Raw genomic sequence first — 128,180 nt, forward strand, 5'->3', positions numbered from 1 at the left:
GATAATCCAGATGAAAGCATGATGATACATCTGCGTAATGTGGTTTTAGTGTTGCTTGGTTGTTTAATTATTTTGAGCTTGTTTCGTTGTTTGTTTTTGTGAGAATAATGGCAACTATTTTAATTTTAAACATTTTAAAAACAGAACTATAGGAAGAGTTCAAGGCCAGTTTGCATTACCTAGTGAGACCCTGTCCAAAAAAAAAAAAAAAAAGTGGGAAGAGTTACATAGGCGTTCAGTTCCCCAACTATTACTTTCCTTGGCTTATCTGCTTATGTATCTTTTTTAAGACAACTTATATCTCATTACAATAAAAAGAAATTCTCGATTGATAGTTCTAAAAAATGTGCACATGGTCCAATCCAGTGATTTTACTGTTTGGGCAAAATTTACAGCTAATAGTGAATATTTTTAACGTACTGACATTCCACTGTACAGTAGCATTTTACTTAACTTGAAGATAACGCTCATACAGTACTACTTAAGCAGTTGGTAATGTAATTGTGCCCTACCGTGGCTTTAGGTTTTAATTTGCATGAACCCCCTTTTGGCATGCTTTTTACATGCATCAATTTGATTTGGGTTTTTTTGTTATTTTGTTTGTTTTTAGATCCACAGAACATGAGAAACCTTTTTTGACAAGCCTTGGAAAACTAAGACTCTCTTTTTCTTCCCTCCATATATTTAATGAACACTGATCAGTGGGACAGTTTGTCAGCCGCGGTATTGGGTACTTCACGATCTAACACTGTCATGTGAAGGTAGTATACAGTGTCAGGCTGAGTCATTAAAGATTTTTATTCTGATTTTTCATTATCAAAGGTCATGTGATATTGTATAGATATATGCTTTGTAATGAACTACTGAAGCAATAATTTCTGCATTTCTTTTCTTCTTCTCTCATTTCTCTTCCTCAGGGTTAGCATTAACAAACAACAAGCAGCAGAAAAGTCAACAAAAAAGATTTTACAAGGAGAAGTGCCAGGGCACTGATTCCTGCTTCTTAGATGTGAGACTATTGGATGGGTTTCTAAAATCTTTTATTGAACATCACCAAATTTGCTAAGCTTCACAGGCATGGACATCATATTTATAATGCCTTTTTATGTGCTACCATAGATATGGAATTTGTTTTTTGTTTGTTTGTTTGTCTTTTTGCGACAGGGTCTTGCTATAAGGCTCAGGCTGGCCTTGGGCTCACTTTGTAGCCCAGCCTGGTCTCAAACTTGTAGAGCCTGCCACGTGCTGGGATTACAGGAGAGTGCCACCACACTGGCTTAGATATTAAATTTTCAGCACAGTACAAACGTTCTTTAAAGTGCCTATATTCTAATGCCTTTTTTTTTTTTTTTTTTTTTTGAGGCAGGGTCTTACTTTGTAGTTAAGATTGGCCTCAAATTCATTATGTAGCCTAGTGGCCTTGAATTCATGACAATCCTCCTGCCTGGCCTCTGGAGTGATGGGATTAGAGGCATGAACCACCATGCCCGGTGTTTCCATTTTATTTTAAAGAAAATGTAGCTTTCTCATTTTGTAAAAGTTGTCTGATTGAAAAAGAAAAGAAATCCCCTATACTCAGCCATTGCCCTTCAGTTCTTCTACCTCCCATTTCTTTTCTGCATGTCTGGATTTGCCCATTATGGCCATTTTGTATAAATGAACATGTCTCAAAATCAAACAAACAAACCACAAAAAGGCTCATCCATGCCATACTGTAGCGTATATAGTATCTTTTCCTTTTTATAGTTACTATATTCATAATAACTATATTCATAGTTACTCTTTGGTATCCTTGGGATATTGGCTCAAGGACCTTTATAGGTACCAGCATCCACAGAGCCCCAAGTCTTTTATATAAAATGGCATATTGAACTGGGAGTGGTCGCTCGCGGCTATAATCCCTCTGCAACCTGAGTACTCAGGAGGCTGAGGCAGGAAGATCACATGAGTTTGAGGCTGGTCGGGGTACATAGTGAGTTCAAGGCCAATCTGAGTCACATAGTGAGATGATGTCTCAAAAAAAAAAAGCACAATACTTATAGAAAATGTAGGTATATCCTCCTGTATATTTTAAGTCATGTAGAATTACTTATGGAACCACAGAATAAATGTTGTTTATAAGTAGTTGTCAAACTATACTGTTTAGGGAACTAGGACAAAAAAAGCTCTTATCTGCTCAATACAGATTCAATGTCCCTCTAAAGATTATTGTTATTTTTTTTATTCTGAGACAGGGTCTCTATGTAGTTCTATTCAGGTTGAGTGTTTTTTTTTTTGTTTTGGTACTGGCAATCGAACTCAAGACCTTGCGTTTGTCAGGCAGGCGTTTGTGCCAAGCTAAATCCCTAGCCCCAAGGAGATGATGATGTGCATTTTGTGTTCAGTGGCATGACCAGTAGAAAGGTATTTTACAGCTGAGTGTTTTTTTTTTTTTGAGGGGGGGACCAAGGATCGAACTCACAACCTGGTGCTTGCCAGGCAGGTGCTTACGCCACTGAGCTAAACCCCTGCCCCTCCCTCCACTTTTGTGTATGTTTTTGAGACCGAGTGTCACTATGCTGTTCAGGCTAGCCTTGAGTTCACTTTGAAGCCCATCCTGCTCTCCAATTCTCAAGGATCCTCCTGCCTCAGTCTCTCAAGTGCTGGGATTACAGGCATGGGCTACCATATCAAGCTCAGGCTGGTTTTGAACTCATGTAGCCTAGGCTGGCCTTGAAGTATGGTAATTTTGGGGGGGGGGTTAAGGTCTTTTTATTTTTTTGTTTTGTTTAAAAAACTTTATTGGTACATTTAGATATACATAACAACATTCCTCATAGAGAACTTGTCCCTATATGAGATGTATCTTGCTTCTTTTTTTTTTTTTTTTTGGTCTTTTTCATTTTTATCGGTACCAGGGATCAACACTCACGACTGCCTGCTTGCAAGGCAGGCACTTATGCCGCTGAGCTAAATCCCCAGCCCCTATCTTGCTTCTTTTTATCCCATTCCCCTCTACCATCGTCAGCCCCTCTTCCCCTCCTTATTTACAAAAGCTTTGTTTCCATCTTTTGCCTTCTATTCTTTTTTCCTTTCCTTCTCCCTCCTCCCTTGCTCCCCTTCTCATTTGAACATTTTTTCCCATTTCCCAATATCATGGTCTTGCTGGGTTGTCCAGGGTAGCCTTGAATTCACTATGTAGCCCAGGCTGGCATTAAACTCATGGTGATCCTCCTGCCTCAGGTTCCCAGTGCTGAGATTACAGGCATGTGCTACCACATCTGGCTTTATAGCAATATTAATTTTTAAAAAAAATTTTCTGTGTACATGCATGGCAGTTATGGGGAGGTCTTGCTTGCAACTTACTTGCTCAAGAAACTGTTGGTGGATAATTTCTCCCAATTTGGGTCTTGCTGGTTGCATTTCTGAGGTATAGTTTTTTTTTTCCTCTTGTGGTGGTGGTGTTGCGATGGTAGGGATCATAAGCTTGTGCATATGCAAGGCAAGCACTGTAACACTGAGGTACGCTCCCAGCCCAGAGACACCGGGGCGTGTGCGTGTCATTTTAAAGAGAAGACATGAAATAGATCACTGTAGTGACTGACAGAATTGCTCTGCCTCTTTTTCTCCTTTTATCTATTTTATTTTGTTATTTGTTTATGGCATTAGGATTGAACCCAGGGCCTTCTGAACCTCAGTCCTCTTTTTATTTTTTTATTTTGAGACAGGGTTTTCACTAAGTCATTGGATCCTTTTGCTTCAGCCTCCGATGGTGCTGGGATTATAGGTGTGTGCTACAGTGCCTTGCTTTCCACCTTGATTATGATGGTGATTACAGAAATGAGCACACATGATAAGATGATGCATATATACACAGTGCACAAACATCAATTTCCTGGTTTTGACATTATCCTATAATTATATGAGATATAATCACCATGGGAAAGAGGATGAAGGAGACACTGGACCTTTCCATCTTATTTTTGCTTCTTCCCATGCATCTATAAATATTTCTACACCCTCGGAAAAAATTTAAAAAGTATATTTGTAGAAAGTTACTTGTGATCTAGGCCTACTGAGTTAAGAAATGAAAATATCAATTACTATTAATTATTACATTTTACATTTGGGGAAACAACAAGTAGGTTAAAGGTTGATTACCTGGGTTGGCTATATTCTTAATAACTATGACACATAGAGTAAATGTTTGTATTATAAATTTTAGCAGCTGGGTGTGGTAGTGGATCCTTGCAATTCCAGCTACTCTGGATGTTGAGACAGAAGTATCAAAAGTTCAAGCTTAGTCTAGGAAGTTTAGTGAGGCCCTGTCTCAAGATAAAAAAAGTGAGCTGTGGATGTAGTTCAGAGCCAAGAGACTGGATTCAATCCTTAGTGCACACACAAACACATACACACACAAGTTTGGACACATTTTAGTGATTATTTCTGAGAAAGTAAAATTACAGAAAGGAGCTTCACATCTGTAACCTCAATGCTTGAGAGGCTGGGAAGCTGAGGCAGGAGGATAGCAGAGCCAGTCTCAACTACAGGTGAGACTGTGTTTAAAAAAAAAAAAAATTCAGATGCAAGTATTTTTTTTTTTTTTCCATTTTGAGAGTAAAAACAGAAAAAGGTAGCTGGGTACAGTGGTGCATGCCTGTAATCCCAGAACTTGGGAGATTGAGGCAGGAGGATCATTGCAAATTTGAGACAAGCCTGGGCTACAAAGTGAGCTCAAGGACAGCCTGAACTGCATAGCAAGATCTTGACTCAGAAAAAGATAAAGCTAGCAAGGCATCCCCTCATTTGTGTCCTAATGATTGATCTGGGTTCTGTAAGAGTCACATTTTTCTGAAAGCTGAAACCTACACTATACCTCCATTGTGGTACCCCCTGCCATATTTATCCTGTGGTCACACTGCCTATCTGGGGCCCAACCTTGCCTCTAAATTGCGGTGGATCCTAAATTGTCTGTGGGGCTGGCTGTGGATTAAGGACACCATTCCAGTGCCCTTTAATCCTGCACCACAGAAGGGTGCTTGCCAGATACTGTAGCCCTGGCTGGCGGGTCCTTGAGAGGGCCTGGGCCCCCCAGAGGCAGCTTTCTCCAACCCACCTGGCTTTTAAAAACTAGATCTTGAGGCTGGGTATAGTGGCACACACCAGGATGCTGAGCTGGGAGTTCAAAGGCCAGCCTGGGCTACAGTGTGAGTTCAGGTCAGCCTGAACTTGATAGTGAAACTCTGTCCGAAAAAGTCAAAAAAAACCAAAAAACAAACAGACCTCAGGCTTGCAAGTTGATCAGGAGAACAGTGCTTGCCCAGCAAGAGAAACCTGGGTTGATTTCCTAGTACCACAAAACAAAAAGCAAAAAAACCATGAAAAAAAAAAAGGCCCACCTTTCAAACTCTCTGTGCCTGTTTCTCATTGCCTAAATTCTACTGGAATAGGGACCTTTGCAGCACAATTCTTAGAGGGCATCAGTAGAAACAGATTTTGTGTAGGAAAATAGACACACCTTGAGAATATAATCTTATGTGAAATAAATCATACACATGGTTTGTCTTATATGAGAAATCCAAAACATAAATATCAGTGTGGAAGTACACGCCAGAGTGGAGGTATACTGTAATCCCAGCACTAGGAAGGCTGTGGCAGGAGGATTGCCCTGAGTCCGAGGCCAGCCTAGGTTACATGGGGACTTCAAGTTCAAGCTGAACTATGTAGTGAGACCCCATCTCAAAAAAAAAAAAGGTCAATTTCAACCAAAAGTTAGTTTCAAATAAATTACAGGAAAATCAGCAATCAAATTACCTAGATTAGCAACAATTTGCCCAAAGCTTTTACAATGCCTTTGCTTCATTTTCTTTTGCAGCAGAGGGCAAAGAAGACAGGTAGAATGCCCTTGGGATAAATCAGTGTAGTGAGTTAGGTGAAATCCATAGATGACTGTTGGTCTGGTTCTGGGAACTGAGTCCAGGGCTGAACTGAATTATGTCCCCATGCCCACCTCATCCCCATCTCACCTTTTATTTTTGGTTTTCAGTTAGAGTCTTGCTAAAGTGCTAAACTGCTGAGGCTGAGCTCAAATTTTCAATCTTTTCACCTCAGCCTACCAGAGTTGTAGGGTTATAGCTGCACACTATCACACCCAGGTTCTTCTTCTTCTTCTTCTTTTTTTTTTTTTTGTCTTTTTTTCATTTTTATTGGTACCGGGGATCGAACTCATGACTACCTGCTTGCAAGGCAGGTACTTATGTCATGCCACTGAGCTAAATCCCCAGCCCCTGGGTTCTTCTTTTTTTGTTGTTGGTAACAAAAGCAAGCCACACTTATAATCTGAAATGTAAATAATGTAAGAGAATGTAAAGCAAAAAGTTAGAGGACCTTCCCTCACTTTTCTCACACAATTCTACAGGGATAACAATCACTGTTAAAATTTTTGTATTAGCTGAGCATGGTGGCACCCTATAATCCCAGCATTCTTAGAGGCTGAGGCAGGAGGGTTACATGTTCAAGGCCAGCCTGGTCAATTTAGCCACTAGTAAAACAATCTCAAAACTTTTAAACAAGGACTGGGAGATGCAGTTTTCAACTGGTAAACTCAAGAAGTCCTAAAGTCTCAGCCTCAAGAGTAGCTGGGATTATTGGTGTGAACTATTGCATCCTGTCCCATTTTTACAATTGGATTATTACTAGATTTTATGTTTTGGTACTGGGGATTGAACTCATGACCTCATGCTTGTCAGACAGGCACTTACACTACTGAGCTAAATCTCTGGACCAATATATCACTACATTTTTTTTTTTCTTTTTTCTTTTTGTCTTTTTCATTTTTACCGGTACCAGGGATCGAACTCACGACCGCCTGCTTGCAAGGCAGGTGCTTATGCCACTGAGCTAAATCCCCAGCCCCGAATATATCACTACATTTTAAATTGGATTTTTTTTGAGGGGTTAGTACAGGGAACTGAACTCTATGCCTATGCTACATCCCTGCCCTTTTTTTTTTTTTTTTTTTTTTTGTCTTTTTCCTTTTTATCAGTACCGGGGATTAAACTCACGACTGCCTGCTCAAAAGGCAGGCGCTTATGCCACTGAACTAAATCCCCAGCCCCTCTCCTGCCCTTTTACATTTTTAATTTTGAGACAGGATCTCTGTAAATTGCCTTGGTGAGACGAACTTTTGATCTTCCTAAATCAGCCTCCCAGAGTGGTGGGATTACAGGGGCACATCCACACTGAAATATTGAATGTTTTACACTGACCATGTATTACTCCTGCATGGAAAAAAAAAAAAAAAGAATACAATTTAAACTGGGATTGGGGATACATATCTGTGATCCTAGCACTCTGGGACCTCCTGCTTGCAAGGCAGGTGCTTATTGCCGCTGAGCTAAATCCACAGCCCCCACTCTGGGAAGTTAATGCAAGAGTATCAAGATTGGGGCTGGGGATTTAGCTCAGCAGCATAAGTGCCTGCCTTGCAAGCAGGTAGTCGCGAGTTTGATCCCCGGTACGGATTAAAAAAAAAAGAAGAAAAAGTAAAAAAAAAAAAAAAAAAAAAAATTAAAAGAGTATCAAGATTTTGAGTCCACAGCACACAATTTACTGAGTTAGCCAGAATCTGCCTCGAAATTTAGCAACAATGATGACAAAATACACGTGTGTGCCTGCTGGGGCTGTAGCTCACTGTAAAGCCTCTAAACTTAACCCAGCATCACCTTAAAAAAAAAAAAAAAGGCTAATAAATTTGGTGGACTCCTCAAATAGGCACAACCTCCCATTGAAGTGACCCTCAGCTCTTCACTTCCTTTGCAGGATACAGAGGAAGGTTGGGGACATCTGCAGATCCAACAGCAATGCTGTTTCCCAGGTTGAAAGTCCCCCAGATTACTGGTTCAGGGAGTGTGGGAAGAGACTCCCTTGCTTCTGATGCTCTCTGCCTCCCGCTTCACAGTGGCTCAGCTTACAGATCTCTTCCTATGTCTCAGGAAAACCATCATCCATTAGTAATGTTTGTGTACCACTTTATGCCGGGAACCTTCCTCTTCCTTTTCTTCTTCTTCTTTCTCCTCTTCTTCCTCCTGCTACTGCTTGTAAATCCAGTGATACTACAGTCAGTACCACTGACCTCGGGATGGGAAGAAACAAGCACACAGCTACCTTCTCCTTTAAAACAATTTCACCAGAGGAGCCATACATTGCATGATGTTATCTGCAAGGACAGAGCAGAGACAATCTTTTTCTTTTCTACTGGATTTCCAACACCTCTACATTGGGTTTAGACACTAGGCATCCTGTGATATAAAGTCTTGGACACTATGGAATGTGTGTGTGTGTGTGTGTGTGTGTGTGTGTGTGTGTACAGCCTTTGAGTCTAGAGGCTCTTCCTGGGGCTGGTCATTATTCAGTCAGTCACTCATGAATTCATTCACTAAGTGTCTGAGAGGTCAGGCGCTGGGGATTAAAGAGTAACAATAGAAACAATCTCTCTACCTTCTAGAAACTGACAGTCTATTGAATGACACAGTTGTCCAACAATTACAATTGAGAGTGATCAATCTTGATGGCAGGACTCTAACCTAGGGCACATAACTCAGCCTAGGGTTACTGACAAAGGAAAGCCTTCTGAAACAGGTGACTTTTAGGCAAAAACTAGACTGTTAACAAACGTTAAGAAAGTATACAAGTCAGGTAGCAAAGCTAGTATCATTTCTTTACTTAGCAATTCCTATGAAGTAGCGCGTGGAACCGGTACCAGACTCCAACAATGGAGTCAATTCAGGTAGGCAGAACATACCCTAAATTGATGTGTTCACCACAGGAGAGGAAGGCTGTATACAAATAGTGTAAAATTGAGTATAATTCCTTCAATAAACCACTGATCTGATTTTTCACAGTAAAAAAGGAGCTATTTCAAATCCACAAAGCAATCTTTCTGACTCAGCCTCCTAGAGTACTGGGATTACAGACATGCTACCACACCTGGCTTTATTTTTATTCAGTACCTAAAAATAAAATTGCTGGGTCATATCATAAATGCACATTTGTTTGTTTACTATATTGGGGATTTAAGCTAAGGCTTTCACACTAGGATACTTCTCCAGCCCTTTTTATTCTTTTTTATTTTGAGACAGGGTTTCACAATTTCCCAGGCTAAATTTGAATTTGCAGTTCTGCTGCCTCAGCCTTCCGGAGTTGCTAGAATGACAAGCATGTGCCCCGTTTCTGGCCTTCATGTTTCATTTCATAAGAAATTACCAAGCAGGTCTCCAAACCGGTTGTATCATTTTATACTTCCAAGAGATTTGCATGTACGAGATTTCCAATTTCCTGTGTCTTCGTGTCACCACTTACTGTTCATGTTTTTTGTTTTAGCCACTATAGTGGATGTTAAATGGTAGCTCATTGTGGTTTTAATTTGCATTTTTCTGATGACTAGTAAATCAAGGAGTTGGGCTTTGTGGGCAACACCTGCAACCCCAGCAGTCTAGAAGCTGAGGCAGAAGGATTTTCTCCAATTCAGATACAGCAAGTTCATGCACAGCCTGTACCATGTAGCAAGACCCTGTCTCAAAAAGTCCAAAAATAAAGTTACCTACAGAATATTCACCACACCATTAAATTGGAAACTACTGAACTACTTGCCAAAATGTGACCAGTGAAATAAATATGGTATTTTTGTTATTGTTGTTATTGTTTTGAGACAGGGTCCTTACTATGTTGCCCTGGCTAGTCCTGAACTCCTGGGCTTAACTGACCCTTCTGCCTCAGCCTCCCAAGTACCGTAGCTGCCATAAAGGCCACATATGGTGGAACTATATGATAGAATATGTAGCCATTAAAATAAGGTAGAAATGTTTATTGACATAGGAAAAGCCACATTATTATGATTATTATACACATTATTATGATTATATTATTTTTCATACCAGAAATTAAACTCAGGACTTTGTGCTGGCCAGGCAAGTGCTGTGCTGCTGAGCTACATCCCTGGCCCCTACATTATTTATTTTAGAAGCAGATTACCAGTTAAGATCAAGATAAGCACTTGACTACTCAGGAGGCTGAGATAGGAAGATTACTTGAGCCCATGCAATTTATTAAAAAATTTAAAACTGTATTACCAAAAAAATTATATTACCACATGTATTATGGAATGATACCTTTCTTTCTCTTCCTTTCCTGGACTGGGGATTAAACCCAGGGCCTTTGCTCTGACCTGCATTTTTATTTTGTTTCTCTCTCTCTCTTTTTTTTTTTTTTTTTGTGCCAGGGATCAAACTCAAGACCTCATGTTTGCCAAGCAGGCACTTACATTGCTGAGCTAAACCTCTGACCCCTTTTTCTCTATTTTGAGACAGGATCTCATGAAGTTGCTGAAATTACACAGGTTGTTTCAGACTTCTGACCCTCTCCCAGAGTCCCAGGATTACAGATGCGCTCCACCATTCCCCAATGACAGTATATTTTTAAGAGAAAAATATGTATTTATATATAATGAAGAATCAAAGGACATTAATCCAATGGCGAAAGTGTTTACTAATTGGATGACGAAAGTAACTTCTGTTCTCATGAGTAACTTCTGTTTCCTTCCTTTTGCTTACCTGTGGGTTTTTAGGGGAGTGGAGGACAGGGTCTCACTATGTAGCCCAGGCTGGCCTTAAACTAGAGGCCAGCCTGGGCTCTTGCCTCAGCCTCCCAAATGCTGGGGTTATGGACCACCACACCTGAGAAAATCACTATTGAAGAAAAGAATAAAAAATCTGACCAGGAGTATTTTTGTCTCTTCCATCATACTTCAGGAAAGGTCTGAATATTCCTCTTTACCCAAAACCTCAAACAAACATACATACCCTAGGTGACCAGATATGGTCCACCCCCACCCCTACCCCAAGGCCTATGGTGGCTCTGTCTTAAGGGTCCACCTTTTTTAGGTGAGGTAGTATGAGTCTTTGCACTCATCTATTATATGACAAGATCCTTCCAGTTTTTTCTTCTCTTAACTCAGGAATTATAGACTCAGTGATCTGCAAGGATCCTTTTCAGATGTAAAGAAAAGACAGAAACCCGAACAAGGGGCGTGCATGTGGATTTGAGAATGTGGCCATTACCTCCTAAGAAAATATGAGGCTGTGCCTTCAGCCTCGTAAGTCATTCTTAGGTCTGGCCTCATATGTCATTCTGGTCTTGGTGTAGGACTCTACACGGTATGTGCTCAGTGAATTACCTTTTTGTCTCCATCTACTAACAACTCCACATATTTCAGGTTTGCCTATCAGTGGTACTCCGGATAATGATCTGGAGCTCACGGAGTAGTAGAGCACACACTGGATTTTTTTCCTTAAGTAATCGGTACAACGTTTAATTGTAACAATTTTTCCACCCAGAGATCTACACTGTTATTTTTCCTATCATATTGGCGGCTAAACGTGGCCTTTGCCTTGAACTATATCCCTACCGCCCTACCCCCCCTTTTTAAAGACAGGGTCTTGCTATGTTGCTTAAGTTTCCCGGGTTAGGCTCAAATTGGAACCCTCCTGGCTCAGACTGGCTGGGATTATAAATATGGCTCAATACTCTGGTTGGACACCTTTCTAAGGCCGAAAGGCCAGTGACTGAGGATGGAGAGAACAATCTTCAAAGTTTCCCCAGGCAGGGCCTTGGTTCCAAGGACCTATGTCGGGGACTCAAGCCCCAAGTACCTTATACCTAATGGGTGTCCAGTCTGCTACTGGGCAGCTTCTGGAAACGTATCTGCTATGACCTACGAAGTTTCAGAAAAGTCCTAGTTGTCACTAAAAAGTTTTGTGACCTTGGACAAGTCTTTTCCTCTTACAGGAAGATTGCAGTGGGCTTAAGCACCTTCTTCCCGGAACTGCAACCCGGATGGCCAACTGTCGTGGAAAACGTGCCTTTCAACGTTTATTGATCGTCAACGACACGCGCGCGGAACACTAAAGTCAAAGAACTTCAGCGTTCGCACAGCCGCAGTGTGGAGAACTCGCCCGCGCCCCAGCTATCGCGAGATCGCCTTGCGCCGCGTGACGTCATCCCCTCGCTGGCCGTGGCGGCCGCAGCGACCACGCGTAGTAGACCCACAGGGGCGGCCCGTATCCCTCCGCCGTCGGCGCGGTCCGGCCCTCCATTCCCGGCCCGCCAATCCCTGCGCCTCCCGACCTGCCTCTCGCCCTGGGCCCACCCCGTGTTCCCGCGGCCCCACCCCGGCGACACCGCCCGCCCGCGCGTCCCTCTGTCCACCTGCAACAAGCAGGAAAGCAGGCAGGTCCTTCGTTGTCCAACTGAGCGTCGCTTGCCTTGCCGAGCCGAGGTGTGGGGACTGGGTCCCCGGCGGAGGGATCCGCGGCGGCTAAGGAGGCGGTGCCGGGCTCAGGAGGAAGAGGCAGCGACGGCGGCGGCGGCGGCTGCGGCGGCGGCGGCGGCGCCAGCGGCAGCGGCGGCGAAGGCTGGGGCGGCAGCGTATAAAGGAGCCGCCGCCGGGTGATGCGGTTAGCGCTGCGGCAGGCCCAGAAGCCTTGAGGGCCCGGAAGCTGTGCGGGCCCTGAAGCTGTGCGGGCCCTGGCTCTCAGCCCGTCCTGCCTAACCTGCGCTCCCGAACTTACCATCTGACCCGCTACCGCCGAGGCGGTCTTAGGCCCCCTGGTCCCTTCCCCGTCCCTCCCCGCCCCCGTCCCCACCCCGGGGGGCCGCCGCCACCCGCCTCCCGCCATGGCTCTGAAGAGGATCCACAAGGTAAGCGGCCCGAGTCGCTGCGGGGAAAGGCTGCGGCCTGCACTGCTCGGAGCCGCCTCCCCCGGGCTCGCGGCCTCGGGTGCCCGCGGGGCGGCCTTCGCACCCCACTCCTAGTGATGGCGCCCGCTGAGGCCCGGCACTCCTCTCGCACTAAGGTTGGAGGTAGTGTCGCCCTCCTACCCCCGCCGCGTTCCTCGTTGTTGTCTTTCTGGGCAGGCGTGCTCCGGGACCCGGGGCCTCCTCCTCTCCAGCCCGGGACTGCTGCGCTACAGAGCTATTGTCCTCCGGACGGGCCGCTAGTGGGGGTGGGGATCCGGGGCGTTGGGCAGCCGGGGCGACAGAGGTCAAAAGGGCTCCTAACCCGGTCTCTAGGTGTCTCCCCCCGCCTCCACGAGCCCCAGCTGTCGGCGCAGAAATCTCCGGGCCCGTGTACATGGGGAGGGGGGTCGTCACCGTTTTGCCCGGTCTACTACTGTCTTGGGTTCTCTTAGCTCTTGACTAGCTGCACACTTTTTATCTTGTCCACAAAGTGACACAGTAGGAAGTTCAGAGGGGGAAAATGTGACTTACATGAGGGAGGAGGAAAGTAGAGGGAGAAGTGATGTATTCCTGGAGATTGCCATATGTAGTCAGAAACTAGCACTTCAATTGTGCAGGATTGGATCTAATAGAAAAGCTGTTGAATTGGCAAGGGTGGAAGCCACTCAGTTCAGAAACTGAACTTTGAAAACCACTGAAGAAATTACACAAGGGTTCCTTTCACGGTCTCTTGACAAAATGGACTTAACTCTGAAATTAGGTACCACGTTCAGGGAAGCCTTTTAATTTAGGAGGGGTTGTGCTCGACTTCCAACGAGAAGAAATTTTTTATGCTTTAAAATGAAAGGAGACTCACTTAGTTACAGATAATGTAGAAAATATAAATATACCTATAGGTAATGTAGTTGTGGATGCAAATAATACATCAAGAGAATGGGTGTGACTTAAAATTTAGAGATTTTTTCCCCCTGCTAACTTGTAACTTCCTAGTGCCACTTACTGTTCGGTTTTTTTCTAGAAAGTGGCAGGTATCATTGGTGGTTTTTGCTTGGTATTTCATTGGCTACTAAAATTGGTTGCATTAATCCCCTGGCTTATTCATGAGAAGTAAGTCTTCGAATTATCTGTCGTGAGCGATGTGATGGACATACAAGAGGAAAAGAACCAGTTTTCACTTTGCCTTTAAGTCAGACTACAGATTGACAATTTAAACATTTCAGTTCAGCAGTTGGACCTCATTTCACTTGTGATGAAAGATCTTTAATGTGGAATTAATCCTACCACTTATTATAAATAGTTTAGCTCCTTATCAGCTTCTACCGGCTGCTTTGATTTCTTTTTTATTAATTATGGTACTGGGGTTGAACTCAGCCCTACCCACAGAGCAATGTTATATTTCCAGCCTTTTTGTTTAAAAATGTATTTTTAATTTTGAGACGGGGTCTTACTGGCTAAGTTATTCACACTGAGCTGGCATTTAGAATTCTTCTGACTCTGCCTACCAGATTGCTGGGATGACACATGGGCAGTGCTGTGCCTGTATTTTTTTTTTTTTTTTTTAAGCGATACCAGGGATCGAACTCTTGACCACGCGCTTGCAAGGGAGGCACTTATGCCGCTGAGCTAAATCCCCAGCCTCCAGGCCTATGGTTCCTTAGTTTCCTGGTTTTTTTTTTTTGTTGTTGTTGTTGTTGTTTTTTCTGAAATAGGCTCTTGAGTTTTAGACTGCCAGGTGCTAGGATTATAGGTGTATGTCCCACTCACGGCTGTTTTTTCAGTTTCTTACAAACAAAAAGCAAGGGCTGAGGATTTAGCTCAGCGGCATAAGCACTTGGGCGCGTGAGTTCGATCCCTGGTACCGATAAAAAAAAATTAAAAAATAAAAAAGCACATACTTTAGACAGTAAATACTGTAGAAAAATGAAGCATGATACTTGTTAAAAGAACTGTGAACCTTAAGCAAAGATCTCTTAACGGACCTTTGAAGGACCAGGAGCACACTGAAGAATCCTCATTAAAATATGTATGTCTTAAGACTTTTAGGAATTACTAGGAGGTCCTACTAGATCTAATTAGAAAGTTAGCAATTTGAGATTCCACTTGATTTAAACTTGTAGAATATTGTGCTCTTACCTTAAACTTTGAAAGGAGCAAGTGAGTTTAGTATATAATAACTTTTATATCAAGAATTGAAGTATTTACTCTCTTCATTGTCTTGGGTCTGGCTGGCCTGGAACTGAACTCTACAGTGATCCTCCTGCCTCAGCGGCGCCCCCCCCCCGGGGGGGAGGGGCAGGCTGAGATTACTGGTGTGCACCAGAGATTTCTTTAGAGAGCAGTAGCACTTTGACTGAAAACACATTTCAGGCTTCTGATAATACCCTTGGTAGTGTGGTTCCTTATAAATTACTATTCTCAGGGGTAGATTTTCTCTGAAATACACCCCTCACACACACACATTTTTTCTATTTTTTATTTTTTTGTTAAACTTGGGATGAACTCAGGAGTTTACTCTTGTTTTTGTTTTTTGGCAACAAGGTCTCACAATGTAGTTCAGGCTCCTTGGAACTTACTATGTAGCCCAACTATCAACTCACAGTGAACCACTTGCCTCAGCCTCTGAAGTGCTGGAACTACTAAATACCATTAGTATTTAGTAGGTGTGTGCCACCATGCTTGGCATTTAGGGGTTCTCTCATACTTCTAAATCATTCTATCATGGAGTAATCTCCCCATCTTCCTCCCCACCTTTTGTTTTTACCTTTTTAATTTTTTGGTGCTGAGGACTGAACCCAGGGCTTCCATTTAAGCATTTTATCCCTGAGCTAAATTCCAGCCCCTCTAATCCTTTTTGAAACAGTCTTGATTTTTTTTGGGAAGGAGGGGTTGGGAGAGTCTCTTTTTGTAGTTCAAGCTGGCTTTGAATTCAGGACAGTCTTCCTGCCTCAGCCTCCCTAGTGCTGGCATTATAGCACCACCATGCCCAGCTTGAGACAGTCTTGCTAAATTGCCTAAGCTGGCTTCAGATTTGCAAAGTTTGTAGTCCTCCTGCCTTAGCTTCTGAAGTAGCTAGAATAACAGGTGTGTACCATGGCTGCAAGGCCCTCATAAAAACTTTAGTAAGAAAATTGAATTTAGAGATAATAACTTGAGAACTTCTAAAACTCATTGTTACTGCTTTTCACTCTGGTGTATAAAAACCTGAGCCTTCCTAAAGTATGGCTTGACTTCTTTGAAACTGCCAGAATTAGAAAAATTTATTTATTTGGTACTGGGGATTGAATTTGGGGTCTAGTGCATGGTAGGCAAGCACTATACCGCTGAGCTACATCCTCAGCCCTAAATTTACTTTTAGTATACCAATCAAAAAAAAAGGTTGTGATAACAGATGTAAGTAATTTTCTTCAAATTTTTTGTAAGATACTCATTTAGGTTGAATGGCAAGCTTACTCACTATAGATAAGAAAGCACTGTCTTATCTCAGTTTTAATAATGTGTTTAGAAGCTAGACTCCCTGAAAAGATTTCAGGGCTTATATAATTGGCTCTTGGTGTTTTTTTTTTTTTTTTTTTTTTTTCTCTCTTCTTGGTGTTGAACCTTCCTAATTTACCATTGTCTGAAAAACAATTCTATTTAAATATCTTTTTAACTTCAGATATCATGAACTGCTGCTGCATCTGTGTTCTAATAAATACTTTCTAAAAAAAAAATCACATTTGACATGGCATTTTTAAGAATTCATTATCTGTTTCTTTGACAGAGGGATGCTATTTGTGTCTGAATTTGGCAGTCTTTTAAATGCCATGTCTTTTTTGGAAACAGCTTTTGATGGACTTTATTTGGAAATGCATCTTAAGGTCTCTGGACCTATGCTTTAAGCGAAATACACCAGAGCAAGACATGAACATACATTGTAGTTCTGGTGGAGATTGGGATCCTCTGGGGTTTTTTGTGTGTGTGTGTGTCTACACCAAATGGCTGTAGCCTGCTATGTTTGAGGTTTTTCTGCTGACTTTATAGGTCTCCTGCTTTGATTTTGATGCTTTGAGTGCTTGCCTGTAGAAGCACCACCCCCAGCCCTTTTCCATTTGACTGTGTATCATCTGTTGTGGGCTAAGAAACCAGATCACGGAGCCTATTAAAATTGTGTCTAAAATAAGATCCGGTGGGCTCTGAGTGAAGAGGGCTTCATGTGTTCTGTGAACTCTGTGGTCTCTGATAGATCAGGGACCTTTTTGACCTGATTCTTATTTTTCCTTTTGTTACAGGAGGCTTTTTTGTAAGTGCCACAACATTGATACACAGGATTAATTTCTCTATTCTTGGGAAAGGAATATGTTGATTCTTTCAGAAGTTGAAGATTCACCAAGGTTACAATTCTAAAAAACTTTAGAAAAACAATTAGAAGTGCCAGCCTTGATAGTGCATGGGGAGCCCAAGACAGGAAGATTGCACCAAGTTTGAGGCTATCCTGGGCTACATAGTGAGTTTAGGACCAGCAGAACTATAGAGCAAAGCCCTGTCTCAAAAAAAAATTTTTGTCCTGCTAATCACAGTTAATACTTGGTATACATAATTTTACAACGAACTAATACCCAGAGTCATCACTTGATCTGTTCTGTTTCTGTGATAAAGATTTTTATGGCTATCTTTGCTTCTTTTCTTTTGGGGGGGGGCAGAGTATCACTGTGTGATTGAGGCTAGCTTTGAATTTACACCAGTCAGTTTTCCTGCCTCAGCCTCCAAGAGCTGAGATTATAGGTGTGCACCACCGTGTGTAGCCTATTCACAGTTTTCAATAAACTAATAACACTTTTTTTTTTTTTTTTTGTCTTTTTCCTTTTTTTTTTATCAGTACCAGGGATTGAACTCACAACTGCCTGCTTGTAAGGCAGGCGCTTTTGCCACTGAGCTAAATCCCCAGCCCCACTAATAACACTTTTTGATAGGCCCCAGTTTAATATGTTAATTAAAAGTAATGAAAGATAAAAATTTATTAATTGGGAATATAACATGATTAAATCATTTAAACTAAGTTTTTCTTTGTTTTTAAAAGCATCGTTTATGTAAATGGACAAAATTTAGTACTTTTTTAATCAAAATTCTAATTGCAGCTGGTTATGGTGGCACATGCCTATTGTTCCAGCACTCAGGAGATAGAGGTAGGAAGATTGCTGTGAATTCAAGGCCAACCTGGATGTCATAGTGAATACAAGGCTAGCCTGCGTTACAAAGTGAGAACCTGTCTCAAAAAATCAATAGCTGGGTATTTAGCACAGCGGCTCAGTGCTTGCCTGCTAAGTGTAAGGGTGTGTGTTTGATCCCCAGTGCCAAATAAATACATAAATAAAATTCTGATTGGGTTGTTAAAGTGTGTGTGCTTGTGTGTGGTGTAAAGAGTTGGAATCTTCCTGGGCATGGTGATGTATGTCTGTAATCCCAGCACTTGGGAGACAGAGGCAGGATGATTGCTGAGTTCGTGGCCAGACTGGTCTATATAGCAAGATCTTGTCTCAAAGCTTTGACTAGGGGCTGGTGCTGTTGCTCTCTGGTGGAAAGTGCACCTCAAGGTGGGCAGGGGGGGAAGTCCTGTGCCATGGAGGTAGTATCTCGTATTACATTAATATTATCAGAGGCGGGGCTCAGGGAATATATTACACTGGGAATGTATGTCTGTAGCATGTGCAAAACCCTGAATTCTGTCCCTGGTACTGCCAAGTCACAAATTGGAGGTAAGAATTGAGTGAATGATGAAAGTAATTAGCAAATACTCATGTAGCATACTGAGAACTAAGGTGGTTGACTGAAGGTGACTTTAAATGAGTTCTGTCTTGAAGAATAGTTCTTTGATAGGATCTCAATACATCCGATGTGTAGTTTAGGTTGACCTCAAACTCAGTCTTTCTGTCTCACAGCCTCTCAAATAGGGGGATGATAGGAATGTACCACCACGATCAGTTTAAAATAAACTTTTTAATTTTTCATACACAAAAAGGAGCCAAGTGTGGTGGCATATGCCTGTAATTCCAGCACTCAGGAGCGTGAACGGAGGATTGTTGTGAGTTTGAGACCAGCGCGGGCTACAAAAAGCTAAAGACCAGCCTGAACTGCATAACAAGACCCTGTCTGAAAAAGACCAAAATAAAAGTCAACAGTTCTGAGAATTGCACCCAGGGCCTTTGTACTTAATCATAACATTTACTTAATACATTTATTTATTTGTTTATTTAAATGGTGGTACAAGAAATTGAACCCAAGGCCTTCACGTTGGGAACCAACTCTTTTTTATTTTTTGTACCAGTGATCGAACTAATGACCTCACACTTGCCAGGCAGGTGCAAAAGCCACTGAGCTAAATCTCAGGTGCCCCCCCCCCAAGACTGTGTCTTGCTATGTTACTCAACCTCATAGCACTCCTTGAGCTCAGCACTCCTACCTCAGCCAGTGCTGAGATTACAAGTTTGTACTACCACACCTGGCGTTTTCATTCTTTGTTGTACTGTAGGAAATACACATTAAACCATTCAAGATAATAGGATATCGTATTGGTGCCTTTCCCTACTTTGTTGGTACTCCAGATCAGATCTAGGACCTTTGCACTGAGTAATATTCCCAACCCTTTTTATTTTTTTATTTTGAAACAGGATCTCTGTAAATTGCCCAGGCTGAGCTGAAATTTATGATGCTCCTGTCTTGCTCCCTGAATGCTGGGATTACAGGCATATACCACCATACCTTGATAAGCTTCTTGCCATATTTGGCAAGAATTTGGAAAAGGATGAGGGTGACAGTACATAGTGTTGAACTTGTGTTGTGGATGTAAGCTACTACACTAGGATGCATTACCGCCCTTATTTATTTATTTATTTATTGAGACAGGGTCTCAGTATGTGGTTTAGGCTGGCCTGAACTCACCAAGTAGCCCAGGCTGGTGTCAAACTTGCAGTAATCCTCCTACCTTAGCCTTCTGAGTGCTAGGATTATAGTTGTCTGCCACCATGCTCAAACAGAATTTTGCTAAATTGCCTGATCTAGCTTCAAACTTGAGATCCTCCAACTACAGGTTTGTGCCTTGACACCTAAGTGAGAATTACTGTTTTTTTTTTTTTTATTTAGAAAAAAATTCTCAGCGTGGCACAGCAACACTTGATTATAGTTCTGATATTGGGAAGGCTGAAGCAGGAGAATTGCTTAAGCTCTGGGATTCAGGGTCAGTTTGGGCAGCACATTGAGACCTATCTCTTAAAAAGGAAAATGACTGAGTGTGGTGACACATCCCTGTGATCCTGACACTCCAGAGGCTGAGGCAGGAAGACATCAGGTTCAAAGCTAGCATCAGCTACATAGGAAGACCCTGTCTCAAAAAAACTGCTGAAGTAAAATCAAATTAGAAGGATGTAGCTCAGTTGGAAGAGCCAGTGTTTAGGATGTATGGCCAGGGATTCAATCCCTGTGAGCGTTAGAAAGGAAGGAAGGATTCTTTGCTTTATAGAAGTTCATTACTTTGAGAAACTTTGGTTCTTGCCTAGCATGTGTAAGGTCCTGGGATTAAAGTAATTTAAAAAGCATTGTTGAGGATAACTCACCTAAAAATTTTTTTAAAGTCCCAGTGTGTGGTACTTGTATTGCTCACTGACTTGGAGGAGGTTTTGTTTGACAGGATCCAGTTCTGTATATTATAGTCTAAGGAGAGGTGGAGGCTAAAATATCCTAGGAGTTCCCAGGATAGGAGTTCCTGACTGATGCCTGACGGTGCCAGGAACCTCTGCAGCCCTCATCTTTGAAATGCAGGTGCATATTTGGTGTTTTTGTAGAAGTCTTGATGGTTAGGTTCCCAGCTAACTTTCAAAATCATGTTAAACTATAACAAGGAAATAAAGTACCATTTATGCATGTGTCTACAGAATTAAGTGAGATTTCAAGTAATAGAATCGTTAATGTTGAGTTTGATTCCTAGTACAAAAAAAAAATTGTTAGGGCCGTAATGCATCACAGGGCTGCAGTCTTGAAAAGACCATCAAGAACTTGGATTTCATTGGGGATATAGCTCTGTCAGAGTCCTGCCTGCCTGGCAGTGCAAGTTCTTGAGTTCAGTTCCTGGTGTGTGTGCCGCGCCCCCCCTCCCCCAAGAACCTGGATTTTTTTTTTTTTTTTTTTTTTTTTTGGTACTTGGAATGAAACTCAGGACTTGATGCTTCTTTTTTTTTTTTTTTTTTTTTAGTCTTTTTCCTTTTTATCGGTACTTGGAATCGAATTCACGGCTGTCTACTTGCAAGGCAGGTGCTTATGCCGCTGAGCTAAATTCCCAGCCCCCGAACCTGGATTTCTTAACTGTCCATTGTCTTTACTAGAACTGGATATTTAAAGTATTCCCTGGAACCTTAAAGATACTGTGCTGCTTTCAAGTATCTATGACTTTTCAAAACAGTGTAACTTTGGGTGTTTTATAGGATGATGTTTAAAATTTCTACAAAAGATCAAGAATTTCCATCTGCAAGACTTGGTGTCACATGCCTATGGTTGTAATATTTAGGGAGGCTTTCAGAGGGATTTCCAGCTAGCCTGGGAAATGTAGCAGTTAGAAGGTGAAGATGATGGCCAGTGCTGTAATTAATTCAGTGTGAAAGCCCTAGGTTCAATCCCCACCCCACCCCCCATACTATAGAATCTAGCAAGGTATGGTGTTAAATACCTGTTATCTCAGCTACTGGGAAGCTGAGGTAGGAAGATAGCAGGTTCAAGGACAGCCTGAGCCATTTATTGAGTGTACTCCCTAGGTTCCCTTTGCAGTATTGCAATAATAATAATAATTTAAAATAATTTTTTTCTTGAGTTTTTTTTTCAGCAGTTCTGTGGGATTTCTGTTTTTACCTGTGTTGTTGAGAAAACAGCTGTAGAGACATAAAGTTGCTGACCCGTATGTGGTTATGGTAGGAAGAGGCAGGATTCAGATGCAGGCAGTATTGACCATAGAGCTAGTGCTTCTTCAGATTTGCCTGTCTTAATCATGTTGTGCCCCTCTTGTGTGTGAAGAAACTTTACTTTTTCTTATTGTTAGACTATTGCATTCCAGTCTATTCCAGATTCTTGCTTTCTTCTTCTTCTTCTTCTTCTTCTTCTTCTTCTTCTTCTTCTTCTTCTTCTTCTTCTTCTTCTTCTTCTTCTTCTTCTTCTTCTCCTCCTCCTTCTCCTTCTCCTTCTCCTTCTCCTCTCCCTCCTCCTCCTTCTCCTCCTCCTTCTTCTCCTTCTTTTGCTTTTTTATTACTGGGAATCAAACTCGCAACCTTACCCTTGCTAGGCAGGTGCTTGGGCCACTGAGTTAAATCCCCGGCCCTAGATTCTTGCTTTCTAGTAATTGTCTCTGCTTTGGTATTTCCAATAACTTCTCTACTAACTTTCCTAGTGTCTAAATTTCCCCCATCTTGAAAAAACAGCAAAAGAATTGGGAGGGAAAATGTGCTGAGAGGTGAACCTGGGGAAATATTCTAGGCAAGTACTCTGTCACTGGGCTACGCCCTAGCAAAAGAAATTTTAACTTCTGTTCCTCCACCAGAGCTACTTCTTGTTGCTTCTTTGAAAGTTCTTTATCCCTCCTATCTCTGACGTTTTGGTGCTGGAATTTTATCTACTTGTTTCTGAGGCAGTAGGGGTAGAACCCAGAGCCTTATACAAGCTAGGCAAGTGCTCTACTGTTGAAGTACACCCTATCAGTGCCAGAAACTTTTTTTTTTTAAACCAAAAATCAAACTCATAACCTCTTGCTTGCCAGACAGGCGCTGCGTTGCTGTGCTTTATCCTCATCCCTTTTTTTTTTTTTTGCTTCTTGAGACAGTGTCTCACCATGTAGTTCAGGCTTGCCTTTAATTTGAAGTAGTTCTCCTACCTCAACCTCCTGAGCACTGGGGTTGCTGATGTATTTTGTCATACGTGGTAGTGTCAAAAGTTTTAGCTGGGCATGAGACCCTATCTCAAAAAACAAAAAACCAGATGCTTAGAAAGAATAGTCCGATTTAGTAAGATCACTAAGTATTACTTGATTGCCAAATTCAGTAGATACCTCAGGGTTTTTTTTGTTTGTTTGTTTTTGTCTTTTTCCTTTTTTTTCGGTACCAGGGATGGAACTGATACCTCAGTTTTTGACTCTGCAGTACATTTGATATGGTTGTTAACTCATTTTCCTTTGATAAGATACTTTCTGTTCTTCATACCTAGTGTTTCTCAACTTTAGCAGAACTCATTCTCTTCCCCTTCCCTCTCCTTGTCTTTCTTTAGATCAAACTAGGGCCTCCCATGTGCTAGGAAAGCCCTTTACCATTGAACTTCATCTTCAGTGCTAACACTTCCCCTGTTCTGTCCACACACACCTCCACCCCCTCCCTTTTTTTTTTTCCCTCTGAGACAGGGCCTTCCTGTGTAGTGCAGGCCTTGAATTTGTGATCTTCCTGCTTCAGTCTCCCAAGTGCTGGGATTATAGGCTGGTTTTTTTCTTGACTGAGGATTGAACTCCTGGCCTTGCCCCTAGTAGCCCTTTTTCACTTTTTTTTTTTTTTTAACTTCATCATAGGATCTTACTGAATTGCCCAGGCTAACCTTGAAATTTCAGTCCTCTTGCCTCAGCCTCTGAGTAGTGGGATTATAACCTTGTGCTGCCACACATGGTTTCTAGGCGACCTTTCAAATTAGTATTGATGTAAGTATTCCCCAAATAGTGCAAACTCATTAAAATAACAGCACTCGCCAAGGTGCCTATAGCTGTAGTACTAACACACACTTGTAATTCCTAGAAGATTGAGACAGGAGGATTACTACAAGTTCAAGGCCAGCCTGGGCTATATAGCCCTATCCCTTCCTACCCCCCAAAAAAGAATCAAAGAACTCTGTAAGTTCATAATACATTTAATACATATGCAATAAGCTTTTATTGCCCTTTTTGCCTTATCTTTTTCTTTTGGCAGTAGTAGGGATTTTGAGCCCAGCGCCTTGTATATGGCCCAGCAAGTACTCTAGCACTGAGCTACATTTCCAGCCTTGTTTTTGTTTCTGGTTTTTTTTTTTTTTTTTTTGGTCTTTTTCGTTTTTATCGGTACCAGGGATCGAACGCAAGACCGCCTGCTTGCAAGGCAGGTGCTTATGCCGCTGAGCTAAATCCCCAGCCCCTTTGTTTCTGTTTTGAGACAAAGTTTTTTCCCAGGATGGGGTTTCAACCATCAGTGGGTCACTCTGTAATGCACAATGGCCTTGAACTGGTGGTCTTCTTGCCTAAGCCTCTTAGTTACTTTTCTGGTTGCTAAGACAAAATAACCAACACCTATGAGTTAAGGAAGGTAGGGTTTCTTTAGCTCAGTCTATAGAAGTTTCAATTGGTAGTTGACTGGCTCCAAGAAAGAGTAGCATGGCAGAGTGGTATCACAGAGCAGGCAGGCAGAAAACATCCCTCATCCCTCTGTCGCTTATACCTTATTATGGCATTGCACCATGAATCACTCCCCACATTACACAGTTTAGGTCCAATCACCTCTGAACAGTCCAACCTGTGTTCACATGAGGCTTTGGAGGGACCTCCAGACTTAAGTCATAATAGCCTCCTAGCACTGGGATTACATTCTTGTCTAACCAAGTCAGACTATCACTTGTGTTTTGATGTACAAATTCCTTGAGACATATTACTGCTTTATAACTGCAAAAATAAGCTGGATATGGTGGCTTAGGCTCTTAAAACTAGCACTTTGGGGGGAGTTAGGCAGGATTGCAGATTCAAACCCAGATTTGGGAACTTAGTGATTTAGAATTGTCTCAAAAAATTTAAGAAGAGCTGTAAATATAGTTGGTGTGAAGACTGTTAGGTTCAGTTTCTAGTACTGCAAAAACAAAAACCTGGAATAATATGTACTACAGTATTAAAGTGTTAAAAGTGGGCAAATAAAGAACCTACAACATTGCTACTGTCATTGCTGTAGTACATATTGATATGGAAGATACTGCAATAATATATGAAACAAATTGAGTTGATCATTCTCAGTCATTTTCTTGTGGTCTTTGTAAGTTTTTTATGCAAAGTGTACCTTCTCACCCCACTTCTACCTCTTTCTAAATTCTATATTTATATTTGAAGCTTTAGCAGAAGTGACTTCTGAGAAGACTACCTCAGGCATACCAGAAGTCAAAATTTTACAATAAAATTATCTCTTAGTATGTAGATCTGATTATTATTAACCCTCCGTACTAAATTCTCTTGAGCAAAGTCTCTGTCTTATTCTTTGTATTCCAAGTACTTTATGCATAGTAGTTACTCAAGTTTGCTGACAACATTCAGTGAACGCCAAGGTCAAAATGGTATGGTGGAAAAAATCAGAACTTTCTAGCAACATACTGACTGAGTTAATGTTTTGTCATTGGTGCTTTGTAGTATGGAGATAATGTCAAAAACTCTGCAAGCCTGTGGAAATGAGAAGGAAAAGTGCTTAATATTTAGGACTACACAGAAAGTAGTGTTTTTTTTGTTTTCTTTCTTTTTTTTTTTTCCCTGTAAATATGCTTGGCAGTTTCTTTTCTAATACCCAAAATATGGAGACAACTCACATCTATTAATAGAAGAATGTATCAACATGTAGGATATCTATCCACTGGAGCATTACCCAGCAATAAAAAGGAACAGGTTAATCAAGACATCATGACACAGGCCTATCTTCCCAACACTAGGGGGAGGTGAGGCAGGAGGATCTCAAGTTCTAGCATGGTCTGGCAACTAGTAATTTAGCAAGACCCTGTTTCAACATAAATAATAAAGGCAGATGGGAATGTAGCTCAGTGTTAAGGCCTGTGGCACCATGCCCAGCGCTTTCTGTTTTTTTTGAGACAAGACCTTGCACTGTAATTCAGGCTAGCCTTAAACTCACCATCTAGTCCAGGCTGGCCTCAAATTCTGGGCAATCCTTACCCTCCCAAGTGCTGAGATGACAGGTATGTGCCACCGGGTGGGGCACCGTATTTGTAAACCAGAACTGAACACCATAATAAGACACATTTGACAAAAAGAAAGTCAGAATCTGAGAAATCAGGTGATTTTGCCAACTGTACATTTAGTAGGTAGCAAGAGTTAGATTCAAATCACGTTTTTTTCTGCAATGGCTTAAATGTGCTTGTATACTCCACTCTCACAAATTTTGACTAGCATTCACTGATTTCAAAACAATAGTAATGGTTGGGTGATCTAAATCTACCAGCAGTCCCACTTTGCTAGCCTAGCCTGCATATTTTTTCCTTTATTTTCCTGGGGTGTTTTTGTTTGTTTGTTTTGTTTTTGTTTTTTTGGTACCAGAGGATCAAACTCACATCTATTAATACTTGCCAAGCAGGCGTTGTGCCACTGAGTTAAACTCCTGGCTCCTTTTCGTTATTTTTCACTTTGCCAAATTCTTCAACTGTTTCGATCCCCGGTACCAATAAAAAGGAAAAAGACAAAAAAAAAAAATTCTTCAACTGTCTTCAAAATACTGTCACCTTAGTATGTTTCAAATACATAGAGAGACAGAGTGAGTGAGTGAGTGTGTGTGTGTTGTGGAATAGGGGATCGAACCCAGGGCCTTTCCCAGTGAGCTCATTTCTTGAGACAGAGCAAGGTGTCACTTAAGTTGCTCACACTGAGTTCAAACTTAACTTTTCCTGCCTTGTCTTCTCAGAGTGCTGGATTACAAGTGTGTACCACCATGCTCCAGTTTATGGGATATTTTTGTAAGACTAGCATTGGGAAAACAATTTTTTAAAATGTTACTGTAATCTACTGTCTGCTGTTATCCTTTGAGGACTTTAGCCACCTCCTCTAGAGGATTGTGCCAAAATGGGTGATACCATTCCTTTCAACTTTTATTTTTTTGTTAATACTGGATATTGAATCCAGGGCCTTCACACCGAGCTATGCATACTTAGTATTTTCTTCATTTTTTATTTTGAGACAGTCGCACTAAATTGCCCAAGGTAGATTCAAATTTGAGATTCTTTTGCTTCAGCCTCCCAGAGTGCTGGGTTTACAGGCATGTCCCATAGTACTAAGCCTTTGCCAGTATTTTAAGTGATTATGTCAGGTAAAAATTTTGAAGTCTAAATTGATTTTTTAAAATCTTCAGTGATAAGAGCATAGGAATAAATCTCTTGAAGCAAAACCATAGATTTAATCATCAGTACCACCAAAGACAAAAATAGCGTAGCCAGATGTGGTGGTAGCTGTAATCCAAGCAGTCTAGAAGGTAAGTATAGGAAGGTCGCCTCAAAAAGCAAGACCCTGTCTCAAACAAAAGAGCCAAACATAGACATCCTTTTTTTTTTTTTTTAATTTTTTTTAAAGATGGGGTCTTGCCATGTTAACCGAGGTCTGGCTTTTTTTTTCTCTTTTCTTTTCTTTTTTGTACCAGGGATCGAACTCATGACTGCATGCTTGCAAGGCAGGCACTTATGCCACTGAGCTAAATCCCCAGCCCCGAGCTCTGGCTTGTTTGACTATTTTTTTTTTGTCTTTTTCATTTTTATCGGTACCAGGGATCGAACTCACAACTGCCTGGTAGCAAGGGAGGCACTTAGGCCGCTGAGCTAAATCCCGCCCCCCCCCCCCCCAGCTCTGGCTTAATCTTGAGATCGCTGAGTAGTCTAGGCTGACCTCGAAGTTACAGTGGTCCTTCTGTGACATCCTCCAGAGTGCTGGGATTACAGCATGTGTGTGATTTTCTTTATATTAAAAGTTACTCTTATTCTATCTATATTAGTTTCCCAGGTTGCCATAATATTGTAAATTACTGTGAACTGATGGTTTAGAACAATAGGAATATACTCAGTTATGAAAGTAACTTTATGAACACTTTAAGTGTGTCAGCAGGGTCGTATTCCACTTGAATGCTGTAGGAGGAGAATTACTGCTTGGTGACTGTTAGCTGGTTTGACTTCCTTGGTTCATGGTCACATCACTTTGAGTAACTGTGTCTACCTTCTTAGCATCTTCTGTTTGTGCATCCTCTTTTGCCTTTGAGTTGTTGAGCTGGGGATTTAGCTCAGTGGCACAAGTACCTGCCTGACAAGTTCAAGGTCATGAGTTCGATCCCCAAGACGCAAACAAAAAAAGGACAGTTATTGCTGGGATTGTGACACACCTGTAATACTAGCATTAGGGAGTCTGAGTCAAGAGTCTCTAAAGTTGAGGCCAGCCTGACATATAGTCTCAGGCCAGCTAGACTACAGAGCAAAACCCTGTTTTAAACTAGGTATGGTGGCACACCTGTAATCTCACTACTTGGGAGGATGAAGCAGGAGGATTGTTGTGAGTTCAAAGCCAGAAAGACAAGGTCATAAGTCTGGGCAGCCATCATAAGTCTAAACAGTCATTAAGCAAGTAGGTTGTTAAATGAGGAAAACCTGTATTAGACATCATATTTTCAAAATAGTTCAATAAAAATATTTGTTTATCTTAAAAACAGTTTGTTGTCCAGTAACTTTTAACATAAAATGCATTAGCCACCAACAAATTATTGTAACAGGTAGGATAGGCAATAATGATCCCTCACATGTTAGAAAAGGCAGGGTGAAAGTTTTTTTTAGAAAATCCAGGATATTTTATGATATAAGCAGTAATGTAGAAAGTGCTCATCAATAATCATGAGTGCAGCTTGGACACAGTGGCACACACCTATAATCCCAGCACTGGGGAGGCTGAAGCAGAAAGATTGCTGCAAATTTGAGGCCAGCCTGAACTGCATAATGAAACTCTGTCTCAGAAAGACCAAAAGAAAAGAAAGAAAAGAAAAAAGCATGAGCACAAAACAGCTGCAATCCAGACATGATCTTTAGCAAATTAATAAAGCATCTATTCCTGTTTTTCATCACATTCCCTTTCCTGGCATCTTAGCAGCTTCCATGAATTCTTTAAGATTATACTGACCTCACAGTTGATAGGAGCTGTGTTTTGAGTATGCAGTTGTGGCTTAAAAATGAAGGAGTTTCTGCAAGTCATGGCAAGGAACTAGTGAATACCACCAAGAAGATATCACAGAACCATAAACCTGCCTGAGTCGGTAAAAATCACTGGAAATGCTGAACAGTGAAACTGGCAGTGATGCAGTCACTGCTTTGACCACCTCTGCAGTACATAGCTTGGAGGCCTGAAAGACATCCGAAGTATCAGTGAAGGAGCTTACTGGCCACCAGTATAAGACAAAAATTAAGCATAAAATGATCACAGAGCCAAGAATAATAATGATAATTAATTGTTGTTTCCTGTGGTTTGAGAAAGTATATATATAAAGCCCTTGAGAAAATATGTGCACCCATATGAGGCATTTCTGCATATCAAAGTTTCAAAGATAGCATCACTTCTAAAGCCTTTGTTTATATCTGAGAATTTATTTAACTTCAAATAAATCAGTTTCATTATCAACTGAAGAACTTACAGAAGCAGATAGTCCTTAGAAGTAAGCCTAAACCGGTTGTGCACAGTAGCACTCAAAAGGCTGAGGCAGGGGGATCACTGAATTCAAGGACAGGCTACACTACACAGTGACTTCAAGGCTAGACTACACAGCAAGATGCTGTCTCAACCAAAAAAAAAAAAAAAGGTGGGGGAGATGTTTCTAGTAAAAGAGTGCACTGAGCTATATCCCCTCTACTCTTTTCTTTTTTTGCTAAGACAGAAACTTGCCAAGTCGCTTAGGTTGGTGTCAAACTGGAATCCTACTACCTCAGCTTCTCTAGTAGCTAGGATTGGGGTTTGCCTGCACAGGGCCGCCTCTACTCCCTTGATAAGAACAGTGGTATGCTTATGGGAAGGAAGATGTTGCCAGCCATTTTAAAGATTACAGAGTAAATTGTAATATTTTAACATAATTCTTGTATAAGGTTCATATGCCCTAAATTAAATTTTGTAGCGCAGTTTTGTTGCTTAGGATTCATTGAAAACAATTTTGATGGGTTTTTTTTCAAATATTATTTCCAAGAGGAAAAAAAAAAACAAAACAATTCAAAACAATCAGGGGATAGCATTTTATTTTTCTTAAATGTTTATTTAAATTTGTATTCTGAAATTTTGTTTGACCAGTTAATAGGAGGAAGGAATGGTAGTGCATGCCTGTAGTCTCAGCACTCTGGAGACTAGGAAGGATTTAACTTTCCAGTAATTTTGATGACTGAGACCTTGTTTGAAAATTCAGAATTAGAAGATAAACCAGGGCTGGGGCTGTAGTTCATTCCCCAGTGCTGCCTTTAATTAAAAAAAAAAAAAAAAGAAAAAAAGGGGGGAAGAAGAGTGGAGGGAAAGGAAAGGCTATAAGCTAAAAATGTAATTTTCTTCTAAAAATATGGTCATTTACTGGCTTTTGTGTTCCTTATCAGTTACTTGTTTAGCCTATTGCTAAGAGACTTAAGGAAAAGACATTTAAAAGTAAAAGATAAAACTGAGTCCCAGTAAAGAAATTTTATAACTACCAGCCTCATTCCTATGGAGACTTACCATGGATTGATTGATTTTCCCCCAGACAGGGTCTTACTGTGTAGTTCAGACTAGCCTTGCACTTAACATGTAGCTCAGGATGGCTTCAAATGTGTGATCCTTCTGCCTGCATCCTGAGAGCTGGAGTTAGAAGTATATGCTGCCACACCCAGTTGTTTCATAGTTTGGTGTGCATGTTGGGGAGGGTATTGGGATTAAAACCAGGTGTCCTCTACCATGAATAACCCTACCACCACCAGTCCTTTTTGTTTGAGACTAGCCTCACTAAATTTTCTAAATTTGGGATTCTCCTGTCTCAACTTCCTAATTAATTAGGATGAAATGTATAGGCCACCCCAGTTGACTAAGTCACTTTTTTTTTTTCTTTCTTTCTTTCTTTCTTTCTTTTTTTTTTTTTTTGTATGGGGGATTGAACTCACAACCTTGCGCTTGCCAGGCGGGCACTTACACCACTGAACAAACCCCCAGCCCCTACTTCTTTTTTTCTTGATAGGAACTTGGATTGTAGTTTAGGCCGGCCTTGAATTATCTCTGTAGTCTAGGCTGGCCTCTAACTTGGAAAGTCATGGTCTTGGTCTTGATAGCCTGTTCCAGGCTGGTAGGCTATGCTTACATGCTCTCAGAATCTTCAAGTAGCACCAGTATAATGATTTATGAGTTAAACATTCCTTGAAGGTTAGTGGTCAGATGTACTGTATTAAAAACTGCTTATTACTTAGTAATGGTAAATGTATGAGGAGCTAGATTTGTTTACTCTGATTAAAACATTATATGATATAAGCCAGATATGATGACACAGTCCTAGCACTTGGGAGGCTGAGGCAGGAGAATCACTGTGAGTCGAAGGCCAACTTGAGCTACATAGTTCAAGGCCAGCCTGAATTATGTAGCAAGATGCTGTCTTAAACAAAAAAAAATTACATGATGTAAATGTGCACTGAGGTGTAGTGTTCCCTTTTGTTTTTGGTTTTCTTTCACACAGGGTCTCACTATATAGTTTAGGCTGGTCTGGAACTCACGATGCTGGCTCAAACTGGCTTTAAATTTGTAGTAGTACTCTTGCCTCAGCCTCGCTAGTACTGGGATTACATGTGTGGCCACTTTGCCTGGCTGGTATTCCTTAAATACATACATTTTTCTGCTCTGCAGTCAAATATCTTATCCATTGTGCCACTGGCCCATACCCAAATACATACTCTTTTTGTGTAAATAGTCTTTTACTGTTTTTGAAAAGTACGCACACCATCTTTTCATTGAATAAAAATTAACCTGGTGCTTTTTTAAAAACATGCTTTCTTTCTTTTTTTTCTTTTTTTTTTTTTTTTTGTCTTTTTCATTTTTATCGGTACCAGGGATCGAACTCACGACCACACACTTGCAAGGAAGGCGCTTATGCTGCTGAGCTAAATCCCCAGCCCCTTAAAACATGCTTTTACAAGAGTACTACGTTGTTCTTAATATGATGAAGTATGATTGGGGAGGTCTTATTTTCTGTACTAGGGATTGAAACCAGGACTGGAGCGCACTGAACTGCATCCCCAGTAAAACCCCTCTAATTCCCCCTCACTTTTGAGACAGGGTTTTTATGTAGTTGCCCAGGATGGGCTTGAACTTGTGACCTTCCTGTTTTTAGCCTCTCAACATGCTGGAATTACAGGTGTGTACCATCATGCCAGTTTATAAAATTTTTGTGGAGTCAAGTATAGTGGTATACACCTGTAATCTTAGCACTCCGGAAGCTAAGGCAGAAGGGGTGCTGTAAAATGAAGGCCAACCTAAGCTACAAAATGAGTTCAAGACTAGCCTGAATTTCCTGGCATACTCTGTTTCAAACAGACAAATGTTTTTGGTACAGTAATACTTGTTGGTACCAAATCTTTCCCTGATCTTAACTGTGGACATTAATTCTCTGTGTGGCTTTCTTCCACGCCTTGCTGCAGGATGACTATCCTTTTAGGATGTGAATTTCATCACGGGAAATCAGAAGATACTCATTTTTCTTAATGGCATGATACTGTAATATCTTCGAGACAGTAATAGTAAATGTTCTGATACTGTGTACAAGCATAGAAGGTAGTTGATTAGATGCTTTGTTGGATGCATTGTGTGAACAAAGGGCTCCTATCTCCAGCTCACATAAAATGTAATTTTAAAAAAACATTTTTCAAGTGTGCCTATTTATACTTATCAACACTGTCTAGGTGGGTTTTGCTTTTTGTAGACGCAGTCTCTGCAGATAGGTTAGGCTGATCTTGACCCTACCATGTAACTGCCTCAAACTTATGACAATCCTACCTCAGCCTTCCAAGTGCTAGAATTACAGATAGTGTCTAGGGGTTGTTTTTGTATTTGTTTTGGGGTGTTCTTGGGTTTTTTTTTGGTACTGAGGCTCAAAGTCACAATCTCGCGCTTGTGCCGCTGATCTAAATCCCCAACAGGATAATGTCTAGTTTTGGCTGGACTGTTCCAGGGACTTGCCAGTTGGTGGTTTTAATAGTTGTCCTGGGCTGGAGATTTAGCTCAGCGGCATAAGCACCTGCCTTGCAAGCAGGCAGTCGTGCTTGCAAAAAAAAATAGTTGTCCTATAATCCATGTGCTCTTAGGTCTGAAACTTGATAGGGACTTTTCCTTCTTTCCTTTCTTACTCCCTCCCTCTCTTTTTCCCTTTCTCTCTGTGCATCTTTCCTTCCCGCTTTTCCTCTTGAATTTGGAATGTAGCTCAGTGCCTTCAGCTCGTGCTTATCATGTGCAGGAATCTGGTTTCAGTTCCCAGCACAGAGTGCGTGAAGGGAGTTGAATTGTTTGTTTGCCCTTTGATTTTGTCATAGACAGATTTTATAGATGTATAGCCAGTCTTATAGCAGAGTTAAATTTAATAGCTTACTTGACTGTGTTCATCTTAGCTTGTCATTGTATGGGAAGACTGATATAACCATGGTGAGGCTTGTCATTTTGAATTGTTAGTTTTGGAGACTTTGTGAACAGAAACTTGACTGTGCTTTGAAAGGATGAGATCCATGAGCACCATTACTTCTTAAGGTTCAAGAATTTATATTTCTCAGTTAATAGTTTTTGTATACTTGAAAACATTAAAGTACTAAAATACCTATATGCTATAATTACTAAAAATAGTTAAGACAGGCTCTTTGGGGGGGAGCATGGTTTAATAATGTGTAGAGTATAAAGAAAAGTAGATGTGATTTTTACCTCTTTTTAAGGTTTCCAGTGTCTGCCACTTTTTTTTTTTTTTTGTCTCTTTCATTTTTACCGGTACCAGGGATCGAACTCACGACCGCCTGCTTACAAGGCAGGTGCTTATGCCGCTGAGCTAAATCCCCAGCCCGTGTCTGCCACTTTTAACACAGAAACAGACCAAGATATTATTAGCATCTAGTTCCCTTTGGGGGTCCCTCCTATTTTTTCAGGTTTGGTATTTGTGATTAGTCATAGAGAAGGATGTGGCAATAACCTCTGACAAAAACATAAGTTTTTTTCAGATTCTACTTTGCTATGTTGCTGGTTAAGATAAGATTCAGTGGATAGAAGAGATCCTGGTTACCCAGGTTCCAGGAAGGAAATGCTTTCCTAGCCATTGCAGAGTTTTCTTTGGAGTTTAGTGAATAGTGAAGTCTTTTGGCATAGATGTTCTGCCATCTGTTTGTTTGCTCATAGATTCTTCCCATCTGCCTGGCTGTGTGCCACACGCATTTTGGACAGAGTAGTAGAGAACAGAGACCACTGCCTCAGTAACTGACAGTACAGAGAATTTCAAACCCTGACAGAGGGAGTCAGACCTGCCCTGAGTGTTTAACCACCCCAACTCATTAGCTACAGCATTGGGTAGTAAGGAACAGTTGTTTGCCTGCTTTGGTTTTGGTACCATGTGTGCTCCCCTGATTTATTTCCCTGCTTACTACAGTAGTAGTAGTCTTTCTGGAATAGTTAGGGTTTTCCTATTCTATCTCAATCATTTACTCAGTGATCTTTTATTCTGGTCCTGATTACCAAGATTCTAAACTTATCCTTTGTTAGGAGTGTATGATCTTAAGACTGCAATGTTAGGATGAGACAATATTTTTTTTATGTATTTTCATTGAATCTAAGATGCTATAAATCAGAAGATGTCATTATACTAAGAAAGGAAGTGTATTGCCTATTAATTTAACGTGTCATTGTTATATGCAATCTCATTTCAGGCATGTTAACAGTGCATATTATAATTAATGAAATATGGCATTAAAATATTAAATATCTTTGTTTAGGTAGTTAACCATATGTAATTCAACTTTGCAGTCCAAAAACTTTGCAGTCCAGAAATACTAAGCAGTTCTGTGTGCTGAGCAGAAAGCTAGAGGTTACCCCTATTGTTACTGGCTCAAGAGACATTAAATAAGCACACAGATAAGTATGAATAATGCTAATTGTATAAGCAACTTGTAATTTTCTGCAGTATTAAATAAGGAACAAATGGAAATGAAGTGACTTCCAGGAAGACCAACATTTAAGTGAAGCCTGAAAGTACATGGAAGAGAATAGAAGGGGGAGAGTATGCAAGGTAGCATATTCCTAGAGACACATAAACTTTTTGAAATTAAAAAGCCAGTAAACTAAGAAAAAGTTTTTTTTTGTTTTTTGAGATGAGATCTTGCTATGGTAGCCCAAGCTGGCCTCAAACTCACAGCAGTGCTCCTTGCCTCAGCCTCCCAAGTGTTAGGATTACAGGTGTCGGCTACTACCTTGTCAAGAAAAAGTTTTATGAAATAGTGGCATACTCTTCAGACTAAAATTTTTAAAAAAAGGAAATCCTGTTACTGTAACAACATACATGAATCTCGAGTTCATTATTAAGTGAGGGAAGCCAGGCACAGAAACAGCCATGTGATCTCACTTCTGTGTAAAGTCTAAAAGCCAGACTCATGCTCCATGGGGGATGCAGGTACAGGGCTTTGAAAGCTGGGGAGAATAATTTAGTTGACGTATACGAAGTGTCAAGTAATGAGTAAGTTAAGAGCTCTTATACAACGTAGGAGGTGCAGTTTAAAAATGTGAGCTATTCTTTTGAAAATTGCTAGAAGAATATACTTTAAGTGTTCCACCATTTAAAAAATGTTAAATCACCAGGCATGGTAGCACACGGCTATAATGTCAGCATTTGGGAGGCAAAGGCAAGAGGATCACAACAGTCAGACTGTGTGCAGAAAAAAAACCATGAGCCAGGTGTGGTGGCATGTCTATAATCCCAGCCTTGGGAGGCTGAGGCAGGAGAATTACTGTCAATTCAAGGCCAGCCTGGGCTACATAGTTCAAGACCAGCCTAAACTGCAGAGTGAGACCCTGTCTAAAAAAGAAAAGAAAAGAAAATTAGGTTATGAGTATATTAGTTAAACCTGAATAAGTTCTACGATCCTCATTGTGGTAACACATGCTTGCAATCCTAGCACTCTAGGAGGCTGAGGCTGGAGGTTGACAAGTTTGAGCCCAGTGTAGGTAATTTAGCTTGACCCTGTCTCATAAAACATTTTTTAATAAGAGGATGCTGAAGATACAGCACATTGTGAGATTCAGTCTCTACTGCTGCAGCAGCAGGCCAAGAAAGTCTAGAAACAAGATTTTTGGTGTTCTGTTCCATGTGCACTGGTGGGCCCCTCTTTCACCCAGCCCTAGGAAACACTGTTGATCCTCACTAATTAATAAAAGATAGCCCAGTACAGTGGTGTTTCCTTATAGTCCCAGCTACTTAGGAAGCTGAGATAGGAGGATGGTTTGAGAATTAAGTTAAAAAAAAAATGCATTAATAATAAACAGAATACTGCCTTTCTGATGCCAGAACATTTTCATCTAAATGGTTGCTGCTGAAATGCTCAAAAAGAGAAATTCTTTGTTCTCTTTTTTTGTGTGGGGAGAGATGCCAGAAATCAAACTCAGGACCTCACACTTCCCAGGCTGTCCTACTGAACTAAATCCCTGGCCCTTTTGCTCTGTAGTATTATTCAGTCTTACTCCTAAACATCTTTTCCATTCAGGTTCAGTAATTAAACCTGTTTGTTTTTGAGACAGGATCTCACTATATAGTTGAGATTGGTCTTGAATTTACTTAGGGCAGTCCCCCTGCCTCAACCTCCTAAGTGCTGGGATTATACACATGTGCCATCACACTCAGCTTTATTCCTTTTTTTTTTTTTTTTTTTTTTTTTTTTTTTAAATAGGTACTGGGGATCAAACTCACGACCTGCCTGCTTGCAAGGCAGGTGCTTATGCCGCTGAGCTAAATCCCCAGCCCCCACACTCACTCAGCTTTAATAATTACATCTTGCTGGTGGCACACATTTGTAATTGCAGTCCTTGGGAAGCTGAGACAGTAGGATTGCCACAAGTTTGAGGCCAAGCTGAATTATGTAGTGAACACCCTGTCTCAACTCCCACCCCCTCAAAAAAGAAGGTGCTTGGAAAGATAATGTGGCCCATGAGGAATAAAGAGTGAATCTTTTTTTTTTTTTTTTTTTAATCGGTACCGGGGATCGAACTCACGACTGCCTGCTTGCAAGGCAGGTGCTTATGCCGCTGAGCTAAATCCCCAGCCCTAAAGAGTGAATCTTAAAAATGTGGCATATGAACATTTATCTTTGTAATTGGAAATGATTGATGTTGATGTGCTTTAGATTTTTGAGACAGTCTCACTATGTGGCCCAGGCCAGTCTCAGACTCACAGCAGTCCACTGCTCTACCCCACAGTGCTGAGATGACAGGCATACACCATTACCCCTGGTTTGCTGTGCTTTAGAACCACAACTGTGCTTATTGTGAAGATAGATATGTTACTTTTCTTGTTGCTGAGACAAAATATCCAGCTCCCACAAGTTATGGGAGAAATGGTTTATTTTTTAGCTCACAGTTTGTAGACGTTTCAGTCCATAATCAGCTGGCTCCAAAGCAGGGTGTCATGGTAGAGGGGTGTCACAGAAGAAAAGCAATTTATGGTGGGCAGAAAACAGCAAAGCAAGCAACAAGAGATGACCACAGCTCTTTCTCTTACTATTTTATCCAGGCTACTTAGGACTGGTAGCACTCACACCCTTGATCTTACCATTGTACCATGTTTCACTTAGCATCATAAACTCTAGGTCTGCCTACTTCTGAAAAAGCCCCACCTGTGACTGCTTGAGTGCTCATCTAGTCACAGCCATAATAGTAGATAAAATGATCGGGGAGTCCAGGGGTGTAGCTCAGTGGTAAGAGTGCTTGCCTACCAAGCACAAGACTAGGTTCAATGTCCAGCACTGAAAGAAAAAAAATTTGGGACTTAGCTTAATGTTATATTTTTTTAAAATTCATTTTGTGTAGTATTGGGGATTGTTCCCAAGGGCATCACACGAAACTACATCCTCAATCCCCACATACCTCCCCACACTTGTTTTGTAATACAGGAATTAAATCTAGGACCTTCACATTGAGCTGCATCCATAACCCAGTTTTAATTTTTTTTTCTTTTTAAATCGGTGCTGTGTAGGTGCTTATGCTACTGAGATAATCCCCAGCCCCTAATTGTTTTTTAATTTTGAGGTAAGGTCTTGCTGAGTTGCCCAGACTGGCCTCAAATTTGTAATCCTTCTGCCTCAGCCTTTCAGAGGCTGGGATTTTAGGCATGTATCATTATGTCTGATTACCTTTTTCTAGACCTTTCTTTGGTTTTTTAAATGGGTATTAGAACTTCACACTGAGCTACATTTCTAAGTGCCTGCCTGCCTTTCTATCTGTCTATTTTGCATCAGGAATTGAACCCAGGACCTTCCACTTGCCAGAATGCCTTCTTTTTTTTTACACTTTTTTTTTTTTTTCTTTTTCTTTTTCTTTTTACCGGTACTGGGGATCGAACTCACGACTGCCTACTTGCAAGGCAGGTGCTTATGCCGCTGAGCTAAATCCCCAGTCCCCAGAATGCGTTCTTCATTGCTTTTATTTTTGTCTCTTTGAGACAGGGCTTTGCTATGCAGTTCAGGCTGGCCTTGAACTCACTTTGTAACCCAGGTTGGCCTTGAATTTGCAGTGATCCTTCTGAGTGCTAGAATTACAGGTATGTGCCACCATGCCCAGCTTATGTCTTTTTGTTTTTGAGACAGGAACTTTGCTGAGTTGCCCAGACTGGGCTTCAAGTTTCTGATCATCCTACCTTGGCCTCCCAGAGTACTAGAGTGACTTTTGCTTGTTTGTTTGATCATTGTCTTTGTGAGACAGGGTCTCAATGCCATTCAGGCTGATCTTGAACTCACTAGGAAGCCAAGGTTAGCCTCAAACTCTTGGCAGTTTTCCTAACTTAGCCTCCCATGTACTAAGATTACAGGTGTGTGCCACCACACGCTGTTTTGGAGTGACTTTGGGGAAAAAATAGCAATAACTATATAATTCCTTTGCAGTCTAGAAGCAGAAGAGAGACATCAACTGCAATTTTTTTGATAGATTGTTTGAACTCATTGTCTCGGGGTTGTTTTGTTTTGATTTTCATAGGTCTTGTCATGTTGACCAGGCTGGCCTTGAACTCCTGAGCTCAACAATCTTCCTATCTCAGCTTCTTGAGAAGGTGGGGCTTCAAGTATGCATTACTGCACAGTGTATTGTTTTATAGATGTAAAAGCTGATTTGGACAGGTTCAAAGCCTGATTGATTTGCTGTAAGTTACCTAAGAGAATAATGATGAAAAAACATCAAGTAAGATTTAGAAAACCTGAACAAGGTGTGATGGTGCACACCTCTAATCCCAGCACTCGGAAGACTATAGGAACCCCGAGAGTTTAAGGCCAGCCTGGGCTATGTAGCAAAACTGTGTCTCAGAAAGACAGAGACAAGACAAAACAAAACAACAAAACAAAAAACTCACATGTGTGGAGGGGTGTGTGTGTGTGTGTGTGTGTGTGTGTGTGTACACCTACTGGGCACAGAACTCTAAGCCTTGTGCAAGCTAGGAAGTGTTCTACCTCTGATCTACGATTCCAAAGTAGATTTTTATGCTACATATATAATGAAGTATTTCATACTATGTAAGTAAACACAAGAACTTGTGAGTTGAGGCTGGCGTTGAACTTCTTTGTAGCCCAGATTGGCGTTGAGGTCAGGCAGTCCTCTTGCCTCAGCATCCTGGGTGCCAGGGTTACAGGTGTATAACACCATGCCCAATTTAAAACTTAATTATTGACGTGGAGATAATCCAAAGTTGTTTTATTTTTAAATAAATTTAGAAAATAGTGATCCAAGCCAGGTGTGGTGGTTACACATTAGTAATCCAAGCAGGGGAGTGGGAGTGATGTTGAGACAGGAGGATCATAAGTTTGAGCCTAGTCTGTGCAGTTTAGCTAGCTAGCTGGGACTCAAACTCAGGACCTTGCTCTTCTTGCCAGGTAGGTGATTGGGTCACTGAGCTATACCCCCCAGCTAATAGTTTAGACACTGTCTTAAAATATAAAATCAAAGCTGGACATAGTGGCATACACCTGAGGCAGGAGGATTGCTGTGAGTTCAAGCCCAGCCTGAACTATATAGCAAGACCCTGTATAAATGTATGGTTGAGATAGATAGGTAGATATATAAAAAGGCCTGACTCTGTATCATTTTGAAGGCCCTAGATTTAATCCTCAGTACTGTCCCTTCCACATACACACACAAAAACACACAAAGGGGAAAAAATAGTGACCTATTTGGGAGAAAACTCTTTTCTAGTAGTAGCAATTAGCCAGGTGTAGTGATGCACATCTATACTCCCAGCACTCAGGACAATTGCCGGGAGTTGGGTGCCAGTGTGGCCTAGTCAATTCAAGATCAGTCTGAAGTACAAAGCAAGACCCTGGGTAAAAGCAAAAACTCGACAAGAAATAAGTAGCATCTAATTTGTTATGTGAAACATTAACTATAGAATTAATTAAAATATGACTTAAGGGGGAAGGTTCCTGAATTATAATAATTTAAATATCCAGAATAATGCGTATAGAATAAATAAAGGGCAAGCTTGGTATGGTGGTGCCTGCCTGTAATCCCAGCTACTGGTGAGGCTCAATTTCAAGGCCAAACACAAGCAATTTAGTAAGATCTTGTCTCAAAATAAAAAGTAAAAAAGGTTTTAAGAATAGCTCTGTGGTGGAGCCACCTGAGTTCTGTTCCCAGCACTGCAAAAAGAAAAAAAATGCAACATGTTTTGGTTTACACATAGAATAGCAAAATAAGCATCAGTGGAAACAGGAATGAACTAGATGTACTATGTATTTTTGTGAAAAAACACTTCATTTCGAGGTGGGAAGTGTGGTATAGAAGCACGAATGCCCCATAATACTTTCTAAAGAAGAGTTGAAAACCAGCTGGTTGGGGCTAGGAATATGGTTCACTGGTGCAGTGCCTGCCTGTCAAGTAAAAGTCCTGAGCTTGATTTGTAGTGCATGCGCACGTGCGTGCGCGTGCGTGCACACACTCTCTCTCTCTCTCTCTCTCTCTCTCTCTCTCTCTCTCTCACACACACACACACACACACACACACAAATACTAATAAAATAAAAGATAAAAATACAAAAAAGAGCTGAGTGAGATACCACATGGCTATAAATACCAGCATACTGGGAGGCACCAACCCTTCTCCCCTCAAAAGAAAGAAAAACAGTACTATAGTGTTATTGGACACAAAATAATATAAGAGAATTTATAGGAGTGAGAAACACTATATTTACCATGGTCAGGTTCTTTTGAGGGGTTCCTTGGAGATACTGTAAAGATGTAAAACTAATGCAGGAGAGTTAGGATTGGGCAAAGCTAGTTGGTAAATTCAGGGTCAACATTTTCTAAATTTTAGGTTGACTTCAATTTAGAGTACAAGCTTATATTTAGTTCAGAAAGATGACTTACGTCAATACATACTTCCATCAGTATATTTCTAGAATTCAGCTTCATTCTTTTGGTTTTGTATTTTTTTGGAGGTTGGTTTTTTCAGTGCTGGAGATAAAACACAGGACTTTTCCTTCTTAAAATTTCTTATTTTGAAAAAAAAAAAAAAAAAAAAAAAAAAAACCAGGTGTGGTGGTACATGTAATCCCAGCACTTGGGAGGCTGAGAGGCAGGTGGATCTTTGCAAGTTAAAGATCAACCTGGGCTACAAAGTGAGCCTAAGTCTAGCCTGAACCCCACATAGCAAGACCCTGTCTCAAAAAGACTTTTAAAAAAATTACTTTGAGATAGGGTCTCCCTGACTCACTTTAAATTGCCCAGGCTGGGATGAAACTTTTGGCCCTCCTGCTTCATCCTCCACAGGCTGGGATGACAGGGTATGTCCTGCCATGTCCAGCTTTACCGGCCTTCCAAATCTTGCAGTTACTGAGTTTTCTACTGTTGTCTTTAGTGTCTCGTTCTTATTTAACTTAGGAAACATAAAGGTAGTCAAGCTTTTGTGCACGTGATAGTTTTCTGGAGGTCTAGTTTAAATAAATACGATTTTCTGTTCCCTGGTTTTGTTGAGTTTTTGGGTATTTGTTGTTTGGGTTTTTTGTTTGTTTTGTTTTTGTTGTTGCTTTTTTGAGACAAGATCTCACTCTAATTCAGACTGGCCTTGCACTCACAGGGATTCTCCTGCCTCAGCTTCTTGAGTGCTGGATTCACAGGCATGTGCCACCACGTACAACAAGACCTTCGTTTTTTTTTTGTCTTCTTTTTTATCGGTACTGGGGATCGAACTCATGACTGCCTGCTTGCAAGGTAGGCGCTTATGCCGCTGAGCTAAATCCCCAGCCCCAAGACCTTAATTTCCTGGGCAAATACTCTGTATCATTCTGAGGTATTTCTACCTTGTAAATTTCTATTTTAGATCCAGGCTGTAGAAGCGTGGTGAATATAGTACAATACTCAGGTTCTTACCATTAGTTAGATACTTTAATTCTGTGACCCACAATCTCTTTGTAAATTTACAAATATCTTGATTATAACCACCAGAGATCCTTGATGCCTGGACCCCCTCACCCTATCCCTCCATACAACTTTTTCCATTTTCTGTCTTGCTGTTTCATTTTATGCTATGTTACAGTTTAGTATCTAGCTGTTTCCCCAAAGCCTTCTAGAGTTGCAGGTTTCAGCTTTTCAGAGGTAGCTGAATCTAGAATTTGTGATGGGTTCATGTTCCAGTGCTGTCATTAATGGTATAAGTGCTACACCCACTTTAGGGTATAGGCTATTATATTGCATGCTAGGCTACCTAGCCAGCATGCAGTGTAAGGGACAGAAAGAGGCTTGTCTCTTCTCTTCCTTTCTTGCTTTTGTTGTCTTCTGCCCACCATGAACTGTTGCCTATCATGTGCCACCATGCCTTTGAGCCAACTAATTCTGGACTAAAACTTATACAAACTGAGTTGAATAAACCTTTCCTCCTTTAATTTTGAGGGTCAGGTAACTGTTAAGATTGGGGAAGGAAGTGACTACTTAATAGCTAGTAAAATTGGACATGATGGTAAATGTCTGTAATTGCAATTACTTTTGTAGGCTGAGACAGAGAATCAGTTGAGTCCACAAGTGTAAGGCCAGTCTGAACAACATTGTGGGACTCAGTCTCAAAAACAAAAAAAGAAGCAAGCCAGGAAAATGCAGTAGTTTTGCTAGGCATGGTGGTGCACACCTGTAATCCCAATACTCCTGAGGCAGGAGTGCCATGAGTTTGAGGCCAGCCTAGGCTACATAGTGAATTCAGGGCTAGCCTGGACTACAGAGTGAGACTGTGTTTAAAAAAAAAAAAAAAAAAAAAAAAAAAAAAGCATTAGTTTTAACCAACTAGGCTTAACTTGCTTAAGGATACAGTGAAAGAAAAATCTATACATGAGGATAGAGCTAGGTGTGGTAGTGCACACCTGTAATTCCAGCACTTGCAAGGCTGAGGTGGGAAGCTGTAGACTTTGTAGCCCAGGCTGGCCTCAAACTGACAGCAATCCTCTTGCTTCAGTCTCCTGAGTGCTAGGATTACTGGCATGTACCACCACACCCAGCCTTCTTTTTGGTTTTTTTGAGACAAGGTCTTGATACGTAGTGAAGGCTGGCCCTTGGATTCTGCAGTGTAGCCCAGACTTAAGAGCAATCTTCTTTCTCAGCCTCTTGAGTGATAGAATTACAGATGTGTGTTACTATGCTCAGCTCTGCTGTGTTGTTATGTATAAGGTTAGTATGTAGCAGCAAAGAAAGTAAAACAAATAGTTTTCTCTTTTGGTACTGGGGATTGAATTTATGACGGAAGATGCTTATGCTGCTGAGCTAAATCCCCAGGCCTAGTTTTCTCCCCCAGTAAATTTGTGCATGTGTGTGTGTTACTAGAATGCAAACCCAAGGGTACTTTACTATTGTGCTATACCTTTGTCCTTAATTTTATTTTGACATAGGGTCTTGCTGAATTGCCCAGTCTGGCTCAATTCCTGTACTTCAACTTACTGCACTGTTGAGCCCAGTCATTTTATTTAATATTGTGATTATTATTAATATTAAAGGTGGCTAAGTTTTATATTTGTTAAAGGTAGGAAAGGGGGCTAGGACTGCCTGGCGAGTGTAAGGCCCCGAGTTCAACTAGTACCAAAAAAATGTAAAAAGGGGGGAAAAGCCTGGAAGGGTAGCAGGGAAATGGGCTCTGTGGAGCAAATTTGGGCCAAGAAGAAAGGAAAAATAAAAATATACCCTATACTGTAGGGTGGGTACCATGAAGAGGCACAATAACCTGTTATTATTATTTAGGATTTTGAAAAAAGAATGTAAAAATCCTTTTAAAAATTGAGAATTTCTGCCAGATGTGGAGCTGGTGTTGGTGTTGTTGGTACATGCCTATTATCCCAGCACTTGGATGTCTGAGGCAGCAAGATCCCCCGTGAGTTCAAGGCTAGCCTGTGCTACAAAACAAGACACTGTGTCAAAAAGCAAAGCAAAACAAAAATTGATGATTTTCTACTTCAGTTGAAAGTTTCTTTCTCTCTTCTTTCTCTATATTCAATTATAAATATATTTTACTGTACTTTATTTCTCTTGCTTTTTCCATAACAAAGTTTTCTATAAACCACTAATTCCTAGTTCTTGGATTTTGTCCTGGTCTTTCTATTAATCCCAGTAATGTGATTTGCTATAAGATAGACAAGAGTAATCTGATTGTATTTTTTAGTTTTTCTGTGTTTTAAAAAAATTTTAAATCTACTTTCTTAAAAATGGAAAGTCGGGGCTGAGGATTTAGCTCAGCGGCATAAGTGCCTGCCTTGTAAGCAGGCAGTTGTGGGTTCAATCCCTGGTACTGATAAAAAGGAAAAAGAGGAAAAAAAAAAAAAAAGGAAAGTCAAACTGAATGTGATGTTGCATGCCTGTAACCCCAACCACTCAGGAACCTGAGGCAGGAAAATTACTGAGAGTTTAAAGCCAGCCTTAACTGCATAGCAAAACTGTTTCAAGAAAGCAAAACATAGAATTGATTAATTTTTTTTAAAGAAAAGTCGAAGGAATCAATTAATAAAGCTAAGTAATAAAGGGAACTTACTGAGCTTTTTTCCCCCTCCACATATTCTGTCTAGGTCAGTGTCTTTTTTTTTTTTTTTTTTTTTTTTTTAATGCCACTAAGCTAAATCCTCGGCTAGTAGATCAGTGTCTTTATTAAAGATCCTACTTCAGATTTTTCTTGCCCACCCCAGCCCACCCCACGCAAGTTCCGGAAAGGGACCCTACTTAAGTTTTTATCTTGATGTAAATGTTAGTATTACTGGTTGTATATTTAGTCTGACTGGGTCTTCATTAGGTTACTCTCCAGATGGTGACAATTTTTAGTATCTTAATTTAATCCAAGTTAATATCAGAAAGGGTAACTTTTCCACAGGCATTATATACATAGTTTAGAAAATTCAAAAGGTAAAGGAATATATATACATTTTACATTTTCACCATAAAGCAAGCTTTGTTGAAGCACCTGCTAGTATTGTATCTTCAGAAGATTTTATTCACAAAGATGAACAGTTATGTGCATTTAAAAATAATCAACTTTAAAGACTCAGGGTTATATCTCAGTTGATAAGTGTTCCCCCAGTATATTCAAGTTCCTGACTTCAATCTCTGGTACCATAACAGAATAAACAGCTTATATATATATATATATAATGTACAATAAAATTCAGCTATTTTAAGTAAAGTTCATCACAGTATACAATTTGAATTTTGACAAACGCATATTGTTGTACAACTTCTGCCAAAATCATGATATATACCACATTTCTATTACATATAACACACAAACACACACATCTCGACTCCTGTCCATTTGTATTCAGTTCCTTACTTCCAGCCCCTGGAACCATTAATCTGCGTTTACTTTTTCTAGAATGTCAAATCAGTGCAATCATATTGTATACTATGAGTTTTTATATCTGGTTTCTTTTACTTAGCACTATGCTTTTGAGAGCCATATCTACCTTGAACCAAAGAAATGTTGAATGAGTGCATTAAATATCTATTAGCCTACATTTGGGTTAGGTTTTTAAAATTAATTATGTCATACTGTTTCCTGAAATGAACTGATGGGTCTTATGTTCAGATTAGGTAAATCATAGTTCTTAAGGTCAAATCTTGATGTCATTTGGCATGGAAAATGGTAATTCAGTTTGAAAGGAGCAAAAGATTAAGGCTAAATCAGAAGTAAAATTCCATTTAATGCACATGGCAAATCTTCAGAATAGCTTGTTAAATTCAAATTGTATTTTTAATAGCAACCTCTTGCTATAATAGTTCTTGAATCAAGCAAGAGTTCTTGTAATAGTGGTTTAGGAATGGGAATTGTACAATAGTTTTTATTTATTCATGACACGGGCAGAAAATAATCTGTAGAAGAGACAAAAATCCAAAATCTGAGATACCTGAGAAAACGTTAAATCCTTTTTTAAGAAAGGGTGTCACGGGGCTGGGGATTTAGCCCAGTGGCATAAGCCGCCTGCCTTGTAAGCAGGCAGTCATGAGTTCGATCCCCGGTACCGATAAAAAGGAAAAACACACACACACACACAAAAAAAGAAAGGGTGTCACTATGTAGTTTAGGCCGGCCTTGAACTCACAGCCATCATTTCGGCTTAGCCTCCCAAGTGCTGGGATTACAAATATTTACCACCACTCCTGGCTAATAGTGTTAAATATTTATCTCAATCCTACAATCTTTTTTCTAGACTATTTCTGTACTTTGTTGTACTCCCAAGTTTACATGTAGAATAAAGCATTATAGTTGGAAGGGAGAGAAAGGAAAAGGAAAAAATGAGAGAAGGAAAATATGAAAACAAAGCTTTTGTAAATGAAAATGGATGGCTGGAAAAGGAATGGGGAAAAAAAGAATCAAGTTATGCTATATACAGGTACAGATTCCCTATGATGAGTATGTTCATTATATATATATCAAAAGTGTACAAGGCCAGGGGTTTAGCTCATGGCACAAATGTCTGCCTGGCAAGTCCAAGGTCATGAATTTAGTCCTTGGTACAAAAAAAGAAAAGAAAAGGGTAAATACTAGATTTTACTGTTCTTACTGTTGTTTTTTGAAGCCAGGGCCTTCATTCTTAGCTATATCCCCAACTCTTTTAAAATTTATTTTTATGGGGACAGGGGTATAACTTAGTGGGCACAGCACTTGGCCTGGCAAGCGTGAGGTTGTGAGTTCAATTCCCAGCACCAAAAAAAAAATTATTTTTATTTTGAGGTAGGGTTCCAGTAAGTTACTGAGTTGCTCAAGCTGGGCTGAAGCCTGTGATCTCCTGCCTTATCCTCCTACAGTGTTGGGTCACAGGCATGTACCACCACACTTAGCTTCTTAGAGTTTGTTTTTTATTTTTATTTTTTTAATTTTTATTTTTTTATTTTTTTTTCTTTTTATTGGTACCAGGGATCGAACTCACGACTGCCTGCTTGCAAGGCAGGCACTTATGCCGCTGAGCTAAATCCCCAGCCCTGAGTTTGTTTTTATTTTAAAAATAAATCATTCCAGGCCCTGGGTTTAGTACTGCAAAAGAAAAACAAAGGCTTTTGCCTAGCATGCATGTGGCCCTGAGTTTGATCCCCTACATAAAAAAAAGAAAAGCCAGGCATGGTAGTGCATGCCTGTGATCCTAGCACTTGGGAGGCTGAGGCAGGAGGATCTTGCAAGCTCAAGGCCAGCCTGAACTGCACAGCAAGACTGTCTTAAAAAAACAGACAAAAAGATTTATCATTTACTCTTTTGATTTTGAAAGAATGATACTAAAAGAACTGGTAACTGTCTGGCTCAGCATGCTTAGACGCATAACCACCTGCCCGGCAAGCAGGAGGTCACAAGTTTGATCCCCGGTAGTGGGTAAAAAAAAAGAACTTTTACCAGTCAGTATGGCAAAGACTGTTGGGAAAAATGTAAATTTAGTAACAGTGTAAAGTTACATTTATATTGAATAAGTTTCTGTGTTTTTTCTTAAGGAATTGAATGATCTGGCACGGGACCCACCAGCACAGTGTTCAGCAGGTCCTGTTGGAGATGATAGTAAGTATTTAAATGAAGTTGTAATGTAAACTGCATAACACTACGTATCTGTGGGAACCTCTGAACAGATGACTGTATCTCAGGTTATATTGTGTGGAAAGATAATTTGCTACAGGAAGGGGTCAGTTTATTATGAGAGGCACTATATGTGCCTCCACTCATCTGCGTACATCGTCACATTTGGAACCTCTTCTGATAGGTATTATCTTTGTAGTTCTGGTTTCTTTGTACCTATCCTTTATCCTTTCTAGTATTCCCCAGATACAAAATAATTGACACTTCCAGGTGTGGTGGTGCATGCCTGTAATCTCAGCACTCAGGAGATTCATACAGGAGAATTGCCATGAGTTTGAGTTCAAGGTCCACCTGGGCTATATAGTGAAGTCAAGGCCAGCCTGAGCTACATAGGAAGGCCCTGTCTCAAAAAGTAAATAAAGAAATAAAATACTTAACATATTGTAAGAATCATTTAGTGTGTCTAGTTCTTCTATTTTTGTTTTTTGAGACAGGATTTCACTATGTAGTTAAGACTGGCCTTGAACTACCTGTGTAGGCCAGGCTGTCCTCAAACACAGTGTTTTTTTTTTTTTTTTTTTTTTTGTCTTTTTCCTTTTTAATCGGTACTGGGAATCGAACTCAAGACCACCTGCTTGCAAGGCAGGTGCTTATGCCGCTGAGCTAAATCCCCAGCCCCTCAAACACAGTGTTTTGCCTGCCTTAATTTTCCTGTTGCTGCCTTTACATGTGTGTGCCACCAAACCTAGCTAGCTTTAAATTTTGATGAAGACTGCTTTATATTTTTTTGTTACTATTTATGCTTTGGGGGAAATACTTTTTAGAATATTAATTTTTTTGATTTGAAAAAGGCATATAATAGTATAAACAGTAGTAGTAGCAAAGACAAATTATCTTGGCAAGCTAAAGAAAATTTTAAAAATGAAATTTAATTCCCAGACTGTTTTTAAAGATCATCCAAACCAGGCATGGTAGTGCCATCTGTAATCTTAGCACTCAGGAGGCCAAGGCAGGAAAATTTCGAGAGGTCAAAACCAGCCTGTACTGCATAGTAAGATTCTGTCTCTGAAAAAGTTTAAAAAGATCATCAGTCATTCTACATTTTGAGAAATTTCACCTGGGCATGGTGACATTCCTGTGATCCTGGCACTCTCTCTAGGGGGCTAAGATCACCTTGAGTTCAAGGCCAGTTTGAAGTACTTGGTCATGTCTTCCTGGTGGATCACATAAGGACATAAAAAGTATAAATGGATAGCTGAATACGTTTTTATTATCTCACTTGTTTTGTTACAAACTGTCAGAATTTAATCTCATGAGGAGAAAGAAACTTCAGCCAAAACAAGCTTTTAAGATCCTTTAGACTGCCCCCACTGCTAAATTTGACTGGCTTTAAAAAAAAAAAAAAAAAATCGTTTAGACTGCCTAGCACTTAAATCCCTTAGCGTACCACATTATTGATATTTAGTGTAAGAATAAGGTGGAGATGGCTGCTTTATTTTAAGGTACTGTACTCACATTTTAGCATACATTAAATCAGAAGTAAGCTGAAGGTTTATTATTGGTCATATAACCTGTTTCATTTTCTTCTGCTTTGAACATCTAGAGAAATGACTGTTGAGACCCATACATTCAAGTGTAGGTCTTCAGGGATTTAGTCTCAAAACATGTATTCTCACTACCCCTTTTAATCTCAAAACTATTCACAACACCAGAGAGTAATTACTGAGCTCAGAACTTGATATTTACATGCACATATAACTGGTTGTAGCTTTCAGTTCATGTTGACAGCATCAAACCAAAGTAGTAGTGGGAGTTTAGTTTGGTTTTTGTTTTTTTACTATCAAAATTGTTTTGGGGACCGAAAGCCATAGTTTATTGATAGGTTACTTGTCTAGCATGTACAATGCCTTAGGGGAAAAACCTGGTTTTGATTTGGCGGGGGGGAAGTGTGTATTTTTGTTTTCAACATATAATGTTAATCCTTAGATAAAATAAAAGGTTTTTTAAAAACGTAAATGATCATGTAAATGCAGCAGTATATTATGCTTATGAAGTGGACAAGTATTTATTCAGTAACTATTTCTGGAGTTCTTTTTATTTGAAACCCTTAGTGCCGGGGATTTAGCTCAGCTGCCTAAGTGCCTGCCTGGCAAGCCTGAAGTTGTGAGCTCAGTGTTTGTTTGTTTTGGTACCTGAGATAAACTTACAACCTTGCCAAGCAGGTGCTTGTGCCCTGAGCTAAACCCCTCGCCCAAGGTAGTGAGTTTGATCCCTGTACCCCCCCCCCAAAAAAAAAAAAAAAACCTTTTTGCACTTGGAACCCTTAGACCCTTAGTGATTCTCAAACAATTTACAAAACCATTGTGATTTGATACAAGTTAGATACTCTTGTCTCCTCCTCTGTTGTGTTCTGTTTTGTTGTGTTCTGCTTTGCTCTGTTCTGCTGTTTTGTTTTATTTTGTTTTGTTTTTTGTTCTGCCCTGCCCTGCCCTGCCCTGCCTTGCCCTCCTCTCCCCTCCTCTCATGCTGGGGATTTTTTTTTTTCAAAGACAGTCTTGCTAAAGTGCCCAGGAGTGCTGGATTTTGGGATTCTTCTGCCTCATCTTCTCAAAGTTTCGAGATTACAGAATGGAGTTTTATCACCACACCTGCCTCTCCTTCCAGTATTTCCACTTAAGAGAGCTAGGAGTCTAGCAGGGTTCCAGGGAGATCTGACAGTAATTCCATTTAGTATTATTATATTCAACAGTGTGGCTAAGTACTTCAGATGTATGTATTCATTTCTTTGGTGCTGATCATTATATCCAGAACCTAAAAACGCTAAGTTTTGGCTCTACCACTCATAATCCCAGCTCATATAAGATTTAAACTGTAGGTCTTCAAGTACTGTAATTCGTATATTGAATTTGAGTTTGTCTTTTGCTACCTTTTGTTGATTTTGTGTATTTTGGGTCATTTTTATGAGAAGTCTCAGTTGCTATGTTAGCACTTTATTTTCCTCCTGTTTTAAATACAACCCTCTGTATTTGCTTAACAATGAGGACAAAATGCTATCATTTGAATGTGAGTGGATCTTACGTAGAGCTTTGATGCTCATGATTGGGGGAGGTTGTTTGTTTTTTGAGACAAGATCTTGCTATGTAGTTCTTTCAAGCCTTCCTGTGCAGGCTAGGCTGGCCTCAAACTCACTACAATCCTCCTGCAACAGCCTCCCAAGTGCTGGAATTACAGCTGTGTGCCACCACACCTTCATGCCAGGGAAATATGTCTAGTTGTAATATTAAAGAGATATGATCAGGGTACCATATATGCGTATAGAGAAATGTCATGGTAAATCCTATTGGTTTATAAAATTCTGTTGGTAATTACAAAAATGATTTACAAACTAATGGATACGAATTACAAATTAATTAATTTACCAGTATTGATGTAAGAGTTCATTCTCAATACAATAAAATACACTGGAAAGCCAGGTGAGATAGCACACCCCTGTAAATCCCAGGATTTGGGAGGCTGAGTCAGGATCGCTGAGAGTTTAAGGCCAACCTGGGCTACATTATAAGTTCATAGCCAGCCTCAATTACAAAGTGAGACTCTGACTCCAAAAAAAAAAAGGAAGAAAGATTGATCTTTCCTCACTTTTATCAGGAAAAAGAATATCCTTTCTGTAATTGTAAATGTTCTGGTTGCCAGCTTGTCAGCATTTCTGTTTTAAGACTTTGGGGATTCTGTATTGTCCCATAGGTACATTATGATAGTTTTGATAGGTTTTGATCCTAGAGCATAAAATATTCTTTGTTTGCCATTAAGAAGAGTAGGAAGTCAAAAAAGTCTTTTACCATTACCTAAGAACTTGCTCAGACAGCTGAGTGCAGTGGCATACTACTCACAGCACTCAGGAGGCTGAGGCAGGATCACTGCAAGTTTGAGGTCATCCTGGGCTACAAAGTGAGTTCAGTGCCAGCCGGAACCATATGATGAAACCCTTCCTCAAAAAAAGCAAAGAAAAGAACTTGTTCAGATTTAGGGGTGGGGGTACTGTGGGTTGAATACTGGCCTCAACCCATGTTAGGCCAATACTCCTCCACAGAGCAGTATCCAGTGTTATGGGCACGCGCGCGCGCGCGCGCACACACACACACACACACACACACACACACACACACTCACATTCACATTGTTTTTTGTTTGTTTTGAGATACAGTCTTGCTAAATTCCCCAGAATGGCCTCAAATTTGTAACTGTCCTATCTCAGACACTGGCCTATTTTACCATACCTGGGTAGATTTTCTTAAAAATTACATAAATCTGATAGTATTTATAAAAGAATTGAAAAGGAGCCAGGTATGGTGGTACACACCTACAATCCCAGGACTCAGGAGGCTGTGGCAAGAGGATTGCCACAGATTTAAGATCAGTTTGGATTACATAGTGAGTTCAAGACAGTTTGTACTACATAGGGAGACTCTGTTTTCAAGGGGGAAAAAAAAGCATTGATTTTGAGAAGGCTAGAAAGATTAAGTACTTAAATGGTTAATGGAAAATCTAATTTTTTTTTTTTTTTTTAATCGGTACCAGGATCAAACTCAGGACCGCCTGCTTGCAAGGCGGGTGCTTATGCCGCTGAGCTAAATCCCCAGCCCCTGGAAAATCTAATTTTTAAAACTAAATATTTCTGTATTTTTATGACTTGAATGTTTTCTGTTTTATTCTCTTATCTAATACCTAGGATCCTGAGTAGGATTGCAGTATAATTAATATCCTTCCAATTTTAGCCATTGATTTAAGTTATATAAAAGGATTAAGTAAAACAGGTCTATTGCCTGGTAGATTGTCCTTTTGTTTAATAATGTTTTTAGCCTCCTGACAGTTATTAATTCTAGTTGTGTATTTTCTATTTTATTAAATAAATACCTATTTGTGCCAAAACTAGAGGAAGACTGCTTCCTTAAGCAAGACCATTAAAAGCATTTTAGAGGGCTGTTATTACGATTGAAGGACCAGTCTTTCGGAATGATTTTCTTTGCCTGGCATGATCATACAAGCCTACCTGTAATCATAGCACTTAGGGAGACTGAAGCAGGGAAACCACAAGTGCAAGGCTAGCCTGAGCAATATTAAGGAAGTTCTGAAGTACCTTTATGACTTGGACTGATGTCCCATTGGATTTTCACATGACTTCTTAGTTTTCATATTTCTGTTTGCATCAAGAGTTGGCTGGTTTGGGATACAATTCTAGTGACAGGTTTTCTTAGTTTGCTCAGCTCTGCACCACTGTGGACCACACCCTGTCCCCCAGCCCCCTTGAAACTACAGTCTTTTTGAGACAGGTCTTGCTTGGTCAATAAGTTGCCCAGGCTAGGGATTTGAATTTGTATTAGTACCTCAATATCTCAGTGTGCAGGGATTATAGGTACACATCACCCAACCCAAATCCTAGTATGTTGTTTGTTTTGGGTTTTTTTTTTTTTTTAAGACAAGGTCTCTATGTAGTTCAAGCTAGACTTGAACTCACTGTGTAGTCCAGGTTGACCTCAAACTCATGGTGACCCCTCTGCCTTGGCCTCCCAGGTGCTGGCATTAAAGGTGAGCACACTGTGGCTTGCTCTTTGTACTTTAAATTTAAACCTTATCAGTGTTTTAGGTCTTTCTAGCCATTTTTCTCTCTGTAGACAAAATATCATGCTGTTTATGAATGAACTTAACTAGACAGAGGTGTAGGAACAATGTGAGTAACTGATTTTTTTGTGTGTCTTTTTTTTTTTTTTAGTGTTCCATTGGCAAGCTACAATAATGGGGCCAGTAAGTATTCAAGTTAATTTTAGAATTAATAGTTTATGTTATTCACTCATTTTAATCCTTTTTTTTTTATCATTGACAGAATGATAGTCCCTATCAGGGTGGAGTATTTTTCTTGACAATTCATTTCCCAACAGATTATCCCTTCAAACCACCTAAGGTAATTAGAATATGACAATTGTTTTAAATATGCTTTGTGATACCAATAAGCCAATTTACAAAAGGTTTTTCTTTTCTTGTAGGTTGCATTTACAACAAGAATTTATCATCCAAATATTAACAGTAATGGCAGCATTTGTCTTGATATTCTTCGGTCACAGTGGTCTCCAGCACTAACTATTTCAAAAGGTAATTAGGTATTTGATATGAAACTATGGCTTTGTCTTTTAAGGTTGTTTTGTTTTGTTTTACTGGGGGTTGAACTAAGGTCATCACACTGAGTTAGTTACATTTTGTGCCCTTTTATTTTGAGACAGAATCTTGCTAAGTCACTAAGTTGACCAGGCTGGGCTCAAAGTTTCAACTGCCCTTTCTCAGCCTCCCAGAGTGCTGGACTCACAGGCATGGATCACCACACCTGTGTTCCTTTTAATAGGAAAAAATTTCTCATAGTGTGAAATAGACCTTTGTTTTTTTTTTAGCAATCTCTCTTAAATCTGAAATAGACCTGGGACAACTGGAAAGAGTTGGATTTTCAAGCATGGGTATTCTTTGGTGTGGTGAATAGTTTACTGTGCTACTCAAGAACAAGCAGGAAGGTAGGCATTTGGTATGAATGTCTTTTTAAGACTAAAAAATAGAAGCCAGACGTTGTACTTGCCTAAACCCCAGCTGCTTGGGAGGGTGAGGCAGGAAGATCACAAGTGTGAGGCCATCCTGGGCAACTTAGCACAATCTTACATCAAAATAAAACATGAGAAGCACACACAGATACACATATGTAGGAAACAATTACTTAAATGAGCATTGTCTTACACGTTGATTTGTAATTTGTACAACCTTTCTGACTGGTGTGACATCTATAATCCCTGCACTCGGAAGACTGAGGCAGGAGGATCGCCACAAGTTAAAGGCCAACCTGGACTACACAGCAAGACTGGCTCAAAAAGAAAAAAAAAAAACAAAAAACTAGAGTAGAGGTAGATAAAAACAGTTTTTGTCCATGCATTTAAGAGTATTCATACAGCTAATATGGAGAAATATCATGAGAAAAGAGAAATAAAATTGTGTATATTGTAAGTGAATTACATAGAAAAGTATGTTAAATGGGTAGAAATAGACAAAAGGTGAGTTTTGATAGTTGCATAATGAATTCTGTTGTTTGTTTGTTTGGTCAGAGTCTCACTTTGTAGTTTAGGCTGGCCTTAAACTTTTGGCAGTCTCCTACCTTAGTCCCTGAGTGCTGGGATTAGAGGCATGTGCCACTATACCTGGCTAGGATAGTGAATTTTGACATAAAGAAAATACTTTTCTAGCTATTCCCAACTGTTTGTCTTGTTTAGTGAATATATTCAGAAAAGAAGCAACATGGTCTGAGGTGTTATTTAATGAGACATCAGACATATTAGCTTCTGAATTCTTTTTTTTTTTTTTTTTTTTTTTTTTTTGGTCTTTTTCGTTTTTACCGGTACCAGGGATCAAACTCACGACCGCCTGCTTGCAAGGCAGGTGCTTATACTGCTGAGCTAAATCCCCAGCCCCAGCTTCTGAATTCTTTAGGTTTTTTCCTGTAGAATAGGGATGATAGCAAGTGTGTGGTCATGAGTTCGATCCTCGGTACCGATAAAAAAGAAAAAGACCAAAAAAAAAAAAAAAAATAGGGATGATAATAAATATTGTTACTCTGAAGATAAAAGAAACAAAAGTTCAGTTAATGGGCTCCTTATAAGTATTTTAATAAATCAGATAAAGGTACAGTTGTCAAAAGTGTTGGACAGTTGTTGTCTTGTAAGTTAAATGAGAAGACTTGTATACTGTTGAATGGGTGGGGGTGTCGAACTCAACTTCATGTCTGCCAGACATGTACTTGTGCCTGCTGAGTTAAATCCCTGGCCCTAAGATTCATTTTGTTTGTTGTTTGATTTTTGTTTTTCTTTGAGACAGTTTCACTATATAGTCTAGGCTGGCCTTGAACTCACTATGTAGGGTGGTCTCAAACTCACAGGGCAGTCCTCCTACCTCAGCCTTTTAGTGCTGGAATTATAGGTGTATCCTACCACACTGTTGTGGTGGCACATGCCTGTGATCCCAGCACTCATGAGGCTGAGGCAGGAGGATTGCCCCAAGTTTGAGGCCACCCTGAACTACAAAACTACATAGCAAGACTCCATCTCAGAAAAACAAACAGCTACACAGCATTAAGTTAAAATTTCTGGCCCAATGTGGTAGCCCACACTTGTAATCTCAGCAATAACACAGGAGGATTGTCATGAGGTCAGAGCCAGTGTGAACTATATAACAAGACCCTGTCTCGAAAAATAAAAATTCTGAACTGTTAGTCAAAAATAACAAAAAACCCGAGAACTTTTTTTGTGTAATTTTGGTTTGTTTTTGTTTATTGAGGCATGTTCTTCTCTCTCATCCAAGCTGGCCTTGAAATCTGATTCATTTTCCTGTCTTGACTTTCCTGAGTGCTGGAATTACACACATACACATCTCCACTCCTAGTCAAGGAACATATTTTACAAAGTTGTGAACAAAAATAGTTTTTCCAAAGAAGTGACCCTTTTTCTTTTAGAGGGCCCCTTTTCAGACACTGTTTAAGAAAGTGTACATAACCTGGTCATTTTATCACCTGGTCTAGTGGCGGGGTGTGTTGGTTTCTCTTCATTCCCCAAGTGTCAATAGAGATGTAAATCTGATGGGACCAGTAGAGCTAAAATTATGTAATTGTCTACGGGGGTGTACTAGACAGCTGAAGCTGTTGCCATCTCATTTTCTTACCTTTTCTCATGCCTAGAGTTGCCTTATTTCTCTGTGTAATGTTAATTATCCTTCCACATACAGTCTGTTTTCAAGGGCAGTAATTTTTGTCTAAATCCCCCCTTCCTCATTAATTGAACCCTGAGATTCCCACAGACTAGACAAGTGCTGTGCTACTGAGATATATCCCAGACCCCCTTGAGAAGGGGTCTTGCTAGGTTACTTAGGCTGTTCTCCAACTTGAAGTCCTCTGTGCCTGGCTTCATCTTTTCTTTCCTCCTTTTTGACGATATGGATTGAACCCAGGGCATTGTGCATCCTAAGCATGTGCTCTACCACTGAATTCCACCTACATTGAAGGTATGTGTTTAGGGACCTTTAGAAAACTTAAAGCAAATAATTGTACTATAAAAACACTCAACTATGTATTTTTAAAATTGAAAGTGATGGGGCTGGGATACAGCTCAATGGCACAGTGCCTGCCCTGCAAGTGCAAGGTCCTAAGTTCAATTCCTGGTACTAAAAAAAGAAAGAAAGAAAGAGGCTTATCAGTTACGATATTAAAGAAAATAAATACTTTTTTTTTTTTTTTTTTTTTTTTTTTTAAAGAATATACTTGCAAGGGGCTGGGGATTTAGCTCAGTGGCATAAGCGCCTGCTTTACAAGCAGGCAGTCATGAGTTCCATCCCTGGTACCGATAAAAAGCAAAGCAAAAAAAAAAAAAGAATATACTTGCAGGGGCTGGGGATTTAGCTCGGCGGCATAAGCACCTGTCTTGCAAGCAGGCGGTCGTGAGTTCGATCCCCGGTACTGATAAAAATGAAAAAGACAAAAAAAAAAAAAATACTAGCAAGTGTAAGGTCCTGAGTCTGATTCCTAATACCCAAGAAAAACAAGAAAGAAAATAAATATAAACTGATGGGGAATGTATATGGGTAAAACTATTCAAGTGCAGAGTCTATTCAGGTTGTAGAAATAAAACTTAATTCCATTTACAGAGACAGAATGTATAATGCATAATAAGCCAACACCTTGAGTTGGGAAATTCAAAGAATCCTTTCGCCAAATCTAAAAAAAATCACTAGCCCACTTTCCTTTCCTAGAAAAGCTGTTTCTTTAAAATTTAACTTTGAACTGGGATGTAGCTTTGTAGTAGAGCACTTTTATATTGAAACAGGGTCTTACCAAGTTGTCTGGCCTGGGCTTGATTGGCTTGAGCACCTTTTGCCTCAGATGTGCACCACCACACCACCCTTAGATAAATTTATGCTTTTAATTTTATGGGGTATTGTTTGGTTTTCTTTTTTCTTGTTGTTTGTTTGTTTGTTCGTTTGTTTTAATTTTTGAGACAAGGCCTCACTATTCTGGCTGTTCTTGAACTCTAATCGTGTAGTCCAATCTGTCTTGAATTTGAAACAATGCTCCTTCCCTTGCCTCCTAACTATTGGGATTATAGGCATGTACCACCACACCTGACTAAAGCTGCTTTATTATAAAAATAAGTAAAGGGAATTTGTGATACAATTGTGGCAGTATTTCTAATTTCAGATGACTTGTATTGTCAGATTCATAGGGTCAGGGTTTCTTCTTTCTACAGTCAGCATTTCATGGGCATTCAGAAATCTGTTACTCTTTGTTACCATTTCCAAGAAATAAGAGATCTTTTCTTATTACTGTTACAATGTTCTTCTGATATTGAAGAGGACATCAGGTGGTGACACCTGACAATAGGAAGAAAAGATGTTTGGGAATGTCATCTGCCAGAACTGTGGGCAATAAGAATGAAGGAAGAGGGGCTGGGATTTAGCTCAGCGGTGTAAGCACCTGCCTTGCAAGCAGGCAGTCATGAGTTCAATCCCTGGTACCGATAAAAAAAATTGAAAGGAAGAGTCAGAGAACATCTTTATTGTTGCATTCCCCTTCCGCCTCCCTGTATACTTAGAAGGCAAGAAAATAGCTTATTTGGTTGTCAAACTTGAGTGATAATAGGACATGTCAGCTTTTTATTCATCTCTCAGAAGTCCTTGGTCTTTTTTTTTTTTCTTTTTTGTCTTTCCTTTTTATCAGTACCGGGGATTGAACTCACGACTGCCTGCTTGCAAGGCAGGCACTTATGCCGCTGAGCTAAATCTCTAGCCCCCAAGTCCTTGGTCTTTGTAGAATAGATTTGATAGGAAAATAAGTAAATCTTTTCCTCTTGAATTTGATGGTTTCGTAGGATAGAGAACTCAAAAGTCTTTACCTCTTGGTTCAGAACATACATGAGCTGAGTTCTGTTAGCATCACAATAAAAAGTTTTCAGTTTATTTCATTACGTCAGAGTCTCTTGAACTTAATATAGTGACCTCAATCGCCACTTTTAAGTTCAGTGAAGAATATTAATGACAGATTTGAACAGAGGAAATTATACTGTTGAGATTTCTCTGCTACGTATCAGGTTATCATTGAGGAAGTGAGATCTAAATCATCACTGAAAAGACTGTGTTTTGATAACAGGCAGGCACTGTGCACCTGAGCTACAACATCCCCAGCCCTGAAAAGACTTTGAGAACTTGGTAGTAGTGTGTTGCATGCTATTACTGAGTCTCTGGCCATTGCCCTACAGAGGCAAGCATTGGCCTTTATACTCTTGATTTGGATTCTTTTAACCCAAAAATGAATCACATCCATTGTATCTTGAAACACTGCTACCTGCCCCAGAGAAAACGGTGTTCATTAGGTCTCAAGATTGTCGTTTGCCCCAGCTAAGTAGTCATTAGTGATGGTTGTGTGTGGAATTTTGAAAAGCATTTTCCCCTCAATTTGGGCTTCTAACAATTGAGTTTTACAGACTCTGATTAGTATTCTTGGTCTTAGGGGCTGGGGATTTAGCTCAGCAGCATAAGCACCTGCCTTGCAAGCAGGCAGTCATGAGTTTGATCCCTGGTACCGATTTAAAAAAAAAAAAAAAAATCCCTTCCTAAACCTACCGGGAGAGTATTCTTGGTCTAAGACTTGGAAGTCTAGTGGGTTGGGGGGGGGGTTGTTTGTTTTGTTTTGTTTTGTTTTTTTGTGGTGTGGGGGGATTGAACCTAGGGCTTTGTGTATCCTAGGCAAGCACTCTACCACTGACCTGTACCTCCAGTACAAGATGAGGGTTTTAAAATTTTATTCTGTTTTCTAATTCCTGTTCCAGGCCGAGTGAACAAATCAGTTAACTTCTCTGGGCTAAGTTCTTTAGGAGTTCAGGCATAGAGAGCCAGTGGTACACATAGCATAATTTGTGAAACTTTGCGCAAAGAGATGGATTCTTATCTTGGAAACTAAAATGACTTTCAGCATTAACTTTCTGCTATTTGTTTTCATTTTAATTTTTTATTGGCTAAATATGAAATCTGTTTGAGGGTTTTGTTTTGTTTTGTTTTGTTTTTTGAGACAGTTTTCCAGTGGGTAGGTAGTCCAGGCTGGCTTCGAACTCAACAGCAGTTCTCTTGCTTTTCAGCCTTCCTAATACTGGTATTACAGGTCCAGCTTGTTTGAGCGCCTCCAAATCTCTAGTGATTACTATTACTAGGCACTACTGTATAAATAAACTCTTTCCCCCACACTAGGATCAGTCCAGGTTATCGTGCTGGCTAGGCAAGTGCTATACCCCAGCTCTCAGTAGGTTCTTAGAATTTTCTCATGTGTTGCCATTGCATATTTCTGTCAACTTTCGTTTTTTATCCTTTACTAACTTACACATTTTTTTATCCTAGTACTCTTGTCCATCTGTTCTCTGTTGTGTGATCCCAATCCAGATGATCCTTTAGTGCCTGAGATTGCTCGGATCTACAAAACAGATAGAGAAAAGTAAGTATGGGCTCTAGATGACAAGGTGTCTGGTGGGATAGAGATGTTTGTTTTAAATCTAAAGGCTGCCTATGGGCCAGTTACTTAATATTAAATGTTAATATACTCCCCCAAGGAAAGGAAATGGGGTATGACTCTATCTAGAACCACCACTCCTATCCCCACCCCCAGTTAGGATCTCACTTGCTATGTAGTCCATGCTGGCCTCAAACTCACTGAAACCCTCTTGATTCAGTCACCACACCTGGCACAGTAGAACCTTTCTGCATTCCTGTTTGTTTATTTGTTTTGGTTTTGATTTTTTTTTTTTTTTGTAATTTTGTCTGTTTTGTAATTTTTGTAATGTCTGTTTTGTAATTTTTGTTACTGTGGGGAGCTTTTTGTTTTTATTTTTTTGGTATATATGTGTGATGTTTTTGTTGTTGTTGTTTTTTGAGACATGGCCTTTCTTGCTATATTGCTCAGGTTATCTCAAACTCCTGGGTTCAAGTGATCCTTCTGCCTCAGTCTCTTTGGTGCTGCAGGCACCTGCCACCATGCTCAGCCCTTCCCACTTTTTTTGACAGAAGAAATACATAACTTTTTGCTCTGTTTAGTTTACTGCATTGTTCTTTTAGAGCAGTGAATCCATTCATTTTTTCAAGCAAATTTTGAGAGTTCTTCCAAAACTTGTTGCCTTATTGAGATAAAGCAAAATATTCTACCTGCTTAGTCACTATTAGTATATGCTTTTGAGAACTGCAGATAAACTGTGTAGGGCAGCACACCTGTAACTCCAACATTCAGGAGACTGAGGCAGGGTCATGAGAGTCCAAGGCCAGCTTAGGCTACATAGTGAGTTCAAGGACAACCTGAACTGAACTGCACAAAGAGACCTTGGCTCAAGGGGGGCGGGGAAGAATATGAAATAGAGAAGTAGAGCCTTTGGAAGTGAGAAGGAGAATTAGAGATGAGAGGGAGAGGACATTAAGATATGTTTTCTGCTGTGCATGTACTAACTTCCCCATAATGAATGTAATCATTATATATAGAAAACATGTATTGGGGATATAACTCAGTGATACCGTACCAACCTAGCAAGCACAAGGTCATGAGTTTGATCCCTGGTACCAAAAAAGAGATAAAGATACATACACTTTTTTTCTTTTTGTGCATGCAAAGCAGGAACTCTACCATTCAGCCAGGTGTGGTGGTACATGCCTGTAATTCCAGAATTTGGAGGCTAAAGCAGGAGGATTGCCTGAGTTCAAGGCCAGCTTGAACTGTATAGTGAGCCTCTGTCTCAAAAAGACAGACAAACTCTACCACTGATATACATTCCTTGCTCCATCATAAACTTTTTCAAGACAGAATCTCGCTGTGTAACCCAGGCTGACCTTAGATTTGCAGCCTTTAGGGGCTGGGGATTTAGCTCAGTGGCTTAAGTGCCTGCCTGGTAAATGTAAGGTCATGAGTTCAATCCCCAGTACCAAAAAAAAAAAAAAAAAAAAAAAAGATTTACAGCCTTTAAAGAGAATTTAGGGTATTTTTAAGAAATATGTTAATCAAGCTGGGCATGGTGGTGCATGCCTGTAATCCCTAGCACTCGGGAGGCTGAGGCAAGAGGATTTGCATGAGTTCAAGACCAGCCTGTCTCAACCAAGAAAAAAAAGAAACAGGTTAATCAAATATATCAGGAAGTACTAAGATTTAATGAGTCCTCAAAAAAAAAAAAAGTCACAGTCCTCTATAAATTGCATTTATAGGAAAGTTTTGCATTTTACAAAAAAAAGCTTATTAAGAATTTGAGTTAGGGGGCTGGGGATTTAGCTCAGAGGCATAAGCACCTGCCTTGCAAGCAGGCAGTCCTGAGTTCGATCCCTGGTACTGATTAAAAAAAAAAAAATAGAATTTGAGTTAGAAATCTGATGCTTGGGGAGGCTGAGGCCAGGAATGTTGCTGCAAGTTTGAGGTCAGCCTGAACTACATAATAAGAGCTTGTCTTAGAAAAACAAAAAAAAAGGAGGGTGGGGGGGCAGAAATAAGAAATTATTTCTAGGTGATTTACTTCATTGTCCTAGGTTATTCCCCCTCAAGTTACTGGGTGGGGTAATGAATGAAATCTGTTGCTTACTAACTGACTCATCACTGTGTTAAACCAGGCTTCTCTTTATGTGTACAGGTACAACAGAATAGCTCGAGAATGGACTCAGAAGTATGCGATGTAATTAAAGAAATTATTGGAAAACCTCTACAAATAAAGATAGGGGAACTCTGAAAGAGAAAGTCCTTTTGATTTCCATTTGACTGCTTTCTATGAGCCCACGCCTCATCTTCCCCTGTGCACATGTTTACCTGATACAGCAGTGCTGCGTGTTGTACATACTTGGAAACAACAAACTAGAAATACTGTACTTCTGTACCAACATTGCCTCCTAGCAGAGAAGTGTATGTGTGACAAGCCAGTTCTTCAGACATAACCTAGATATGAGACTAAAAAGCTTTCCATATTGACTTAAATTTGGATAACAGCAAGGTGTGAGGGGTGGTGGGTACATGTGTGTGCTTGGGTGGGGAGAAGCTCCACTGACTTGTAGGAGATGTTTTTAAGTGGAATCTGTTTAAACTCCAAACAGTTATGAAAAGCAAAGTGAAGAACATGAAGCTGTTTCTGTATTCATTTATTCCGAAGGACCTACAATTTAGCTGAAAGTTACGACCAACCAGATTAAATTCTACCCACATCCTGTATTTTGAAGGTCTAAGTTTAACTGGTCAACATTTAAATGGATTGGAGCTATTAGCACATAAAGTGTGATGGGCTTTGTTCCCAACTCTTTACATCTCTCTGCCCCTTGAACTTTTGTCCTTTTAGCCCCTTTCTCTCCATATTCTTTGGTTTGTACGAGGTTTCTCAGTTAATACATAGCTAATAGCTCTTATTTTTCTTATGTTTTTAACTGCTTAGGTCTCTTTGGATGTAAGGGTGAAATTCATTTGATGGAAATACTTGTGTATATTTAAAGACCCAATTGCTCCTCTGGAGCTGGTACGTTCAAGAATGATTAATCTGTGTAATAAACTGATTACTACAGTCATTACATTTAATTTTGTGTGAATAGGCTTTTTGATTTTAAGAACTTTGTCTAGCTGAGATTAGTGGTGGATTTCCCCCCACTCCTAAAATGTTTTCATTTATTATACTGGTTACATTTCAAAATCATGAAACAATTCCAGTTTACATAGTAAAAAAAAAAACAAAAAAAACAAAAACCTTGAGTAATTTTATTGAACTATGACACAAACTTGAAAGCATTTTCATGAAATGTATATGTGCAGCATTTTGGGAACATGACTGTTAACTAAGAAATTTGATTTATTAATGAATCTAAGCTGCATTTCACCAAAATCTTGTGACATTCCCTTGGTGCGTAAGAGATAAAAACACAAAGGCATTGCTGTTCGGTAAGTTAAGCCTCTGTGATTGTAATTATAGAAGTGCAACTTGACCAGACCTGGGAAACATGAGCACAATCTTGTATTGGAGAGTCTGCATAATTACTTTGCACTAACATTTAGAAGGATGTTCATCCAGTTTTAAATTGTATTGTATGTGGCTTTTTGAAGTCTTCCCTTGACTATAGTAAAATGTAGTTTGAAACTTGTAAACAACTGTGTTTGCCAGAAACATCATTCATGTGAACTAGGCAAGTTACATTTTTCCTTTTCCAAATCTAACTGTAAACCAGGCCAGCCTGAAGGCCATGGCCGATGCTCTCTAGCCATCAGGTTCTTTAAAATGCATCTTTACACTCTTGCACAAAAACTGAGGAATAAATGTCCGTTGCTTTTGGATTTAAACTTGTCCACCTTGTCTCATCTCTCAGTGTCACTGCTTCTCCATCTCACACTACTGTGATATAACCCAAATGCTTTTTCCAGTTGTGCATTTTTTTAGCTACTGGCTATTTGTAAGCATTTTGAGGATGTTTCTTATGGTCTTTGACCTTGAAGAAAAGGTTTCACTGTCAAATGGTTATGATTGCAGGGAGTAGCCAGGCATACTGACTTTTATGTCCAGCACTCGGCTGCTGACGAAGGAGGAATATTGTGAGTTGGAGGCCACCCTGGGCTATAGGGTTCAAGGCCAGCCTCAATTGCATAGTGAAACTTTGTCTCAAAACAAGACAACAAAAAAACAGTTGTAGGGAATGGAGTTAGGATTAAACTCTAACCTAAAATCACCCTGCATTTTCAGTATCCTGGGCAGGTAGAAATTGTTTGCTTTTGAGATGGATTCTCACTGTGTTGGTCAGTTGACCCTGAGCTAGAATATTTGTTTGTTTGTTTGTTTGTTTTGAGACAGGGTCTTGCTGTGTTAGTCCAGGCTGGCCTCAAACTTGTCAGCAATCCTGCTGCCTCACTCAGCCTCTCAAGTGCTGGGATTGTAGGCCCAGGCCACTACTGGCTGCTTGAGTTCAAAATGTTCTTGTCTCAGCCTCCCAAATAGCTGGGGTTACAGACATCAGCCACCACTCCCAGCTTTGAAAGCCTGCCCAAAGATACATTCAGTCCTAGATGCTGAACCCAGGGCCTCGTGAATGGTAAGCAAACATTCTACTATTGAACCATACTACAGCCCATTATTTGCTTTTCATTTCAGTTACTACTTATTAGGTCATAATCTTAGCTACTCTCATGAATGCTGTTTTTAAAATTTTGAGCCAGCATCTCACAAAGTTTTCCAGGCTAGGCTCAAACTTCTGTCCTCCTATCTCAGCCTTCCAGAGTATTGGGATTATAGATATGTGGCACCATGGGAGTGCTCATAGTTTTTTGTTGTTGCTTTGTTTTGTTTTATTTCTACATAAAAGTATGTGCAGATGTTTTTGTTTTTTTTCCTTTTTATCGGTACCGGGGATCAAACCCACGACTGCCTGTGTGCAAGGCAGGTGCTTATGCCGCTGAGCTAAATCCCCAGCCCCCACAAAAGTGTGTGCAGATGTCAAATGAAAGTTTTGGATGGTCACAAATATTACCATGTTCTTGAATGCAGTTTGGTCAGTCTTGCCCATTGGAGTAGGAAGTGTGTGTGTACATGTCCCTTGTCCAGAGAGAAGACTCAGGGAGGCCACTTTTCCTGCTCAAGGAAGTTCATACCAGGGATCACATTGTGTTGTAGTTGTTTTGGGCTTTGTCATACGTATAAGCTACTTTGTAGCAGCCTTGATTATCTTGGTAAGGCAGTGATTATAAGGGAAAGTATTGAGGTTTCCTTTGGTCTGCTTAATAGGAATATTTAAGGTGTAATAGCCATCTGTTTTGGTAAAATCAGTTTGTTTTGTTTTGTTAATCAGGAATCAAACTCTGGACCTTGTCCTTTCCAAGCAGACACTATGCTGCCGAGCTATATCTCCAGCCTGTAAAACCAGTTTATTTCAGATATCTGCATGCTGTTACTGGCCAGTAGTTAAGGGAAACATTGTCCTGCCAGTTTCTACAATTGAACTAGGATAGAGTTAGAAGGGCCCTGGAGGTGAAAAGGTGCAGGAATGTCTAGAGAGGCCGCAGTGGTGAAAAAAGGGCGCTCTCCCTGACCCAGCCATAGAAGAGTACCCTTCCACTGCCAACTGCCACTTTCTGAATCGCTCTATTTTGAGCCTTAGGAAGCTTGTCAAATGATTATTTCAAACTTACAGTTAGTGGGGCTGGGGATTTAGCTTAGCAGCATAAGTGCCTGCCTTGCAAGCAGGCAGTCGTGAGTTCGATCCCCGGTACCGGTAAAAATGAAAAAAGAAAAAAAAAAAATTACAGTTTGTTAACTGTCCTTTGTCGTGTGAAAATAAGGTGAAATTCTGGTTTTGTCTTAAGTGTGTTCTGTAGCACCCCTTGACACCCAAAGGAAAAGTTTGTGGGGGGGAGGGGAGGGAGTAGGGGTGTTCGTTTTGAGACAGGGCCTTGCTATATCTCACAGGCTGACCTTGAACTCAACAGTGATTCTCTTGAGTGCTGGGAATTATACTCATGCATCAGCTCCAATGGGAAAGTCTTAGCAGGAGAACATTCTTCTGTTCCTGTATCTTCTGAATTATCAACACATCATTCGTTTATTTACTTACGTACTTTGGGGGAGTACTGGAAATTGAATGACCTTGCATTTGCTAATTAGGTGCTTATGCTGCTGAGCTACATCCCTGGGCCCTATGAACACATAATCAGAAATAAGTATCACCTCTATAGCAAATTGTCATTAGGGTTAAGGATCCATCTCTGTCTCTTTTTTTGTTTTTGTTTTTTGGGTGTGTCACTTGTGGAAAAACAAGAAGCATCACTAAATGTCCAGCCGGGTGTGCAGGAAAGAGCTACAACAGCTTCGGTGAATGTACTTGTTCAGCTTTAAATTTCTGGGGATGTTAGGCAGGAACAGCAAGTTTTCCAGGTGTGCCTCTCTTTGCCCTGAGCCACTTGTTCCCAAGATTCTTTGGTGTATATTTTGTACAAATTGGTTTTTTGTTTTTGTTTTTGGTCTTTTTCGTTTTTATCGGTACCAGGGGTCGAACTCACGACTGCCTGCTTGCAAGGCAGGCGCTTATGCCACTGAGCTAAATCCCGACCTCACTGAGCTGAATACCTAGGCTTTTTTATTTTTTCAAACAAGGGCTTCCTAAATTATTCAGGCTGTTTGAACTTGCAATCCTCCTCCTTGGCCTCCCAGAGTGCTGGAGTGGACAGGCTTGCACTACTGTACTTGGCTAAGATACTCCTTTTTGAACTTTGTTCTGAGAACTTACATATCTTGGATTCTAGAAAGTGTCACATTTTCTAAATTGTGGGCCTCTAGAGAACAAGGAATCAGAAGGGTTTACTTTTGTTGACCTCAAGACCAGCTCCTCCCCAAATTGCCTGCTTTCTCCATAGAAAATAAAGTAGCTGTGGAAGTTTCTAGGCAGACCACAAATACAGTCTAACTTTTGCTCCAGAGGCAACTCCATCTCAGAGGTAAGAGAAAGAAAAGCTAGACTTCTATCTGCCAGGGGATCCCATGCCTTCCCCTCATCATTCGAAGTCAATACTGTTTAGGCAGTAGGCAGTTTCTTCTTCCTCTACGCAAGGCAGTGTTTGTGTATCTGCAGGATGTGCAGAAAGCTGAGGGGAGCCAACTTTGGTTAAGGGGGTACTTTTTCTCATCACTAGTTGCATAGTGACAGAAGAAGCCATGAAAACCAAGAGTTTCGTAGGCCCACCAGTAAAGTTGGGCTTCTTGAAAGATAGCTCCAAGGGGGCTGGGGATTTAGCTCAGCGGCATAAGTGCGTCGTGAGTTTGATCCCTGGTACCGATAAAAAGGAAAAAGACAAAAAAAAAAAAAGAAAGATAGCTCCAGACAAGCAGGCAGTCATGAGTTCGATCCCTGGTACCGATAAAAAGGAAAAAGACAAAAAAAAAATAAAAAAAAAATAGCTCCAGGTCATCTCAGCTCAGCCCACCTTTGGAGGAAACAAGGTGAGGGTATAGGACAAAGGAACTGGGAGCTTGGGGCTTAGTGCATTTTAACAAGTTACAGGGCAGAAATCATTTCATTTAAGGGTGCGTTCCACCTATAGGCAACATAGGCCAGATTTAAAGTTTAAGGTTTATGTTTGGGGTTAGGGGACAGAAATGCCCTGGCATAGTGTGTGGGTAACACAATCAGCCCTGGCTCAGAATTAGCTGGGGTTACCTCTAAGTGCTTACAGGTAGAGATTAAGGTATGTTTGCCCATGTCGGGAGTGACAGTGATGGCCTTGGTGTCTGAGTGGATGCTAGTACCTGAGTGGCCAGCAGAGGGCAGTGGTGACCTACAGCTTTTTTATAGCTGAGGTGTGATCATGAATCCACTTGGACAGAACCTGTAGATGGCTTTTTTGTTGGGGTAGGAAGGCTGCTTTTGGGCTTGGTTTTTGTTCATTGTATCATGCAGATAGGCCAGTACCTAGATCAGTCCAGCTGTCAGCCTTACACTGTGGGAAAAGGTTAATGACTTAGTCAAGCCTAATACCTACCAGAAGCATCAAGGTGTTAGCATCCCTCTCTCCCTAGCACTATTGTGGCCATGTCCCTGTGTGTGGACAAATTAAATAGAACCTGACCGGGACTTAATCTGCCTGTTCATTACATGGGAGCAAAGATCTGTCCATTCATGGGAGGAGATTCATGTTTCTGGTGATCCCTGTTGTCTTTTCCCCAAAATAGGCAGTCCCCATTCTTCCATCCAGAAACCTGGTCTTTGAGGTTTTTGATTTTTTTTTTTTTTTTTTTTTTTTTTGGTCTTCTTGAGACAGGTTTCACTATGCAATTCACGCTGTCCTTGAACTCACTTTTTAGCCTCAGCCAGCCTTGAATTTGAAGCACTCCTCCTGCCTCAGCTTCCTGAGTGCTGGGATTACAGGTGTGCAAACTCAGTCTTACATGTGCGCCCATTCTGAACAACTATGATAGGGTTCCTCTGGATCAGTGATGGCAAACCTATGGTATGCATGCAGCAGGCACACAGAGAGCCCTTAGCCAGCATTTTAGTCAAGTGGCCCTAGCAGCCTAGCATTGTGTAACAGTTTTTTCTAAACTAAAAACCTCAGTAGTCTGGTTGAGTTACAGTGTTGGGACTTTGATAAACAAATGGGTTTGGAGTTGCAGGGTAGGTACTCCATTTCTAAAATGTTCGCTATCACTGCTGTAGACCCTGACTGGAGGCAGCAGAGCCAGGGGCTGATGATAGTGCTTGGAAACTTTTGTTTTCTTGGCAATTTTGTGTTTGGAGCCTCTAGGCTCAGCCCAACAGCTGTAAACCTCCAGGGCCACCACCCCGAAGCCAGCTGCTTTTTCATGGGGAATTCTTTGAAATTCTAGGATTGGCCATCTGGGTATGCAAATATCTCCAGATTTGCTGAGCCCACCAAGTGGCTGCAGCCCAGGCAGAACTGTGAGAACCACCACCACATCCCCAGCTGTCTCGGGACATTGGTGCCTGGAACACAGGCGTTTGCCCACTGGTAAGACTTACAGAAAAGGAAGCTTTGGGCCTAAGAAGGTCCCTGGAATACGAGGGAGGGAAGCCTTGGGTCCAGCTAGCTGAACAGATGGAGGCTACCTGCAAGGAAAGCTTCTGATTTCCTACAGTGCTACAGAGCTAGAGCTTAGGCAGGCCAGACTAAAGCCAAAAGCCTCCCGAATGCCTTCCTGTCCCCCAGGCCTGTCCCTGGGGCTGCTTATCTGGCTGCAGCAGGAGGAATGTGTACTCTGGTGGGGAAAGGAGGGTAGTTAGGGTCAGGGTGGAAACCTGGAAATGCAGACTCTGGCTTCCCTTGTCTCTGTCAGAGGAGTGAGCCATGGAGAATGTGGCTGAGAGGCTCCAGGCGTGGGAGAGCATAGGCCAGGCTGAGTGTGCGTGCGTGCGTGCGTGTGTGCGTGTGTGTGTGTGTGTGTGAGAGAGAGAGAGAGAGAGGGAGAGAGAGTGCATCCAGCAGGGGCTGCACATGTGGTAGAGAAGTGTGAGAGACTGTAAGCACAGACGTCCCTTCGTGTTTATGCCTATGGCTGTGAGCTTAAATCTGTAGCTTTTGAAGATCAGGAGTCAAATCTGGCTTTGAATTACAAGCCCAAAGTTTTCACAGTATAATTTTGGGCAACTAGTGATTTTGTCATCTAGCAAATGGGCTTTTGGGCCAACCTGATCTATAGGCAACACTTGGCAGAAGATGGCCTTTATCAAATTAAATAGTTACAGCTCGAGTGTGGTGGTGCATGTTTGTAATCCCTGCTACTCTGGGAGGCTGAGGCAAGAGGATGACAAATTTGGAGCTAGCCTGGCAGTTGAGTGAAACCATCTCAAAACTGTTTGCCAGGTATGGTAGTACATACCCATAATCCCGGCATTCTGGGAGTCTGAGGCAGTAAGATCACAAGTTTTGAGCCCAACATGAGCAATTTAGGGAGTTGGACCTGGTGGCTCCCCAGTGTCGATTATAAAAAGAGGGCTGGGGATATAGTTCAGTGATAAGAGAACTTGTCTATCGTGCACAAGCCTTGGAGTTAATTCCCAATAACAACAACCAAAATTGGGACGTTGGTGCCTGTGAACTCAGGTTTAGGCATGGCTTTCTTAGGTTTCTATAGAAGTCAGAGGTTTGCTTCTCTTGGAACAGAAACAGTTGCCGGGACACTGGGAACTAAAGCAGGCTGTCTAGACCTCTTGATGGTCACAACTCACATAACCAAGACACTGTGTCTACAAATGGAATAAACCGGCAGATGGGTGGACATACTGACCAGCCTGTGTGTTCCTGCTTCCGGTGAACAAAAACCCATGGGGGTCAGGGGTTCTGTGTAAGACCAGATGTCCACAGCTGTTTCCAGCCCTGCCTGAAGCGGGAATGAGAGGGATGAGTGAGTGATTTGCATGCTTGCTGTCCTCTCCTAGATCACAGACCCTACCTTTCTTTGCTGTCCTTTCCTAGGTCACAGACCCATACCTTTCTTTGTGTCTTGTCTGTCTTTAGAGACAAGATCTCCACTATGTAGTTGAAGCTGACCTTGAACTTACTATATAGGCCAGTCTGGCCTTAAACTCAGCGATCCTACTGCCTCAGCTTCCTGAGTGCTGGATCACAGGTATCCACTACCATGCCTAACTCACAGACCCATAATTGATAAGAACTCTATGGAGGTAGAGAGGATTTTAAATTAGTGGACATTTCTATCCCCAGTACCAAAAAAATAAATAAATAAATAGTGGACAGGACTTAGAGCCTGGCCAAGAGGTTAGGGAATTAATGTTACACAGGCAAAACTCGGGAATGTTAAGAGTCACTCCAGGTGGGATCTGTCTCCACCCCAATCTGTGCTAGGGATCAAACCCAGGGCCTTTGTATGCTAGGCAAGGGATCTGCCACTAAGGTACATCTCCAGCCCTAGGCAGAGAAGCATTAAGAAGAGATTCCTAATGCCCGCTGTGTAGGCCCAAGCTTAAACTTGAAGTAAGGCTTTAGCCTACCTGTACCTGCACTGGAACCACTAGAATTGTCCTGTAAGGCTGTGCTGTGCTGGCATGGACGTTCAGCTGTGAGAGTCATTTCTGAAAATCTGGCAATAACCAGAACCTTTTCAAGCGATCTAGGCTATAGGAAGAATGTATGTCCTATGGAGGGAGGAATTCTAATGAACTGACAGTCTTATGTCTATAAATGTGACTAGTTTAAAGTTCCAGCTAACCTTGAACTCACTATAGCCCAGGCTGGCCTCAAACCCAGAGCAGACATGGCTCTGCCTCCCAAGTGCTAGGATTACAGATGTACACTACCATGTCAAACTAGAACTAAAGATGCTGGCCTGCTTTATATATACTGCTGGGAATAAGGGTAAGGGACATTGCTACAATCTGGGGCTACCCATTTCTTCTTTGGATTTGGAATGAGGAGAGTTTGGAAACTGTAACCAATGCCTCAGTTTCTCTTGGAGGAAATAAAAGAATTGGAGAGGGACTGTCTAGATAGTCCTTAAGTTTATTCTGGAGGCTCTGGGACTTGGCAGGGGGTGAGTTCTGTGTTGTACAGCTTTGTGGAATAGTAGGAAGTGAAGCCCATAGCTACGCACTAGTTGAAGTGCGCCTGGCTGAGAAATGGGTGGTTTTCCCACCACAGTCCCAGAGCCAGGAGCTTTCTGCTACTGCCCTGGGGCAAGGGGTGAGTGGATGTGGCCACGCCTTGGGAGAGTGAAACTCCTTACTGCAGTGTGGTTGGTGACAAGAATTGTGCTTCTCTGATGTGTGTAGTGGCAGAATTAATTTTGCTGCTGGAGTGAATCAGGTTCCCAAAGAAAGGACCGCAACCCAAGAGTGTAATGCTAAGTAGTTCAAAGTGATTGTACCCTTGTGACTTAACTAATACATAGCCACCAATCATGACCCAAGACTCCTGTGTGTTGAATGCTCACCCTGTGCCTGGCCCGGTGCTAACCTTTCACTGCAGTAGTCCTGTGAATGACAGCTTGCCAATGCCACAGTGTTGACTGTGGAGCAGGAGACATAGTTTCATTCAGCTTGGGGGGTTTACCCAGCTTCATCCGTGTCTTAGTTACTGGGATACAATTTGTGGCAGGGGGTGTGCTCTGGATCTCTTCTTGTTGCTCAGCATGAGACCCAATTTGACAAAGTTCTTTGAGATGGGGATGATGGAAGATAGGGCTCTGTGACTTTTTGGCTTTACTGTATGGCCTTTTTGTGCAGCCAGAGTATGCAGTTCCTTATAGTTGTGTGATGTAGCTCCTAGTGGAACATGTGACTCAGGTGGCGACCTGGTGTTATAGGAAGGGTGTCTAGTGTAAGGGTCATGCCCTGTGGTGTGAGCCCTTGTGTTGTGGGAACCAGTAGTATGTGATTGCGTGACTGTATATTCATATATTGTTATATAGTGTGACTCTGTTCCATGTTGTATGCAGATCAGAAGTTGTTCCTGGGGGCTGGGGATTTAGCTCAGTGGCATAAGCGCCTGCTTTGCAAGCCTGTGGTTGAGTTCGATCCCCGGTACCGGTAAAAATAAAAATAAAAAATAAAAAAGTTGGTCCTGTTGCGACTTGTGTCAAGAGATTGTTCTGTGGAGTAACTGAGTGTGATGCGTGGACTCTTTTGTGGTGTTGGTGGCCCGTAATGATGTCTGTTAGGATCGTGCGTCCGTGCCACCCACTGCTGTACACTTCAGATATGTTTTTTGACCTCCGCCACGAAGGCCCCCGCCCCTGCAGCCCGCGCTGCCCCTCCCCCGCGCCGTCCACCCGCGCCGTGCGGCGATCGATCGCCATTGATTGTCCCTGACGAGCTGCTCCACTTTCCAGCCAATGTCAGGAGGGGGGATCTCCGCCGCCCTGGCGGTGTCATTTCCACACACTCCCTGGGCTGCCGCCAGCTCGGGTGCTGTCAAGAGCCGGCATGGATCGCCCGGAGCGCGGACCGGACCGTCCGCCTCGCTCAGGGAAGCCCCCGACGGCGCGGCCCGGCCCACCCGACGGCCCGCTGCACCTTTGCTGGGTGCAGGGACGGTGTGCACATACGAGTCTGAGCTGGCCAGGCGCGGCGGAAGCGGGGGCTCACTGGTGTGCCTGCGTGCCGGGTGGGGGCTCTGGGCCGTTTCCGGCGGGTGGAGGCGCCAGCGGGCCAACTTTGCCGGCCCACACTAATGCTAATGATTTTCCGGGAGGCGCCAGTTATCTCTGGGCCCAGCTTGCCGGTGTGCGGAGCTGGGCCCGGCATGGACACCTCCTGGGCACCCCTTACTCCATCAGGAGCCGCACCAAAACAGACCCCTTGACCCCAGCAGACTGTGAGGAACATCGCAGGCTACCCTTGGGGTCCCTAGGACTGTGGCTGTGTGGGAATATTTGCTTGTCCACTCTGGATGCTACCTTCTCTTCTGAGCACCTCTCCAAGTGTCCCCCACCACGCAAACATGCAAGCAGGGGAAACTGAGGTTCCCTCTGCTTAGCTGAGTGGGTCACCCTGAGAGCCACCCCGTCTGTGGCCCACACCCCTACCCAGTCCCCTCTCACGCAGGAGCCAGAGCCAGTTTCCAGACTCCCCGGTGGAAGTGCTGACGTGGCTCTGGGCAGCTGTCTGGGGCCGGGAAGCGGGGCAGATGTCACGCAGCCCAGGGGAGGAGGCGGCTCCGCGGGGAGGGCAGGCAGGGCCTCTGGCCAGGGAGACTGCCTCCTCCCCCTCAGACCTGGCTGTGGGTCTGGAGTTAGGGCACAGCCACTGGGCCAGGCTGACCCGTTTCCAAGACTAGCTCCAGCTCCTCTGTGCGGCTACTAGCAAGGCCTCTCTGAGCTGCTTTCTCTCCCGCTAGAAAATAATAGCACCTGCTCCTGATAGATGTGATCTCCAGCGAAAGCAAAGGTGTCTGGAGCCCCAGCCCTATGCCAGGCACACACAGTTTCTGCTCAGTAAATGTCAGTAAATGTTACTATTGTTGTCTTTGCAAGTGGGAACTTGGTGAATCCGAAAGGCAAGACTGAGGATGCCAGCTGGCTTAAGAGGTCATCCCAGCCAGTCTGCAGCCTCACTGCCCCTGGCCCTGTACATTTCTTATGCCTGTCCAGCTTTGTGCCCTCTCACTGCAGTGTCAGCCCCTCTTGGCTCTGCTTGCTGCCAAGCTGGCCCCCTCCTGGCCTCTTATCCGTGTGCTTCTCTCCTATCTGGCGGCCACATTGGGTCCCTCGAGCAACACAGCCCCCTGGGAACAGCAATCGATGGGGCGGAACAGCCTCCCTGACAGATGGACCCACGGAGGCTGAGCTGCTTCAGCAGAGCTCCCTGGGAAACCGGAGACAGGAGCTGAGCCACCATGGCTGCCTCCTAAATAGAAATGGGAGGGGGCAGAGAAAGGGCGAAGAGGCCAGAGTTTATAGCCCGCCCAAGGCTGCGTGGGCTATAGATGAGCCCCAGGGATAGGGCAGCCCCACAGTTTTCCTTCGGCAGGAAGGGCTTGGTAGAGAGACTTTGCCTAGAAGTGGAATGTAAGTCCCCCTCCTCAGGCAAGTGAAATATTTTGCCAGCTCTACAATCATGAGCACTTTTTAAAATAGGCCCAAGCTGGTGTGTGAGGTGGGCAGGCAGGTAGCTTTCCACATTCCTCAGGCCACAAGGGGCCTCTAAAGCTAGAGTAGCAGAAGGCCTTCTCTGCCTTTGGAGATGAGACTTAATGGGCCTTGACCTATATATGTAGAGGGGGCGAAGAATGTCCCTTACCCCCTTTTGGGAGCCAATTAGAGAAGTTTATTCCAGGGTTTTGTATTTTTCTTTTTTGTTTGCTTTTTAGGATAGAATCTCAATGAGTTTCGGCTGGCCTTTAACTCACTCTGTAGCCCAGGCTGGTCTTGACTCATGGTGATCTTTCTGCCTTAGCTTCCCAAGTGCTGAAGTTATAGGCCATGTACCACCACACCCAGTTAAACCAGGGCTTTTTTTGTTTGTTTGAGACAGGGTCTTACCATGCAGTTCAGACTGGCCTTGAGCTCACTTAGTAAACTTGCAAGGAATCCTCCTGCCTCAGCCTCCGAGGGCTGGGATTACATGCATATACACTACCATATCTGGCACCCAGGGCTCCTTTATCTCAACACTAACCCTCTGGGCAGTAAGTCCTTTAATTATTTTCTCTGTGCATTATAGAATGTTTAGCAACATCCTTGGTCTCTAACCATTAGGTGCCAGTAGCTCCAGACATTGCACCTGCCTGGCAAGTGCGAGGTCTTGAGTTCAATCCCTGCTACCAAAAAAAGTCTTCTGGTTAGCTTCTCTAGTTTAGACTCACTGGTCTAACCCTAGCATCAGCTTCCCTGGAGGGGCTACCTAGGAGCCCTTGCATTTGCCAAAGATCTTCTGTGGGGGAGAGAAGCTGTCCCCAGTTGTCTTAGTCTAGAAATGTGGGAGATACCCCCTATTCCCATGGTCCCAACTGCCTGATTAGAGCAAACCATGCTTGCCTGAGATGCCAGGGCTATTGGCGTCACTGCTCAGCTGCACCAGGCTTAGTGCCAATACTTCACTGCTTAGGCTGTTACTGGGGTGGGGGAGTAGATGAGGTCATGGGGCTACTCAGGCTGCCTAAGTGGCCTTCTGTCCAGCCCCCTTGAGCCCTGGGCCTCCAGGACGGATGATCAGCCTTGTTCCTTCCCTTGGTACTCTGGCAATACCTGGTACTCCTGCCTCCCTGGAGATCATTGCAGTGCTCAGGATGGGGCTGGCAGGACCCAGAACCTGTGGGGGTACTGCCCGGAGTAGAAGAAAGATTGTAGACACAAGTCCAGCCAGTTGACAGCTGGGCCACCTGTGCCCAGGATTCATGGTTACCCCCTCCAGGTGGGTGGCTAGGAAAAAGATGCTATGGCTTGGCTCCATGGCACTGAATATCCTAATGCATAGCCCTTGAAACAGAATGGGGAGGGTGCTACCTCTGGAGTCATTTTGTTCCTGGCAGACAGGCAGGAGAGTGTCTGTTCTCCAGTATATGGTTGAGAAGTCCCTGTTTCTATCTAGCCTATGTCCTTTCTTCCTAAAGCGTCAGCCTGATTCTGGCCCCTGTGGTCTGGGCCCCCAGCAGAAACAGTGCCCCACACTGCAGGTCCAGAGGCTGGGGTGTGCCTCATTCCTGGAGAAGAGAACCCTCATCCTTGGGGAACTCTCAGCCAGCATGCAGGTCAATGCATGCCTGTGTGGACTGAGGATGAGGGTGCCTATGTGGATAGAACTAGGGGGATAGAAAGGGGTACCAGTGCCAGATGACAGACTGTCCAAGACCCACAGGAACTTAGCTCCAGGTGGGAAGACAGGAGTGGCTGGGGAGGTGGGCAGTGGCTTTGTAATCAGAGATGGGCCTGGCTGGCCACTGCAGCTTAGGACTAGAGTTTAAAATAGCGCCTGATCTGGTTCAGGTCACCTACAAGGTGTGGTCACAACCATCCAGCTCGGATTTCTTGCCTTCCCTGATGATTTGGTGGTAGAGAGGATTCCTCAGACAGATGGGCCTCAGCACAGGGGTTCAGGTACCCATCACCCCATCTTCCTCCTTCCCATGCTGTGCCCCCCCCCACATGTGCACACGCAACATACTTGTTCCAGTCACCTGATGTCCTCCCTCCTCTTCAGTAAACATTTCTTTAGCACCAACTGAAGGACAGGCACTGGGCAGATGGAAGATGGGTAAGGCCTTATCCCTATGATGGCCCCAAGAGTGCATTTCTATACACAGTAGTGATTGTGCCCCAGGAATATTTCACTTTTGTCCCAGCCTTACCCTAGAAGTTCTATATGAGAGACAGAAATACCCCACAGGCTCCCAAGGAATCGAATGGGGTAAAAAAAAAAAAAAAGAAAAAAAAGAAATACCCCACAGGCTGCAGCAAGTGGGAGTGGCCTCAAAAGCTAGTGATCAGCTGGGAATACAGCTTGCTGGCACAGTGCCTGCCTGGCAAGTGCAAGGTCCTGAGTTCAATTCCTAATACAAAAAAAAAAAGGCAAAAATTAGTGATCAGCTGGGCATGGTGGTACACACCTGTAATCCCAGCACTGGTAGGGCGGGGATGTGGGAGGGCGCTGAGGCAGGAGGATCCTTGCAAGTTTTGAGACCAGCCTATGCTACAGAATGAGTCAAGGCCAGCCTGCATTGCATAGTGAGATCCTGCCTCAAAAAGACAGGAAAATAATAGAATAAGAAAGCTAGGGTGTGTGCAGTGGCACATGCCTGTAAATTCTAGCACTCAGGAGGCTGAGGCAGGAGTATGGAAAGTTCCAGCCTACTCTAGGCAATTTTACTAATTGATAATTAGTAAAAGATAATTTTATTATCTTACAATAAAACATTAAAATGGGCTAGGGAGGGGCTGGAGATTTAGCTCAGCGGCATAAGCACCTGCCTTGCAAGCAGGCAGTCGTGAGTTCGATCCCTGATACCGATAAAAAGGAAAAAGACAAAAAAAAAAAAAAAAAGGGCTACAGATATCGTTCAGTGTGAAGACCCTAGGTTCAAACTGCAATATGGAAAAAATAAAAAGGGCTGGGAATGTAGCTCAGATCCCTGGGCTAGATATTCTCAGTACTGTAAATAAACAGACAAAAATAATGATCATCCTCCTGGCCCAGGTATGGGTCCACAAGTGTATTCTGGAAATTGTCCTGTGTCTAACTAGGGCACCCATTTTGTTTTATTCTTTTGAAACAGGATCTTGCTATGTAGTTCAGGGTAGTCCTGAACTCACTATGTAGCCCAGGCTGGATTTGAACTCAGCATACCTGCCTCAGCCTCCTGAGGGCTGAGATTACAGGTGTGTGCCACGACGCCTGGCAAGGTGCCCATTTTCTCAAGCTGACCTGAAAGAGGAAAAAAACATTTCCAACAATAAAAAAGCCCTGTGTAACCACCCTCCCTCCTAAGCATTCTTCCTGGTTTGAGTTCATGGGTCCCCAGGGCCTGACAGAGAGGGGCTGTTTCCTTTCCCCAGACCTAGGTATGGGTGACACCAGAGGCCACGCCACTTGAGTAGACCTAGTGAGAGCAACGGCCATCCCTCTGACAGAGCTCCCATATATCTAAAAAAAATCATCTTGTATATCTTAATGATTTTTCAACAGCCCCTGATTGAAGCATGCCAGATTTAGCCATCCCATAAGTAATTTTTTATATTTCCCCAGGGAATCATTTAACTTACGATTCTTTTCTGAATCTGCAATCTCAATTAAAAGTTGATGTTTTTTTCTATCTCCTCAGCTTCTGACATGCTTCCCTAGTGAAAAGGGTGGCATCATCAATCCTCCCTCATTGGGCTGTCCGGGAGGTTCTTCCTGGGGTTCAGGGGATCTCCTGGGAGGTGTGAACTGGGGGTGGAGCCCTTGAGAGGTAGGGATATTAATGGTCTCCTGTCCACACTCACCTCATAGAAGAAGCCCTATAGTGTTATAGGGGGGACAATGTCCAGTCCTTCTTCTTTTTAGGTTCTATCCTCACTCCTACACTTTAGAGATTTGAAAATTTTATTTATTTACTCATTCATTTGTGTGTGTTGAGGTTCCAGTCAGTCTTGCTTTGTAGTGCAGGCTGGCTTTGAACTCACTATGTAGCCAGGCTGGCCTCCAACTCAGGGTAATCCTCTTGCCCTTGCCTCAGCCTCTGGAGTTCTGGGATTAGAGGTGTGTACCACCACAGGTAATTTAGGAATTTGAAGACATGACCTCAGTTCCTTCAAGGGCTATCCTTGGCTGTAGGGCACAAAATTGGACCAAACCCATGCCTGCTACGTACAGCTACCATATGCCTTTTGGATCCTCAATTTCCTTATTAGCAAACTAGGAATAGATTGCTAAACAGATTATCTACCAAGCAGGTAAAAGGTTTCTGTAACCTTTTCACAAAGAACGTTTTTTTGTCCCTCCACCCCCACCCCAGCACAAGGAACCGAGGTTGGAACGATGCTGAGGGTCCAATCTCAATTCTGAACAAAGTCTAGCTTTTCACTGCTAAAAGAACCAAGACCCCTTGCGGAGGAGTGGGTGAGACGTATAATTATCTGGAAAAAATCAGGGCTGGGACTTTGCCCAGGGGTTGCCCCAAGGCCCACCCAGAGTGTCTGTCTCCTCGGAGAGACAAAGGTCAGGGCTGCAGGGCTTGGGGAAGGAAAGCTAGAGGCGAGACAGGGTGAGAAGCACTTAAATTTGAGGGAAGGGCCATCTCTGCGCGCCCCTCCCACTCTCCAGCCAGGTAATGGGGGGAAGGACTTGCCCAGGTGCTGAGACCTCTAACCTCCGGTCTGGGGTGGCCGGAGTAAGGACTGGGGGTGGGGCCCTGGGACCCACTGGCGGCTCTGGGAGTTAAAGATTTACGAGGGGCCCCTTCCCAAGGCCTCCCTTTTCTCAGGCCCAGCAGGCAACTCATGACTGCCCAGGCAGTAAGACACAAAACCAGTCCCACCAGTTCAAAGAGCAGTTCATCCAGGGCCCACTTCAACTGCAGCCCAGGCACCCCTTTGCTGCAGTCTGAAGGTGAACACAGAACAGGGCCGGTGGATGGGATCTGTGAACCCCCAGCCTGAAGAGTCTGGGCCATACCCAGCTGGAGAGTGAGGGGCCTCTCCCAGCTGGCTTGGCCTCTGGTGGGTGAAAGGAGGCATGGCCTCCCCAGCCACCCTACCCTAACCTGTAGGCCCGAGGCAGAGCACTTTCAGGCCAGGCTGGCTTCTCAAGCTCAGGGCACCCCTCCCCCAGGTGCAGGGCCTGCGGGTTTGGGACAAATAAGGGCTGTGTCTGCCCCCCTTCCTAAAGCTCCTCCTAGGTTACCTTCCTAGAGTCACACTGTTCTCTCCACCCTCTTCCTGACCCTGAGGGCCCTGGAACCACAGCTTTGGCCTTTGGGAGCACTTAGTCCCATTCCCACAGGACCAGTTGAACCACGCCAGGTTTCCCTCAGGGGCGTGGCACCTCTCAGATTGTCCCTACCCCTGTCTGCCCTCCACATACAGGCTGAGCAGAGAATGTGAGGCTGTATCCACGGTTGTCTATGGCGTGGTTGCAGATGGGCCTGGGAAAGAGGAAATATGGAGGCAGGGTGGCCTGGTTTCTAATCTCTCCCATCTCTGTCCTCAGAGCCATTTTTTGTTGTTTGCTTTCTCTTTTAAAGACAGAGTCTCCCTTATGCAGTTTGGGTTGGTGTTGAACTCACAATATGAGTGCTGGGATTACAGGCCTGTGCCACCACACCCAGCTGTTTTTTGGTTTTTGGTTTTTTTGGGGGGGGATCGAACTCATGGCCTTGCACTTGCCTGGCAGGTGCTGTGCTGCTATATCCCCAGTCCATTTTTTAAAAAAAGTAGTTCAGGCTAGACTTGAGCCCACTAAAGAGTCCAGGCTGATCTCCAACTCATGACAATCCTCTTGCCTCAGGTTCCTAAATATTGGGACTATAGGCGTACACCATCACACTCAGTTCTTAGAGCCACTTTCTTCTGGAACTGGAGTCCTTCTACCTTCCTAACACAGCTCACGGTCAGGTACAAATCACCAAGCTTACTTCTCAGGAATGGGCAGGCCTGGACCACTTGGGAGAAAGACCTGGCTTGTCTGAAGTTTTCCTTCAGTTTCACAGCTTTCTTGCCCTTGCAGAGGTCAGAGGTGTGAGCAAGGGAGACCATGGTCAAGGAGTCAGTGGGAAGGGCTGGAGCCCTAGAGGCCCGTCCACAGTCTGGTACAGTTAGGCTCCTCCCTGTTCTATGTTAGGATTTTAGAGGGACCACAGTCCAATATGACCCCAGTAAAGACTGTTCTGTACCTGTCCAGCAGGCAAGACTGAAAACGCCTTCTGTCCCATCTTTTGTGATACCATAAGGGAACTAGGCCTAAAGAGGGGTAGATATTAGGCAGGTTCTGGACTGGCCATCATTTTAGAAATCCTACCTCCCAGACTTTTCTCTATACTGCCATTCCCAGTCACTAGATGTTAAATCAAAGAGACATCATCAGATACCTAGCAGATGTGGAAAATGCTTCCAACAAGGTATGGGTTAAAATCCTGCTTTTGTGAGCCAAGTGTGGTGGCTCACTCACTCCTATAGTCTTAGCACTTGGGAGGCTGAATCAGAAGGATCACTGTCAAGTTTGAACCAGCCTGGGCCACAATAGTACCTAGGCCTGAACTACATATTGAAAAAGTAAAAAATAAGGCTGGGGATTTAGCTCAGCGGCATAAGTGCCTGCCTTGCAAGCAGGCAGTCGTGGGTTCGATCCCTGGTACCGATAAAAAAGGAAAAAGACCAAAAAAATAAAAAATAAACAAACATAAAAGTCCCAGTTTGGCTATTTTGTAAACTTGGGCCAGTGACCATGCCTGAAGATTAAGAAAGCTGTTAGCATGATGCCCTACTTATAGTATGTACTCAGAAAGACGCAGGCTACCACCATAGTTGGTACCTATTTAGAGCTAAGTTTCAGGCCCGGAGTAGGTGGGAAGCCCTCCCTCATCCTCAGGAATTTCCATGGATGTGGTAGTGAGTGGATGGGAAAATAGATGAGCAGATGAAAGCTATTTCCAGGGCTGGGAGTGATGATAGAGCACCCGCCTAGCATTGGTGCCACCCTGGTCTCAGATCCCCAGCACTGCCCCTCCCCAAAAGAGCTATTTCTGTGCAATGTGGTCACTGTGACTGGAGCCGAAGACAGATGAGGGGCCCAAAGTCGGGCCACAGAGTACAGGTGTGCAGTGCATGCACTTCAAAGAGGCACCTAGCAAAGCAAGCTTCAAAGGCTGTGTCCAAAGCTGGTACCTTTTTCTGACTTTCAGAAGCTAGCACTGGCCTTGGAGGTGTGGCCTAAACTCAGGCTGAAGTGACAGAGAAGGTTCCTAGTGCTGATCTTCAGTAAGAGTTCAGGAGGTGAGCTCCGTGGAGCCCAGAGGGCACAGTAGTAGGGTGCTTTGCCTAGCATGTGGGAGGCCCTCGGTTCCGTCCCCAGCACTGAAGCCCTGAAAACCCAAGGAGGCTTTTGGCTCTGAGGGCACCAGCAGGGCCTAAGGATTATAGGGAGGAGAGGGCTGGCTAAGGGGAAGGAAGAGAACCCGGTGGGACAAGGAGCCTGTGCTGATCTGTGGGCTTTGAGGAGCCATTATAGGATGTGAAGTGTTTGAGCCCCAGGTCAGATCTGTACAGAAGCCTTGAGAGGCCAGCAAATCTCAGAGCTAATAAACAGTACCAAGCTCACTTCAGTTTCCTTATCTGAAAAATGGGGATATTATAAGAAGTAAATGACATAATGTGCCTTAACTGTTTACCAATCCTGCTCAAGGTGGAGGCTTAGTAATGACAGGCATGAATACTATCAACAGGATTCTAGAGCACACGGTCACTGGTAGGTGTGAGAGTGTAAGGTTTGTAGGCCCAGCACTCTGGGAGGCTGAGGCAGCAGGACCACAGTTGGAACATATGTGGGCAACTGAGTGACTTGGTAAGACTCTCACAAAAGAGGAAAAAAGGGCTGAAGATGTAGCTCAGTGTCAAGGCTGCATTCAATCCCAATCAGGTTGGGGTAGCTCCATGATAGAGCACTCACCTAATATGCTGAGGCCCTCTTTGATTCTTAGCACAGATAAAAAGACACGGAACCACATGCAATTCCTCCCTAGAAAACAGGATAGAAGGTTAAAGAGGCTTTCCCTCAAAAGCGCTACAAACTTCTTGACTTCTTGAAGGTCAACTGACTGGCTGAAAGAACTCAAAAGAAAGTTTACTAACAAAATGGGCACAGTGGCACACATCTGTCCCTTCAGCACTTGGGAGCTGATGCAAGAACACCTTTTTCTGAGACAGGGTGTCACTTTTGCAGGTCAGGCTGGCCTTGAGCTCACTTGGTAGCCCAGGCTGGTCTCAAACTTGCAATGATCCTCCTGCCTCAGTTTCCTGAGTGCTGGGATTACAGGCATGTACCACCATTCCTGGCTAAGAGCATCTTGCAGTAGAGGCCAGTGTGGACTACACAGTGAAATCCTGTCTCAAACAAAGTTTAATAACAATGTGAGACAAGTATTTTTCTTTGGAGGTGGGGCAGCAATAGTGAGTTAAGCAACTTGCCTCCAGTTTTTTGGGTTTTTTTTTCTGTCTTTTTCATTTTTATCGGTACCGGGGATCGAACTCACAACCGCCTGCTAGCAAGGCAGGTGCTTATGCCGCTGAGCTAAACCCCCAGCCCCTTTTCTGTCTTTTTTAAATAGGTTCTCACTATACAGTTTAGGCTGGTCTTGAGCATACTTTGTAACCTAGGATGGTCTTGAACTTACAAGGATCCTCCTGCTTCAGCCTCCCGAGTGCTGGGATTTCAGGGCTTTGAGACATGGTCTTACTATGTAGTGCAGGCAGCCCTTGAACTCACTATATAGTCTTGGCTGAGCTCAGATTCTTTATGATCCTCCTGTCTCAGTCTTCCAAGGGCTGGGATTACAAACATCAAAGTATAAGGCTCCATGTGGCCAATTCTGTCCTTTTCTTCTTTGGTTCGCAATGGGTTGGATGGGTATCCACCAATTCTATTTTTTTTTTTTTGGTCTTTTTCGTTTTTTATCGGTACCAGGGATCGAACTCATGACTGCCTGCTTGCAAGGCAGGCGCTTATGCCGCTGAGCTAAATCCCCAGCCCCCAAGGTATTCACCAATTCTTTTTTTTTTTTTTTTTTTGTCTTTTTCCTTTTTACCGGTACCAGGGATCGAACCCACAACTGCCTGCTTGCAAGGCAGGCGCTTATGCCGCTGAGCTAAATCCCCAGCCCCCTCACCAATTCTTGTTTAGCTTTGTGAGCTTTGTGGTGCTGAGGATCTAATGCAGAGCAATTCTTGTTTGTTTATTTATTTATTTTTTTTTTGCGGTACTGAGGATCAAACTCAGGACCTCACGCATGCCAGGTGGGCACTGAGCTAAATCCCCCACCCCTTCTTGTTTAGTTTTGTTATGCTGAGGATCTCATGCTAGGCAATTGCTCTATCACTGAGCTACCCCCTCCCTAATTCTTAACTTCTAGAAGAAGGCAGCTCCAAGATTCACCCTCTGCTCATCATCCTCACCCTCACCTTGTAATGAAACCCAGGACCTGGGACTGCTAGGCAAGTGCTTCACAAATGACAACTTCCCAGCCCCAGATGCAATCTCTGAACTGGGCTGGGAAGTTGTCATTGCCTCTTTCTCAGGAAGTTATCCCCAGTGGGATGCCTGGGTTTCTACCACTGCTGCTTGTAGCCATTTGGGCTTTGCCTTCCTGATTCCAGAGGTGGGGGTAGAAGTCTCAAAATAAGTGTTTAATTAATAAATAGCAATTCCCTATGGTGGGGCTACTCTCTACATTTCTTCATGGATTTCAGCATAGATTTTTATTTTGTACCAGGGATGGAACTCAGGACCTTGTACTTGCCAGGCAGGTGCTTATGTAGCTGAGCTATATCCCTGGCCCCTCAGCATAGACCTGTTCTTAGGTGTGAAGCTTTTTTCTTCTTCATAATGGAGACTGAACCTAGGACTTCCCTCCTTAGCTACATCTGCAGCCCTTTTTAAATTTTTAATCTTAAGACAGGATCTTGGTAAATTGCTCAGAGTGGGCTCAAACTTGTGATCCTCTTCCTTCAGTCTCCCAGAATGCTAGAATTATAGGTGTAGGATACCACACAGAATGTCCATCTTTAACTGTTTTGAGACAGGATCTCACTTTGTAGTACAGCTGGCCTCAAATGCATGATAATCCTCCTGGTCTCAGCCTCTTGAATATGTGCGATTATGCCCAGGTGTATGTCACCATGCCCAGTAGAATGTCCCATCTTTAAGAAGCAGGGCTGGGGGTTTAGCTCAGCAGCATAAGCACCTGCCTGGCAAGCAGGCGGTCGTGAGTTCGATCCCTGGTACTGATAAAAATGAAAAAGAAAAAAAAAAAAAATCTTTAAGAAGCTTAGATGTATAGTTGGATATGGTAGTGTTTGTGGTCTCAGCACTTGAAAGTTTGAGGCAGGAGTACTATCCTGAGTTCAAGGCCAGATTGGACTACAAAGTTCAAGGACAACCCAAATTACATATTGAGACCCTGTCTCAAAAAATAAGACAAAACAAAAAAACCAAGAAGCCCCCCCCCCCCAAAAAAAAAAAAACCTCCAAGAAGGTTAGATGTAAACTACTGGGAGTGTTCACTGCCTTAAAACTGTTTCTATAGTAAGCACTTTAACTTTACTCATATGGTATGTTTTGTGTTATTCGGGATGCCTTTTAAGAAGCCTGCTACCAGGTACAAGCCTAGCACTAGAGAGAGAGGCTGAGGGGGGAAGACTGCTGGGATCTTAGGCTAGTATGGGCTACCCAGTGAGTTCAAGGCCAATTTGGAATACCTAGAGAGACCTTATCAAAAGAAAAAAGAGAGAGAGAGAACCGCTGGAGAAGGGCTAACTACCTCTGTCAGGAAGTCATTCTTGAAACCAGTACAGCAGGTAAGGGAGGACAGGACACATTAGCATTTGGGCAAGGAAGCAATTGGGGAGGGATCTGCTATCTCTAGGAGCTCCTCTTCATGGCCTGGGATGGCAGGAGTGGAGCAGACAACACATTTCAGATAAGCTCTGCTCTTTGACACCACTCCCAATGCCCCAGACAGGATAGGGCCCCAAAGTCCACATGTAGGTTTCAGGATATCAGCTGCTGCTCCCCAAAGACTAGGTGCTCTGGCCCTGGCCCTGGTCAGGAGGCAGCCAGGCTGCACAGATGCAGAGGAAGCAACAAGGCAGGACAGGTTTGCTTGTTCTAGGAAGCCCTTGATGTTGCTAGAGGGGCCCAGGTTTCAGCAGTTAACTAACTCCCAGTTATCTGGACCCCTGATCTTCATCTCCCACTGTAATGTTTAATCTGGGAATCCAGGGCTGTTTTTCTTTTTTTTTCTCTTTTTGGAGATAGTCTCACTAGGGAGTTTAGGCTGTTCTTGAACACCTAGCGATCCTCCTGCCTCAGCCTCCCCAATACTGGGATTACAGGTGTACACCACCATGCCTGGCCCTGGGTCAGCCATCCCCTTCCTCCACTTTGAGTTTGGAGGTTGTGTTTTTTTCTGCTTGGCCTGACTTTCAGCCTGCAGTACAAGTCTGTCCACACGAATCCCAGAAAATTGGAGAACTTCCACTTTGGGATTATAGACACTTTGGGATTATGGGAGCCAGGGGCTTACTTTATGGGTTCCTGGAAAGACATTTGCAGCTGGATGATTAGGTTAAGCTGGGCAATGGAGGAGGCACAGATGGAGTAAGGGCAGGGATATATGGGCCCAAGTCTGTCTGTCCCCACTGGGCACCTACTGCAGTTGGGATGAGGTTTTCATAGTTTTCAATCAGTACCTCTTCAGTGATGCTGTGTTCCAGACTTCATGTTTGTAGGCCACTGTCCTGGGGTACCATAATGTAGTCGACCCAGAGATTGGGCTGGAATCATCTCAGTTTCCTCATCTGTGAAATGGGACAGGACACTTTTGTCCCCTTTCTCCGAGAAGACCCATGGAATCAGGGTAGGGTGGGGTCTTTGGACAAACACCTAGGCCCAAACACGGTCAATTAGGAGTCTCAGGCTCCAGGTGCACCTGAGCTGAAGAGGTTGGAGGCAAACCCTCTTACCAGATCCTTACAACTTCTTGCGTGGGTGAATAGGGTACAGAGGGAGAGTGGATTTTTCCCGGAAGGTGCATGTCCAAACCCAGGCCAGGCATCCTTCACAAATTAGGGATAGAAAAGAAGGGGAAATCCTCTTTCCTTTTTCTTGCAAAGTTGCGCGGGGGGAAAAAAAAAAGGTGAAGCAGGGCACGCGGGGGAGCTAAGCCTGGACCGACCTCACCAGGCCGCGGGGAGCTGGAGGCGCAGCGGCTGTGGCTCCAGCCTCAGAGCCAGCGGCGTCCAAGTGGCCAGAGCTGCGCTGGGAGGGAGGCGGCGGGAGGAGGGAGGGGAGCGGAGGTGGAGGGGGGAGGAGGGAGGAGGGAGCGGAGAGTCCGGTCCGGGTTTTGCCGGCAGCCCCGGGCAGCGTTCAGAGCTCCTGGCCGGGCGGGCGCGCAGCGGCGGCGGCAGAGGCGGCGTAGCCTGAGCGGGGATGTAGAGGCGGCGGCAGCAGAGGTGGCAGTGGTGGCGAGAGCAGGCGTCCGAGCCGAGGAAGAAGCGCGGCAGAGCCTCCCACACCACACACACAGCCTGGCCCAGCGGCCAGCCCTGCCCGGCCCGCGCCCAGCCATGCGCGCCGCCTGCTGAGTCCGGGCGCCGCTCGCTGAGCCCTCCGCCCGCCCGCCGCGCCGCGCCGCGCTCCGCTCGGGGGTGATTAGTTGCTTTTTGTTGTTTTTTAATTTGGGCCGCGGGGAGGGGGAGGAGGGGCAGGTGCTGCAGGCTCCCCCCCCTCCCCGCCTCGGGCCAGCCGCGACTCCGGCCCCGGCCCCGGCACGGCGCGCGGCTGAGCGGAGCGCACCGCGGCGGCGGCGGCGGTGCCTAGAGCGGAGCGCAGCTCCCCGCCCCGCCCCTCCCCCCGGTCTCGCGGCGACGGCGGCGGTGGCGGCTGGACGGCTCGGAGAGTCGGTAGGTGTCGGGCCACGGCCCTCCCCCGGCCCCCCCAGAGGCCGGCCCCCTCCCCTTCCCCGCCTCCCTCCCTCTCCTCCCCCGGGGCTCGGTGCGCGGCCGGGGCCGGAGTTCGCTGCAAGTCGGCGGAAAGTTTGGCGGCGCGGGTTCCCCCGAAGTTCAGGTGCGGAAAGCCGGGGACGGGGGGGGCGTCTGTGTTTGAGAGGGGCAGGGGGCGCCCGCAGCCTGAGCCGCGGAGCCCCCGAGGCTCGGAGACCTAGCGCCGGTGATCGCTTGGTGGCCGCTGTTATACCCAAGCCGCAGTGTGTTCGGTCGCAGATCACTGAGTTCAGACAAAAAGAGGGGTTTTAGGGTCGGGGACGGCGGGTTAGGCGCGGCGCAGTGGGGCTGGGGCTCTCCCTGCAGGGTAGCGTCCTCGTCCCCATGCCTGGAGCTCACGGGCGCTGGGGTGACGGGCGCTGGGGTCCTCACCTCGGTGTCTGCGGGCGTCCGGCCGCGGGGGCGGCTGCTTGGAGATCGCTGGTGCGTGCTCCCCGCATCAGACCTCACTCACTGCCCTGTGTTTGGGGGCGACAACAGCTGCTCCGAGCGTCCTCGTCCATGCGTGGCCAAACCTCCTCCTCCACTAGGGAGAGGCGGCGGCCACTTCTGCATTTCCCCTCCGGCTCCTCGCCCCCGCTGCCCGTGGGGTGCCTGGCGGGCTGATCAAGTTTGACCTTTTTTTTTCTTTCCGTCCGAGTATCTTCCCCCACCTCCACCGCGCCTCGCGGCCTCTTACTCCCTTACCTCCCCAGCCTAGGGGAGTCTTTCGGACTGCCTCCCGAGCCCCTCGTGGGCTAAGCGGTGTGCAAAACGAGGGAGGGAGTATGGGGGTGTTCCCCGAGCTGCGTAGCTGGGGTGGGAGCGGGTGTCCCAGGCGCCTGCTTTGCTGCTTGGGTCCCAAATTTACCTTAAAGTTCGGCCCGAGCCCCCCTCCCCTTGCTTCCCTGGGGCGAGGGGCTGAGCTGCCGCGAGAGGAATGTGTTAATTTTCTGACTAGGGGAAGTTGTCCCTGCCCAGAATGGGCTGCTTTCCGGCGGGGCGCGCGGGGTGCGCCTGGCTTTGTTTATTTCTAGGATGGACAAAGTGAGTGACACCAGTTTTCACGTGAGGGGGCCCATTCCGGCGCCTGTCAGAGGTGAAGCGCCCAATAAGAGAACAACCCCCTTTCTTTCCCCCCACCCCCGGCAATCGGAAGGGGTGCACGAAGTTGGGCTGGTGCCTTGGGCTGCACTGAGAGGCGTCGGTAGATTTGGGGGGTTCTGTAGTGACTCATCCGGAAAGACCTGCTCCCTGGAGCCTCTTGCAACGGGGTCTGAAGGCTTGGCAGCCGCGCCCTCCTTTACCCCTTGAACCCTGGGTGGTCTGATTCGCGTCTTCGGGTTGGGGGTGCTGGGCGAGGCGGGGAGGGGGCGGTCAGCCCCTCGATCCCCGCCTTCGCTAGCGCCGCGGGCACCGTTCGGAGCCCTGGGTTTGTAGTGGGCCCAGCCTCCCACCCCCCGCGTTCACTCAGGAAGCGCTGAGAAGGGGGGCGTGTGTGATCGCTCGGCCCTCGCCCCCGCCGGAGCCGCCCCGGGGCCGCCGGCAAACAGAGTCCCTTTCAAGTTTTCCGCTGGGGCCGCCTGGCGGGGGCTGCGAGCGCGGTCGCTGCGGACTTGTTTGGAGCGCGATTTGAACGCCCGGCGCCACCTCAGCTGCCCCGGCTCGCGGGGGTGGGGTGGAGTGGGGGGTGTCGGTCCCTGCAGTTGGGAACATTTGGCCTAAGCTTGACCTGATCCCCTTTTAGAAGACTTCTATACCCTGGGTTCCAACTGACCCTGGAACATAAGAATTGGGACCTGAGCCCCCTCCAATGCTTTTTTGAAAGCCATGCTGGGAGACTGCGGCCAGCTCTTCCTCCCTGCAACTGCGTGGTGTTGATTTAGCAGTTTCCCTAGATGAGAGGCTGGAGCTTGGGGGGGGGGGGTTGGCGGCCCGCTCTGCAGCTGTCACCCCCCCCCCCGAACGGAAATTGTCCTTTCTCCTTGGAGAGAAGAGAGAGGGGGTGACAGTTTGATTTTTGCCCTGGGAAGGAGTGGGAACAGCTGAGAGAGATTGGCCTCGGAGTTCTCAGTCAGCCCTGGGACTTGGTAGATCCTCTCCCATCCGTCCTGGCAAGAGCTGGGACTCTCCCAGGGAAGCCCCTAGACAGCCTTGCGTCTCCCTCTGGCCTGCCACCCCCTTTTCTAAGGTGAGGGCAGAGGTTGTTGTGCAGAAGACAGACCCTTGGCTGGCTGGCTGTCGCTGGTACCTTATTTATGTGTGTGTTTGGATCGGGCTGTTTTCCCGGCTCAGCAGGTGACCCTGGCCTGGGCCTCCTATCTCTCCCGCGACAGAGGCTGTTGACTTACCCGAGGGCCAGTGGCCTCCTCTTTATCACGTGAGGCCTGGAATGTCCACCCGGCTGGGCTGGGCTGGGTGGGGGAAGGGAAGAAAAAGATTGTGCATCCAGGGCCCAGGCCCACACAGGGCTATATTCCAAAGTCCCCCACTGTGTGACCCTGAAGTTTTGCCATCCATTTCTAGCTCTTTGCCAGTCTTCTACCCATTTGGCAAATGTAAAACTGAGTCTTGTGGGCTTGTGGGGGCAGGGCTGCAATCTGGATAAGAAAAAAGTCCCTGGGAATTAAATGTCCCACCTTGTTTAGAAATCCACCAGCCACCTAATTATTCATGAGAAGATCTAATGGAGGTGAGGGTCATACCCTAGAAGGGGAGAAAGGGATATAGGTGTGACAGAGGTTAGCTGACTTGCAGGGGTGCAAGAGTGGGTTAGAGGAATGGGGGAGGCTGGTCTGCTTCCGAGTCCGTTGTAACCATTTATTCAGAACTAATTCCCAAGCTTGTTGCAGTGGAGCATGCTTAAACTGGCTAAGGACAGGGAAGGCTTATTATTTGTGTGGCCCACTACTTACACGTAATTCACTTATTGGCCTGATGTGTAAGTAGTGCACATCTACTTGTGTATCAGCCCCTACCTTTCTAGGGATGGCAGAATCAACACTGCCCCAGCTCTGGAGGCAGGCCTGAGGCAGAAGCTCCGCCCCTTTCCCACCTTCTGGGGCCCTGATTGGGGCTCCCCTCTTACCCCTCCCACTCGGTCCATCCTGGCCCAGTGTGTGTGGTTGTGTATCTGTGTGTCAAGTGTCCTTGATTAAGTGTATTAATAGTTAAACTCTCACTCATAGCTGGAACTCACCAGACCACAAAAAGCCTCCCCCGTTACTCACGCACTACTGCCCAACAAGAATATCCCACTGAAGTTTTTTCTGCCTTCTCTTACTTCCCTTCACTGTCTGCCTCTCCCAGTGCTGAGTCCACCCTCCCAGGTTGCCCTCCGCCTGCCTGTTAAGCCAGAGAGAGGCAGGATCAGCTGACAGATGAGGCTCTGTGGCACTAGTCTGTTGGTCTGTGATTTTGGAATCTGGTTATGTGTACTTGGTGATTACTGCATGTGTATCTAAAAGGTATACTGTATATTTATAAATCTAGTGTCGAATGTGTCTGTCTCAGGTTATAGAGGTCTGGGCATGCTTGAGTTCGTGAATTGGAGCATGTATAAATGCATATGTATGTACACTCTTATGTTTACGAATCTGAGGTTGTGTATCTGAAAGTTGAGTATGTCCTGTGAATCCAGGAATGTATACACTGTGTCTCTAGGATATGGGAGAGCTAGTATTCATAATTTGTATGTATTTTGAATGTGCTTATAAATCTGGGAGTGTTTGAGTCCCTGGGTATGAATATAGGTGTGAGGTTTGGGCAGTGGTCTGCATCTTCACGTGGCTGATAGCTGCATGTTCCTTTCCTTTCTCTTTCTGTGTCTCTTGTCTGCTGTTCCTCACAGTTGTTGGAGGTCGCCGTGTGTGTGTGTGTGTGTGTGTGTGTGTGTGTGTGTGTGCGTGTAGCATCAAACCTCTTCAACCCGCTCCACCCTCCTTTTCCTCCCAGCAGTAACTGGGCAGCTTCCCTGTCTGCCTGCTTGCTGGGAGTTTTGGAAGCCTCAGAGGGAGACAGGCTGGGGCCAGGGTGACAACACGTATCCACGGTGATGGCAGCCTGTGATTACAGGAATAAAAGGATTTTAAGGTCATGGGTGTTTTTCATGTTTCCCCCACTTTGGTGGAGCCAGTGGCAGCAAAGGGCCATAGCTGTGTGTCTGCAGGTTGGAAACTGCGCCTGTGCAGGTGAATATGCATACGAGAGGTTTACCTGGGAGCATGTATATGCATGAACAGAGCATGTGAGAGTACATGTGCCTGTCTGCCTGTTCCTCATGTGAGTCCATGTTGCTGTCATTTATTCTCCTGGAGGAAAATTCCCAGTAAAACTTGCTTCTGGGTATCACATGGACCTGGAACCCTTCCTCTGTATGCTGAGGAGAGCAGTCAGGCCCTAGCCCCATTGCTTACCCCCTCCCCCAGCAGTGTCTCTGGCCAGAGGCTGGCTGGGTCCAGTCACCTGGGCAAGGCCACATCTCGGGGTGTCGGTGCCCCTGGCCTAGCTCCAGCCCCTGTAATTGCATTCTGCTGCCTAATCCCCTGCCAGCTCAATTAGATCGCAAATTCTTCTTCATTTCCTGCCTCTGATGCTGGCCTCCCTCTAGGCTAGCAGGGACTGGAAGGGAGGGGGAATCCTGACCCTCCTTCCACCAGCACTTGGGGAACCTAGGAGGAGTTCCTAGCTCTTGCTACACTGACCCTGCAGCCCAAGTTAGAACTCTGGGGACCAACAAGACAGCCCTGCCCTGGGTTTTTTGGATCAGTGGTATTATACCCATGCTGGTGAGAGGAATCAGTGTTACCTGGTACAGGTGCTCTGGATAGACCTGGCAGATCATTATAGCCAAGCCCCTAGACTTCACTCATACCTGGAACCCCTGTAGGCTCTGCCCCTTCTTGCTCCCAAAACAGTTGCTGGCCACTCCCCAGCACAGCAGTTGTGACCTGATCATTGACCTTTTTATTTATTTATTTATTTATTTTTCTTTTTATCGGTACCGGGGATCGAACTCATGACTGCCTGCTTGCAAGGCGGGCACTTATGCCACTGAGATAAATCCCCAGCCCCAAAGAGCTAGTCTGTTTGACCACTCCTACTGGGTTATCCTAACCCCTTTCATTGACTTCACTCAGACTAGAATATATGAGCAATAGCTTTGGAGTCCATTAGAACTGGCTCCACATCCAGACCATGGCACTGTCTATCTGCATTACAACAGATAGACATTGTATTATCTCTGCAAATCTGTTTACTCATCTCCGAAATGGGGCAGTAAGAACCCGCCCCAGTGGTGCATGTGTCTAATCCCAGCACTCTAGGGGCCTGCGGCAGAAGAATTGCTTTAAGTTCAAGGCCAGCCTGAGCTATGTAGGTTCAAGGCTAACCTGGACTACATAACAAAACCCTGTCTCAAAAAAAAAAAAAAAAAAAAGGCTGCCACACAAGACCATTGTCAAATGAGCGCAGACATGATTACATAGTGCCCTGCTCAAGGGTAGTTTACCCACACTCAACATTTAATAAGACTTAGCTCTACTGGGCACACTCACACATAACTTAGTTCCAGCACTTAGGAAGCTGAGACAGGAGGATCACAGGTTCCAGGCCAGTATGAGTTACAGGGAGACCCTATCTCAGAAAAAAGACCTTTTTATCCTCATGAGGATTTGGTATCTCCCGGTAAATAGGAGGAAGAGCGCTCCTAGCTTACTCTTAGCCTTTCTGTTCCATTTTGCTAACTCCTAGGTGTGGGACCTTGCCCATTATTTATCTCTCTAGTTTCTCTTTCCCATTTGCGAAAAGGGGCCCGATAAGTGACCTTAGAAGCAAGGGTGGCGGCACCTCCTATAATCCCAGCACCTAGGAAGCTGAGGCAGGAGGATCTTTGCAAAATCCAGACCAGCCTGGGCTACAAAGTGAGCCCGAGGCCGCCCTAAACTGCATAGTGAGAACCTGTTTCAAAAAAAGTGACCTTAGAAGACTAGCACATGGGGGGGGGGGATTAGCTCTTTGATTAGATTTTCCCATATTAATGTGCCCTCTCCTTTCTTCACCCCAAGCCTTGGGTAGGTAGGGCTGGTAAAGAAAGGCACAGGCTCTGCCTGGCATAGTGGTACATGTCTATAATCCTGGCACTTGGGAGGCTGAGGCAACCTGGACTGAGTTCAAGGCCAGGCTGTACTATATAGTGAGACCCTGTCTCAAAAATCAAAAGACAGACAGACAGATACAGGCTCGGGGACCAGGGACTGGCCAGGGTCATGAGGCTTGGGGCCAGGGTGGGCTGGGAAGGCCAGGGGTGACCTGCTGGCTCAGCTGAGCTGTGAGCCACAGCTTTCCCTCGCTGCAGGTCTTTGGAAAGTGGTGGCTTAGCTTATTTTTTTCCTGGGAAGGGGAAGCTGGAGGTCTACCCCTCCTTCCCCAGGAGGCGCCCGTGGCAGCGGCTGTGCTGACAGGCCTCCTGGCTTTCTTGTGAGGGTGGCTGGCAGCTCTGGAAGGCCGGCTGTGCCCAGATCAGCCTGAGGGAAGAGAGAATCCTTCCCCTCCCTCCCGTCACCAATCCCTGCTGCCCCTCCCACCCTCAGCCTGTCCTCACTGTGGACAGACAGGGGACTCTAGCAGGGGAAAGTGACTGTGACAGAAGGGGGGGCAGCCTTCTGCCTCAGGGTCCCCCGGCACTCCTTAGCTGGTCTCCTGCTTTCTGTGACCTCTGTCACTCATTGGCCTAGGCTCTTTAATATTTCATGGCCCTTCAAGGGGCCCCCCGCCCCAGCCCACACGGCCCCCTTTGTCTGCCCCCCTCCATCCCTGTCACTGAATTAGTGACCCAGAGGCTTGTGTCTGCCTCCCCCAGCTGCCCCTCACTGTGACTGCCTCTGCTGCTGTTCCAGGTCCACCTTCTGCACACCTCCACTTGTGATAGCCTCCAGAGCTTCCAGGGTTCTCTGCCCTTCCCTGACATCTCCAACCATCTCCCTGCCCTTTTCCTCCATTTTCCTCTTTTGTTGACTGCCTCCTTCCCAGTGGAACAGAAACTGCGGCAACTGGCCCGCCTGCTGCCGGCCCCCGGGTCCACCCCTTCCTGCCCCCTCCCCCCAGCTGTGCTGGCCAGCCTGAGAGCTGGTTTTATTTATTTTTCTGTTTGTTTGGGAAGAGGGCAGTGGCGGCTCTGGGCCCTGGCTGCTGCACTCTGCTTAGAACAGCGGGCAGGCTGCCGTGCTGGCCTCCCAGGAATGTGGCCAGGACGCCCCACGCTATATTTACTCCCCTCCAGCTGCCGGCCCCAACAGGGCAGAGCCAGGCCTGCCCAGTGGCCCCCCGGGAGCCCTGTGTCCGCCCTCCCCTGTCTGGCAGACCCCACATGGCCCTTGAGCCCACTGCTCCCTCCCTTGCCTGTGACCTCCTCTGACCTCTGCCTTGCCTGCTCTGCCAGCAGGAACACTGGATGCCATGCTGGTATGGGCATAAAATGAGGGTGCTAGGGACCTGGCACTCAGTGGCATCTGCACCCCCAATCAGGGCCTAACCTAGCTAGGCCTGTAATCTGGTGGCCAGAACTATGCAAAACATCTTTCCAGGCTTCTCTCTACCAGGCCTGGTCCCTGCTCTTGCCATGATCCCCGCAGCGCCACTGTGATCACTGGCAAGGGTGGGGTTGGGTCTCGAGTAGCCGAGTTCCAGCGTGGTGGGACCTCTTAGGTCTCTCGGTCTCTCACAGACATATCTGCATGCACAGTTCCATGCTTCCATGTACACGTGTGCAGAAAGACTCCCCAGGAACACATGCCGGGTTGTGCTTTGCATGGAGGCAGGGCCATGCCAACTGACATCCATTCCCACCTTCATCGAATGCTTGCAGGGCTTTTTGGCGCTTTTTTGAGGCAGAGCCTTGTTGTGTAGCCTAGGCTGGCCTTGAACTCACAGCAGTCCTCTTGCTCAGCCTTGTGTGTGCTGAAATTGCAGGTGTGCACCAACATGCCTGGCCCTGCATTGTTTTTTGAGCCCAGTCCTTGCCAGCCTTGCAATGGGATGTGGCAGTGATTCCTTCCTATACCGCCAGTGCCTGGCACCAAGTGTTTAAAGATTTAGCTGCTGCTGCCCCCAATTTATTACTATTATGATCAAATATTTTATCATTGGTGGTGCTAATGCTAGCCTACTGTAAGTCCTCTCCAGGGCGGCTCCTTCAGTCCTCTCAGTAGCCCCAAGAATTTAGGTACTGTTAGTTAGCTTCTCCATATTGGAGAGTTTGTGACTTGCTGGTAACAAGTGGGCTGGAGTCCTGGCAGAGCCCTGGGCAAGCCCTGTGACCACCACAGAAACAGCCAGAGGTGGTCTGTATGTGTTCCACCAGAAGGAGCACATTCTGGCCCACTACATTTAGGTCTTCAGGCTGAGGTTTGCTTCTTCCCCTGTGAGGAAGGAGGGAGATGGACTGATTACCTAACTAGTTGGGTAAGTAAAGGGATGAATTAATGAACAGCTGATTGACTATGGAATGAACACTCTAAAAGGATACTGGGATATGGAATGTGTGGTAGTGGACAGGCTGCTATGTGAATACCCCTTGACCCCAGTGGAGGATTCAGGGAAGTGAGGTGGGAGCAGGGCTGACAAGAGGTAGAGACCAGTAGGCTGCCAAGCCAAACTTGTGGGGCAGGTCATGTCTTCTTCCTGGATCTCAGTTTTTCCTTCTGCCAAATGGGCTTGGGAGCCTTTGTTCTGGCTGGCTGGCAGCTGGCCTGAACTGGGGCTGGCTTGGGAGGTGAGGGGACTGTGGCAGGAAGGAGGAAGCAGTGGGTGGTGAAGACAGGAAGATGAAGCGTGGAGCTTGGCTTGGAACCTGAGAAGCGGGAGACCAGCCCTGACCTAACGCAGGGCCTCCCTCCTCCTCCTCCCTCTAGCTGCAGGCTTGGGATGCAGGCTCACAAACCCCAGCCACCCACTCTTGCCCCTGGTGCAGGCTTACTTCCTGACATCTGTGGCGTCAGTGGCAGTGTGTGCCAGCAGGAGGAGACTTGTCCTCTGGGATTAGACCCACCCTCCGCAGGCCCCTGCTCTCCCTCCCCAGCTTCCTGTCAGCTCCTGTCACTGCTGGGAGAACCCCATGAACTGGATGGAAAGTTGGCTAACTGAGTCCATAGCAGAAAGCATGGGCTGGGGGCATGGCCCCCTTCTCCTGAGGCTGTTAGATCTTGGCACTAGAATTTTTAGCACCAAGAGTCTAGGATCACAGGAGTGGAAGTCTTCTCATCAGGACTCTTGTCATGTTGGTATTCTCAAATCACAGAACTGTGAATTTTTTTGTGGGAAGCAAGCATGACCGGTCATGTTTTAATCTCTTGTTTGGTGGCAAGGGACACTGAGGCTCTGGAAGGCATCTTTCCTCAGGTCACAAAACCTGGAGCCCTCAGGTGACATGAGCCCATATCTGGAATACCACCTCCAGTTCTGCCAGTAGGGGGTGGGCTGTGGGCCCAATCAGGCAGCAAGAGGATGCGGCTGGCCTGCAGGCACAGGAGGGGTCCTCTCTGTGGCCACCTGCCCGCCTGCTGCCCACGCTTCCCGAGGTACCAGTGTGAGGAGGAAATGCAGGCTGTTGCTTCCAGCAACAGCCGGCAGGGCCGGGCGGCTTCCCAGCTCCCCCTGTGACTCATGGCTGCCTGCAGCTCCCCTCCCTTGGGGGCCTCAGCAGCCCCATCTGTGCAATGGGGAGAGGAGGCTTTACCCACAGTCTACTGTCACAGAGTTGTTTAGGTGGGGACTCATCAGAACCGCTGTGAGGCGGTGGAGAGTTGGAAGAGCCACAGGCATTTAGGTCTGCAGCACTGAGAAGTTCTACGTGGAGTCACTCTAGGGCCCCCAGTACCCTGGGGGGACCAGAAAGTGGTGGAAGGTAAATGATAAAAGACCCAAGTCAGTCTCTTTCAAGAAGATAGTGGAGCCAGGCCTGGCAGCAAGAACTCTATAGTCCCAGCACTCTGGATGGCTGAGGCAGGTGAATCACAGGTTCAAAGCCAGCCTGGCAATGGCAGCTTGAAGACCCTGCCTTTAAAAAGCACTTGATGTAGCTCAAGCTTCAGTCCCTGTAAGGTGGACAGGGATAGGAAGGCCTATGTCTGGGGCTTCTCTCCTAACGTCTGCCAAGATGGATGGTGTTAGTTATTCCAAGAGGTCAGTCTGTGCTGTGCGTCTGGATATTCTGGGTGGGAATCCTGAGGTAAGTGGTAGATCTGCCAGTGCTGCAGAAATGGGGTAGGGATGAGGACCCCCTCAGAGAGGCAGTGTTCAGATGCAGCAGTGTCCAGCAGAAAATCCTAGCTGTTCTGGGAGGGAGACAGGCAAGCAGGACAAAGCAGTGGAGAGCAAACAAGACCCCCAGCTGCTGCCCGTGAGAGAAGCCCAGGCCTGGCAGCCAGGTGGGCCTGCCTTTTCACACTGCAGGAGGGCCTGTGCTCCCAGCTCTGTGCTGGGGGTGTTACGGCTGCTGGGAGGGGTCAGGCCAGCATCCAGAGTTCAAAGCCTTGCCCTCCACCCTGTCCTGTCACTACGGGGAGGGGCGCGTGGGGGGGTGATAGATGCTGTTTCATCGGCCAGTGGGAGGCCTCCGGAAGGTACTTCTGGGAGGTTCCGGGGGTGGGGGGGGAGCAGTGCAGGTTTCAACAGCTGCTGCCCAGCCAGGGCTGGCTGACAGTGCCATCCCAGGGTCCCTCAGGCCCCCAGACTTAAGGACTAGGGGTGGTGCTTGAGAACTGAGACTGCTCTGTCCCCCTTCCCCCCACTGCCCACTGAGTTTCTTGGCTCTGGCCCCTGCCCATCCCTGGCTGCTTCTGCAGAGCCCCCAGGAAGGCAAGGGAGGAGGCACAGCGGGGCTCAGAACAGCGGGTGCCCGCGCAGCCAAGTATTTGCGCGCTGTCAGAGACAGACAGGCATGTGGGGAATTTGGTGCATGTGGGGCTGGGGAAGCAGCCGGGTGGGCAGGCAGATCGCAGATCGAAGCTGGGAAACTGGGGCTGCCTCTCAGCCATTCGACCCCGTAGGGATCACTGTTCCCCCAATTCTGGGAGGTAGCTACATCTGAGTACCTTTACTTGCCTATACCTGGGCAGTGAGGGCGGTAGAACCAATCCTGGCTGGGGCCTAAGATAGTGTTGACACCTGGGAAGAGGGCACCCTGTCAGAGCCTGGAGCCTGGGTGAGGTTTGTTGGAGTGCGGAGCCAGGCAGGAATCCGGGTTGTGCCTGACTGTGGCCTCCAGGAAATAGCAGCTGTCATCCCCTCTGCCGCCCAAGCCTGGCACAACTTGTTTCCTGGTCAGGGTACGGCTGGGGCAGATTGGAGGAGCCTGGTATTGCCCGGCTTGGGCAAGGAACTCGCAGGCTTGAGAGGGTCATGTTTGGAAGCCTAAAGACAACTTGAGGTACTGTGGGGAGGGGACCTCAGCTCTTACTATCTCTATGCAAAGACCCCAACTTAGTTGCATTTGTTATCTACTTCCAACAGATCCTATTAGGCATGACAGGGCCCAGGGCTGAGCAATACTTGATTGTTCACAGCTGAGGGGCCAGCGAGGCGGCTGCACTGGCCCAAGGTCACACAGTGGACTCCCAAGCCTTTCCTCTATCATGTGGGTGGGGCCAATGGAAAGAGGTGAACATTGGGGTTTGCTGGGTTGGGGGGGGTCTATATTTAGTCCTGCAGAGCTAGGGCCCCCTGGGAGCAGCTGTTAGGGGGGTGCACAGACAGAGGCCTGAAGCTGCATTTAGTCTGGACAGAAATATCCTCCCCCCACCCACCCACTGGCTGGGCGGCCAGCCTGCGGGCTTGTCCCCTGAGGGGCAGCTTGCCTGGGCCTGGCGGCCGTCAGGACAGGCAAGATGACCCGATAGGCTTTTCCCAGCTCAGGTTTCGATGAAACAGGAACCGGAGCCGCAGCCTGGGCCATGAGGGCCAGGGCAGCCAGAGCCTGGGGGCCAGAGCTGCTTCCCTCCCCTCCCCCTGCTTGTCCTAGGCAGGCTGGCAGGCGGGGCAGCCTCCCTTCTCCGAGGCCTGGGGAAGCAGCAGGTTATTTATCAAGCCAGCCTCCCTGCCGCGTCTGCCTGAGCGCTCCCCCCACCCCCACAACCACGAGCCCAGCAGAGCAGGGTGAGCTGGGCAGGCGGGTGGCGGGATTAGCTCAGGAGACGTGAGTCACCCCGTCCCCAGCAGCCCCACAAGGCCCTGTGGCCTGGCAGGCAGAGTACACACTCATGTACCTCACACACGACACACCCAGGGACACGCAGGACACAAGCAGTCACACATAGCACACACAGTTCCATTCCTCAGCACACCCAGATGACATGCATCACAGATGTGGTCATATTTATGTGGGCACTCCAGGGGTGCACTCTCAGCCCTAGTGCATATATGCTAGTGTGCTCTTGTGACCATCTGGGAAAAGGCCACACTCGCCCCCAAAGAGCATGCTTACTGCTCAGTAAGGCTCCATCTTTACTGTCACAGCTTCAGATGATGTTTCTTGGACCACACTCAGATGAGACCATGGGGTTAGGCCAGGGGCCCTAACCTGACAGAACCTGATGCACACAGGTGGTTAGGGCTCCATTCTCCCGCAGTTAAGCTCATGCAAAGGCAGCCAGCCTTCAGCCCTGTGTTGTCTGATTCTATAAGGCGGTAGGAGTAAGGGTCCCCGGATCTGTGGGGGGACCCACTTGCCTTCTAGTATGAGGAGTTCTGACCTAGGCAGGGCAGGTTGGAGAGAAATGCAGAGGAACTGGGAAGAGGAAAGGCTGCAATACTGTGGAAAATCGATTTCCTGAGGCGCGTTGAGAGGCTGGCTGCTCTCCTCACTCGAGGTGGGCTCTGAGAGGACGGAGGGCAGCCATTGTGCACAGATGAAAGCCTTGGACCGTGTGGGCTGTGTCCCAGGAGTCTGCCTTTCATGTTCACCCCTGGTACCTGCTTTTCTCTGCGCCCTTGGTTCCCAAGGCCCTCACACTGTTCAGGCTGCCACCCCAGCCTTGCAGTCGGCATTGTGAGACTTCTAATTTGGTCCTAGCCTTCATAGTTTTTATTCCCGCGCCATGGGTGTAGAGCCAGCCTGAGTGCATGGAGATCCTGGGCCGCTGGGTTGGAGGGTTGGTCGCCTGCAGGAGCCAACTATAGTTGTAAAATCTTTGTCCTCCACTGGAATTGGGGCCTGCCGTCCTAGACAGACAGACCTGAGAGCATACACATTTCTATGTCCTGAAAAACAAGTCTTATTAAGGTGAAAGAACTAAGTCTGATGGGGATGACTTCCTAGTGATTAAGGGTGGTTATGGCTTTGGATGTCGCCTCCTAACCCCCAGGTATACATCACTCGGGGTCCAGGCAGTGCCCTAGCCACTCAAGTCTCTGCCATTAAGGCCTGGACAGTGGCCAAGGAAGAGAGGCCGGGCCTCTTGAGGAAGCATGGAGTAATGGCCAGGCAGGAAGACTGGACATCCCTCCTAGGGTGGACAGGTTGCTCCTTGCTGTGTAACTGTGGTCCTGTCTACCTTTTTTGAACCTCACCTGTTGTTTGCATGCATGTGTGTGTGTGTTCGTCTTGTGGGAGTGTTGCGGGGAATTGAACCCAAGGCCTCAGGTGCTACACAAGCACTGTACCTCTAATTTGTATCCCCAGTCTTTCATCTTTGTCTTAAAGCTATAGGACCTAAAGTAAATAGGTGGTACTAGGGTGTATCGTAGTTCAGTGGTAGAACACATGCTAACATGTAAGACCATGGATTTCAACACCCCAACGCTGCAAAAAACAAACAAAAGCAAACATAATGTAAATGGTGAGGTACCTAGATCTTCAGGGGGAGTCTACTGCCCCCCATCTGCTCTGCCAAAGCTGAAATTTTTCTGGGTGTCATTAGTCAGAATGGGTGCTACAGGGCTGGCAATGGCAGGCAATGGGCTCAGGGTAGAAGAACCCAGGATCCTTGGGGAAGTTTCTAGAGGCTTCAAATATGAGAGGAAAGAGGCGACCATAGTTGAGACTTTTTGTGTTTTTCAACCCAGTGTTCACACAGTAAGGCCATAACAAGATGCACTTGAGGGAGCCGATCATGGTACCATTTACCTGTAATCCCAGTCGTTGGGAGGCTGAAGCAGGATGATTGCTACGAGGACCATCCTGGATTACATAGTGAGTTCAAGGCCAGCCCAATCTACATACCAAGACCCTGTCTCAAAAAAGAAAAAACAAAGATACACTTGAGCAGGAACTTCCAGGTGACAAGTGGGACCTTTGCTAGGTGAGGAGAGATTTGGCCATGTGCCTATAAGAGGGGCTGCTGGGACTGTGGAAACTGGCAGGAGAGGGACGGTCAGGGATGTAGGAGGAAGGCTGGCAAGCTAGACTCGGAACACATCTACTTGTGGACCTGCAGGTTAGCGACTGAGGATTGCTCGTATCTGGGGCTGGGAAAACTGGCCTGAGGGATTGGCTTAGAGCCTGCAGGCAGACCCAGGCAGAACTGGGGCTTCAGCCCGGGTCATCTGACACCCCTGGCCTGGGCCGGCCTTGACACTTTGATGCTGGCAGATGGTGAAAGTAAAAATAACACAGCTACCCTTTGTTGAGCACCAGCATGCCCACACCGCACCAACAGCTTTACACATGCCGTCTCCAGGGCCCTTCCAGTTGGAGTCAGAGGCTGCATTTCAGTGCCCAGGACAGGGCTCAGCAGGGCTGAGCAACTTATCAGCAGTTGCCTAGGTCGGAGGCTGCAGAGCAGTAGAGACAGTCTCTCACTCCAGAGCCGACAGGACCTTTGTGTGGCCTGAGCCGGAGGCTGAGGAACTTCCCCTCTCCTGTTACATGTGATGGACAATGTCCACAGCTGGGCCGGCTCCTCCCCGCCATGCCCAGCCCCACCGCTGTCTAAGGCCTTCTGCTGTCTACCGGGAGGTATCTGACCCACACAAGCCTTGGGATAGCTAACCCTTTAGCTCTCAAGAGGGTGAGCCCCTTTAGCCATAGCTTTGGCCAGAGGATTGTCTCTCTTGGGGCTGGGAGCAAGGGAAGCCCCGGGAGCAGCTTGCTGACCCTTGGGGTCACAAAGGTGTCCTTGTGGGCAAGTCCTGGAGACACCATTACTAGGCTTATGAGAGCCACCTAGGGGCCTGCTGAGGGTCACACACCTCCCCGTCTCCCACCGTGTTGGGGGTTCCTTTCCTATCTGTGGGGAGCCCAGCAGATGGTAATTGAGAAAGTCCCCTTAAGTGGGTGCTTCCTCTTCAGGGCACAGGGGCAGCCACAGTGATCCTCTGGTCAGTTTGCCACCTAGCTAAGGACAGCCCTGAACTTCACATGGCCCTGGAGGCACTCACTAAAGGTCCTTGGGTCAAGCTGGGGATTTAGCTCAGTGGCATAAGCACCTGCCTTGCAAGCAGGCAGTTGTGAGTTCAATCCCCGGTAAGTAAGGAAGGAAGGAAGGAAGAAAGAAAGAAAAAAAGAAGGGAGGAAGGAAGAAAGAAGGATGTCCCTGAGTCAGGTTGGCTTTGCTGAAAGTTGTTGGTCCCCGCTTTGGATTGCTTCCCCTTTCTGGTCTCAATTTCTTCATCTGTGAAATGACCTGACTACCCTGTACATTCCCGGGGGCCGTGGTAAGTTCCTTCCCCACATACAGACACCAGGTTCCCCAGGCACAGGGCTCCTGTCACTCTGTCAGGGGCACAGGGGTCCAGGGAGTAGGGTTGGCCCAACTTGCATTTCAGGCTCACCTCTACTGTCCACAGCTTGGGTGACCTGGGCTGGTTACTGCACAACCCGAGCCTCTCCGTGCTCATCTGTGAAATGGAAGACGTGGCGCCTACCTCCTTGGGCTGCTGTGAGGGTGAGACAAGATGGTGGTGACAGCGATCCTCCCCTTCCCCCCACTGTCCTCCTGGTTCCTGTCCCTCCAGCCTTGGTCTCGAGGATTATGGGAAGGAGACGGTGCCAGTCTGCTGGCTCAGCCTGCTTGGCCACTGACCTTCAGAGCACCCAGGCTGTCAAGGCCGCCTGACTGCCTGCTGGGCGCGGGTGGCAGGTGGGGGGAGCGCCAGCCAGCTCCTCGCCTGCCACTGCCCGCCCCTGCTCCCGCTCTCCTCTCTGCGCCTGTGTGTGAGCTAATTAATCTCAGCCCCTTTGGGAAATTAGAACACTGCAGCCATGGCCTCCTCAGCCTCGCAGCACCTGTGCTGCTACTGGGCCCTGCCAGGACCTGCTGTGGTTTGGGGGCACTACAGTGGGGGGATGGAGGGTAGCAGGATGAGCCGGATCTGACCCCCCACCTTCTGACTGAGGGGCCTTAGCCTCTCAGCCCATCCCACCCAGCTAGAATCAAAAGTGACTGGCAGATGCTCCGTCATACTGAAACCAAACCCCCCGGTGGCCTCCCTGACCTGGTCCCAGGGTTGGTATGGCCACTTCTCTCCCGAGTCCCACGCATTGTGGGGTTCTCTTGCCTGCTGAGCTTGGGCTGGTAGACACAGATGTAATTATGGAATTTTGCTTGGGAAATTAATTTGAAAAAGTTAATTAATTGGTGGTTCTGGAGGTGGCAGACTCCATGCCCTGCTAGTCTTGCTGACGTCAGCGCTGACCCACCAGAGAGGTGCACCTTCCTGGGCAGGCTGCAGAGAGGATCGCCAGTGACCTGACTGGGCAGCCCTGGCACAGGTAGAAGGGCAGCAAGGAGCAAAGGGCAGAGGAGTCTCTGGGCCGAGTGAGGCATGTGGGTGGAGCCTGCTGACTGGACCTGCCGAGGATGAACTTTCGTACTAAGAACTCAGCCACAGGCTGGGGAGTTAGCTCAGCAGCATAAGCACCTGCCTTGCAAGCAGGCGGTCGTGAGTTCGACCCCCGGTACCGTTTTAAAAAAAAAAAAAAAAGAACTCAGCCACTTGTTTATGTGTGCAGCAAGCAACTGTCCATGTTTGTTCCGATTCTTCTAAAAGGAAAACCACTAGTCTCGGTCTCAAAGTCTCTCCCAGAGAGCAGGAGGCAGGAACACAGTTGGACCCAGGGTACAGACTTGTCCTCTTCAGTGGGGTGGGCAGCGGAGCATCAAGCTTAGCTTCTTGTCTGAGGGATGAACATCCCAGCTGTTGGAGTCCCACAGGCAGCTGCCTCCCAGGAGCGTGTACTATGGTAAATGGGACCACAGAGCATAGCTGTGCTAGCCAGCCTGTCACCCTAGCATCACTTGCTGCCTTCCCCACCCCACTGCCCTTCACAGACATTGGTGGTTCCCCGCGGAGATGTGGAGGAGCTTCCTCTACTGCCCTGTTCAGTCCTCAGCTGGGATTAGGGAGGAGGCCTCTGCAGCGTCTTTGATCACGAGCTTCAGCTGTGCCAATCCTAGTTTCTACTGGAGTGTGGGCAATCTTTTGTTTAGACAGGGGAAAGGGAGTCAGGGCTGGAGCTGGACGTGGGAGTGCATGTTTGTAATCCCAGCACTCAGGAGGCTGAGGCAGGAGGGTCATTATGCATTTGAGCAAAGCCAGAGTTGCATAGTGAGTTCAAGACCAAGCTGATCTACATAGTGAGACCATGTCAAAGAGTGACCAGGGCTGGGGCAAGAGATGACCAGGCCAGGAATAGGGCTGGGATACTGGTTCTCCAAGGAGGCCACCAAGGTAAGAAACAGATTCTCAAAGTGGACTGGAGTTGTGGCTGCATGGTAGACCACTTGTCTCGTGTACAGGAAGCCCTAAGTTCAGTCCCCAGGACCATGAACACAAAACGTCAGGCACCATTTTGGCAGGTCTCTTAGTGTCTCTGAACCTCATTTTCTTCACCTGAGAAATGGGGGTAATCATATCCCCAGGAGGCAGGGTGTGGTGCAGGGAGGTGTACCCTCTTGAGTGTCTAGGCCCTGGTGCCAGGCTGTTTCACCATCTGGTGGAGGCAGGCTGAGAGAAACAGAGAACTGCCTGGGACTGTGCTCCTGCAGTTTTAGAGGGGTATCCTGGTACATGTGTTTGGGACAGGGCACTGAAAAGTGTCACAAGGAGTGGCAGTGTGTGACACCGAAAGAGTTACCAGCCCTGAGTTGGGGAGTCAATCCATCCTCTACCCACTCCAGGGTTTTTATTTTAAATCACTTAGTTTATTTATTTGGATTTTTTTTGAGATAGGCTCTTCCTATATAGTCCAAGATGACCTCAAACTCAAGTCTTCCTACCTTAGCCTCCTGAGTGCTGGGAATTACAGGTGTGTGCGACCACTCCTGATTCTCCAGAATTTTTTAGCGTATTACCATGCTCCTGGGATTTCCGGGGGCCAGGTGGTCCTGCAGTTGATTTTGTGGGCAGGCCAAGGTAGGCACTTGGCATTGCATCTCACGTCATCTAGTGTGGTCCATAGTTCTGGGTTTCTTCAAGATCAGACCTCCAGCCCTGTGTGGGCACCAGAGTGTGCTCAGAGGGAAGAAGCTGACATCTCCTCCTCTCCCTACCCCACTGCACTAGCCCTAAGAAGTGTACAAGATTCTTGACCTTCTCTGCATGTATCCCTGAGATTGGCAGCAACCTGGGGTGGAGTTTCTGGCATCTCTCTGTATCCAAGTGCCCAGCACTGGGTTGGCATGTTCCAGGTGGGCCATGGTGCTTCTGTGTTCCCATTTTACAGATGGGTCAGTTAAGGTCGTGTGAGGACATTGTTCAGCCAAGTTCACACAGCCTGTGAGCTTGAGTCGAGGGAGGGACAGCTATCTAGCTAGCCTGCCTTGGACAGATATGATGAGCTACCTGGTGCCTTCTGGGGACTTTTTCAGACATCAGGACCATTTCCAGATTTCCTGAAGTCCCCTGAGCTCTGATTCCCTGAAAGCTTGGGGATAAAGGTTTCTGGCATCAGGCTGAGGGTCAGAGAGCAGGTGTTAAATCTCCAAGCCTGTTTTTTCATCTGAACAGCAGGGACCCTGGAACCTGTCTCACAGTGCTGGGGTTAGGGAGGTAAGAAGGGATAATACCTGTGTTGTTCCTAGCCGGTGCCTGGACCCAGTCAGTGAAAGCAAGCGTTTGCCATCTTTATGACTACTGTGGCGCTGCTGTTTTGTTATCACATTATTATTCATGCTCGCAGGGCCCAGCAGCTGCCGAGCTGGGCTTGGACCTAGAGCTCTGGTCTGCAGAAGAGAAGTTGCAGTTTCTAATTAGTGCTCCAAGGAGAGGCTCTGGGTTTTCACTTTGGCTTCAGGGTCCCACCTGCCCAAGGCTTCTCCAGCCCCTCTGTGTCCTCTGGGTTGGGGCACAGCCCCCTCCCCACTTTCAGGTGTGGGAGAGGTGGCCCCAGGCGAAAGCCTCCCCAAATTTCCCCTGCCACTCCCTCCGCCTCCCAGACCTCCAGGGCCATGAATCATTTATGAGGCAAAAATGAAACCAATTAAGGACAAACTTTGAAAGCCTCTAATTGCTGCGCCTGGTGGCACCGAGAAGTGAGGGGAGGCAGGCCTGCTTACTGTGGAGTCTCCTTGGCCCAGGCCTTCCCAGGTCGCCTGGCCGCCACTCTCCGGGGCGCCTTGGCCTCCCGGCTGCCCGCCGCCTGGAGCGGCCACAGGCCACGGACGGACGTGCCTGTGCGTCTGCCTCCCCGGCGCCTGCTGGGTCCCAGGCAGACTAATTAGGCCCGGCTCCCTCCCGCACCACCCGCTGCCTGCTGCCCGCTCCAGGCCTGAGGTGATGGCGGCTGTTGTTCCTGCCCTTCTGGGGCCTGTGCCCCAGAGCTGGCCACCTTTCTCGGGCCTGAGCCAGCTCTGCTTGCCTGGCTTTAACCCAGACGAGGCCAGGATGCCCTGTGTCTGGATTGGAGCCTGGGGTCTGTACGTACTCCTAATGAGGGGTACAGCTCTGGAAGGTGCTGGGGTGCAAGGCTAGGACAAGTCCCTTCCAGTCTCAGGGACAGAGATGCCTATCTCAGGCAGAGAGGAAGAGACCTAGAGAAGAGGGGGACCTCAGCTTTGCAAACACACAGTGACCTATGCGGACTCTAGCCTCAGTTTCCCCATTTGTAAACAGCCGTGCCTAGCCCATTTTCTCTTAGATTTGGATTTGAGGAGCTGGATGTTCTAGACCTCTCACTCCCATCTCATGGGAGCTGTTGAGGGTGTGGAAGTCACAGTTGGGACCTGGTAGTGTCTGCCTGGCTGCGTGAGCCTTAGGGGCCAGTTACTAGCCTGCCAGCTGTGCTGGGGGCAAGGCAGTCCCTGGGCATTCAGGCACGTTGTTTGCTGAAGCAGAATTTCCGTGCTTGTGTTTTTCCATAATTATATTAGCAGGTGGGATTTTTCCTCGGGGAAGTGGTTTGAGGGGGAGCACCGTGGCTGTGTCCCCGCCTGCTCCAAGCGTGAGCTCACACTCGTTCTGCCTGCCCGCCCGCCTGCTGTAATGATTTTTTAATTATGCAGCCAGTGCTCAGAATTGCTAATCCACCTCCAGCCCATCATCCCCTCCTGCAGCTTGCACCCTAGTCCCTTGCTGTCATCTCTGGAGTGGCTGTGCCTAGTCCTGTGCCTGTCTCTGGGAGCCCAGGACATGACCGCCACAGTGGGAGAAAGTACACATTAGGAGAGGCCATGGGGTGCCTGTCCTCTGCCTGCAAGTGACAGGCCTCCAGGATGGCTGTGGCTGTCTTTGTCCCCCACTCCACCTCAAGCCCTAGTGTGACTTTTGCACCCACCAGGACAGCCGTGTCTCCGGAAGGGGGTGGGGCAGTGATCCATGTCCACCCCTGAGTGATGCATCTGCACCATTTCAGGAACATTAGTCCATCCCTTCCAGCCTTGTGTGGCCCAAGGACACAGTAACAAACACAATCTTTCACACCCACACTCACACTCCGCTTCTCCTTACACATACTCAGCTGGTAGGTCCACCAGCACAATGGCAAGCTCTGTATTTCTCACACACACAGCCACACCTGAGGGCTGGGCACCCTCAGGAGACCCTGCTGCTGCCTGCGGCCGCCTTCCCCAACCCTCCTCCGGGAGGTGCACTGAGGTCTCCCAGCTCCTGCCCGGTGGGGGGCTGCCTGTGGCTGGCCTGCCTGAGCCTTCATCGACCCTGGCCTGGGGGAGTGGGGGTCTGCAGCAGTGGTGGCAGCGGGTGGCTGCAGCTCCTCTCCAGGCGCCCAGCTGTGGCATCTGTCAAGGTCAGATAGCGACTCCGGAACCAGCCGGCTCGGCCCCATGGCCCCTCTCGCCTCATTATTTTTGTGTTCCGGGGCTGCTGCGGCGACACCTCCCTCCCTCCCTCTCTCCCTCTCTCCCTCTCAGCCTCTCTCTCGTCTCGCCTGTCTCCCCCACGCCTCTGCAGGGAGGGCCTGCGGTCTGGGGGCTTTTGTTTTCCAGTTTTTTCCACACTCAGGCCAGGCAGGCTGGTGGATGCTGCTAGAGCTGTTGGACCTTGAACAGCAGACAAGACAGGTGCCTCCCTCGTGGGCTGGATGGGTTCTCAGCTGGTGCAACCATGACTTGGTCTCAGGGGGACACACTGAACTTGGGTGGAGCCCAACCCCCAGGGCAGCCCAGGTGCACCTGTGAGCAGCTTCCTGTTTCCACTGGGGCCCTAGAAGCTGGCACCAGTTCCCTACCCATGCTGTCCTCAGCCCAGTCTGGCCCCAGCTCACGTGTCTCCCAAGACCCTTGACATAGCTCACAGTATGCACACACTAGTGTTCTCACGGCAAATCCAGGGTGACAGGAGCAGGCCAGAACCACCCACATACATCCACCCACCGCATAAACAAACCACAGTACTTGTTCTGTGCTCTGGGTGTCTGCATTCTTAGGACCGGGGCTAGCACAGACCTCCACCTTATACATGAGGGTCAAAAGGTGGACTTCTCCCAGTCAGATACCTCCACCTGCTCTGGTATATGAACCCTGTATGCTCCAGGCCACAGAGGGTGACATCTGAGACAAGGCATGCTCACAACCTACCAGACACAGGCACGCACATAACATGCAGTTGCCTGACACACTTCCTGGTAGACACAAACGCATTTTTACAAAGTGCTGCTCCTCATGACACACTGCACTCGACACTCACACCCAAGGGTCCCTGAAATGCTGGGAGGAGAGCTTGAGGAAGGCCTCTGCTTGCTGAGTGAGAAATGGTGCTAGGACAGATGCATACACCAGGTCACAATGGGCTTGGTGGCTGTCACCATCGAGGAAGCAGCCTCGGGCTCGCTGCTCTGACTCCTCCGCCCTTAACTAGGATGTATAAATGTAGGGGGAGTGAGATGTGGGTGCACTGCAGGCCCCCCAGTCCCTGGGGCTGCCCTGGCTATCACTTCCTCCTCCAGCTGTGACTGCCCCCAAGAGGAGGAGGTGGCTGGAGGCTCAGTGGTGACTGAGCCTCCACCCCCCAGGAAACTCAAAACTCTGGGCCAGCCGCGGGTGGCGGGTTGGGGCAGGCACAAAGAGGGCCTCTGTACGGCCGGCTGGGCTGCCCGCAGGATTCTGGGGGAGGCGGCAGGAGCCGGTTTCCGTCCCGTTGTGCTTCCTGCGGAGGCTGCCGGAATGCCCGGAGCTCTGGCCCAGCCTGGGCTGTCCAGCCCACCCGCAGCCCCTTCCCCTTCTTTTCCTGGGCCTTGGGGTACAGCTGCAGACTCTTCAGCAATGGTGCCCTAGTGTGATTTACCCAGAGCCTGAGTACCACCCCAGAGACTACGAGAAATTTGAGGTTTGCTCTGAGAGCTGAACTAAGCCTCATCCTCTCTCTGAAGTCCCTCCATGTGTCATTGAGTCTTCGGCCAGTGTTGGAGAGGCAGGCCCTGGGTCATTCAGACCTGGGTTCCAATCCAAGCTCTGCCACCTGCTGATCTTATGATTTTAGGAAGGTGACATTGTCTTCCTGAGCCTCAGTTCCCTCATCTGTAAAATGAGGATAACAATAACGGGTAATAGAATCTAGTGATAAAATGAACGTAAAATGCTTAACACAGTGCTTGGCAGAGCGTGATGGTGTTAATAGGTCCTGCTATTGTCGTGTCCTCTGGGGAAATGAGTGAGAAGGGCTAGATGCCCTTTGCCATAGGAAGATGCATAACATCTGGAGTTCAGGCTCACTCCTGCTCAATCCTTACCTTTAGATGTGCTTCCCTACCTGCAAACCATATCACTGCTAGGCCAGGTGTGGCGGTTGGTACCTGTAACCCCAGCACTTGGGAGGCTGCAGCCGGAGAATTGCTGCAAATTTAGGGCCAACCTGGGCTACATAGTCACTTTTGGATCAGCCTGAACTATATAACAAGACCTATCTCAAAATAAATAATAACAAGAAAATACACCAAACAAACATATCACTGCTGTGTTGGACCTTCTGGGACTTGCAGAGTGGATGGTGAGTTGCTATTTCGAATCTTTTTTTTCCCTATTTCTTTCTGCCTCATAGGACCATGGGATCCCTGCCCCATAAGCTCATGAGTCCCTGCAGTTTGGGATGAGAAGGAAGAACTACTGCCCATTTTACAAATGGGAAACTGAGGGTCATTGGGGAAGAGGACTTGGTTAAAGTCTACAGACAACAAGGGCGGAGCCACAAACCCAAACCCTAGGGCTCCAGTTCCGTTTCTGTTGACTTGTGCTGCCACCACCACAGATGCCCCACCCAGGAGCCCTGGAAGGATGGAACCCCTGTGCTCCCTTTCTTGGCTTGTCCTGTGGTGAGCCACCAGGAGGAAAGCCCTAAGCTCTGATTTTAGATAAGTATCAGCCCAAACATCACCACTTTGGGAAATATGTATTCCAAGAACCTGGGGGACCCCAGAGAGCAGGGCATCATCTTCTGTACATCAAAACTGCTTATCAAATTGCCTTTTGTAGTCGGTATCACCGGTGGCACACGCCTGATTTCCCAGTTACTTGGGAGGCTGAGGCAGAAGGATCATGAGCCTGGGCTCCATAGTGAAACCCTGTCTCAAGAAACTAATTTTAAAAATACATAAAAGGCCAGAGGATGTAGCCCAGGCAGAGCACTTGCTTAGCTTGCATGAGCCTCTAGAGTTCAATGCCCAACACCAAAAAGCAACAACAAAGTATTTTATAGGGTAACACTTCCTGCAGACCGGGGCTGTTAGCAGTATATAGTGTCTAGCATAGAGGAAGCCTCCATAACTATGACCCTTATGGTCCAGTGTGACATGGGGAAAGGGACTCCAAGGCCATATCCCAAAGGGGGTCTTTCTGGGCCTTTGAGCCTTTCGAGGAAGACTGAGGAAGGCCCTGTTTAATCAGAAGTGTCCTTGTCTCACTCCTGGGAGCCCAGCTTGGAGCAGACCGTCTCCCTGGGACCTCAGTGAAATGGGCAGATTCTGCTATTTTGGGGAGCTCTGTAAGGAAAACAGACTGTATACTCAGTGGCTTTCTCAGACACTTGTCCAGGCGGCGTATTTCAGGCAGAGGAGTGGTGCCTCTGGGAGGAGGTACCCAAGAGGATCAGTAAAGTATGACTGCATTGCCCCTTTCTGTCCGTGGCAGCTGGCTGTGGGGTGCTAGTCTTCGGGAGGCCCCAGCATTGTCTCTCTTGGGGCCACCTGCTGGGGATGCACAGTGATCAGTGTGCCAATTATACATCTGTCCATCCGAGCAGGGTCATGTTCTGTGGTCTCTGGCTGGAGCAGCATTTTCTCTGCCTCTTAAGATCAGTGTCCTTGTGTGCATGTCCTGCACCCTCTTTAGCGGGGCTTTTTCCTCTCTGGAAACTCCCCAGACTGAATCATGGAAATCGGAGACAGAACACCCCCTTTCGCCCCGCACTGCTCAGCTCAGTTCGTCCTATGGTCTCTGCATGCCTGCACACCGTGGTCTGTCTCTCTTTCACCTTAGAGGTCAAGGAGTCCAGCCCACCAAGGTGGGTGGGACGTGGGCCGGTGGTGGAGTGGGAGGGAGCTTCGGGAGCGAAGGGGTTGTGTGAAATACTGTTACTTCAGGGCAGGGTCTGCAGCGCACACCCGCACAGACAGTGGTGATGGTGGGCTCCTCCAGGCCAGTGCCTTGGAGTCCCCAAGTTGCAGCCTCCTCCAGGAGGCCTCCCTTCCATTTGTTGCCAGAGAGACCTGGAAGGCTGCTCTGGTCGGCCAGGAGTAAAGGGTGGTACCTTGGGCAAACCTGGCCCTTGGTAGGAGTGACAACAATTGGACAGTTGTAAACTTTACTCAGGCTGGATTGGGTGGCATGCGCTTGTAATTCCAGTACTCGTCAGGAAAATGAGTTTGAGGCTAGTCTAGGCTTCATAACAAGTTCTAGGCCAGCCTGCAACATAGTGAGACCTGTCTCACAATAACTAAATGAAATCCAGTAAGGAGTTACTCAAAATCGTTGAATTAATACCCTTTAAAATGGGTGAATTTTATAGCATGTAAGCTGTGCCTCAATAAAATGGTTTTCAAAAATCCTGCCAGTGGCCTCAAGGCCCTACCCATTTGGGAGCCTGCCAAGCGCACAGCCACACCTTGCACCTGTTTCTTACTAACATTTTCAGGTTGTCACTTTCTGTTACATCTCCTGTTCCTAACTCCCAGCCTGGCAACCCCTTGTCCCCTAAGCCCCACCCCCAGCCCCACCCCACTCAGTCTCATTCTCAGTCTAACTCAGCTTCTGCGCACTCAGGGTCTGTGTTCTCCCCTGGCCCCCCAGACACAGAGCATGGGGCTGCTGTTGGGGCAAATGGGGGGTACACTCGTGCCCATGACTGTGCACACAGCACCAACCTGTCCCCGTGGTGGAAATCAGCTGGAATGCTGCCTCCTGTAGAGTTCAGGACCAAGTCCTCCAGGACATGAAGTGAGGCTGTTCTGGGGCTGAGGGTAGAGTGAGGAGACTGCCACCACTTCTGGTGACTTCATTGCCTGCCAGCACTGTGATGTCACGGGTGCAGCATTCCAGGTTCCTGCCTGTGGTCTCCAAGTCCCCCAGGTGGGGGCACTCTCCTGGAGGCTGACAGCTTGCCTTTGACCATGGAGAGGTGACCGGCATGGTAACAGTCCCAGGTTGGAGGGGGGGTGACAAGGTGACTGGGTCACCTTGCCCTGAGCCGCTCTGTTAATTGCACAGGTAGAATAAAGGTAGTCACAGAGCAGCGTGACTAAGTTTTACCCTTACTGGGCACCAGCTGACCTTTCCTACCAGCCTCAGGTTCCTCATCTCTGAAGTTAGTCAGTAGCTGTCATCTCCTAGGGGTGGTTTGTTGCATTCATTCACTTGCTCATTAATTCATTTGCTATGTAACCCAGACTGGTCTCAAATTCAGTCCTCTTGCCTCAGCCTCCCAAGTGTTGGTATCACAGGTGTGCACCGCCTTACAGGGCTTCAGGTCTGTTTCAAGCACAAGGACATTGGGATAACTGGGTGCTCTGGCACATGCCTGTAGCCCAACTACTTGGGAGGCCGAAGCAGGAGGATTGCAAATTCAAGGCCTGCCTGGGCAACTAAGGGAGACTGAGGGAGTCTCAAAACAAACGTAATAAAAAAGACGGGATGTAGCTCACTGTTCATGGTTCTGTACTCAGTGTCAAAGTCAAGTCAGTCAGACCGACCTGGAACAGTAGAACTCAATAAGTAGCCAATTAGTTAAAGGAACTTGAGTGTCAACCTTGGGACTGGGGGGAGGGGGCAGGTCCTGTACGTGGCTCCGGAGAGGAACAGGGTCTGTGCCTTTTGGGGGTTGGAGGCAGGGAGTGGTCCCCACTGCCAGCAGATGACTCCTTTTCTTTCCAGTGTATCCAAACCAAATTTCAGCTCAACCCCAGGAGGTGTTAGGTCCCAGCAGCTGACCCCTGAGGCCAAAAGCGGGTTGCTGCCTATCCCTGCTTCCACCCCTCCCTAGGCCTTAGCCTGAGCATGACAGGTCTCCTCTCGCCTCCCGTCCTTCCCCTGCGGCCGTGTCCAGCTGCTTTCTCCGTCTCCGGGACTGTCTTTCCCAGGGCTCTGTTTCTGTTTCTGGACTCTTGAGTCCCTGAGACCGGGCTAGGTACGTTAGGTTCCCTGATTCTCTCTGAGCCCCACCATGCTGGTCCCTGGTCCCCTCTCCACCCACTGTCCCCTGAACTTGATCTTTTGCCCCTCCTTTCTAGGTCCCTTTTTCTCTGTGCCAGCCCTCAAATTGTCTCACCAGTCTCTATCCACACCACCTGTCTCTTCTTCTGCGCCCTATCCCCCTCTGCCCTTCAGTTCTCCATGACTTGTTCCACTGCCCCCTGAGCTCTGTCCCTGCTCATCAGCCCCTGGTCCCAGCTCCCGGCCGCCAGCTCCTGCATGGACAAAGGGGTCCTTTGTGGGCTGACCGCGGCTGGCGGGGCGGCGGGGCGCTGGCTCCGCATTGCTGATGAAACGGAGCCCTTTGTTGTCCCTCCTCAGGCGCAGTATTTCTTTTTGGGGGCTGGATGCGTTCCTGGCAGGGCCGATGATGGATGCGCCCGCCGCCGCCCGCCAGCTTTCCCTCCCGCTCATTCCTGCTCCGCTTCGACGCAGCCCCAGCTCCTCCCCTGCTGCCTGGGCACTGCCAGGCCCTTCCTGGCCCGAGAGGGGTTGCCATGTGTCCTGTAGCCTAGGAGAAGGTCACCTCTGTGGCCTCCCCTTCTGTGAATAGGGCAGATGGAGCCTGTGCTCAGGGGGGTCCACTGGGACCAAAGCATCAGCTTTCCCAAGATCTGAAGGAGAAGATGAGCCAGGTAATGGGGCAGAGTAAAATGAGCTTGAGGACCAGCCATGAGAACTACATGTGGGTTTGAGGACAGTTACCTTGAGGCCAGCCCCCCTCAAGTTAGCCTCTCCCACCCTCAGCTTCCGAGGCTGACAAGCCAGTGTTCTGCCTGCAGCACCTGTTCAGTGACATATCACGTCATTGGTCCGAAGCTCAGTGTATCCCAAGGCCTGGAGGCTGGGGGTTGATGGTCCCTGAGGAAGGATAGAAAAGACAAAAATGAGAGAATCCCAGGAGGGAACCAGAGATGAACAGAACCTGGGGTTCGTTCCCCACCGAGAGAGACTCAGGATGGAGACAAAAGCAGAGCCCCAGAGCAGCAGCCTGCACCAGCGCAGGCCGGCTGTGTTGGAGGGAGCTGACTTCTAATTGACCTGCCGCCCTGCACGCAGAGCCCGATCCTGGAGCTGAGGAGGGAGGGAGCAGCAGAGCAAGAGCAGCCTTAATGCAGCTATCGATTTCTGCCACCAGCCAGCAGGCCACAGAGGTGGGGGCGCACATGGGGCTGGGGCACAGACCGCTCTCTGCCCTCTTCTCCAGCCCACAGACCCTGCCTTTTCCCCTGCCCTCCCCTGGTTGTAGGCCTGCTGGATCAGGGTTCAGGGCGCAGTGGTCGTGCTGGGAGGAGCAGGAGTTAGAAGCAGTAGTGTCTTGGTGGTTTCTGACCAGGTCTGATCTCACTACCCCTGGCTCCCCACACCTAGACGGGGTCACTGGTGCCTGAAGGGGTCACAGTCTCTGAGGAGAGCCAAAGGTGTGATCTGGACTTGGCTCTGGAGGCTGCACATCCCAGCAACACTTCTGCTAGGTGATCTCTTTCTGCTTATTGTGTCCCTGACCCCCAGCCCAGCCTGGACCTTGCCAGGCCTTCCTGGGTCTATCTTGGTCACCTCTGTCCGCTTGCTCAGCCCTTCTCCGCACCCAGCTGCCTTTGCTAGGCAACCCAGGTTGAGCTGGTGCCCACTGTGGAGGCTCAGGAGGGCCTGGCTGGGTATACCTGACAGTCACTTGGCCAACATCCCCACTTTGTGACCACACCTTGCCAGTTCTGAAGCAGAGGACTCTGAGTAGGAGGGTTGGACTAACTGATCTTACGAGACAGACTGAGGAGCTAAGACAGTCAGACTGGAGAATAATGGGGTTGTCTGGGGACAAAGATCTAGTATTTCCCTGCTCTTAGGCTAGGGTGTGCCAATAGGGTTTACCAGATGTGCCCCTCCCCCTGGAGCCACCAGCTGTTGGGATGGGCTCTGCCTTCCCACCCCTCTGCTGGGGGCTCCGGGGTTACAGTCGGCAGGCAGGGCAGGGGTGCTAGACAACTGGGACTGCTTAGGAAACTGCACTCCCTCCATCTGGACGTGTGCCTCCCCCGCATGGATGCCAGCAGCTCCAGCCCAGTGCCTTCGCCTTGGGACGAGTAGACCTTGTCCCAACAAGGGGCACCTTGAGAGTCACACCCACTGTTGGCTTCAGGCTGTCCCAGACCAAGACCTATCCTGCCACAGTCCACTGCAGCTCTCTAGTTCTCTTTGGGACCTTAGCAGGTGCCATGCTCCAGGCCTTTGTATGCCTCTGCCCTGAAAGGTCTGAAGCCCAGGTTGAGACAGGAGTTGGGGCTGAGATGCTGGTGAGGTTTGGGAGCCGAGGAGGGAGTATGGACTGGTGTGTACCTCCCGGCCTTGCCCTCTCAGAGGGGAAGGCTTGTCCTCTGGGGTAGTGATGCTTGACCTGGAGCAGGACAGGAGATGACACCTCAAGATTCTGTACCCTATTGCCAGACCATGGGTTAAGCAAAGCAGCCAGGTACCTTTACCTTGAAATAACTGTCAGAGCTTTGAAATAACTGATACATACTAGAAATTTCCAAATGAGAATCTAGGAGTAGCTTCCCAGGCTTTTTTATCTAAGCCATTAAGTACTCTTCTGTTTTCCTCATCTATGAAATGGAGGAATAGGATGCTTCTGAGTCTTAACAGAGATAGTACAAATTAAAATTCTCAACCAAAGAGGTCTTGGTACTTACTAAGTGACGCCTCATCTGGCTTGCGGTTGTTATGGCAATAAGGTGGTGATGGTGGCAGTGTTGGAGAAGGAGGGATTTACTGCTCCCCTGACCCTGTACCCTCTTGTCCCAACAGAGTAAAGACACTTCCACGTGGACACCTGACCATGTGCCTGCCCTGAGCACCTCGGCCCACCAGGCATCTCTGTTGCAGGCAGCAGGGCTGGGCGCTCATCTGTGAACCCCTGGCAGTTGGCAGGCTTTCTCAGCAGCGGGTTCTGGGCCTTAGCCCCACCATGTCGAGCCTCGGTGGTGGCTCCCAGGATGCTGGCGGCAGTAGTGGCAGCAGTACCACCACCACCACCACCAATGGCAGCAGCGGCCCAAAGGCAGGAGCGACAGACAAGAGTACAGCAGTGGCAGCCACCACACCAGCCTTGGTGGCAGATGACGCGCCACCCCCTGAGCGTCGGAACAAGAGTGGCATCATCAGCGAACCCCTCAACAAGAGCCTGCGGCGCTCCCGCCCGCTGTCCCACTACTCTTCCTTCGGTGGCGGCAGTGGTGGCAGCCTGACGGGCGGGGAGTCTGCCGACAAGGCCGCCGCAGCTGCAGCCTCCCTGGTGGCCAATGGTCACGACCTCGCGGCGGCCATGGCAATGGACAAAAGCAACCCTACCTCAAAGCACAAAAGCGGTGCTGTGGCCAGCCTGCTGAGCAAGGCAGAGCGGGCCACGGAGCTGGCAGCCGAGGGACAGCTGACGCTGCAGCAGTTCGCACAGTCTACGGAGATGCTGAAGCGGGTGGTGCAGGAGCACCTCCCGCTGATGAGCGAGGCGGGGGCGGGCCTGCCTGACATGGAGGCCGTGGCAGGCGCCGAAGCCCTCAACGGCCAGTCCGATTTCCCCTACCTGGGCGCTTTCCCCATCAACCCGGGCCTCTTCATCATGACCCCAGCGGGCGTGTTCCTGGCTGAGAGCGCGCTACACATGGCCGGCCTGGCCGAGTACCCCATGCAGGGAGAGCTGGCCTCTGCCATCAGCTCGGGCAAGAAGAAGCGGAAACGCTGTGGCATGTGTGCGCCCTGTCGGCGGCGCATCAACTGCGAGCAGTGCAGCAGTTGTAGGAACCGAAAGACTGGCCATCAGATTTGCAAATTCAGAAAATGTGAGGAACTCAAAAAGAAGCCTTCCGCTGCTCTGGAGGTAACAGCACCTTAGAGGGAGGTGTGTGGGCTCTTGTGTCTGTCTGGCAGTCCAAACCCACCCTACAATCCTAGAGCCCACCCTTCCTGCCTGGGTGTGTCTAGGGGGACACTCAGTCATGTGACCTGGGGTCTGACTTAAGGACACTTTCACTACCCTAAAAGTCAAAGCCAAATCCTGAGATCCCAGGAGACCAAATTTTGCAAGGGCCTATCGTTGGGATCCTGATGCCCCTCCTGAGGTCTGGGTCAGGTATCGAGATTCCTATCTAGGTCCTAAGTTTCTGACTCTCAGACATGCCCTAAAGCATCAGTCCCTGATGACCTAAGATTGTGGAACTGCCCCGCCCCCATTGAGAAGGTCTGTTCTGCAGACCTATGGCCTTGAGGATAAGCCCGTCACTTGTCCTTTGAGCCTAGCTTTCCCCTCAGGCCACCCAAGGGCTGGCTGTTCTGCCTAGAGGCCTGAGAAAACCCTGGGTCTATGCGTCTAGTTGGCATATTTTGGGGCCTAGTTTAGGGATGACCACAAGCCTGGGGAATAGGCACAGGCCTGACCACCGTGAAGTTGACTCAGAGAAGGCATAGAGCTTCCCATGCTGCTTTCTGTCTCCTCTTGTGGCAGGACCTGTCCCTGTGCACCCAATGTGGCGACCAAGCTGGAGTGGCAGGCCTGGTTACAAAGCATCTTTTCAACTTGACGTCCCTGCCCCTGTCCCTGCCCCTGTCCCTGCCCCTCTGCCAGAGGGCTTGACGCAAATCTCCAGAATAGCTGGAGAACAATGGCTCAGCTGTGGCCTCCTGGCCACCCTCTCCCCTGGCCCAGACCTCGTGTGTTTATTTGCCTGTGTGCACACAAAGGCACCCCTTTGCTCCAGCGTAGAGATACACACATACCTGCCCAGTACGCATACTGCCATTATAGATTCAGCTGCTTGTTAAGCGCTAGATATCCCTCTTCCTCCTCCTGCGACGCTGCTCCACGCCCACTGTGCAGCCTAGCACAGCGCAAGGCACACACCCTTGTACATAGTTGGTGCACACGCTCATTGACAGAAACAGACATGGCGCCCAGATGCACCATGGCCACCTGGTATTGGCGTCTTTGGGCCAGGGGAAGGGGGAGTTTGCCTCTCTGGAAGGAGGGTTCCTGAGCACAGTGGCTCGGGAGCCTCAGGGTGCTTAGGGTCTTCCAGCAGGTCACGGCTTCTCCTCTGGCCTGGATTGGCCAGGACAGCAGGAACTCTGCTGGGGTGGCTGCCTTTCCCTCCGCCATGAGGCCATCCACAGGGAACGTCTTGGCGCCAGGCCCACCAGGACCCTGACTGAACTCTCTCCTTGTTTTTGTCTCCCGCCCCCGCTAGAAGGTAATGCTTCCGACGGGAGCCGCCTTCCGGTGGTTTCAGTGACGGCGGCGGGAACCCAAAGCTGCCCTCTCCGTGCAATGTCACTGCTCGTGTGGTCTCCGGCAAGGGATTCGGGCGAAGACAAAACGGATGCACCCGTCTTTAGAACCAAAAATATTCTCTCACAGATTTCATTCCTGTTTTTATATATATATTTTTTGTTGTCGTTTTAACATCTCCACGTCCCTAGTATAAAAAGAAAAAGAAAAAAATTTTCAGTGCTTTTTCGGAAGAACAACAACAACAACAAAAAAAAAAAAGAGGTAAAGACGAATCTATAAAGTACCGAGACTTCCTGGGCAAAGAATGGACAATCAGTCTCCTTCCTGTGTCGATGTCGATGTTGTCTGTGCAGGAGATGCTGTTTTTGTGTAGAGAATGTAAATTTTCTGTAACCTTTTGAAATCTAGTTACTAATAAGCACTACTGTAATTTAGCACAGTTTAACTCTGCCCTCATTTAAACTTCCTTTGATTCTTTCTGACCATGAAAATAGTGCATAGTTTGCCTGGAGAATCCACTCACGTTTATAAAGAGAATGTTGATGGCGCCGTGTAGAAGCCCCTCTGTACCCATCCTCGCGTGTGGAGCTGCTGGTGGGAGCTTGTTGGGGGGAGGGAATCCCCAACCCCCAGGCCCAGGCTAGCTGTGCCCACCCACCATGCCCTGACTGGGACCCTCCCCCCTTAACAGTGGTGATTTTGGAAAAATGAAAGTTCTGTCCGTTCATCCACTGAGATCTGGCAAGCCCATGTCTTGATAGTTACAATCCTGGCTACTTAGAGAAAATTAAGTCCTTTTTTCAGGTCTTGCTAATGGCAGCATAAGAAAGGGCTTCATTGCCCTTTCTGGTGATCCCCTGCCGGTGGGGGTGGGTGCTAGAGGGGCTCCCTGGGGCCCCCTGCCCATGGCCAGCTTCCTGCTGATGAACATGCTGTTTGTGTTGTTTTAGGAAACCAGGCTGTTTTGTGAATAAAATGAATGCATGTTTGTGTCATGAAGCACTGCTGGCTTCTTGCTCTCCAGTTTTGGGGGGCTGGCTTGGGGGCCATTGTTGGGCAGGGGTTGTGTGGCAAAGGACAACCCAGACACACTTAGAGTGGGGTTATCTTGGCAAGAGAGGCCTCATAGATGCAGTGGGGAGGGCAGGAAGAGGATGGAAGTAGCCCTCATTCAGAGGGTGCTGGCACCAAAGCACCCCACCTACCTGCTTGGACCCCACTCCTTAACACCTGCCTGCCATCTATGTTTACCTTGGCCAGCTTCTCCATCCTCCTAGGTTCATCAGCCCAGTCAGTGGCAAGCACCTATAGATTTAGAATGGGGCTGCCAGCCTTGTGTGTGTGTGTGTGTGTGTGTGTGTGTGTGTGTGTGTGTGTGTCTTTGGAGACGGTCTCCCCATGCAGTTCAAGTTGGTCTTGAGCTCACTTTGTAGCCCACACTGATCTTGGACTTGCAGCAATCCACATGTCTCAGCCTCCTGAGTGCTGGGATTACAGGCATGTGTCACCACTGCAGCCATGCTTTTTTTTCTTGCATGACAGAATCTAGTACCCCACCTCCAACCCCCAACCATTGACGTGATTCCGCAGAGAGAATTTTGGCTTAGGCTGTGGGAACCTGGCTATCCCCAATATATACTTGGAGAGACCCCTCCCTCTATTTCTTTTGAGGCCTAGAGAGTTCCTAGACAGTTCTGGGAGTATCCATGGGTTTGATTATACCTTCTAGCCCCCAAAGGTTTGTTGGTGCAAGGTTGTATGGGCCCTGAGAGGCCAGGTGTCTGGGGAAGTCACCACACAGCCACGTGGGTGAGGCTGGGCAGACTGGATAGGAAGAAGTGACAGTTGCCTGCCCCTCCCTACACATCACAGAGGCCTATCTATCGAGTGCTAGAACCTTCTACCCAGTTGCTTTGCCCTGATGGAGATGGAGGCTAGATTTGAAGAAGAACTTCCTGACTGTTGGAACCTGGCTTTCAGGTGGGTGAACGATTTCAGAACAAAGGAAGGGGCAACTTTTTAAGCTGAGTGGGTGGTGAGGTGGGGGAGACTGGCTGTCTCTGCTATTGTTCCTGGAAGGAGAAAGCGTGTGTGTAGGGGGTGATGACCCACAGCACTTTCCCAGGTGTCACAGGCTCCCTTGGAGCACCATGGGCTCAGCAGCCTGGCCTGGCACAGCAGGGGCTGATGGGGGTGGAGGGAGGCAGCTTTCAACTGCATCTCTGCCTGGGAAAATTCCCTTTCATGTGGCTGCCTGTGATCTCTCCAGGCGGCTCTGCCGAAGGGGGGTGTCCAGCAGGGAACAGGGGAGGTGTTGCAGCTGGGGGGCACCCTCACTCCCAGCACCAGGCAAACTGCAGCACCTGAAGAACTTCAAGGTGGGGAGGGTCCTCCCCTGGGCTGTGGGGGGATCCTGGCCACCAGAGGGCACTGGGCTGGAGGCCTCTGCCTGCCCCCACCCTGCTGGCAGCACACGGGCTGCAGATGGCCTCGGCCAGCCCTCATTGGCAAGCCTGCAGGTGTGGGGTGGATGGCTCTGGTGCCAGCTCCAGGGGGGTTCTGTGACTCAGCCGGCCTGCGCCTTTTCCTGTGCCAGCCCACAGCCCGGTCTGAGTCTCCAGCCCCCTCCCAGCAGAGATGTCTGAAGTTCAAAGCCGCTCACCTCTTCCAGCTTCTGCTCTGCTTTGTAGAAATGGAAGCCCAGCCCCTGGGGTCTGGAGGAGTCCAGGGGAAGGGATAGCTGTGAGGCCCGCCCCTAGTGTGGGCTCAGCTACTTCATCAGCAAAAGGGCCATAGTTGATCCCAAAAAGTAGCCTGAGGAGCAACTGAAATTGTGCAAGCCTGTGTAATAAGCACTCAGTCAGTGGGACTGCTGCTGTGATTTGGAAATGTACTCAACTAAATCTCTCCAAGATGTCGCCTACCTTCTGCCCTAAAGCCCGGCCCCCTCCCTGACCAGGCGTGGCCTCAGTCCTGTGGCTTCTTTTCCTCTGCTATTGGTGTTTTTGTCTCTGGCTCCACATCTCTGCCTCACACCTGTGTCCTGTTGCAGTCCTCCTGCTGCTGTCCCCCAGCTGACTACTTGTCATGATTGAGGGTTCCTGGGCTGCTTGCTACTGCAAATGAAAGCCTGCAGTAGTGACCCTCAGAGCCTTCACCCCACCCCCACCAGGGTGGTCTGACATTTAGGACCAGCTTTGGAGGTGGCAAAGAAGGGGTTCAAGAAGCTGGGTAACCACTCTCCAAGATAATTTCAGTCTCCACACATCCTCTGCATGGGTCATGTGTGTATGAGAGAGGAAAAGATGTAACTTCCAATTCCAGCACTCAGGGAAGCTGAGGCAGGAGGATCACAAATTAAGCCTAGCCTGGGTAACTTAGCAACAACCTGGGTTCAGTCCCCAGTACCACAAAAAAAAAAAAAAGAAAAGAAAAAAGAAAAGAAAAAAGATGCTTTAGGGCCCTGAAAGCCCTGTGAAGCCTTGTGCAGCAGTGTAGCTGTGACATGAAAATGGGCTTATAGCTGTATGAAAGACCATGATAGACCTCATGTGGCCCTGGGTTAGTATATGAGGTCAATGGCCATGTTTTGGGATATGCTGACACTGCTTGTGTGATCCTGTGGGGGTTTGTTTTGTTCTGTTTTTGGGTTTTTTTTTTTTTTTTTTTGTACCAGGGATCGAACTCATGGCTTTGTGCTTGCCAGGTAGACACTTACGTACTGAGCTAAGTCCCTACTCCCCCTTTTTAGCCATTGAACTGAACTATGTATCCCAGGCTGGCCTCAAACTCATGTCGATCCTCCTGCCTCAACTGCCAAGTGCTGAGATTACAGGGCACCACCACACCCAGCAAATCCTGAGATTCTGCAATCCTATAATATCCCCAGTGTGACTGGATTAAATGTGTGACATTGGATGATTCTATGCATGTCTGACATTGGATATACAACACAGTTGTATGGTATTGTATCACCCTGTGACAAAACTAGATGAATCTATGTGTGGCATTAAATGTGACAGTGTGACCTTCTGATGCTACCTTGACTGACGCGGAGTGTGTGGTCATGACATCGTATGGACTTGTGATCACAAGTATGGACTTGTGATCTCTGTGACTCGGACACCGCTGCCACGTCTATGACTACATCGTTTCCTGGGTCTTTGCCCTGACAGCCTTGCAACTCGGGGAAAGCACGTGGTGTCTGGCGGTCTCTTACCCTACCCCATCCCCTCGCTGGTCCTGAGGCCCCGTCTGCATGGGGGAGCTGGTGTGAGGGCAGCAGGCACAGTTCCCACGACCGCCACAACCCCTCTCCCAAGCCCATCATTGCCTGCTTCAGCTACACAGAATATCCTGGCAACCCCAGTCTCTTTGTTCTCTGTGGCCGCCGAAGGCCTCCCCCACCCGGCCTGCCCAGCGCCTGCCAGGCGCCCCTCCCTCTTAGCAGCCTGGCTTGGCCTGACCTAGTCTCTAGCCACCCTTATCCCTGGCCCCCAGACTGAAGTCCCTGTCCCGTGTGTTGGGCCGGACTCAGGATTCCAGACAGGGCCTTTGTCCCTCTGCTGTGAGTCTGCTCTGGTCATGCTCAGCAGGAAGAAGGAAGCAGAAAGGCCCCTGTGGATGGAGTGTGGGCTGTGAGCTATGCTGGCTGTAGGATGTTCTCCTTGGCCCAAGGCTAACGGGAAGCTTAGTCTTGAGTCTGGAACAGTTTTACTTTGTTGAGTAACTTTCGTTCTTTGGCTCTAAGAAGTCATCTGAACAGAGATTTTTACCTTATTTATCTTTTGTTTTCTTTGATGCAGGATATTGAACCCAGGGCCTTCACACTAAGCTATATCCCTAGCCATTTTTTTTTTTAAATCTTGACACAAGGTCTTGTTAAGTTGCTCAAGTTGAGCCTAAACTGTGCAGTCATCCTGCCTCAGTCCCCCACAGTCCTGTGATTACAGGTGTTCAGCACCACACCTAGCCCCACTGCTTCTTACATAAATGAGAAGCTGAAACCCGAGAGTACGTGGCTTGCCCAACAGCAGTACCCTGATTAGAACCAGGCTCCTAGCTGCACTGGGAAGAGAATCAGCTGTCTAGATGAATGGGGAAGGAGCCTGGAAGTCTGCACATGTGGGTTCTTCCACCTTTCTTGGGCATTTGGGCCCAGCCTCCATTCCCAGTCTCAGCCCAGCTCACACTGCCACAGGGAAGACGGTGATGGCGATACTTGGCTGGCTATAAGTAGGGCCTTGAGGCTCTGACCTGATTGCAGCAGCAACTCCCATCCCGGCGATGGATGGATGGACAGTGGAGGTCACTGCACAGGCCTTGCTGTCCCCCCCACTGCCCACCTACAGCCCTGGGCCAACAGGCCACTGCTGATAACAGCCAAGGTTGGGGGAGTAACAAGGGGGGCCACAGCCTGATAGTACTATAGACCTTGGCCCAAACAACCTGGAGACAGGAAGTAGGACATAGGCCTTGCTGTTCCCCAGGGTCACACAGTCCTGCCTGGAGTCCTATCTCCAAAGGTAACATCTGTCTTAAGGGTTTTTCTTGCTTAGAAGGATGGTGGGACACAGGATGGTCTCCTGAGGCTGCTAGAGTGGACACTTTGATCTGTCTGCCCATCCACCTGCCATCTCTGCAGCATTAAATTCCTTTCCCCTCCTGCCAGAGAACAACAGCTGCCTCAGATTCCAGGCAGCAGGGCGTGAAGATAGGGCGGGCCCAGGAGAGCCACGCTGGCCTCCAGGGCTCCAGGCTTGGATGCAAAGCCACTGGGTTGGTGCCACTTGATCTGAGGGCTCAGGTGGTCACTGCCGCAGCCCCATGCTTCATAGCAGGTGAGATTCGAGATCACTCTGCCCCTTTTTAAAAGAGTAATGACCAGGTTGAGGTGGTACATCCATGCCTATAGTCCAAGCGCTCTGGGAGGCTGAAGCAAGACATTTCAATTTCTAGCAAAGAAGGGCTAGGCAGGTAGCAAGTGTGGAGGCTCTGGATGTCAGCTACCCCTCACCTGCCCACCAGTGGGTAGAGGGCTGACACCCTGCACCTAAATGGGTGAAAAACTTCTGTGGGCTGAACAAACACATTATTGTATCTCTTTTCTGGACATTTTTTCCCTAAGTGCACATTTCCAGCCCTGACTAGGACATTGTCCATGGATGAGGAAAATTTAACTAAAATAGTGCCCTGGGGCTGGGAATGTAGGGCCCAGGGTTGATCGCCAGCACTGCAAACAGATAAGCCTGCTTGCCTTAGGCTGGAGGTGCTGACGCTGTCTTCTGACCTCCTAGCACACGGGCCAACCATGGAGCCAATTCACTGCATTCAGTGTGCCCACTACAGCTTCATGAAGAGGGCATGAATCAGTTATTCTCGGGGGCTGGGCTTGCAAGCAGGCAGTCGTGAGTTCAATCCCCAGTACCGATAAAAAGGAAAAAGACCCCCCCCCAAAAAAAAATCAGTTGTTCCCATTTTATAGATGAAACAGTCAAGCCTCACAAATGGAAACATGGAAGATCACACAACCAGGTTCCTCTGCTTTCTAAATTAGGCCTTATTCAACTACCTGGTTATGCTTCAGCCTGGAAGGAATCCCCTACCCCCATTGCTACCTCTGAGCATGCCCTCAACATTTTCTGAGTTTTGGAAGTTTGTTCTTTCCCTTTCTCTCTCTCTCTCTCTCTCTCTCTCTCTCTCTCTCTCTCTCTCTCTCTCTCCTCCATCCGCCCCCCCCTCTCTACATTGAACATATTTTTTTCCAAATCAGAATATCCACTAATACCCTCCCCCCAAAAAAGAAGATCCAATACAATTTTTTAGCTATATGTTGTCAAGCCCTGAAAAATTGGAAACAACACCTAGAGTAAGGGTAAAGGGGGAAAAAATGGTAAGAGACGGGAGGGCAGCTTAGAGTGACAGGCTGGGCATTCTGGGGCCCAGTGTGCACTGTCTCATGGGCTCCTGTCCCTCTGCCTGCCCGTGCTGCCCAGCCTTCCCAGGAGCTCCTGTCCCCTCAAGCCTGCTGAGGAGGGGCACCCTCTGGGGCTGAGTTTGCTGCACAGCAGTGGACAGCAGTGGGATGGACAGGCTGCTATTGGAGGTCGGGTGGGGGTGGCTTCGAGGGTGAGGGTAAGAACAGTGCCGGCTGCTGTTGATAAGGCGACGAGCCCTTGGGAGCAGGGACTCAGCGAAGCCATGGAAACATGACTGAGGTGTGAGGCTGGCTCAGCCTCTTCCCCCAGGTGGCCACCTCCCAAGCCTGGCAGGGGGCCCAGCAAGACAGGTCCAGCCACTGGCTGCCTCACTCTGCCCTCCTGGGGGCCCCACTGGGCCTATGCTGGGCACAGGCTTCATGTCACCCCAGTCTACTCTCAGGGCCAGGCTGGGTCCACCTTTGGGCCTGATTATGGAGGGCTGAGGAGAGGCAGCGGTGCACCTCTAAGCCCCTACCCTATTCAGCCCCCCTTCCTATAAATATGTGTGTATTATTTACCTTAAGTATTTTGATAAATCATAATAGCAGAGACATCTGCTGTCAAAACTGCAAACTGCATTTGGGGCTCAGCTGGTGGACAACCAGGCTAGAGGCCGGGGGTACAAGGGCTCTGATGGTCTGAAAGGGCTAACATGGATGGCCCCCAATTATCGTCCAAGACTGGACCTTGAAAGGGACCTGGTTCCTGTCCTTTGGGACTGTTTATCACCAGCTGCTGATCACAAAACCTTCTCAAGGAGACCATCCACCTCCCGACTGTATTCCCTCCTTCCTGCCTCCCTCTGCCTCAGAATTAATGCCGCAGTGACAGCGCTG

The 128,180-nt window shown here is 46.6% G+C and overlaps 2 protein-coding genes and 2 long non-coding RNA genes across 9 annotated transcripts; 2 read left to right on the plus strand and 2 right to left on the minus strand.

Annotated features, from left to right (window-relative positions):
* Window positions 1–12,198: 12,198 nt before the first annotated feature.
* Window positions 12,199–64,179, plus strand: Ube2d2 (ubiquitin conjugating enzyme E2 D2). 3 transcript variants are annotated; one of them, XM_063232199.1, is made up of 8 exons: window positions 12,212–12,735; window positions 38,762–38,834; window positions 47,708–47,771; window positions 53,557–53,588; window positions 53,668–53,745; window positions 53,828–53,933; window positions 60,246–60,339; window positions 62,501–64,179. In XM_063232199.1, coding segments are annotated over exons 3-8 (357 nt in total). In that variant the 5' UTR covers window positions 12,212–12,735; window positions 38,762–38,834; window positions 47,708–47,770; the 3' UTR covers window positions 62,547–64,179. The 3 variants fall into 3 exon arrangements, with proteins under 3 accessions (XP_063088268.1, XP_003477200.2, XP_063088269.1); XM_063232198.1 differs by lacking the exon at window positions 38,762–38,834 and having other exon boundaries at window positions 12,199–12,735; window positions 62,481–64,179; XM_003477152.5 differs by lacking the exon at window positions 38,762–38,834 and having other exon boundaries at window positions 12,208–12,735.
* LOC134471902 (uncharacterized) lies at window positions 55,161–90,673 on the minus strand. 2 transcript variants are annotated; one of them, XR_010041611.1, is made up of 5 exons: window positions 88,409–90,673; window positions 86,726–86,833; window positions 82,929–82,997; window positions 78,548–78,622; window positions 77,665–78,209 (listed from the first exon to the last, which is right to left on the minus strand). It is a non-coding gene; the product is annotated as an uncharacterized LOC134471902 (long non-coding RNA). The 2 variants fall into 2 exon arrangements; XR_010041612.1 differs by lacking the exons at window positions 77,665–78,209; window positions 78,548–78,622 and adding an exon at window positions 55,161–60,318.
* Window positions 87,386–121,363, plus strand: Cxxc5 (CXXC finger protein 5). Of its 3 annotated transcripts, none has more exons than XM_003477483.5 (3): window positions 87,386–87,937; window positions 117,889–118,957; window positions 120,321–121,363. In XM_003477483.5, exons 2-3 carry the CDS (start codon window positions 118,049–118,051, stop codon window positions 120,363–120,365), a joined length of 954 nt encoding a protein of 317 aa, XP_003477531.1. In that variant the 5' UTR covers window positions 87,386–87,937; window positions 117,889–118,048; the 3' UTR covers window positions 120,366–121,363. The 3 variants fall into 3 exon arrangements, with proteins under 3 accessions (XP_003477531.1, XP_005007002.1, XP_063088267.1); XM_005006945.4 differs by lacking the exon at window positions 87,386–87,937 and adding an exon at window positions 87,948–88,100; XM_063232197.1 differs by lacking the exon at window positions 87,386–87,937 and adding an exon at window positions 113,938–114,025.
* LOC134471904 (uncharacterized) lies at window positions 106,186–113,911 on the minus strand. Its single transcript, XR_010041614.1, has 3 exons — window positions 113,760–113,911; window positions 107,017–107,172; window positions 106,186–106,441 (listed from the first exon to the last, which is right to left on the minus strand). It is a non-coding gene; the product is annotated as an uncharacterized LOC134471904 (long non-coding RNA).
* Window positions 121,364–128,180: the final 6,817 nt, after the last annotated feature.

Source organism: Cavia porcellus, unplaced genomic scaffold, assembly GCF_034190915.1.
Source record: "Cavia porcellus strain 051 isolate PalLab524CR breed Dunkin Hartley unplaced genomic scaffold, mCavPor4.1 scaffold_21, whole genome shotgun sequence".
In the NCBI taxonomy this organism is placed as follows: Eukaryota; Metazoa; Chordata; class Mammalia; order Rodentia; family Caviidae; genus Cavia; species Cavia porcellus.

Bases quoted from the DNA above. Each gene is read 5' to 3' on its own strand.
- Cxxc5 (XM_003477483.5), top strand. From the start codon at position 118,049: ATGTCGAGCCTCGGTGGTGGCTCCCAGGATGCTGGCGGCAGTAGTGGC. The intron at 118,958-120,320 runs GTAACAGCACCT...CGCCCCCGCTAG, and splicing joins AGCCTTCCGCTGCTCTGGAG to AAGGTAATGCTTCCGACGGG.
- Ube2d2 (XM_003477152.5), top strand. From the start codon at position 12,712: ATGGCTCTGAAGAGGATCCACAAG. The intron at 12,736-47,707 runs GTAAGCGGCCCG...TTTTTTCTTAAG, and splicing joins CTCTGAAGAGGATCCACAAG to GAATTGAATGATCTGGCACG. The intron at 53,934-60,245 runs GTAATTAGGTAT...TTTTTATCCTAG, and splicing joins AGCACTAACTATTTCAAAAG to TACTCTTGTCCATCTGTTCT.